General features: G+C 42.6%; 1 protein-coding gene and 1 long non-coding RNA gene across 4 annotated transcripts; both read left to right on the top strand.

Moving 5' to 3' along the window:
- Positions 1–36,743: 36,743 nt before the first annotated feature.
- On the top strand, positions 36,744–112,982 carry DKK2 (dickkopf Wnt signaling pathway inhibitor 2). 3 transcript variants are annotated; one of them, XM_025182724.2, is made up of 5 exons: positions 36,744–36,809; positions 44,734–44,939; positions 104,345–104,495; positions 105,880–106,029; positions 106,783–112,982. In XM_025182724.2, the coding sequence occupies exons 1-5, from the start codon at positions 36,761–36,763 to the stop codon at positions 107,031–107,033; spliced, it is 807 nt and encodes a 268-aa protein (XP_025038509.1). In that variant the 5' UTR covers positions 36,744–36,760; the 3' UTR covers positions 107,034–112,982. The 3 variants fall into 3 exon arrangements, with proteins under 3 accessions (XP_025038509.1, XP_075785818.1, XP_006119366.1); XM_075929703.1 differs by lacking the exon at positions 36,744–36,809 and adding an exon at positions 43,876–43,983; XM_006119304.4 differs by lacking the exon at positions 36,744–36,809 and having other exon boundaries at positions 44,008–44,939.
- A 15,017-nt stretch (positions 112,983–127,999) lies between these two features.
- Positions 128,000–132,377, top strand: LOC142829560 (uncharacterized). The gene is made up of 3 exons (XR_012904065.1): positions 128,000–128,803; positions 129,478–129,599; positions 132,131–132,377. It is a non-coding gene; the product is annotated as an uncharacterized LOC142829560 (long non-coding RNA).
- Positions 132,378–144,179: the final 11,802 nt, after the last annotated feature.

Below are 144,179 nucleotides of genomic sequence, written 5' to 3'. Positions count from 1 at the left end.
GAGTAAGAGATGTTAATTTATTTAGTCCAACTACATTTGTTCATAATGCCATAATTTAACTAATGGATTACAAAATTCTAACCACTGGAATCAGCATGAGAACCTTATAGAGGGGCTGCCATAAATCATATCCTAAAGGATGGTGTGGCCTAAACAATTCCCATATACACTTACTCTATGGGGAGTTATGACTCTTCATTGCTCCTACCAGGTCCAGAAGTTAAATTACACAGTTTTGTCCATTCTGACTGTCTTTCCTAGGAGGTGACACTCTGGGAATGCCCAATCAGGGCAAATGGCAAAGAATAGGGCAGATGACACCCCACCCCCTAAACTGGTGGTTTATTCTATAATTAGATTTGCCAAGCCAGCCACAAAACAGCTTCTGTAATTCCTTGTGCTTATCAAAAAGCTAAAATACACTTCCCCTTAAGCAATCCAGCTTTTGGCTTCTATCCTGACAGCCAGTCTAATATCGTGAGGATTTCTTAAAATCTTATTCACTATAAATAAAGTATTACCATCCCAAGAGATTGGACACATTACCCATCAGGTCAATTAATATTTCAGATCTTACCCAGATGCACACTAGCCTATTCTTATTAATTAATCTAATTTATTTTTTAAAGGAAAGTTGCTATGGTTAAAAGATCACTATCTACAGGTATGAATAAAACTCTTGAATCGGCTCATAAGAGAGATGGTGAGATACTAATTTTGTGAAAGTACTTCCAGAATCAGTTGAATGGGTTATAATCCATATACAAAATGTATTCAAATTCTTCCATGAGAGAGAGAGCAGGGATAATCCAAATGGATCTGGAGACTTCAGTCTTACAGCTTGAATGTCCCCTAACAAAGTTTAAGCAGATCTGAGATATAAAGGATCAGGCCCTAGAGTTCTTTTATAGCAAGCTATGGTATCTTCTTAAAAGCAGACATCACAGCAGGCATTCCTTGGAAGAATAGGTAATATGCATTTCTGCTTTGAAGTAAATCTGTTTCTTAGGTACACACTGGTGACTAGCTGCATTCATTAACGTAAGGTAATTAACCATTCAAGCATTTCATAGGGAGTTTGCAGTAAATAACAGAGAAAAATAGACAATGATATTGTCACACCCAAGTTCTATTTAGATGTTAATATTCCTTTTTGATGTCTGAATCAATAGAATATATGGACAGAAGTTTACCATCCACCAGCTCATTAGATCACACTGATAAATGTCTAATAGGTATAGGCAAACACAGGTGTAAACAGAAATACTATTAGTATCTACTTGAATTTCTCTGATAACACAGCTTTATATTTCAAAGAATTTAGTGTACTTAATATAGCTCCTGGCAATTGCAGCTGCTACTACATTACTACATTACTGCTAAAGCGCCATGCTGGGCACTTCATGTGGCTCTGAGTAGGAGGGGCATGTCATGGTCTGGGCAGCACTGAAAGCTGGCTTCCCCCTGCCACCTGAGGTCCCACTCCTTTAGGAGAAGGCACAGTGTTGCTCCCTCCATACCTTGCCCCAGGGCCTGCGGCATCTGTTATCTAAACTGCAGTTAAGTAGTTCTCTAATATGTCTTTAAAAGTCTCAGGGGGTAGCCATGTTAGACTGCAACTTCAGAAACAACAATTAGTCCTGTGGCAGCTTAGCGTCTAACAAAAATATATAGTATCATGAGCTTTCGTAGGAAAAATTAACTTAATCAGATGATGAGTTGGAATAGGAATAACAGAAAATAAGTTATTTATAACAGGAATAAAAAGGGTACTTGTCCACTTTAGGACCGGTGCTAATAAGGCTAATTAAGTGGGCTGGAAGTATCCCTTATCTAGTGTTTGATGTAAAAATGCAGTGGCTGGGGAGATTGGCTAACCATCTTGTTAGTCTTTAAAGTGCTGCATAGTCCTGTCTTTTGTTTCAGCTAGACCAGTCTAACATGGCTACATCTCTATTGCTTTATAATGGGACATCCAGTTAATGTTTTTGTTTACGCCCAGGGAAATAGTATCAAACTTTCAGATAAATACCAATTCTGCACTCTCTGTAATTGGCTGATGAAATTCCTTTGTAGAAGAATGGCTAATTTTAAATCCTTGATTGAGTGACCAGGCAGATTAAAATGTTCCCCTACAGGTTTATGTGTGTTACCATTTCTGATGTCTGATTTGTGTCCATTTATCCTTTGTGGTAGAGACTTCCACAGTCTGGCCAATATACACCCAGAGGGGCACTGCTGGCACTTGATGGCATATATCACATAAGAGGACGTGCAGTTTATGATGTTGTGGCTTTTGTGGTTATATCCTGGGATGGTGTCGCTTGTATGGATGTATGGACAGAGTTGACAACGGGTTTGTTGTAGGGGTAGGTTCCTGGTTGAGTGTATCTGATGTGTGATGTATGGCTGCTGGAAAGTATTAGCTTCAGGTTAGGGGGTTGTCTGTAGGCAAGGATTGGTCTGTCTCCCAAAGCCCATTTTCTAAGATAGGTTGTAGATTGTCAATGATGCACTGGAAGGGTTTGAGCTTGGGGCTGTAGGTAATGACTAGTGATGTTCAGTTATTTTTCTTGTTGGGTCTGACTTGAAGAAGTAAATTCCTGGCTACTTGTCTGGCTCTGTCAATCTGGTTTTTTTTCTTCACTTCCCCGGGTGAGTATTTAAGTTTTAAGAATTTCTGATAAATATATTGTAGGATTTTGTCTCTATCTTTGGGATTGGAGCAAATCTAGTTGTATTTTAGGGCTTGGCTATAGACAGTTGGTCATGTGATGTGTCCTGGAGGGAAGTCAGAGGCATATAGTCTTGAAAAGTTGATTTTGGGTCACTTAACCTTCTGGTTGCTTAACCTTTCTGGGTAAGTATCATGCTCATAATAAAGCATACCATTAGAACCAATAAAATCACAGAGATCTACAGAAAATAGACACTTTAAAGGAACTCTCGTTAGATGCTCTGATACCACTTTGATTGGTAATGTATAAGAGTCAAATAGATTCAGTGCTGCTAAAGGTGCATATTCTTAATTGGCCTTGTTATGATCTGAAACTGGTGATGCATATTACTCATTTCATTCTTTATTATTTTTTAGTGAAAACAATAGCTTCTAACTACCACGGCATGAAATACCATGTAACAACTTGTGCCAGCTCAGATTAGTTAGGGTAAAGGGATCAAATAAGGAGAGAGTTCATAGTTCAGTTAACAATATTGGATACTAGTGTGTCTTAATTCTTCACTCATCTTTGTTCTCTTTTATTATAATTTTGGAAGCAGTACTGACTGCTAAGATAATTTATTTTGTCTTGTCAAATCCCAGCCAATCATTTTCACGCAATTAATTTAGTTGCCAAGTATTTTCTGAGGTACCAGATGTTATCTGTCAGTGGACAATAACAAATTACAAATCTGGGTGCTATTTCCTTCCTGTTGCATGAAGTTGGGCAAGTCACTATATGCCTCTTTGTCTCCCATGTCTAATTGCAGATTCTTCAGGGCACTATTTGTACTTTTTTTTGGTATAAGTTGTTTAGGGCCAAATTAAAATACAATACAGTAGTTCCTCACTTAACACGTGCCCACTTAACACGTTTTCGCGATAACACGATTTTTTTTTAGGGAACATTTTTCAAACAACATGACCCCATACCTGCAATAACACCATTTCCCCTAGGGCTGGCCGGTGGCCAGCAGCTACGCAAGGCTTCCCCTGCCTCCCTGCAAAACGTCAGAGGTTTGCAGCTTGCAGTGCTGTTCCCCGGTGACCCCCTCTGGCCGGATGCAAGGCATCTGGCCAGAGGGGGTCACCGAGGAACGGTGCTGTGAGCGGCAAACCTCTGCCGCTTTTCAGGGAGGCAGGGGAAGCCTCGCACAGCTGCCCGGGGCTTCCTCTGCCTTCTTATAAAGCGGCGGAGGTTTGCCGCTTGCCGTGCAGTTCCCCGGTGACCTCTCAGGCCAGATGCCAGTGACCAGCCAGCTGGAGAAACCCAGCCGCCGACTGCAAGCCCCCTCCCCTGTCCTTCCCTTCTCCAGAGCCAAACACTTCCCCTCCCGGCTATAACCCAGACTCCTTTCTCCCCCAGTCGTATGTCCCGATCCCAACTGCTAACAAGTGCAGGCTGGAGTTGCGAGCGCACGTACGCTTGAAATGCAACCCCCACTTTTTCCATTATTTTCAATGGGAAAATTGACCCTGCATAACACGTTTTCACTTAGCATGATCATTTTCTGAAACATATCTACCGTGTTAAATGAGGAATTATTGTAATACAAATAATGTTACTTACTTGAATGCATTCTATTTTTCATGCTAGCCCTTACAGAGTTATCGATCCTTCAGTGATCATCAATTTCACTGGCATATATTAGCTTTGTTCTGATAGGAATTTCAGAGCTGGCCTATTATTTCAAATGTTTTATTTGAGTTTGTTTTCAAAATATAATTACAACTGCATTTAGTTGCTCACCTCTTGCTCTACTTATTTTTTAGCCAGTTTGACTGCAGATATTTTTCAGTACCACATAAAATGCTTTTGTAAACACATTTGCCCTTCAGCTAACAGTTTATGCAGACTAAGCAAGACAAAAGGCATCCAGATTGTTGAGGTGGTTTTGTAAAGCATTTTTGAAACATATTAGTATTCAAGTCCAGTTTCATCGTTAGCTCTAATGACCTGATCTACACTAGAAATAACAAGTGGAGCAGCCACACTACCAAGCCCATTATTTTGAAATAATGGGTTGGTTATTTTGAAATAACTCCTGCTTTTCATGAGGAATAATACTTATTTTGAAATTATTATTTTGAAGTAGCGTGAGTGTGGATGCTCAGCTGCTGCTATTTCAAAATGATTGGCCTTCAGAGGCCTCTCACAGCTGTACTTGTGGCTACTCTGGCCACACCTGACATTTCCACTGGTCCCCTTCTCCTGCAGCTGGCTGAAGGAAAAGGGCTTGTGGCACAAGCAGGGCTGGCCCACAACTTTTTGGCACCTGAGGCAGGGAGCTCAAATGATGCCTCCATGCCCCCTTGCTTGGGCCAAAACTTTGAAAGGTCTCAATTCTGCCTTCTTCCTGTTCTACTCCTCTCATGGTACTGCAGAGAGAATTTTCTACACTCTGGGTCCTAGTGGCCTCCCCCCCCCCCCCAGTCTGGCACCTGAGGCGGCTGCCTCAGTTCGTCTCATGGTAAAGCCAGCCCTGGGTACATGTGGACCTTTCATAGTCCCGTGCTACACAGCACCCATCCCAGGAGCCATGTCAGACCCCTGCACTCCCTCTGAGCCCCCCATAGTTGCTAGCATTCCCACAGCACCCTTAGCTGCCCCTGGCCAGGGATGAAAGAGGGCACAATCTGGACTGGCATGGAGATCCTGGACCTCATTGAGGACTAGGGCGAGGAGACCAACATCCAGGATCTTTGCACCAGAAGGAGAAATGCTGATGTCTATGGCTGGATGGCTGGCAGAAAAGGGGCACATGTGTATCCTCAACCAAGTACTCATGAAAATAAAGACGCTCTGGCAGGCCTACCACAAGGCTAGGGAGAAGAGTGGCTGCTCTGGGGCAGCTCCTCATATAGGCCACTATTATGAGGAGCTTGATGCCATCCTGACGTGTGTGTGTGTGTGTGTGTGTGGAGGTCACACACCACCTTCCCCATAGTTGTGTCTGGCCAAGATACACCCAGCATCAGCCTCCATGAGGGCAGGGTTGCGGAGGACAAGAACAGGGAGTAGTGTAGACATATAGAATGCTTGACTGGCATTTCCATCACAACATAGGCTCTAAAAATCTGCCTCTGAATAGACAGTCAGTGGGTGTAGTAGTTTCAACAAATCAGTGGCAGAGAGTAGGCAGTATTTGGCCTGCCAAATATTTTCTCAGTGAATGTCAACAAAGATATTCTTAATCCTGTTTCTCACATATCATCACCTAACAGGTGTTGCAAAGAATAAGGGATTATATTTAGCAGTAAGTTTGTTCACTTATTCTCAGATGCTATATCAATGCCCTGTATGCCATTACAAAACTCCCATTGGCTTCAGTGGAAATGGATCATGACTGTATTACCACTATTTCCAGAGACAAACACTTCCCATTAGGCCACTTTACCTATACATCTGGATGTGATTTGAGACCTCTAAGGGTGTGTCTAGATTACAGGTTTTTTCGAAAAAAGTGGCCTTTTATTTAAAAGTTTCCCCTGCATCTAGATTGCTGCCGTGCTCTTTTGAAAGTAAATGGAAAGAAGGTGGTAGTTTTTTCGATGGGGAAAACCTCATTTTACAAGGAAGAATACCTTTTTTTAAAAGTGCTCTTTCAAAAAAAGGCACTATGTAATGCAAACTGTACTTTTTCGAAAGAGAGCATCCAGACTGCATGGGTGCTCTCTTTCAAAAAAGCAGCTTGCTTTTTTGAAAGTACTGGTTGTAGTCTAGATGCTCTTTTTCAAAAGAGGCTTTTTTGAAAGCATCTTTTGAAAAAGGCTTTTTCAAAAGAGGTTTGCAGTCTAGACGTAGCCTAAGTGGTGCTACATACATGTATGCATTAAAGGAAAATAATATTTATTACGTGACTAGTTGTATGAATGACTTTGTTACCCAGCATATAATATATTGCATATATTCTTTTGTTGGCTCTATTGCACAGAGGTGTAACCAGTCAGGGGACTCTACTAGATAGAGTGCAGCATTCTTTAGTGATATTGAAGACTTGTGGCAGTCAGTTTTCTGTTGTGAAATTTACTTTGTGACCCACTTTCATGCCAGGACTCCTCACAGTTCTGTCAATGGCGTCACAGCATATTAAATCATTTGTTCTGAATCATAAGCCAATGCTCATGTCTTTCAAATGTCCTTGGGATAGTTATGGGTGAAAGACAGCTGGGATTTGAAGATACATTGCTTTTTTCACTCTGAACAGTAATAAAAATAGAACAAATATCACATATCATCTTGGTGCTAGTTTTAGATATGTTCATTTTAACTGCATATTGCTTTCCTGCTTGATTTTATCTAAACTTGTTTAAAGCCTCATTGTATTATCACATATTCTTACTGGTAATTCTGAGCATCTTAAATATTACAATGTAGCTAAAGAGAAACAAAATGCAGGACAATGTAGCACTTTAAAGACTAACAAGATGGTTTATTAGATGATGAGCTTTCGTGGGCCAGACCCACTTCCTCAGATCAAAAAAATCTTTTTTGATCTGAGGAAATGAGTCTGGCCCACGAAAGCTCATCGTCTAATAAACCATCTTGTTAGTCTTTAAAGTGCTACATTGTCCTGCATTTTGCTTCAGCTACCCCAGACTAACACGGCTACATTTCTATCACTAGCTAAAGAGAGATCCCTTCATATCAGTTATATCTCAGTGGAAAACCTTGGTTCTTTGAGTGCTTGTTCATGTTGATTCCAATCAGGCGTATGTGTGCACACATGCACCAAGGTTAGAAGATTTTCCTCCTGGAAGTATCTGTCATGTCACTTGGATCACCCTCTGGAATTGTATCTTTGTGGCACCCAATATAGAACTCTGCCAACTTGTTACCCTTTCATTTCTTTCTTATTGCAAGTGACTGTTAACTGATTTTTTTTGTCTTGACAAGTGCATTTAATAGCCTATTAATATAGGTCTCCATTAGTTTTCGATTGTTTATTAATAGTAGATCAGTACTGCTAGATAACATTTTCTTTGGGGCAGGGATTTCCCCTCCTGTGTGATCTTGGCACTGGAACATGCTGAGGTCTCCAGGCTTCAAAGCTGCAGCAAGGGTATGCACAGAAGTGATCCTCACATTTTGAATCTAAAGTACTTAGTAGAGGGCCATCAGAAGGATCATTGTGAAATCTGCAAGACCTTTCAACCCTGAATCTTAAAGGATAGAGAGAAGCACCTGAAAGTCCTGTTGATGGAGGCAGTATTCCACCACCAGTCTGACTACAGCTTGATGGACCCTGCACTGAGTACATCATCTTCAGTGCGGAGCACTCTGGCACTGTCAGCATGAGCACTAGTGCCGAGTAAGGACAAAGACTCACTGTACCGTCCTGGCTCCACTCACGGCTCACATGCCGGCACCATTCACAATCATGAGTGCTGCAAAAGAAGAGGCCAGAGAGTTCTCCTTCTGCTATGCCTAACGAGGTAGCCATTGAGACACCCATTTCAGGCCTCACTAGTTCTGCCCTACCTGTGATAGTTGCACCAACTCCTGCCCACATGAGTCCGAACCCTCTTCACTTTCCTAAGCTGAGCCGTAAGCTGCACCCCACATTGACATCTGAGACATTCAAGGTGGCCCAAGAACTGCTTCCTCTAACTTCACCATTCTCTCATCCTAGATGGGACATGTCGTTGCTCTCTGGGCACCTTCAAGGGGAAAGCCCACAATGGTGGTTCGCTAATCTCCAACCCCAGTGTACCAATTGGCACTAGAACAGACTCAGCAACCACACTGAGCACTGACTCCTGGGCACTGAGCATTTGTGCAGAGAAGTACTACTCCTCCATGGTCCCGCAGAGTTGGACCCCTTTTAGTCCTAAAGGAGTAGGAGCAGATAGTCCACATCAGCTCAGGATTAGCACACTTAGCCGGCACCAAGACCCACACAAGAGTAGCACCCTGGTGCAGTTGCCCTTTAGGACTTCCTGGGCTTTCCATCAAAGCCAGCGTCATAGCCAACGGTCGCATTCCAGGGCAATGTCAGTGTCCTTCACCACATTTGTACCCCCTCCAGCAAAGAGTTGGCATCAGCAATATTGGAGATAGTCCCATTACTACCCTGCACCACCATCATAATACCATCTTAATACTGGCAACATTAGCGGCTCAGGTGAAAATGATGATGCTTTCAGCAGCAGTGGTATCCATATCAGTGTATCCATAGCAGCCTAACACTGAGGGGCTCAACACTGAGGGATGTTATAGCCCCAGCCCCAGTGGACAACAGAGTTCAGCAGAAGTTGCCCTAGAGGATTGCCAGGGCCTGGGCATTCAAGCAGACAGCTAGTGGAGGACACAGATCCAGTGGTGGACTTCCTCGTCCCCTCCTGACCTGAATGTTTTGCCTTGCAGACTCCAGTCTCATTGCCCCGTATGTCTAAGTGCAATGAAAGGCACTACTTTGTGCCATCCATGGTATATGAGCATTGCTACACTCATCTCACACTGGATTCTCTTGTAGAGGCTGCCAAACAATGCAAGCACTAGGACTTCCAAGCACACCAGGCAGCATTCCACCCCCAGTCTGACTACAGCTCGATGGACGCTGCACTGAGTCGAGCAGTCCAGTTATTTGTCAGTGCTGGACAGAATGAAAGGTTGGCCTGTGTCATTGCAATGCATCTTGTCATGGATAGCGTCCTGTATTCATGAGCAGGCCTGGATTAAAGTGATGAGGGGCCTAAGGCTGGTGGGAGGGAAGGGCCTAAGTATGAATTGCATATTGCAGAAAAAGTCTCAAAATATTTATCTATGTACATATTTATGTAAAATTAACACATTTATTCTACTCTCACTACACTCAAACATTTTTCCCCCACTTTAGCTGTGACAAAGTAATGAATGATATCATCATCATTCAAAGACCTGACAATTTCATTTTCAGTGCTCAAGAGGTACAAAGCACTGTGATGCTCTTGAGTCATGGTGGATGGGCAGACATTTTTACCCTGGTTAGAAGAGAAAGGGAATGTTCTCCACTATAGTTAGTGATAGTGACAAATAGTGCTGTAATGCATTTTTAACATTTCGGAAACACTCTGTCACATTGGATTCAGTGATAAAGATAAATAAAGATATGATTTAATCATCAACTGAACTTGAGCTTGCAAGTCACCTGATTTGAATGAGGGGTGGGGTTGTCAGGCTTCGATATTGAGCACCATGAAGGTGCAACTCCAAGGGGGGGTCTCAGACCAACTCAAGGGATGCTGCTGGGGAAAAATCTTCCAGCAACCATGCTCATACACATGGACGCACCTTATTGGAATGGACATGAGAAACACACATAAAAAAACAGTTATGAGAAGCTGAGTAATCTTTTTTACCCCATTTTTACCAAAGGAAAAAGGTCCACAGGTTGAAGCTCTCTAGCCTGGCAACCTTGGGACTTGACCAGGGCTGAACCAGAGAATTTGCTGAACAATGGGAGGTCAATATTGTCTAGCAGCATTATCAATGCCTCCACTGCTCATTGGGTTCTTAGAGGACATTTACGTGTAAATTAGAGGTAAATAACAGCACAGAACACTAAGGGTACGTCCAAACTACATGGCTCCGTCGACGGAGCCATGTAGATTTGTTTGTTTGGCAAAGTCAAATGAAGCCGCGATTTAAATGATCGCGGCTTCATTTAAATTTACATGGCTGCCGCGCTGAGCTGACAAACAGCTGATCAGCTGTTTGTCCGCTCAGCGCGCTAGTCTGGATGCTCCCCTGCCGACATCAAAGCCCTTTGTCGGCAGCCCCGGTAAACCTCATCCCACGAGGAATAACGGGGCTACCGACAAAGGGCTTTGATGTCGGCAGGGGAGCGTCCAGACTAGCGCGCTGAGCGAACAAACAGCTGATCAGCTGTTTGTCAGCTCAGCGCGGCAGCCATGTAAATTTAAATGAAGCCGCGATCATTTAAATCGCGGCTTCATTTGACTTTGCCAAACAAACAAATCTACATGGCTCCGTCGACGGAGCCATGTAGTTTGGACGTACCCTTAGTGTTCTGTGCTGTTATTTACCTCTAATTTACACGTAAATGTCCTCTAAGAACCCAATGAGCAGTGGAGGCATGTAGTCTAGACACAGCCTGAGAGCCAGGACTGGTAGCTATAAACAAACTTTATGGGATCCCGGGAAACTTGGCCATGCCCATAGGTGGATATCCAGCTAACTAAAATCATGCCGGACCACAGATGTTGCCTGCCCAGAGAATGCCAGATTAGAGAGGTTCAACTTGTATTGAAATTTAAGTTGTGCTTTGTAATCATTACCCTTTATGGCTGGCAAAACAAGAGAAATAGAGATTTTATAACTGCCTCACAGGCACTCCCCATTATCCTCAGTGGGAGCTGAGGTGCCACCATCTTTGAAAATCAAACTGTTTTAAAATTTGTTGCTGACTGTGGCAGGACTTGAGTTTGAATAGTGCTATGGGATGAACGATGCTATCCAAGTTTAAGGTTATTACTTTGCCTATAATGACTATCACACAACTGGATAATTTAGCAATTACCTTAATTCTTTCCCTTTCCTTTCCAGGAATCTCTCTTCTGCTTCCACTTCTCTACTCTCAGGGTATATTCACCTGTGTAAATGCACATAGAAAGTTTGTAAAAGCTTGACTATCTGGCTTTATTAACACCACCCATGTACTAGAGACTTGGGGCTGGTTTGTTGGGGGAAAGAAACCCTCAGCAAGTTTAGAAGTCACATTATGGAGGGCTGGCACATAGGTAAATTCTCATTGACCAAATTGGTGCTTAGGAAGGTTTAATTTGGAAAAAGAACAAGTTTGTGCTAGTTACGATATGACAAGAATAGGTTAGCTAGCCTCAGAATAGCTTCCCCTTCTCACTCCAAGGGCAGGAGGGAGACAAAGACAGCATTTTCCTTTTAAGTTTGAAATTATGAAAGAATCTTATGAATGAAGAATGTTAAGCTGTTGTCCCCCTCCCCCCCACACACATTAGTAGTACATAACTGTAAGTGACTGCTGGCCAGCTGAATGCTGTTTGTTTTTACAGCACTGGAAGCTCTTTGAAAGCTCTAGGAGTAGGGATATTTCTGAAGTTTTATTTCATTGTTTAGCTATCTGTCATCCAGAAGTGCAGTGTTTACTTAAACATTACAAGTTCAGTGTTGTAAATTAACAAGTCCTGTTGTAAATTAGAAGTCTTGGCTTTAAACTGTTGGACTATTAATAATATAATTGAAAACAGCTCAACAAATGTTTAGCTTTTGGAAACTAACTTTAGAGAAATACCTACGTCTTATTAAAAAAAATCCAAAGGAAGTTTTCAAAGTGTGTAAATACTCTCTCTCTCTCTTGAATGTAAGAGTGGTCATACTAGGTCAGACCAATGTTCCCTCTAGCTAAGTATCCCATCTTCTGACAGAGGCCAGTGCCAGATACTTCAGAAGGAATTAACAGAACAGAGAAATTTATTGAGTGATCCATCCCTGTTGTCTAGTGCCTACTTTTTTAGGGTATGTCTACACTACACTGTTATTCCGAATTAAAATATTTTGAAATATTTATTTTGAAATATCTTATTTTGAAATAATGCATCTACACACAAAATGCAATTTGAAATAGCGTTTTGTTATTTTGAAATAGTGCGTCCACACTGATTGGATGCTGAATCGCATTTAAGGTTGCCCAGCACTGGTTCTGGCAGGGCATCAAGTCAGAAGTTACCTTGTGTGGCTGCTGCTTGAGGCTATCTGAGGCTCATGCTTAAAGGGGCCCCCCTGGGCAGCCAGTTCTCAGGTTTCCCTGCTTGCTTGCCTACTTCACTGAGGGACAGCAAAGCATTTTTTCTCTGCCTGCTCTGGCTGCCCTCAATCAGGACACCACAGCACTCCCCAACATGGAGCCGGAGCTGTCCCTGGGCACACTGCAGCTCTTGGACATGTTGCTGCAAGTCTGGCAGCACTTTCTCCAGACTGCCTCACAGGCTCTGCAGCAACCCAACCCTCAAGCCTTCTTGCAGCTCCTCCTGGGGTATGTGGCGGAGTGACTGCAGGACCTGGATGCCGACGTGCTCCGCCACATCTGGCATCTGGACACCAGTGCCAGCTGGTGAGACCATGTAGTCCTAGAGCACTGGGGAGACCAACAATGGATCCAGAACTTCAGAATGAAGAAGGACACCTTCTTTGAGTTTTGCGAGTGGTTCGCTCCTGCCCTGAGTCAACAGGACATGCACATGATGCCCACCATTCCCCTCCAGAAGCGTGTTGCCATCACCCTCTGGAAGCTGCCCACGCTGTACAGCTACCAATCTGTGGGGAACCAGTTCAATGTGGGGAAATCCACCGTAAGGGCCATGCTCATGCAGATATGGCAATCTCGGGCGACTGTGCCAGAAGGAGGGGTGGATGGAGGGAATGGGCTGCCCTAGGGAAAGGGCAGAGTAGAGGTGGTGCAAGTCCCCTCCCCAGGAGGATTTGTTATGTCCCACCTGCACAAAGGCCTGCCTGAAATGGCCAGGATTGCTGGGGGCTGCTTTTGGTGGGTGGGGGAACAGGGGATTAGAAGGGAGAGGAGAGAACTCTCAGGCACCCTGGCACCCCTGAGATTCTCAGGTTTTGTGTATCCTTCTGCAGGTGGTCAGGGTGATAAACACCATCTTGCTCCGCCAAATCATCCACCTGGCAGATATCAATGCCATCATCGAGATGTTTGGCACCCTGGGCTTTCCCAACTGCAGGGGACCTATCGACGGGACACACATCCCCTATCCGTGCCCCAGATCAGCAGGCCTCCATGTACATCAACCAGAAGGGATATTTTTCAGTGATCCTGCAGGCCATAACTGACCACTGGGGCCACTTCGTGGACATTAATGTTGGCTGGTCGGGCAAAGCACATGACGTGCGGATCTACCACAACTCTTCCATATGCCAGAATCTGCATGCCAAGACTTTCTTCCCTGAATGCCACATCAGGATTGGATATGTGGACATGCCTGTCTTCCTGGTGGGGGATGCGGCCTATTTCCTATAGTCCTGATGAAGCCCTACACCTGACACCTCAACACCTTCCCGACAGGCATTTATTGCCAGGCTCAGTAGGACCTGCATGGTAGTTGAGGGGTGCCTTTGGCTGGCTAAAGGCATGGTTTAGATGTCTCCTCACCCTCCTGGACCTCACACAGTGGAACATTCCACACATGGTGGCAACGTGCTGTGTGATGCACAATGTGTGCAAAACAAAGGGGGAGCCCTTCCTCCCAGGCTAGGTGGTGGAGGCGGAGCGCTCGGCCACATTGTACAGGCAGCTATGCATGCCTGCTGAGAGATTCCAAAGGACTCTTTAAGGGACAAGAAACTATGAATTGGCTGTCAGGTTTACAAACTGCCCAGAAGAGTGCTTTTCTGGCTCAGAAATGCTATTTGACTGACTGACTGTTGAGCCTGCTGGCCCCCAAGCAAAGCCTGCTGCAGGTGGATTTTACATTTTATCCTTTCCTCCTGAAGAAATGAGTTCCATATCCATGGCTCTATGTGTTCAGTGGCAAGCTGGATGCAAGTTCTGGGGCAACATTTCTGATTTCCAATACTGTCAGCCCTGATGCATTGATAATCATGAGATAGACAAAGAAAATTGTTCTAAAATCCCATTTAGCTTTGGTTAATTTTTTGCTATTTGAAGTCTCAGGGAGAACTGACTCTCTTTTTTTGGGGGGGAAGGGTTGAGGATGGATGGGTGTACTTCAAGAAACTCCACTTGAAATATATAACATATAATCTATATAATCTAGATGTGCTTTTCCGAAAATGTTTTTAACAGAAAACCTTTCCGTTAAAAGCATTTCCGGAAAATCATGCCAGTGTAGACGTAGCCAACCTGTTTCAGTTGAGCCAGATCTATGTTTTTCAAGGAAAAAGTATTCACACACAAATTTTCTTTTATTTCTACTCAGGATCTCAGAGCAATACAAAATTAAGATGTTCACAGGCAAGCTTACTCCTACATCATTTTTGGCTTTCTTGTTTTTCTTTGTCATGCTTGGTTAAACCAAGAAATTCTATTTTGAAAAGTTGCTCATTGTACTGAGGTTTAATATTATTCAGCATTTATGTGACCTCTTACATTAATAGGTCTGCTGGTGACTTTATTCCATTGCCAAGGACACTTTTAACTTCTTGGATGTTAGTATTTATACCTCAGTTGTCCTTTTTTTGACCATCGTAAACATTTCCATTGCCTTAATTCTCATTAGCAAAAAGGAGATTAAAGGACAACAGTATGAATTGTGCTCAGCCTGAATCTAAACTATAATTGGTCTGAAAGACTATAACCATTCTAAATCTGCTGTTAGTGTTCTTAGTATTTTAAAGTTTTATTTTAATTGCTTTTGACTTTTCTGAGCCAGTGTTTTAAGCAGCCATTTTACTAAGAAGTGATGTCATTGATGCTAGCAGTAAGGGATGCTAGTAAGAAAACAAATCTGTTTTTAATATTTTAAAAGTGAGAAGAAAAAAAATTCAATACTTGTTGATTATTAAATCCTTACCAAAGCATGTTTGAAAACTCTTTGTAATGTTGTCATCACAAATAACATTTCTTAGATTACCTTATTCTGGTGCTAGGCTAACAAACTCTTTAGAATGATTGTTAAAAACCTATTTTATAGTGACCAGCTGACAGGTATTTCTTTCTGCATGGGTTGCTTTGCCGATCAAAATGGGTTCAATTTTCCAATATTCAGTGACTGAAATATATGCACTGTTGCTGTACATACCCAGATTGTATTTGGGACCTGATCTAGAAAAAATGCTCTATGTGCTTAACTATGGCTATGGGATTCCTCATGTGCTTTAATTTAAATCTGTGTTTAAATGCTTTTGTGGATCAGGTCTTAAAGCCTGAATTTTGGAAGTGTTGAGCACTCACCACTGTAATTGAAGTCAATGGGAGTGATGCATGCTGGTCACCAAGGGTAGCCAACCCATTCCAGATGAAAAGCCAAGATCCAGCTAGATCCAGTGCAAAGAGCCAGAGCAAAAAAGTTGTAAAGCAAAAAAAAAAAAAAAAAAAAAAAAAGAGCTCCCCCTCTCCAAAAAAAGAAGAAAAGGAGCCCCCAAAAAGTTTTAGACCAAAGGAGAAAAAAAAAGGACTGGCCCTTTAAGAAGACTTTTTGAGGCTTTTTGACCTCATGGCTGCCATATTGAATCCACCATTTTGTTCCGGACGGCTCCCCTGCCCTGGTGATCACAGGGGAGCCGGGAGGCATGGGCTGTGTTCAGGAGGCTTGGGGGTGGCTTCATGTGCCTCGGAGGCAGCTTGGTGAGCTGCACTGATGGGGGAAGAGCCGCATGCGGCTTGCGAGCCATGGGATTGGCCACCTAGACTTTCATCCTGCAAACTGAGCATCAAAACTTTACAATATTCCCAGAGTGGCCTTCAGGCCCTGATTCTGTAAAGCATGTGGGTCTTGATTTAGCATGCCCTTTGCTAAATCAGCATAATAAATCAAGTAATAGCATTCTGTACATTGACACTTTATTTTTCTTAACCATGTACATACTCAAAGCTGTAATATGCTGAATGCCCCTGCTGTGGCTGTCATCCTCATCTCTCAGGGTATGTCTACACTACAAAGTTAATTCGAACTAATGGACGTTAGTTCGAATTAACTTTCATAGGCGCTACACTAGCGCTCCGCTAGTTTGAACTTAAGTCGAACTAGCGGAGCACTTAGTTCGAACTAGGTAAACCTCATTGCAAGAGGCCTAAACCTAGTTCGAACTTACTAGTTCGAATTAAGGGCTGTGTAGCACCTTAATTCGAACTAGTGGGAGGCTAGCCCTCCCCAGCTTTCCCTGGTGGCCACTCTGGGCACCACCAGGGAAACTCTTCTGCCCCCTCCCGGCCCCGGAGCCCTTAAAGGGGCACGGGCTGGCTATGGTGCCCATGCCAGGTGCAAGCCTGCCAGCACCCAGCCATGAGCCAGCCACCCGATGCCCCCCAGCCCTCCGCCGCTTCCCGGGACCAGGCTGGCGGCTCTCGGGAGCCTGGCCAGGACCGGAAGAGGCGGGCACCCTCCTGGTCTAGTGCAGACATCATGGACCTCGTCCATGAACTCCGCACTAGGCACAGGAAAGTGGCCGTCTAGGGCAGGAGAGCTGCCAGCCTGGCCACCCAGGAGCAGGTTTGCATGAAAATCAGGATGGTCCACTGAGACCCCCAACCCTGAGCCCTGAGCTTAGAATGGCCGTACTGGGTCAGACCAAAGGTCCATCTAGTCCAGTAGTCTGTCTCCTGACAGCAGCCAACCCTAGGTACCCTGGAGGGGATGGACCAAAGACAGTGACCAAGCCATTTGTCTCGTGCCATCCATCTCCAGCCTTCCACAAAGTTTGGGCAGGGACACCATTTCTACCCCCTGGCTAATACCACTCCATGGACCCAACCTCCATCACTTTATCTCACTTCTCTTTAAACTCTGTTCTAGTTCTAGCCTTCACAGCCTCCTGCAGCAAGGAGTTCCACAGGTTGACTCTTTGCTTTGTGAAGAACAACTTTCTGTTACTAGTTTGAAGCCTGCTACCCATTCCTTTCCTTTGGTGTCGTCTAGTCCTTCTATTATGGGAACTAATGGAGAACTTTTCTTTATGCACCCTCTCCACACTACTCTTGCTTTTATAGACCTAAATCATAGCCCCCCTCCGTCTCCTCTTCTCTAAGCTGAAAAGTCCGAGTCTCTTTAGCCTCTCTTCATATGGGACCTGTTCCAAACCCCTGATCATTTTAGTTGCCCTCCCCTCTCCCAGCCTCTCTCTTCCCCTCTCCTACCTCTTTTTCCCAGTCTCCCCCAGTTTTGTTCAATAAAGAAAGATTCTATTTTTGAACACACGTTTTCTTTATTTTGTACATCAGGAAGGGGGGCTAGGGAAGGGTAAGTGGAAGGAGGTGAGGGAGGAATGGGGTACGCGCCCCCGATGGGGAGGACTGGGCTGGTTCTGCGGGCTTCTCGGGGTGGAAGCTCTCCTGCAGCCCCCCGATTGCCCCCTCCCCCCGGATGGCAGCCTGTGGCAAGTGCAGCCGGGCTGATGGCCGAGTGCTGTGATATTGTGTGGGCACTCAGGGCACTCCAAGCCAGGACTGCTTTGCAAGCGGGGAACCCTGAAAACTGTCTATCCGGGATGGGGGTTGGGTCCCTTTAAGCACAGCCCTCGGCTAGCCTGAGACAGCAGCTCCACGCTCTAAGTCCTAATCTGATGCCCTGCTGGCACTGCTTCCGGCCATCCTTAACCTCTGTTCAGGGTCCACTCTGTGTGACATGCTAGTTCGAATTAGCAAAACGCTAATTCGAACTAGTTTTTAAGTCTAGCTGCGCTAATTCGAATTAGCTTAGTTCGAATTAACTAATTCGAACTAAGTTAGTTCGAATTAGCGCTGTAGTATAGACATACCCTCACTGACTCAAAGGATCCATTCCTGAAATAGATAGTACTTTTCTCAGTAAGAATCGCTAGAGTACTGTTTTCCGATGTTATCGGTGGCTGAACTTACATTAACATTGTTCCATTTAAATTCTAAGTTCTCCCCCTTGTGAGTCAGGAATGATATTTATCACAGCCCTCTATCATTTGTATGTTTCTGATATTACAGTGATTTGGAAATATGTTTAAGGTACAGATGGTCTCAGACCAGGTCAGGAGATCCCAACTTGCCCACCCATGAACAATAAGGGCAGTCAAATAATCAGATGAACCTTGTGATGGGATCATTTTACAGCCAGCTCAACTAGACCATCTCCATTCTTTTGAATAATGAAGGCCTCTATCTAGTTTAAGAACCATTATGAAAACTCTCTACATTCTTCTCTCCAAAGTCGAAGCTTTTATCTTCCAAGTTCTTTTCCTCGTGTTTATTCCTTACCTGAGGTCTTATTTCCCTTTGTGGTACCAAAATCCGCTCCACAGCAGCTAGTAACTATTTCACAAAAGGTTTTATATGGCTTTGCTTGAGGAAAAAGTCAGTGGAAGCAACACATTACCTGTTTTGTGCTATTGCCATTAGAAATAAAAAGGGAAAAAAGAAAAACCAAATAAAAAATGCAGAACCCAGCTAATGGTTGGATGTTATGTGGGTGGATGTGCCAGAAGAACAAAGGCACGTGTCTCTCCATTATCTTGATATCCCAAAAAGAGCAGTTGGCACAGCTATGGTCAGTTTTTGTGATCTCAGAGTATAAGGCTGAGAGAGACAGGGCAGTAGCAGACCTAGCCAGAGGTATAGATCTGAAAAGCTGCATTCTCTCAAAGGGATGATATAGTGGGTATGCTTTACCTGTAAGCCAGAGACAAAACTCCCTTGGGTACCATGGCTTTGCACTATCCTCTCTGCGGACCAGTGGATATAACATACACAATAGAAAGTAGTTAAATGCTTTTTTTAGTTTTTAAAATTGTCCAGGAGGAGTTGGCTGCTCTTTTAGCTCAAATAATGCTTGACAGGTCAGTAATGAGAAAGAAAGGACAAATTATTTAAAAAAAATCCAAATAACTGAATACAGATAAAGAAGCAGAAACATCAAAGTAAAGAAGCTGTACACATTTTACAAAGCATTAGGAGTTTCTGGTCTCCTTTCCAAATATGAACATGTTATATAGTGTCATTATAGCTGTTAAGAAAATACAGAGATATTTACAAACAGTCCTTTGCCCTTTTAAAACAATCGTTTTTATCTTTTGAAGCTGAAGAGATACATGCAGCCTGAGTGCTGTGTTTCAGGGCAAGTAGGTAAGATGCTTCTGCCTTGTACTGGATTAGACCAAGCATTAGCGAAGCTAACTCTGATAATTAGGCATAGACTAGACATAACTGCAGTGAGAACAATTTTATATATGTAGTACATTTTTCTATTTCTAATTCAGTGTGTGTAAAACTGAGTGAAAAACACATTGGCAGAGACTAAAAGTGAAAAAGAAATAGAGCTTCATTAAAAAATACAATGATGGAAATAAATACAGGAGCATAAGTAGTCCTGGGAAAGGTTCTACGAAATCACAAGTCCATAATCAGGCTGTTCTATGATTGTAAGTTAAAGTAAGAGCTTCATTCAGATATATTCTTTGTGGCTTATTGGCTGGAAAGTAGGGAAAGGCCTATAAAGGTTGGTGTATTTCCTTAAAAATATGTGGTATATTGCATAAAATATTATACATCCTATGACAATTACTTGAACACCATATCTTGAATGCAGTTTTTCCACATTTATCACAAACATTTCAAGAAGGCATTTTGTTTTTTCATGAGAGACAGACAGACCTAATTTAACTTTTAACTAGGCTGTCAGAAGCTAATCTGAGTCTGATGTATTATAGTTTTCTAAGCCAATCAAGAAAAACCAGAATAAGATTTATATTGTCTAGATCTTTGTTGCTTTCAAGAGTAATCACTCATTTTATTGATTCTTCGTACACAGAAATATTCATCATAAAATGAAAGTTCTCTGCTTTTAGAAGATGTAACTTCAGTGAATGGTGTATCATAATAATCAAAATACTAATTGTTCTTTATATCTACTATATAGGACTACCAAATTTGGTATATAGTTTCCTTTTACCATAACTTAAATCAAGGTAAGGATTTGGTTGTGACAGGAAAATGGAATGTGCCTGGATGGGATTGCTTTTCATAAAACCATACAGAAAAGAGACAGAATCACTAGGCAGGTAAAAGGAGCTGGCTATCCCCTCTCCCTGAGTATGTCTACACTACCCTCCTAGTTCGAACTAGGAGGGTAATGTATGCATACCGCACTTGCTAATGAAGCCCGGGATTTGAATTTCCCGGGCTTCATTAGCATAAGCGGGGAGCCGCCATTTTTAAATCCCCGCTGCTTCGAACCCCGTGCAGCACGGCTACACGGGGCTCGAACTAGGTAGTTCGGACTAGGGTGCCTATTCCGAACTACCGGTACACCTCGTTTCACGAGGAGTAACGGTAGTTCGGAATAGGAACCTAGTCCGAACTACCTAGTTCGAGCCCCGTGTAGCCGCGCTGCACGGGGTTCGAAGCAGCGGGGATTTAAAAATGGCGGCTCCCCGCTTATGCTAATGAAGCCCGGGAAATTCAAATCCCGGGCTTCATTAGCAAGTGCGGTATGCATACATTATCTCGCTAGTTCGAACTAGCGGGGTAGTGTAGACATACCCCCTGAGACTACCTCAGACTTGAACCTCCTGCCCCTCAGGGAGAAAAGGGGGCTGAAGCTTCTCCCTGATTCATATGGGAACATTGCTGGCTGTTCCCCTAGGAGAAAGTGCACAGTTTGCTGCACTCCTCACTCTGTCTGGGGAGCACAGGAGACCTATGAACCTGGACCTGGCCCAGCTGTGGGATATGCACCCCAGGCTAGGCGTGCTGGCGCTGCAGTGGCAGTGAAAAGGCACTTCTCACCCAGCTGCTGTGGTGAGAGAGGTCTGGATCCCTCATCCCCAGCCCACCCCAGACCAATTATTTAAATGAAGCACATACTTTTTCATTTAAAAAAAACTCCATAACTTAATTGAATTAAGGACCTGAGCAATGCTGGGTAAAACTTCTAGTTTGGCATAAAATAGATCTAATATTATCAATTACGTACAATTTTCTTGATGGATATTTCAATAATCCATTAGGAGGAGCTAGAGAAACACTTGTTGCCAGGCCTGTTATGGTCAGAAAATTCAGCTGGGGTGGCACTCTATCTCCCAGACTGGTTGTGGTATGGATAGGCTGGGTCTGCATAGAGCAGGGGTGGGCCAATATTGGCCCACCAGCCAGATCCAGTTCTCCAGAGGTAGCTCCTGGCAGACCACCGCCGTTATATTTACCTGTGTCTCCCCAGGTGTGGGCAATTTGCAGCTCCCGTTGGCTGCGGATTGCCATTCCTGGTCTATGGGAGAGGCAGGAAACAGTGTCCTGGTCATGAAATACACATATAAATGACAAATATACACTTTTACACCATGTGCTAGTGTCACTAATACCATCTTGTGACTCAATAGAGGTGTACCTTCTCTGAGTGAGGATTTCTTCCAGTAATGTAGCATTTTGAATGAGTTTATCACAAATTACCAAACAAATGCCATTGGTGTTTACTCTCAGCAACAGACTTGCACTAACCTAATGTTTCTCTTCACTCCAGACACTGTTCATCACACTGAACACTCATTGCACTGAATGTATGGGCCAGAACATATGGTCATTTAACATAAACCTGCCAAATAAAGCTTTCTTAAGTACAGCACAGGACTTGTGTTCAACGTGCATGAAGAAAACCCATCTGTGAGAGTAAAGAAAGAAATGTTACTTTGTAAATATGCATCTCTTCAGTTTTTACAAATGTGTTTAAAATTCTTCAGATAAGTTGCAGTTGCTAGCTAGTCACTAGAGGGCATCTGATTGTCTTGTAGCTAAAGCTGGAGAAGATCTAGCTAAAGTGAATGCAGCAGAGTAGTCAGACATAACCACATTGTAAATGAGAAATGTCAGATTTATGTTGTGTTTTTTTTTAATCTTGATTCACTCACTTGGCACTCCATGTGGTGGAAGGGAGCTTCAGAGCAAATTTGGGGGTGAAGCAGAGATGGGGTTTTTTTTACAATTCATTCTGAATCCATTTTATCCTGTTCTTCATTGTACATCAGTTTTTCTGAATGTTTTTGAGATCTTCCAAAACAAAACAGATGGCATACTGATCCCCTTCCCTATGAAAGCTGCCAAAATAAGCAGCCCAGATATTATGAAATATCAAACATTTGTATTAGTAACCACCTAATCTTGTACACATGTTAAAGGAAGTCAGGTTCTTTTACATTTCAGTTTTCCATAGGCAACAACGCCTAGAGAATTTGGTAATTTTAATATATAAACTATTCCCCTTCTTTAGTGCTTTAAAATATACAGATATGCTTGTCTAATGTTACTATCTACACCTGCTCTGGAAACGAGCAAGAAATTCTCTGAATTTAAAGTTTTCTCTGCTTTCATTTGCCAAAAGTTTTTGTGATTTAAAAAGAATTGCCATTTCACTTAAATATCAGCATGGAATTCTTTTTCTGGTTTTGTTGTATTTTTCTCATGCTGTGCCTGAATGCATCAGTCATTTATAAATATCTAACAGCCCAATATAAACTCCAACAAGAGCATGTAGATATTATCATGATTGATACATTATTAAAAATAGTGAATGGAATAGAATCACAGATTCCAGATTTCTTTGAATAGAAAGTCTTGGGTCAAATGAAAAGGTGTTACTCAATTGTTAATCAATCCAAACTTTTATTGATGGTAATTGGATTACACGTGCTATGGTATTTTTTCTTTTTAATATTACCATCATAATATATGTTGAGATCAGTCTTATATTACATGCTAGTTCCTCTAATTTTATCTAAAATAGCTGTCTGAAGAAAACTTGAATGACCTTGCAAGCCCATGGCAGCTCCAACCATAATGGAAATTCTGTCTTGCTGGTGTACTTTTGCACTAGGCCATGTAGAACCCATACAGTGGGACTTAATGCTTTACTTCCAGCCATAGATATCACATCTCTCATTACTTTGTAGAGAGGCATGGAATGAAATGACTATATGTAAAGTTGCCCATAATGCATGAGCCGCCAGGGAGTCATGGCATTTTAATATTATCTCAGTATCTCCAAAATAAAAGTTTGAAAAATATCTAAAGTGGGAGCACAAATCTTCCAAATTCTGGCATATCAAAGGATATATTCTGGAATATTGGATTGCATCTTAAGCGTAGTTTGTATATAATACAAATGACTACTCAACTTGGCCATAATTATTAAAGCTAACAAAAAGAGGAAAGGAGATAAAGCCTTATGTTTTAGGGTTTAAGTCCAACTCTGTTAGGATTTAAAATGAGAAGTTAATGGGGACAGAGCACCCCACCTCTGCCTACAAAGGAATACTTTTAACTTTCTCTGAAGCATCTGGTGCTGGCTACTGTGGGAGACAGAATACTTAAATAGGTAGACCTTGGGTCTGATCCAGTCTGACAATTACTGTGTACTTAAAAAACAGCGAATATATCATCCTATATACTGTTGCTAGATCAGAATGAACAGTGTTAAATTGACAAAGGCAAATTTATAGATTATAAACTATCATGATCTATCCTAAATCCCAAGGTCTGTACTCCATACTACTACTTTGATCCCTTGTTTTTTTCTGATGATGCCAATCATGCACTCCTTAAAATATTGTCTTTCCTTGGCTTTTCTGACTACATTCTCTCCCGTCTTTCTTTCTACTCCTGTGATTGCTCTCTTGGAATTTCTCTCAAATGTTCCTTTTTCTCCTCTCTCCCATTTAATTACTGACTCTCTCCTTGAGTCCTTACTTGGTTCTTTCCTTTTCTTCCTTTACAGACTCTTTGTGGGGGGAGGGTGTCTAGACTATACCTCTCTGTCGACAGAGAGATGTAGATTAGGCACATTGAAATTGCTAATGAAGCAGGGATTTAAATATCCCGTGCAACATTAGCATAAACATGGCTGCTGCTTTTTTTTTTTAAACAGAGTTTTTTTAAAAAAAAAAAAACACCACAGCCTAGACGCGGATCTGCCAAAAATAAAGCCTTTTTTGGACAGATCCTGTAAACCTCATTTTTTGAGGAATACAGGATTTGTTGAAAAAGGTTTTATTTTCGACAGATCTGCATCTAGACTGCTGTTTAAAAAAAAAACTCCATTTCGAAAAAAAGCAGCAGCCATGCTTATGCTAATGAGGCATGGGATATTTAAATCCCTGCTTCATTAGCAATTTCGATGTGCTTTATTTGCATCCCTTTGTCGACAGAGGGATGCAGTCTAGACGTAACCTGGGTGATCTCATCTACTGTTTGTACATGGATGACACACAAATCTTTCTCTCCATTCTTGAATGCCAGCCTCTATCCATTCTCTCCATCCATCTCAGCTTAACTTTGACACATGGTTTTTAGATGTTTTACTAGAGACTCAATTCTTAAATGTAGAGATTGATGATAATATTCTGAAAGGCATTAGGGCAACAAATAATGGTTTTGGAGAATTTCAGCATTGACACAGTGCTGGTTCCAGAAACAGATGGAAAACAAAAACTGATATTTACCATACTGTTGTTATATCCACACTCCTCAAAGATAGAGGTATGTGAACTATGGATCAGTGCAACATAAAAATCTTGAACCAGTCCCACATGTGATATCTATGGTGGGTAATGGGAATTAAATGGAAACATTTTGCTTGATACCTGAAGGTCCTTGAGTGATGCATCATGAAAGGACAGACACTTTTATAGTGAGAGTGAACTGAGATAGTGCAGACATGTGATGCATATGTCTGACCATAGAATACCAAAGCTTGCCTCTTTTTTTCGGAGAATTGAAGACTGAAATCACTTTCAGGGCAGACTAGAAACTTTACAAAGACACCTTTAAGGGTAATCACCAACATTGCAATATTGACCTCAATACACGGGAGTTCTTAGTGTCTGACAAGATCTCATGGCAGCAGCTCTTGCTGACTTGGACTGAAAGATTTTGGAAATTTGTAGATTATTGTAATCCAGAAGATATGTGAGGGGTAAGCCTAAATCCAGTGCACATTTGCCTACAATTGTCTTTATTCACAGCACTTGCAGACGGGGCAGCAAGTCCAAAATTTATCTTTGGTCTCATCTCAGGACTCATAGAGATAGATGGGGATAGATGATACTTTGTTTATTTACTATTTTAAATAAAAAATGAATATATAAGAAAAGTGGCTATATGATTGTATCCCTCTTCACCATCTTCCTTGTGTCACTGGTCATTTAAACTTTGCAAGTTCATTGTGGGAAGAGTCTCCTTGTCTCTGTATATGCCTACCACAAGGGTGCCAGTTCTGACTATGGGCACCATGGCAACATGAATATCAAATAATCTGATATAAAAGACAAAGATTTTTATCAGCCCACATCTCAGAATTGTTTGTAAAATTAATGCATTAAGTTAAGCCCTTTGAAAAGATTCTGACAAACCTTGCTTGCATTAGAAAGGAAAACAGGTGTTTTTAAAGATGAAATCCTCAAAACCACCTTCTATGGCAAATAATTACACTGAGGGACATGATACCAACCTTCTCCCCAAATCACTTAATTAAACCCAACAAAATGAAATCTGTTCCATTAGGCTTGAAGAGACTTCCTTCTACAGAAGAAAAAAACAAACTTGGGTATTGAGCTAACAGGATTTTTTCAGATTGTTTTCTTTATTTAAAAATACATCTGATATTCACGTTTGGTGGCTTAAAAGACCACAATAAAAGTCAGGGTGGGCTTCATCAGAAAGTCACATTTCACAGAACATTTGTTATTGATATGTTGGAAAAGTGTCAGACTTGTGAGGGGATGGGAGAGTACTTGCATGATCTGGTAATAAGAAACAGTTTAGTGTACTAGATTACTAAAGCATGGCTAATTTTGAAGCCAAAACCCACACATTCTTAACTTTGTTTCCGAGCTTTAGAGCCAGTATCTGCATATACTGTATGGGATTATTCTTTGAAAGCAAAGCCAGTGTTTAGCAAATCTGAAATTGAGTGAAGAGCACAGTATATTGTTTTAAGTGGTAATACCACAGAAAACAGGTTACATGTATTCTTGCTTTACCAACTTTGTGTCATTTGGATGTTTAATTTGTCTTGGGGAGTTCAAGGTCTGTCAGATTGACAGGAGTTCTATTTAAAGATCATTGGGAGTATTTTCTCCCAGTTTACATTCTTCCCAGAGATCTGCTGTTGAGAATACATTTCTGATAATCTCAGAGAATCCTGAAAAGATGAGTTAATTTCTATGAACTCCATACAGTTGAACTCCAACTGCTGAACAGCATTCCAAACGATCATTCTTGCCTTCCAGAAACATGCATCTTTTTCCTATTCATTAAAAAGAACAGTAGTGCAATGCATAAAAGTAGAAGGGTGAGAGAGGGTGCTATCCAGAAGTAATCATAATCAGGTAGTTACTCCTATAACTACCTGAGTAGTTATTCCTATGTTGCAGTACACAGAATACAGAAATATACTTGTTCTGCTCTGCCTAGAATGGGCTGTCACATTCTGTATCAGATGGAGCTTTTGGATGGTTTCCCAAGTTATCTATGAATGGATCAGGTTGCAATAGTTAATCCTTGATATGTCAGGGTATGTCTACACTACCCCGCTAGTTCGAACTAGCGGGGTAATGTATGCATACCGCACTTGCTAATGAAGCCCGGGATTTGAATTTCCCGGGCTTCATTAGCATAAGCGGGGAGCCGCCATTTTTAAATCCCCGCTGCTTCGAACCCCGTGCAGCGCGGCTACACGGGGCTCAAACTAGGTAGTTCGGACTAGGGTGCCTATTCTGAACTACCGGTACACCTCGTTTCACGGGGTTCGAAGCAGCGGGGATTTAAAAATGGCGGCTCCCCGCTTATGCTAATGAAGCGTGGGAAATTCAAATCCCGGGCTTCATTAGCAAGTGCGGTATGCATACATTACCCTCCTAGTTCGAACTAGGAGGGTAGTGTAGACATACCCTCTAAGATATAGGGTATCATAGTATGGAACTTCATGACTGAGAGACCTTAGGAAGGAATAGTAGTTGCACCACACTGATTTACATGATCTCTCTTAAAGGAATGGGAGAAAACTCTGTAAGGTAAATCTCTTCAACCTACTGATGTCAAGTAACAGTGAAGGTCAAGGAAGGTTGCTCGTAGATATAGCAGTATTAACCTACATAAGTAATCTCTATGCATTGACCTGAGTATGTCAAGAGCCAGCAAGATTAATGCGCCTTCAATGTCACAGCTGATGGAAATTGGGGAGAGCAGAACACACACATTTTGAGGATACCAAACATTGTAATTAACTTGCCAAGTTCTCAGTGATTATCCCCAAAATGAGGTTAAAAACTGATTGGCAATTTAAGGAAGCTTATTAAAGTCAAGCATATTCTCTTCATGTCATATAGGAAATCAGGCTAGATTATCACAACAGTTCATCTGCCCTTGGAATTTATAAAAAAAGTCATTATTTTTTTCTCTGCCGAGAGTCCTGACACTTGGCCTTCCCTCAAAGATTCTTTTGATCTTCCTTAATAAAGAATGCAAAAAATATCCAATGGCTTTAACTATAAGAAGCTACATGGGCATCTGATATAATAGGCTGGGGAAGGCACTGCCTTCCCAAACCACCAGCCTGGCCTTACCCACACTCTGCTCCCAGAACACCTACTGGGGGGTGAAGTGTTGCTGCCCCAACACCTACCTTCCCAGTGCTCCAGGGCCAGAGGGGCTGGAACTGTGTACCCTCTTCCCTCGCCATGCTCCGGAGCTGGGGAGGCTGGGGATGCATGCCACCTGGGTGTTGGGGGCTTGCCTCCCCTGGCCTACCTTCACTGACTGCCCATGAGAAGCTGACCTCTACCTTTTTGATACCTTCATAGAAATCTCCATGTGCATAGAATCATAGGACTGGAAGGGACCTCGAGAGGTCATCGAGTCCAGCCCCCCGCCCTCAAGGCAGGCCCATGCTCCGTCTACACCATCCCTGACAGATGTCTATCTAACCTGTTCTTAAATATCTCCAGAGAGGGAGATTCCACCACCTCCCTTGGCAATTTATTCCAATAATTGACCACCCTGACAGTTAGGAATTTTTTCCTAATGTCCAATCTAAACCTCCCTTGCTGCACTTTAAGCCCATTACTCCTTGTCCTGACCTCAGAAACCAAGGGGAACAAATTTTCTCCTTCCTCCTTGTGACACTGTGATGGGGCCCCGCAACCCCGCACTAAAACACCCGCGGCGAAAGCCCTATTCGGGCGGCGGGGGAGCGCGCACCGGCCTTGCACCGGTTGTACTCGCACCGCAGACCAGCTGACCGCCTCGGCGGCAGTGGCGGCACAGACGCTGCGGGAGGGGTGGAGTCAGCGGGTGACGTCAGGAGCACATCACCCTCCGGCGCCGGGCGCGGTGGGAGTTTTAAATGCCGCCCCGGATGGGGCGAGGGGGAGACCCCTCCTGGCTGCGGAACGCCGGGTTTCGCAGACCGCCGTGGAGCAACGGGGTCCGGAAGGTCGCCCGAAGAGATGAGCAGCGGACCCACGGAGGGCGGAGTAAGCCAGCAGCAGGGCACGAGGGGGGACAGGATGGAGAGGAAGTAGCCCAGGGGAAGGCCATACAAAAGCCCCTCACTTGGGCAGGTTTCGGGAGGACACCCCTGCCCAACCGGACCCAGACCGAAGCTGGTCCGTGTCCTTTAGGGCCCTGGGCTGGGGCCCGGGAGCGAGGGTGGGTCCGGGCCCTCCTCTCTCCTCCCTACCCGGTACCCCCTCTCGGCATAATCGAGAAGGAACGAAATTCCTTCCCCCGGAAGGGGGAAAGCCCAGGCTACGTGGGCACTGTCAGAGGACAGTGGCCTGAATCGAATAGCATGGCCGCCAGCAGAGCCAATTCCCCAAGGCTGACGACGAGCGACGCTGTGGGGGCGGTCAGGACGCCTACAGACACCCTTTTAGATATTTGAAAACCGCTATCATGTCCCCCCTTAATCTTCTTTTTTCCAAACTAAACAAGCCCAGTTCATGAAGCCTGGCTTCATAGGTCATGTTCTCTAGACCTTTAATCATTCTTGTCGCTCTTCTCTGTACCCTTTCCAATTTCTCCACGTCTTTCTTGAAATGTGGTGCCCAGAACTGGACACAGTACTCCAGCTCAGGCCTAACTAGTGCAGAGTAGAGTGGCAGAATGACTTCACGAGTTTTGCTTACAACACACCTGTTGATACAACCTAGAATCATATTTGCTTTTTTTGCAACAGCATCACACTGTTGACTCATATTCAACTTGTGGTCCACTATGACCCCTATATCCCTTTCCGCCATGCTCCTTCCTAGACAGTCGCTTCCCATCTTGTATGTATGGAACTGATTGTTCCTTCCTAAGTGGAGCACTTTGCATTTCTCTTTATTAAACTTCATTGTTTACCTCTGACCATTTCTCTAACTTGCTAAGGTCATTTTGAATTATGTCCCTATCCTCCAAAGAAGTTGCAACCCCACCCAGTTTGGTATCATCTGCAAACTTAATAAGCGTACTCTCTAACCCAATATCTACATCATTGATGAAGATATTAAACAGTACAGGTCCCAAAACAGACCCTTGCGGAACTCCACTTGTTATCCCTTTCCAGCAGGATTTAGCACCGTTAACAACAACTCTCTGACTACGGTTATCCAGCCAATTATGCACCCGCCTTATCGTGGCCCTATCTAAGTTATATTTGCCTAGTTTATCAATAAGAATATCATGCGAGACCGTATCAAATGCCTTACTAAAGTCTAGGTATATGACATCCACCGCTTCTCCCTTATCCACAAGGCTCGTTATCCTATCAAAGAAAGCTATCAGATTAGTTTGGCATGACTTGTTCTTCACAAACCCATGCTGGCTATTCCCTATGACTTTATTACCTTCCAAGTGTTTGCATATGATTTCCTTAATTCCATTATCTTCCCTGGGACAGACGTTAAACTGACCGGTCTGTAGTTTCCTGGGTTGTTCTTATTCCCCTTTTTATAGATGGGCACAATATTTGCCCTTTTCCGGTCTTCTGGAATCTCCCCTGTCTGCCATGATTTTTCAAAGATCATAGCTAAAGGCTCAGATACCTCCTCTATTAGCTCCTTGAGTATCCTGGGATGCATTTCATCAGGACCTGGTGACTTGCTGACATCTAACTTTTCTAAGTGATTTTTAACTTGTTCTTTGTGTATCCTATCTTCTAAACTTACCCTCTCTCTGCTTGTATTCACTACGTTAGGCACACCTCCAGACTTCTCCGTGAAGACCGAAACAAAGAAGTCATTGAGCATCTCCTCCATTTCCAAGTTTCCTGTTACTGCTTCTCCCTCCTCACTGAGCAGTGGGCCTACCCTGTCCTTGGTCTTCCTCTTGCTTTTAATGTATTTATAAAAGGTCTTCTTGTTTCCCTTTATGCCTGTAGCTAGTTTGATCTCATTTTATGCCTTTGCCTTTCTAATCTTGCCCCTGCATTCCCGTGTTGCTTGCCTATATTCATCCTTTGTTATCTGTCCTAGTTTCCATTTTTTATATGACTCCTTTTTTATTTTGAGATCATGCAAGATCTTCTTGTTAAGCCAAGCTGGTCTTTTGCCATATTTTCTATCTTTCCTACACAGCGGAATTGTTTGCTTTTGGGCCCTTAACAACATCCCTTTGAAATACTTCCAACTCTCCTCAGTTGTTTTTCCCTTCAGTCTTGCTTCCCATGGGACCTTACCGACAAGTTCTCTGAGCTTATCAAAATCTGCCTTCCTGAAATCCATTACCTCAATTGTGCTGGTTTCCCTTCTACCTTTCCTTAAGATCATGAACTCTATTATTTCATGATCACTGTCCCCCATACTGTCTTCCACTTTCAAGTTCTCAACTAGTTCCTCCCTATTTGTTAAAATCAAATCCAGAACAGCTTCTCCTCTGGTAGCTTTTTCAACCTTCTGAAACAGAAAGTTGTCTCCAATGCAGTCCAGAAACTTATTGGATAGCCTGTGCCCTGCTGTGTTAGTTTCCCAACATATGTCTGGATAGTTGAAGTCCCCCATCACCACCAAATCTTGGGCTTTGGATAGTTTTGTTAATTGTTTAAAAAAGGCCTCATCCACCTCTTCCACCTGGCTAGGTGGCCTGTAGTAGACTCCTAGCATGACATCACCCTCGTTTTTTACCCCTTTTAGCTTAACCCAGAGACTCTCTACACAGCTATCTCCTACGTTCATCTCCACTTCAGTCCAAGTGTGTACATTTTTAATATACAAGGCAACCCCTCCTCCCTTTTTTCCCTGTCTGTCCTTCCTGAGCAAGCTGTACCCTTCCATACCAACATTCCAATCATGCGTCCCATCCCACCAGGTTTCTGTAATACCAATGATATCATAGTTGTATTTATTGGTTAGCAATTCCAGTTCTTCCTGCTTATTACCCATACTTCTCGCATTTGTATATAGGCATCTAAGATACTGATTTGATCTTGCCTCCCTGTTGTGTCCTGACCCTCCTTTCTCCTTGCCATTATAGGCTGTAGCCCCCCCCCCCCATTTCCAACCCATCTCCCAGTGCCGCACATGCAGCACTTACCTGTGGTCTTTGCTCACCTGCCCCGTCGAACCTAGTTTAAAGCCCTCCTCACAAGGTTTAATAGTGAAAAATATACATTATTCTCCGGAATAAGAGATCCTCCGGAAAAGGCTTTATTTTCCGGAGAATCACATCCAGACTGGCGCTTTTCTCTGGCTTATCTCCAAGCCAGAAAAAAGCGGCAGCCATGTTAATGCAAATACCGTGGGGGATATTTAAATATCCCCCGCAGATTTGCCTATTCCAAAGTGCTACATTAGCATCCCTTTTCCGAAAGGGAGGCCAGTGTAGACACAGCCAATAAGTATATCACAGATCTAGAACTTCTATTATAAAAGAAACAAACCCCAAATTCATATTGTCATATTTTGTTTTCTCCCTCGGCTGTTTTTATCTTGTACATCTTGATCCATATTCTTTCATCAAAATCTTTAATTTCTTACTCCCCCAGATTTCTTCTCTCCATTCATGGGGCTTTATGATTATTGTGGTAGGTAAAAAGGCTCTAGCACCGTATTGATGCCAGATACTTCTGTGCTGATTCAGAATCAGCTATGACTGAAATGAATTGGGCAATCAGAGTGATTTGATTGCCTACATTGTTGGGATACAACGTAAGTTAATTTTTTGGACTTTGAACTAAAGTTACAAAACTTCAGGGAAGCCAAAGAAGATCTAGCAGGGGATGAAAGAATCAAAAGCATGAATGGGAAATAGTCTTAAAAACCAACAATTTCAATGTTTTCATTAATACATTATGTTTTGCTTTAAAAAAATTTGGAAAATCAAAGCCAAAGATCAAAGTCTCCATAGCCATCTAAACAAAAGTTAACATTTCTTCTAGATTAAACATGTAAATATAGTTACAGTTTCTCCTAGAACTAAAAGCAAGGGTCAAATGATGGAAATAAAGGAAAAAACATGTAAATCTGTTTGTTCTGCATTTCTTGGCAGCTGCAGTGTTTCGTATTCTGGTACTTGTTATGCGGAAACATGGAGCTGCCCGTGGTGGATATGAGTGAAAGAGGCAAGGGACCAAATGCACCCTGTAGTATTTTGACTGACTGGTTTCAGTGGAATTCTCCAGGGGTGAATTTGGAAGGGCTCTTCCATTAAGTGACCCTAGGAAAGAAAGAAACTGGACAGAGGAAGGGGAAAGGAGAGAGGACTGGATAAACAAATCAGATGAGAGACGGCAACTGCACTTCCCCCACCAGACTAGCTAGGCATTAACTGACCTTTTGAAAGATAAACTCTTCTCCTTACTAGTCTCAGAGGGGTAGCCATGTTACTATTTAACTGAAAAAACTTAAAGAACAATGGATGGTCCTGCAGCACCATAGAGACTAACAAAAATGTAGATTGTATCATGAGGTTTCATGGGCACTAACTATTTCTTCTCCCTATTGTCTTCCTACCTACTTGCACCTACATATTTTGCTGATAGTTCTGCTCAGGCATTCTCTGGCTAAGAAAGGCATGTCCTAGTTTGTTGCCTCTTTTACTTTCTCCAATAGATGCAGATGAGAGAATCCACTCTTTGGTAATTCCATGAGACCAAGGATGAAGTTTTCGGTGGAAAATGGAAGATTTGCCATTTACTCCGTAAAGCCAGGATTTTACCTCTAGTATTTGGACAAAAACCCATCAACATGCTTCAGCTGCCACCAGGTCAGCAATGCCAGGCAACTATATACAAGGCTGACCAGTCAATTGAGCCAGATAGGTACATAGATTTTTTTCAGGTCAGAAAGTACTGCCATGATAACTAATCTGACCTCTATATGGCTACTTTCCATCACTGGTTTAATGTTAAACAAAAAAGGTGGCCCTTTAATAGTGAAAAATATACATTATGCACCAAATTCATTTCTGATGTAACTCCTTTGAATTCAGTGGGGTTTTACTAGGAGTGAATTTGTCCTATTCAGTTTGTAAGAATATTGCCTGATGATCTTTAAATTTAATTATCATAGTATAATTTTCTTTGTTACATAGTACAATAACTTTTAGGGAATATAAATCTTTTTCTCTGTTACTGGATATTTCACTAAATAGAAATGACTAAGTCTTCTAAGACCCTTTTATCTGTTGCTTTTTTTCTGGTACGTAATGATTGCTGCTGGAGTAAGACCTTTCAAGTCTCGGGCTATGTCTAGACTGCAGGCTTCTTTCGGAAGAAGCTTTTCTGGAAGAGATCTTCTGGAAAACTTCTTTTGAAAGAGAGCATCCACACACCAAAAGCGCAATGAAAAAGCGATATGCTTTTTTGAAAGATAGCATACACATTCATTGGATGCTATCTTGCATTAAAGTATGATTAGTATGGATGGAGTGGCCACCAGGGCACCTGTGTTATTTCCTGGAGGCCTCTTCCTTCAAATGAACTTCCTCTTCTGCATCCACATGCACCTTTTTCTGAAAAAGCTTTTTCAGAAAAAGGCTTCTTCCTCGTAGAAATAGGCTTACTACTGTCAGAAAACCCCCTCCATTCTTTAGACTTGCTGTCGAAAGAACACAATAGCAGTGTGGATGTAAATATAGTTTTCTGGAAAAATGTCTGTTTTTCTGGAAAAATGCTGTAATGTAGACATACCCGCAGAGAGGTAGCTGTGTCTGCATCTGATGAAGTGTTTTTTTCCCCCAATAGCTTATGCCAAATAAATCTATTAGTCTAGAAGGTGCCATAGGATTACAGGCAGTCCCCGACTTACATGGATCCGACTTACGTCGGATCCCTAGATACGAACGGGGTGAGGCAACTCCCGCACATGCGCAGCAGCATTCCCGGGGCTCGCTCACCTGGGTCCTAGGATCCTCCTCCTCCTCGGGCCGGCTCCGACTGGGGTCCCGCAGAGCTGCCGGGCAGAGGAAAAGTGCCTCCCCACGCCCGCTGCCCCCCCCCCCCCACCCCCTGCCAGCAACAGGCTGCCCCCTCCCCTGAGCAACAGGCTGCCCAACAGACAAAAGCAGCCTCTCTGCCCCTCCTCCCCTCTATACATGCCGGGCTCCCGGAGCGCAGCAGCATCCCCGGGGCTCGCTCACCTGGGTCCTAGAATCCACCTCCTCCTCCTCTTCGGCCGGCTCCAACTGGCCTCTGCCTGCAGCAGCTGGCCACAGGGACAGGGATCCCGCAGAGCTGCGGGGCAGAGGAAAAGTGCCTCCCCACGCCCGCTGCCCCCCCCCCCGTGGCCTCGCATCCTGCACGCCTCCCTCCTCCCCCCCTGCCAGCAACAGGCTGCCCCCTCCCCTGAGCAACAGGCTGCCGAACAGCAGACAAAAGCAGCCTCTCCGCCCCTCCTCCCCCTATACATGCTGGGCTCCCTGGGCAAACAAAGACTCCACCAAAACAAACAAAGTGCTGGCCTCATTGTGTTAGCAAAAAAAGGACCCTCCTCCTAGAACCCTGGGTGGTGTGTGGAAATAAAGCTATTAGCTCAAAGCATGGTGCAGAGCTGTTTGGTAATTGATGAGTTACTCCTTTAGTCCTGAGTTTGTCACAGGGACAGAAATAGATGTGAAATCTTCTGAACAGGGGAACAGACAGCAAAACAAACATTAGAGGGGAGTTAACCTTTCCCTATGCTATCCAAAACTAAAAAAAATGTTTGGCTAGAGTTTACCCTACAATATGTACCAGTTCCGACTTACATACAAATTCAACTTAAGAACAAACCTACAGTCCCTATCTTGTACGTAACCCGGGGACTGCCTGTACTCATTTTCTTTAAAAAAAACAAAACAAAAAAAAACCTTTCAGTTTTGCGTCCCCGTGAATGGAAAGGAATTAGCCAGTTTTGTACCCTGTTTCTTGCGTATTTCTGTCTAAAATTTTTGCGCCAGGGACACTGATTCCCAATCCTGAATGGTTAATAACTATTGACAAATGAGCTATGTAAATCCTGAATTGTGATAGGCCAAGCCAGTTAGTTAATACTACCTCAATGTTCTGTACTGGTCATCATCAGAAAAAAATCTCTTAATATGGATTTTAACCCATTTGATAAATTACTGCATCCTTTGCCTCTCTATGTGGAATGAGAGGTTAGAAATTAGACAAAACTATGAGAGAACATGACATCTCCTGTTCCCTTTTTAGGAGCTATATTCTGTGGTTAAGGCACTCTTGTGGCAGAATGGAACTAGGCTCTCCTGCAACCCATCTCAGTGTTCTAACCATCAGGCTAAAGTTATAAAGTAGGAGCCACCCACATCTCCTACTCTTGCTGCCTTTTGAATAGGCCCTGATCTGGTAGGCCATGTGGTCCCCGGCTTGCCTGGATCTGGCCCCCGAAGATCAGGTGCTCCCCAATGCTGAGGGGGTGGAGCCGTGCTGGTGCTCCAGCCCTCCTTCAGCTTCTCACTTGTGTGCAGCACCGACTGATTTTTCTGTAGGCCAGCAGCCCCAACCTAAAAAAGGTTCCCCTCCCCTGTGGTAGGCAGACTCTGCGCCCACATACTGGAACAGGCTCCACAGGCAGGATAGATAGGTGTTACTGAACCCTCTGAAGGGCAGTGCTATAATAGGTCTCTAGACACCTGTTATGTACAAGCAGAAATTTAAGGGACTGTAACAGCAGCACTTTAGGTGCCTATAGGATTAGGTGACAACTAAGCAGGACTTTTGTGAATTGCAGTGGTGCCTAAATCTGGGATCGCTTCTGTGGATCTGAGTCCCAGTTCTTTAAGCACTGAGGGCCTGATCCAAAGCCTACTGATGATGGAGGAAGTCTTTCCATTGACTTCAGTGGACTTTGGATCAGACTCTTCATGCTACTCTGCCTTGAGAATTTCTACTGGCCTTAATATAGAAAGTGAAAGTATGAAGCTGTGTTCAAGGATGAAATGGCTCCTAGGCAGCAAAGATTCTGTCAGCTGGGCATTCAAAAGTAAGTTTATTTTCCATCTTTTCAAGTATTCCCTCTCTTAACGCTCTTCAGTGAGACCAAACAAAAATGAAAAATGTTTAATGACCCTGGCTGTGTTTTTTTCAGTAAGACATAAAACTGCCGAGTAGGGCCTCATGAAGTGAAACACTGGCTATATCTGGTCTGTGAGAGCTGTTGCAAGGGATGGTGGAAATTCAATGCATCTGAAGAGTCTAAAAAACAATAACACAAACAATGCATCTTTATTTTATATAATGTATTTCATAAAATATGTATTCTAAAGAATGAAAAGCATATTCAATTTGAAGATCAGGTAATTTTGTTTAAGTGGAATAAAAACATTAGGACCAGAAACTAGTATAAATCAGGAATAGTTTGACTGAATTCAATTAAGTTATGGTGTAACTAGTGTAAAATGTGAGATTAAAATCTGGCCTTTAATATTATTCACATATAGGTTGTCACCTTAGACAAGTGAAGGCTCATTGAGACCCTTTCACTCAAAAAGTTTGAAAAAGAATATTTCTCCTTTTTGAACTCTTTCTCTCTCAAAAAAGACTACATCAGCTGTCAAATCATGGACCAAATTTTAATACCCGTAACTAAGCAAAAAGTGTGGCTTTTCCTTTTTTGCCATTGAGTAAAATGAGTTCCATGATTTTTTAAAAAAAATTTTCCTTCCTTCTTTCCAATTTTCCTTCTGCCAGTTTTTAACTTTTTCAAAACATCCTGACCTCTTCATTTTTCCTTTTGTCACTGAAACTTTAAGAGGAAATACATGAAAACGTTGGCCATAATGAATACATTCTGTGGTACGAAGGGTGAACAGGGGTAAAAATGTCAAATTATGAAAAATTAACGTTTAAAAATGCATTATGTTTTGACCAAAAATGTGGAAAAAAATCATAAAACTGGAAGCTTTTCCCAAAAAAGCTCATTTTGTGTTTTGGGTAGAAAATGTTTTGAATGAAAAAGCATGACCAGCTGTAATTAAAGCAAACACCATGGTATATTTCTAGAACAAGTCTAAAAAATATTTCTACGAGTAATAGTATGTTTAAAAACATTCATGTAACAACCAAAATGGTTTCCCAGTACCCAGAAAACAAGTCCAGAAATAAACTTGAGGGATAAATACATCAAGGAGATATCCACTTACATTTTTAGAAATGAGAGCTTTATTTAATCATATTTTAACTATAGAAGCTGTCCTCTTCCTGAAAGATACAAGGAGGAAATGGAAGCTTATTTTCCTCCATTAATCAATTTTTAGGTTCGCTGGCTGAATCAAAAGACCAAAATGTGTTTTTTTTTTTGGTTCAGCCCAAAGCAAAGTGATTTTGTTTTCTTGGTGAAACAAGAACATTAATTGGGGGAATGAGTGAGAAGAGTTCTATAGCCTCCAAATTTTCTGTGAAAATAGAAACTGTGTGTGTGTGAGGGAGGAGAATATATTTTAATAAACCCAATTAACTGTCAAATAACTTTGGAAGATTTTTGACTAACCCTATTGTTATCCCTCAACCTAGTTTGTATCTTACTGTGATTCACTATTTGTGTTTTCAGCTATTTTTATGACAAGAACAGTATTCTTAATATTTATTGGCGGAGCTGGTAGCGCCATCTATACTTAATGTTCCTCCAACACTTCCCATTATAAACCCTATTTCAGTTGCTTATAATTTTTCCAGACTCTTTTCCCATTTGGACAGAAATTTTCCATGGCAGGTGTTTGCCTCATGCTGATTTAATTTGTGTGTATGTATGTGCCGAGGGGGCGGGGGCAGGAATGTAAGCTAAATCAGTTCACCTATTTTTAAAAATTCATTGTTTTCTCCATGTGTTTTTTAAAAAGAATTGTTTCATTGTTTCATTTAGTACCTTCCTTTTGCTGTCCCTGTGAAAATTTCCTCAAATTTGGCCAAGTTATGAGCTGTTGAAAAATCTGTTTACACATTCTCAGTAGAGACTGTCATAGAGTCTGTCTTCTAAATTATCTGAAGATTTCATTCACACTGAGCGCACCCGTCCTTTCATAGCTCTTGGTGCTGACTAGATTATTCATGCACTATTCCGAGAGAGTGAGTGAGAATGCTCTGTCCTGTGCATGTGGGGACTGAACAAATCTTTCCTTGCAATTGCTCCTCTGATCTCTAGGCTCTGGAATTGAGCAGGGAGATTGCAGTCCCCCCATCTCACCGTATAACCATGTGAATGCAGAGAGATTGTGTGGGGTGGACAAAGGCAGAAGAACTGGAGACAGAAAATAGGTGCAGATGGAGAGTGAAGCAAACAGCTGATGGGGTTGGATAGGAGCAGACAGGAGAGAGAAAGGGCCAGGGCAGAGAACGGAACAGGAGCTCTGGGAAGAGATGTGGGTGGAATGGGAGCAAAAGACACATTTTAAGCAATTGTACAGCCCCTTGGCCTACATGCACTTAGAGTGAAACTTAGAACTTGCATCTTCAGTCCTAATATTGAAAATCACCTGTCAAGGTGAAACAATAGAAACCTTTCCAAATTCTGTGAGATGCTGCAAGACAATCTTCACTCCAAGGAATCCCATGTAAGAAACATATCATACAATAATTGGTCCTAGCTTCTTGGACTGCTGGATTCTCAGTTGATTTTTCCCCCCATCGTCTATACAATGCTTTTTCTGGGTCATATTTATTTCCGATTCCTTCCTCCGCTGAATTCAGGAGAATGGTAATAGGATGTACTTGACTAACTATTGTACCAGCTTCGGAACCCCACATTTTTCTCTTTTCTTTGAGTTTATACTAGAAACATAGAAGCTAATGGGAATCTTGTCAGTTCATTCATGTTCAGATTACATACGTGATATGTGTTTTTATTTAAAGACAAATAATCAGATTTAGAGTGCAATCCAGCTACCTGCTCAATGCTTCTTCTGTGATGTTCAGCACCATTAATTGCCACTGGTTTCAGTGAGAGCTGTGGATACTTGGATCAGGTCATTACACTAGTTTTTATATTCATGGATTCTCTCTGTATCTCTTTCACTACCATTCTTTTATAATCCAGAAGGAACAAGTTTGGGATATTGCCTATCCTTACTTCATTTTCTGTTGATCCTACAGAAAGTATTTTTAAATACAGTAGACAGTGTTAATATGGAGGTTTGATCTTGCAACGTTTGCTCAGACAAAAATCTGATTGAAGTCATTGGGCATATCCTCAGTTAGGAAACAGAACCACATCCACAGTCACAATTAATTAACTCACTTAAAGCCTCATTCTATTCTCCCTTAAATTTAATAGGAAAATTCACATGCATTTCAATGGGAGAAGGTTCTGTCTCTTAGGGTATGTCTACACTACCACCCTAGTTCGAACTAGGGTGGTAATGTAGTCAACCAGAGTAGCAAATGAAGCCCGGGATTTGAATTTCCCGGGCTTCATTTGCATCTTGCCGGCGCCGCCATTTTTAAATGTCCGCTAGTTCAGACTCCGTGCCGCACGGCTACACGCAGCACGAACTAGGTAGTGAAATGAGGAGTAACGGTAGTTCGGAATAGGAAGCCTAGTCCGAACTACCTAGTTCGTGCCGCGTGTAGCCGCGCGGCACGGAGTCCGAACTAGCAGACATTTAAAAATGGTGGTGCCCGGCAAGATGCAAATGAAGCCCGGGAAATTCAAATCCCGGGCTTCATTTGCAACTCCGGTTGACTACATTACCACCCTAGTTCGAACGAGGGTGGTAGTGTAGACATACCCTTACTAAATGCTCAGTGTGTTTTCTAGCTATACAAAGCATAGAGGAGACACTGTTTCTGCCTCAAAGTGCTTACAAAAATCATTAAACTATTGATGAAGGATCACATTTTCAATCCATATGGCTGTCTAATATAATCACCTATAATTTTCTGATCAATAATCCAGAAATCTGGTAGAAGTTATGCTATCAATTTAAGTACAAGGCAGGGGAAGGTTTGTTTACCTAAGAAGAGTTATAAACTGATTTTGCACACTGTCAGGGAGTGATAACTGAGATAGGAAGCAGATCTTGTGAAACTTTATCTTTCTGCTCCTTTCTCATAATTCAGGGAGTGCTAAGGGAAGGCTGCTTTGTGAAATCCACTGCTGGAAAGAGGTGTAATTTGGATGGTAGTTGTTCTCTGCAGTACATTAGCTTCTGACCAAACCTGAGAGCACTTCTGACTGCAGGAAAGAAATTCAGGGTATCTCTTTCTGCCGTGATGAACCAGTGAGCTACTGTGTCAGCCTGTTCCTCTCAGGTTGATTTATGTTTGAGTGGATTAGAGCGCCCCCAGGGGTGTCAGAGCTGATAGGGTGTTTCTTTCTACCTGGCTATGACGGTAGGAATTGTTCTGTGTGCAGTCTGTTCAGATCTCACCTCACTAGCTTTCTGTGAATTTAGCATCTTTCAAAGGCTTTAAAATTTTTATTACAGAGAAGTTTCTTTTCAACACATGAAATAATTGCTGCATAGTTCCCAATCAGACTAGTAGTGTTATAAGAGAAAGGCTTGCCCATATGTGAAATGAATGAGTCCCTTGAGAAGTACCCTTTTGCTTTTGCCCTGATAGATGATTGCCCTGGCTTTCTCTTTTAGGTTTCTGATGAACCAGATCACATGAGGAAAAAGTGTGCGAACAAAAAGGGGGGAAAATATTCTCATCGCTTTCCTCGGGAAATTATAAAGCACTTACCTCCTTCTCCACTTGGAACTTTCCTGTAGAAATGCCTTCCATGATTATACACAGCTGCAAATTCAAAAATCACCACAAAGCAAGGACCCCTCTTATTCTGGAATCAGACTCTAAATTAAGCAGCGCAATTTATTTTAAGCCCCTATGTATTTAATATCCAGGCTCTATCCGGGATGTAATCTGCGTTTCTCAGAAATTAAAATAATTTAAAATCCATGCATACTAAAAATGAGTATGGAAGCTGACTACCTCTTTGGATAAGAGAAAAGAGATTAAAAAAATTCCTCCATGTAAAACTCAGTAAAAAAAAAAAAAAATCAAAGGCTTGAGTTGAAGTTTTTATAGGTTCACTTCCCCATTACCCGAAGCTCCTTCCAGATTACCACAAAGCCTAAAATTGGGACATGCTGGCAGGAGCAACCCTCTGTGTTCTTTTAAGACTTTATAAGGAATTGTTTCACATGAAGTCATTGCTGGAGACACCGCTCCTTATCTTCTTTAAAAGGATCTAGCCCTGGCTTCACAGGCAGGCAACAGAGCTCAGAGAATTGCAAGAATAAAGGATACTGGTTCAGGGGCTTTCCTCTCTTTACCCTCCCTCCTCTTTGCATGCCTTAGTGATTTCCTCTCACACACTGCTGATTTAACAGGGAGAAGGGAAATGAAGTTTCATTTATTCCTCCCCCCAACCATGTAAAGGGCTATAATAAGTGGAAATGATTGATTCTATTTCAGATGAGGAGCCCCGTGGAAGGAAAAGAACCCATGAACTCCTCACCTCCCAAAAAGTTACTGCTTATACTTAAATTTGTAAATAACCTATGTTCTCTCCCCTCCTGCTACTTACTACACCAACATGCACTCGCTAAGGAATCAAGGGTTTGCAGCAGTAAAGATATGACTCAGGGTGAGTCTTTTGCAGTGAGTCCTTTGCAGTTAATAGGAAAAAGGTAAAAACCAGATCTATACAGGTCCTGTTGATTTTTGCACTCAAGTCCCCAGTTCACTCTCTGACACCTAGATCTGGTTGCTTGCAGTGCTGTGATGCTCAGATGTGCCATACTTTCACATTTTTAGCAGACTAGCAGCTGTTGGATGTGTTCTTAGATGGTTGAATTTGGGGAACTGGGGTGCCAAAATTGCCAGGATCCGCATCTCACATCCAAAAGCTTGTGGCATTGCAGTGCCAAAAATGTGCCATATTCAGGATTTTTTGGTGCACTGATAATAGTTGAAGGTGTTCTTTATTCGGACAAAGGAATTTAGAGACATGGGCACAAAAATTGGCAGGACAAAGATTTATATCTGTGATCTGTGGATTTTTTTAAAACTACAATACCAAGATGTATCATATTACTGAATTTTTCTTCACACTACTAATGATTGGTCATTTTTTTAATTAGTGGAATTTTGGGGACCTTGGTACACATATTGGCAGGATATACAACAATGTATCATTTTCAGGCAGAATGCAACTTTTATTCCCATTCCAGATAATTAAGACTACAATTTTAGAACAGGTTTTTAAAGTAAATTTCACAGCAGGAGTATGGGGGGGGGGTCACAAAAATTTCACCCAGTGACACTTTCAGAGCCCTTAAGGGAGTCTTTCCCACCAGCTTGAACCCTCATGGAGCCCTGTCCCTCTTCTCCACTGCCTCGTATTCTCCTTGCTGGTAAGACTAGGACCTCAAGTGACTGGTCCATCCTGTACCTTAGATCTGTCCAGTCCCTGGTGCCAAAAAGAGCAACTGCTGTCATTTCAGCAGTCAGCAATTGAGTTCAACTGCACAGTGCTGAGCAGGAGCTGGCCGAAATGTTGCACACCGCATAACTTAGAGAGCAGGACCTTGGGGCTGGCTGGCTGGGCCACGCTGCAGTTCATTTCCTCCCAGCAGGTTTTCAAAAGTGTGTTTGTGTGTGGCGGGGTTTGGAGGGCAGAATGATCCTTTGTTCCCCCACTCTGTCTCCGGTGCCTATGCAGCTGGGCCCAGACCCTGACGAGGGAGCCACTGAAGCAGCATGAATTCATCATGGACTTCACTAAAATTCCTGATTTCTCTGAATGCCATCCCTTGGTGCCAAAATTTTAGCCATCCCAATAGTCCAGAAAAAGGGATATGTGTCCTTGACTGTGCTGATCCCCTGAAACACAGTGTATGTACATGTGTCCAGGAGGTGTGCTGGTCACTCCAGGAGAAACAGAGAGACACAGCCTCCCATGTTCCTAAAATCAGGGGCTACAACTTCTGTCTCCTTGCCAAAATGGGAAGAAAGTTCTACTGTTGGAAAGATGGGTGCAAGGGGCAAAGGCTGGAGAAGAGTCAGTTTCATTCTTTGTCACTCTGAACTGGGGGCGGAGGAAAGAGAAATCCATTGTGGAAAGCTATAAAAAGTAAAGGGGGCTGTGGGAGACTAGAGTAAAGTGAGAGACTGTCAGAGAACTCTGTGTGTAGAGATCTGTGCTAAGGAACTCAGTGAGTTTGTCTAGATGTCTGTTTGTTTCTGCCTGTGTGAGTGATCTTGACTCCAGGTCTCCAGTCCCAAGGACTCACCCTGTCTGCTTGTCTGCCAGATGCCTGGAGCCCTGAATCCCAGCACCAGCTAGTCTATAGGAAGCGGAGGAGAACGTGTCCTTTCACAAACACTGGCTACAGAGGCTGAGGCAAAAGAAAGAAAAAGAAGAAGGGAGGGGAATAAAAAGGAGGGAGAGAGAAACAAAACTAATCCCAGCCCTTGACGGTGCTGCTTGGATTGGATCTGGTTTGAGTTTTCTCCCTGCTGACTTGTGTAGCAAGAGAGGAGGAGTGGGGGGAAATAAGTAACTGACTCTTCGTCTGAAGCTTGAGCAAACCTGCGGGGTGACTCCACTGGTGGGAAGCTTTCCTGGGTGCAATTGCCTCATAGTTTATTGCTCCCAGTCACTAAAACAATTCCTGAACTTCTCAAGAATCTGGAGGAAAAAGCTGTCACTTAACTTGATCTGACTGTTGCTCATTTCCTATAGACTGTACTTTTTTTTAGGCAATTCTTTTTCCTGTCTCTCCCAGGACGGCCGTTTCCTGAGCGTGTGGCATTGAAATCAATTGAGTTGTTTTGTTAACAAACCTTGGGAGTTTTTTTTTTCTTTTTAGCCCTCTGCTGTTTTTTAAATCCCTCTTTTGGTGGGGAGGGGGAGATGATGATGCTGATATGGAATAAGTACTCCTGCTGTCTCCTCTTACTAGCCGTGATCCTGATGGTGGAGAGCTCCCAGCTAGACAGCTCCAGCTCCAAGGTGAACTCAATCAAATCCACCCTGATGGGGGAGGCTCCAACACAGGCAACCAACAGATCTGCAGGCATCCACCAGGGACTGGCACTCGCGAGTAAGAAGGGCAAGCTTCTCAGGCAGATGGGAAAACCTCCAAAACATCATCATCGGCAAGGAGAGGTAGGAAGCGATTTGTATGCACACTTCTCTCACTAATGTGTAAATGATGTTTTTATGTGATCTCTCTCTCTGCCTCTCCCTACTTCACGTTGGTCTAACATTTAACATTAATCTATTAAAGTCAGATTTTTAGTCCCTTTCTTCTTGATAGAGCTTTTCTTCCAAAATGAAGTGAATTCACTTTTCCAAGACTGTCAAAGACAGCATACTGTTTTAGAGGAGTAAATGTAAGAGGGATACATTATAAAATTTTAAACCTTTTATTTTTCTTTAAGATATCAAAAATTAACTAACGGGTCACTAATCTTAAAAAATGAGTGGCTTGAGCATTTCTCTGCTGGAATTGCTCAAAAAGACAGCTGGAAATAAAACCATTAATCATAATGAATAAAGGATGTAGTTGCTTGTTATTAATTTAGTAAATAAGCCAAGTTTGGACAGATGATGTCAAATCAGAGCTCAACGTGAAAATGATGTTGTTAGTAATAAAATGAAACCCATCATAAAATCTCAAATAGGAGATTTGAACTGGAGAAATCATCTTGCGTGAAAATGTATTAATGAGGGTCAGAAGGCTTGCTCGTCCAATATTTTAATAAAATCCTTGGGCATAGTTATGTGCATTAGGGTGAGACTCACTCTGGGACACCCGCAATGCTTGCAGATGTTTTCTTTGGTCAGGGCCATGCTAGGCTGGGAACAGAATGACAGCCCTTAGGATGGGAAGGCAAAGTTAAGCTGAAATAAAAAGGAATTTCACTTACAGAAGTAGAATGGGAACCCAATTTGGCTGTGAACAACTGCTTCCTCTCCCTTTTCCTTTCCTGCTTTGGATACACACACATCTGACTGAAAAACATCTACATTCATGTTTCCTGAACAGTAAATTAGCATTTTAAGTCATCAGCTCTCTATTGTCTTTTGGTCTCAACATGAATGGTGCATTATAATGATTAATTATATAAAAACAATATTTTTCAAAGCAAAACTATGCAAGCTCTATCTATACACTTATACAATCAGGCACTAGTAGCACTTCCAGATACAGCTGCTTTTCATAAGCAATGGACAGTGTTGTGGCAAGGGAGCTGCCAACTTTCAGCGTTGAAAAGGAAACTTACTGAGTGCCTGAAGGGTCCCTGTCCTGTTCACTGTCCTGAACACATGTTCTTTAAAGCAAGGAAGAAGCTGCAAATTCAAGAGACTCACTGAATTCACTGAATTATTTCACGGCTTCTTAATAATTAGATGTAACTATTTTGTTATGAGTGCATGCAGAACTAGCAATGTGTGATTAGGGTCTTATTTTAAGCTCAATTACTTGATTTTTTTTAACCTTTGTAGTTTCCCTTCTCAAATACCACAATTGTTTTGTAGTTCACACGCAATTTGGTGGCCTTTCCTTACCTCTGAGCAAAAGTTTAATAGCAGGTGCTACAGTGGAGTTTCATATTACTACTTTTACATTTACTAGGATACAATGGAGTGTGACTTAATTATTATAACTTTCTATTGACAAAGGAGTACTGTACAATATTATTCATTCTCCTTGCTTTCTTTGCAGTGTTTAATCACCAAAAGTTAGATTCTGCCATGCATACTCACACAACATAATATCTTGCTCTCTCAGCAGTTCTCTTAATTTCTGTACTGCTGTTCCCAGAGTTATATACTACACAACAAGAGTATGGAAGACAGAATCTGTCTATTTGGTATTAATATGGCCAGCATTATTCAGGAGAAGATGTCTTTAGCATTAAGTATGATGTCGATAATTACTATTCATGTGGTCAGAGTGAAGTCAAAGGAAACTGCTCATGTTAAGATTTGCAGGACTACAGCCTTATTTATTAATTTGAATTATTCACTAATTTACAATGTCCCAGCCACTAGCACAAATTAGTGAAGCTCTACGGCAAAGCCCACTGAGACAACTATATATAATTATAAAAGTCCTTAGTGGGAATGAAGATGCCACTTGGCTTACAGGTCCTGTTTTCTTATAATTTTTACTAGTATCAGCCAAAATCCTCTCAGTTCACTCGTGTGAATAGTGTCAACATTTCAATGGGATTACATGGCTGAGAAAGGCAAATGAGTTAGCCCAAGGGACCCTATTTCTTTACTCTTTACTCAGGGAAAAACTCCCACTAGAATCAGTGGCTGTTTATCCTGAATGAGGAATATGGGATCGGCTCGAGTTCAGAGAGTAATGTATTTGTTATATTTTCTCTTATTAATGAAGCTTAACCCCCATTTGTGACTCATGGCTTGGTGGGGGTGAAGCTTCATTAATGAGAGAAAATATAGCCATGACAATAACTAAGATTTACAATCAATAATACCTGATTTCTTTCTATTGTTCTTGAGGTAAGATAATTAACACAACACTTCAGTAAAAAAATAAAATCTTGTGATGTAGTTCATTTTTGTTTACATTTATGGTTTCAGAGCTGGTAAGCTGCTGAATATATAAACAGTGATATTGTATATCACAAACCAATTAACACCTGACATTTTAATAATTTTCTTTAAATAGAGCTTTATTAGATTAGTACTTTTTCCTTGGTTTATTTAGACTTTTGAACATTGTAGTGGGAACGTGATATGTTTGTTAAAAGAGCAGAGCTTCCTACATTTTCTCTCGCTAATGTTTTTTTCCATAGCGAGATTGATAATGCGATAAAAATAGTAGTACTTTTTATTTTCTTGGTATTAAAGTTTTGAGATTTCTATGTTATTTAGTAATTGAAAATGGCTTTGCTAAGTAATTAGAGCATAAAGTACAAAAAAACTAATAAAATATTTTTTTTGTATTAAGACAGTTTCGAAGTATAGGCTCAATCCTTTGCTCGTATAAACTGACAGAGTTCAACTCGAGTCAACAGAACTATGCCAGCAAAGAATTTGGTCCATGCCGGAGAACAGAATCAACGCCAACAATTAGGGCTTTTTTTTCTTTAGATTAGACCAATATGTCTATGCTGTATTTCATACCTTTATTTACAACCTGTGATGATCTGAGACATCAAGGTTAAGCTCTAAAGTTTTTCAACAGATAAAGAAATGGATGTGTCAATAGTCCATGATTTCTCTGGACTATTGATATGTTTTCTCTAGTGATTGGTGCTTCGTAATGCTTTCACTTAGAAAGGGATGATGTTGCACTTCTTTCTCAGGCATAGCTCCTATTGAAGCCAATGGGATTATTTGTATGAGTAAGGCAAGCAGAATCTGGCCTCATAGATTGTTTATGGAGCAATTAAATACCAGTGGCTGAACTGGCTATGGGGCTGTAAAATAGTCGTGTAAATGTTCAGGCTTTTGGTTGGAGCTCTGGCTCTGGCACTGCATGAGTAAGAAGAGTCCCAAAGCCCTGGCTCCAGCCTAAGCCTCCACAACATTTTTTATCCTGCAAGGCCAAGCCTTGCGACCCCAAGTCAGCTGACTTGGGCCAGCCACAGTCATGCCACTAGCCTTTTATTTTAGGGTAGACACATTCATTCAGGAGGAATGTGATTTTGAATAATTCTTGTATCAAAATTGTGCCTGTACAGTGAGCATTTTTTCAGTTCTATTATTTACTTTAAAAGTAGCCCAGATATAATTTAGCGGTTTTGTAGTAGCAAACAGTGAGAGATCAGAGTAGCTAAACTGGGATTCTGGCTGTCCTTCATCCCTGTTACTCTCCTTCTCATTATATGGTTCTTTATCCACTTTCACAAAAGTGTGAAATATACAAGCATCTACACTAGGGAAAAATGTATAGACATATAGGGCCAGGTGCTCTGCCATTTACTCTGTAAGGGCCAGATTCTGTGTTGCTGAGTCACATTAATTGACCGACAAAGAAAGGTGGCAGAATCAGGCCCCAAGTTAATTGCTGCTCTGTGAAACTAAATTAACTCCCTTTTCCTGAATCAAGCAAGCAGGAATAGTGTAAGCATGTGCTATTCTAAGAGGTCCTAGTGACATGCCATCACCTCCTCACACTTTTCCTTTTAATTTTGATTTAGATGCATGAATTCTAGGAACAATTACCATAGTTAATTTTGGCAACTTGATTATGGATTTATAATATTTTTAAAAAATCACTCATTTAAAATTAATGAAAAAAGACAGATTAGCAGAACTGCCAACTGAAATTTTCCAGCCGTGTATCGTGTAGTTTACCCAGTGGCAGGGCAAGCTGTCCCCCACTGTTCTGGAAGGATCAATTTTGTGGGCAAAATTCCTATTCCTGGATGAAAGGAGAGACTTCAGAGGGACTATTCGTATGCTGTTGTCTTCACCTCACTTCACTCCTTTTTGCATATACCCTTCTGTTTCCTAAAAACTCCATCCTCTGTCTTCCAGCCACCTTGAGTACCACCTACTACTCTAGATACAGGTCCATTCTGTCTTCTGACTCCATTCCCTCTGCTGTGCTCTAGCCACCTACTACTTGCAATTACTTTCTTTATTAATGCATATGTCTAGTAGTCCCTCACTTCTGCCTAATCCTAGCCCAGTCCCTACTCCTTCCTTCTCCCTTGCTGCTGGCTGAAAGAGCAGATACTGAGTAGCTGAATTGGATCTCAGATCCTGCATAAGCTTTGCCCTGAGTTATTGAGGGAGTGGGCAATAGCTTTGCACTGAGCAAGAAAAAGAGTGAGGGGTTAAAAGATTAGAGGAAAGAGCAAGTGAAAATCTGAGTGGGTAAAAGTTGAGGGAGAAAGATTTGAAAATATGGGAGGAATGACAAAAGTGAAAAAGATAACACAGGTTGAAACCAAATAAACCTTTACGAATTCATTTTTTTAACCAAAGCTCTGGCTTAAAGCCTGAGCTGGGATCTTTGATTCTACTTATAACAAAACCGAATGACAATAAGCATTGTGAGCTGAATCAGAATGGCAGAGCTTTGCGTAGCTCTAATATTCATCAGCTCATTTCCATACTAGTGTTTCCCAACTACACATAATCACCAGCATGAACACTGAGACATTCTAGAAAATGCTAAGACGAGATTTCTTAAAAGCAGGCAAGAAAAACAGCATGAGACTCAGTAATTGACCACAGTATCCTGAAAACACAGCAATAATAGGTACAAAAAGACACCAAAATAACCACAGTATCCTGAATTGCTAACAAGCAAGATAGTACCAATTATTTATCCACAGGATCAAGAATAATTTAACTACAGTGCCCAAAACTAGAATCAGCCACAATAACTTTTGTAAGTAACTAGAGCTGCTAGCATCCAGAAAGACAATCAAAGAAATTATTTTTTGCTCTCATCTTTTGCTGTCTGAAATATGGACATTTATCGGCTGAGTGTTAGCAGTCTTGTTAAGTGTGCATAGAAATTGTTTCTTTCTCTGCTGGGGAACAGGGCAGGAGTTATTTCCTTTTTCTGTCTCACTTTGTGTCACCTTTAATTTTTTGTTACAAACATCTTAATTTGTTTGATTTATTTATTATGATTATTCATATAATAGTGGTGTGCCTTCATTGCAGATATATCCTTGATCAAAAATGGGCTTAATTATCTTCAAAAAGATACCTGCTTTCAATGAAATTTTGTCTCTTTCTACAAAGGAAGATCCATTTTCCCTTAATTTCATGAAAACAGGGTAGTTTTCAATTTCAAAATGAAACTGGAAAAACCATTGTATTTCAGGTTTTCAGCTTCAGACTGAAAAGTTCACACAACTCTAGAAGTAGCTACAAAAATTCATGTTCCAAATACATGACTCTACATTCTATCTGGGGAAAGACATACATGGACATACACAACTATATAAAATGGTCAGAGTACAAATCAAAACCATGTTTTTGGTTTTTTTTTATTCACAGTTATGGTTCTCACAATACTTATTCTGATTTTTGTGGCTGGCCCCATACTCATCTATGATTTATTAGCTCCTTTAGGCATATAGCCACAGAGGTCTTTGATTCTGAAATGAGCATATCTATAATCATTAGTGAAAATAGAACGCTTACTCATATAACAACTGTTTTGGACTTTCTATGAGTGAAGATGGGGAAAGGAGAAAAGAAAGAGAACATTGTTTAAGTCCTTTGTCAACAAATTGCTTAAGCACTTGTTTCAGTCCCATAGGAAATTCTTGTGCTTTGCTATGATCATGTTCATATACAGTTATGAATCTTGGACTTTGCACATATGTAGTGCAAATAGTACAACTTTTAGTACATTTTAGCAATGACAAAGGTGGATTGTTCCGCAGATGCTCAGGATAGGATGTGTAGCTCAACTCCACATGAACTCTGCCTCATTCTTACCACATAATGTAAGTGTGAACCAGGCTGTATATGCCTTTTAAAAGTAGACCTATCTACAGTCCAATGAATGAAAGTATAGGCTTCTGTCCCTGGCTCTTTATTAAGCTTGTATTAAATGAGGCAATGGCCTGCAGGAATTGTTGACTGCTTAACTGCAATTCTGACATTTTGTTTAAGATAGGAAATGGAATTATAAAGAATACCAACAATGCACTGCAGTGGTCAGCTTCCATCTCTGATACCTAATTCTTATCCTTGATGCTTGCTGTGTCTGATTAGGAACATGGGCCTGGAAGTCACAAATTTTATGGGGAAAAAGAAAAAAAATACCCTTTCAGTGGTACTACTTTTGATGAATTCTGAGCAGGGTAGTTTCCAGACACCTTTTGTTTCATTGCATTGTATTAGACTTTAAGGTCCCCCACCACCACCACTATCTGCAGGGGTTAGTGAAATTCTCAAAGCGCCTAAAACAACATGAATTGCAAATAAAACATAATTCATAGAAGGGAGTGAGGGAAATCATATAACAATTCATAGCACAACACACAAGTAGTCTGAAATTATATACCAAAGCTAATTTAGATGGGTACAGTTTGGATAGCTACAATGGAAACCTTTTCAAAAGTGCCTAAGTTACCGTACTTAGAAGCCAAAGTCCTGTTTTCAAATAACATTCATTAAGGCTTAAGCTCCTAAGTGCCAAGTCACTTCTGAAAATGAGACTTAGGCTCCTAAAACTTACAATTTGCAAAAGCATCTGAATCTGCCTTATGCTTCTAGAGCCACAGATATGGGTTTCTGGCTACATTCTCTCATAGTTGTATCTCATTTGTATTCAAATAGAATATGTTGGGGTGCTTTTCTTGTTCTGTTTCATTATTGAGCTCAGTTTTTAAAATATGTACAGTTAGGTTTTTGAAAAAAATGTTCTTTCTTTTGCATCAGAGGCACAAAGATGAGTTTAGGAGACCTACTTATTCCCCCAATTTTTCCTTCCGAAGAGGTTGCAAATCTGGTTAAATGAAACTGTCTTATAGGCTTCTGTCCCAGTAGAGGTAGGACAGGCTGCACAAATCTCATCTGCCACTTTCAGGGTTGAAGATTAGAGAGAACAGGCCAGTTTCTGTTCAGCTGCTCTTCATTATTGAGATAGGGAAATGAGGAGGCTCTCACATTTTCTCTTGACAGAATGGTGAAAGCTATGATTTTAGAAATGTTTGTTTCCCACCCACTTCTCCATGTGGAGGGAAGGCTCCGTGGAGCAAATGTTGGGCCAAGATCCTCTTCCTTTCTCTCTTCATAGTGGGTAGAATCGGACTTGGTGACTCTGCTGTTCCAGCCTCACTCAGCTCCATACACACTACTACAGTTCATGAGAGAGTAGGATTGAGTGGGAAGGATCTGCTCTCAATCCTGTTTTCTTCAGTGGGAGTGGGTCCAAGGACAGAGCTGTGAGTTTACTCTCCTCTTGGGTCTCCTCACGGAAGCATAAATGATCAGATAGAGGATTCTGCTTTCACCTTTCTAGTGGGGGCAAAGAGGCTAGGTTTAGGAAGGTCATTCATAAGCATTTCCTTCATTGGAAGGAATTGGATGGAAAAGGCAGTGTCCAATCCATAGTTCACAGGGAAGATAGTAGCTCATAGAGTGAGGCGAGAGTTGTCTTTTGGATAGGGGGATGCCTGTCTCATGGACAGAAAGGAGCAGACTGAAGTGATTTGGGGTACGTCTAGACTACAGGCTTTTGTCGACAGAAGTTTTGTTGACAGATACTATCGACAAAGCTTCTGTCGACAAAGAGCGTCTAGATTACATTCAGTTCTGTCGACAAAGCAAGGTGCTTGGTCTACAAAACCCTGTAGTCTAGACACAACCCTAGATGCACTAACACCTTCTGTTGACAGAACTCTGTCGACAAAAGGCTTTATGCCTCGTAAAATGAGGTTTACCAGCGTCAACAAAACTGCTGAGTTCTGTCAACATTATGTCGACAGAACTCAGCGGTAGTGTAGACGCAGGTATAGTTTTGTCGACAAAAGTGAACTTTTGTCGACAAAACCCTGTAGTCTAGACACACCCTTAGAGAGGGAAGAGTAAATTGTTCATTGCAAAGTAACCCACAGGGAAGCTTCCCAGGATATTAAACAAACATGGTGGGAGCTAGTATTTTTTATTAGACCAACTTCTGTTGGTGAGAGAGACAAAGCTATTATACCATAAAAAAGATTATCTCACTCACCTTGTTTCACTCATATTGGAGTTTTGTCAGCCTTTGTCTTCAGTTTATCACTCAGTCAGGAAGCAGGAATGATACCATATGCTTTAAGTAACCAAGCATGTGGCACAAAGAGTGAAGTAAGCAGTTTGTGATCAGCTAATGGAGCTGAAATTGTTCATCCAGACTACTCAATGATTACTGATGAGGAACAAATGAATTAGTAGAAATCAGGATTAGTTTATGAATGACTCAAAGAATATTAGTCATCATGAAATAACTTAGCCAGCTCTTGTGAGAGAGCCAGGACTGGGCAACACATGGAATTTGTAGCTGTATGGAAACCGTGGATCCTGCTGTCTCTGGAAGGGGCCAGAAAAAAGGTGGGTTACCCTTCTCTCTCTCAGCAATCTCCAGAGCAGAGCCTTGTGGCGTACACAACATCATATGCATTTTGTTAAGGATAATGTGTTCACTGAGGCCAAAATTCTGTCAAAACTTATCCTCTTTATACTAAAAGTTTTAGTGGAAGAGTTAAACTGTTTAACTTGGTAAAAATGTATCTGCAATTGCTTAAATTAATATGGTGCTTTCAAAATGCTCTTCAGGAATGCTTGTAAATTTCAGTTCTTGCTCTCTCCCCCCCCCCCCCCATTGCTATCTTCCAGAACCCCCTTCATAAGGAAATGGCTTTTTAACTAGAAGAATCCTCTTGAAATTACATTTCCAAGGGGGTCCTTGCCACAGCAGCTGCAACAAATTGCAACTGAACTTTAGTCTCAGGTGGTTCTCATTGTTAAAATAAGTGACCAAACAAATATTTGTATGATAACTGAGTTACAATGTACTAAGCAATGCTGGATGGTGGACTAGTTGTCTAACCAGAAAATCAAGCTTTCTGCTTAAAAATACATATTTTGAAGCACTTACACCAGGGCTTGAAGGGACCTGAGGAAATACTCCTGACGCTAATCTATTTGGTTCCATTTGATTTGGGTTCTTTTATCATGGCTTTTCCAAGGGCCGCATTCCAATACTCATACTCATGCTGGTGCAGCATCTTACCGCTTGAGTGCTTTTATCTATTTCAGGGTGAATGAGCTGCTTGAGAGGTAAGATACAACTCTGCATGAGTAACGGTGGCACAAACAATCCCAGAGTGAGGAAACTGAACAAAGGACGAATGTTTATCATTCAGCTCCCCACTGCTGAACCATCCCCACTAGGGAAAAGTATAAGAGCAAGATGCCTATGAAAAACACATCTTTTGCTTGTGGGATACCAAACTACATTAAATTGGAAGCATTTTCAGAACATTTTTTCCAGGATCCACTACAAATGTTTTATGCCTTCTCATCATGTTGCTCTATATAATACTTACATGGAAATTTTGTTCCTTTTGAGCTTCCCAAAACACTTTGCAGTCATGAGGTAATTAAGCCTCACAAAATCCTTGCGAGAGGAGTAACCCATACTGTTCCCGTTGTGCAGATGGGAGTGAGCCTTACTTTTGTTGACCCTCAGTTTCCCCAGCTGTACTTAATTTCTTTCATGGGGTGATGGGCATTTAGATTCTGCCCTATTCATGGCTGTGTCATGTTGCCCCAGGAGAACACAAGAAAATACTACACAAAACCTCGGATTGGTACAGATTGCTTGCTCAGTAATCTCAGCCAGTTCTGTCACCCTGTGTGTAAATAGAGCCATGGCAGAAATGACTACTCCCTGCTATACTCCCTCCCAATTTTGGGTACATCTAGACTACAGGCTTTTGTCGACAGAAGCTTTGTCGACAAAGAGCATCTAGACAACATCCAGTTCTGTCAACAAAGCAAACCGCTTTGTCGACATGAGAGTGTAGATGCAAAGGACAGTGTAGATGCAATAACGCCTTCTATCGACAGAACTCTGTCAACAAAAGGCATTATTCCTTGTAGAATGAGGTTTACTGCCGTCAACAAAACTGCAAAGTTCCGTCGATGTTATGTCAACAGAACTCGGCAGTAGTGTAGACGCAGGTATAGTTTTGTCAACAAAAGTCCACTTTTGTTGACAAAACCCTATAGTCTAGACACACCCTTTGTCACAATTTACATGTATGGGTCACAACGAAGGAACAACCTCGTGCTTCCCTAAGGCATGTTATTGACTGGGTCCTTCCATAGACTGTACAAAAAGCTGGGGGATAAGAGTGATTGCTAGAGCCAGGGACAATATAAACTGTAAACATTAGAGTTACTCAAATGCATAAAAGGTACCACGTTGCACAAAGCATTATTACAGTTTCAGATGAATCCGTGGATACATACAGCTCTTAAAACTCTCAACTGTATTTAATTGTCTTACTCACATATGTGTCTATTATTAGGCACCCAAGTTTGAAAGAATTGGTCTTGATACTCCACATGTCAATAGCAGAGGCAGGAATAATCCCCCGAATTGCTGCACAAGAGTTGCAGGTGAGAATTTAATTGGCAGAACTGTATAAGAAGGAAACATACATTTTCTATACCTAAAGCTATTTCATACTAGTTTCGACATTTAAAATAAAATATGCAATCCTAAATTAAAAGACAATATAATCAGTGTAGAACAATAGAAGAGTTTTCTATATCACTGGATTGTAGTTCAAAAATAGGAGAAACAAATGTATGGAATGCTAAGGAACATTCAGTTTCTGGTGGTAAGAGAAGGAACCTGGAAGTAAGACTCCTGGGTTCTTTTTCACACTTAGCTCTTTTTTGCTGTGAGACTTTAGACAGATCAGGAAATCTTCCTTTGCCTCGGTTTACTCCTCTGTGAAATGAACACAATAATTTTTATTTTGCAGAGATGTTGTAAGGCAAAAATAATATTTGTAATGTGTTTCTAGAGACTCATGGAAAAGGTATTTTGTAGGTGGAAAATCTTCTGAAATTTCTATTGTTAGTTGTTTTACCGAATACAGATAAATAAGGAGTTTACACACCATAATTCAAAACTAGAAAAATGCACATTAACACTGAGAGAGTTTTTATCTGTATCCAGGCTTTGCAGATCAGGATCATCTATACTTGCAACATGTTTGCTTTAAACATAATGCTCTTATGATATCACAGTGGGAGTGATAAGTGCTTTTGTATAAACACTGTTCTCATTAGCTATCAGGGAGGGATAGATAAGAGAGTCTTTCACTCAGGCAGACATGTGCATAGCAGGTGTGAAGGGAATGCTCAAACTGTTTATGAGCACAAAAGTCCCACGAATAAAAACCACTGAAAAGGATGTTGTAATTTTAAGGGGAAATATGTTTTAAGGGCCTATTAAAAATAAAGCAAAAAGGGAATAGCAAATGAGCTGCAGATTGTCTGTGTAACAGGGATTGTCATTAAGAAAATCCTTTATTATTCTAAACAGGCATGTACTAGAGACAGGTCAAAATAGTTTGGATACCATTGGACACTGGGGTATCCACTAAGTCATTCAGGCTGTTGTCTGAAGCAGTTAGTTACTCATATTTCCATTTTCCATTTAAATAAATAGTGTACGGCAATGTTCTCTTAACTCTTCTAAAGGCTATTTCTTTTTATATATCATATAAAAAGGAAACCAATGTACACCCTATACAGACAGGTACCCAGTGATGCACATTCTTCCACAGAAAGGATGCCCCACTGAAGTCAATGTGAAATTCAATTTTACCCCTGACATTTGACCTCCTTTATGGTTTAAGAAGCCATAATTACACTATGGAGAGAGGAGAGAACCAGGAGAAGTAAGTGCCCTCTCCTGCATGATGCTAGCTACAGTTAGAAGGCAGCAGTCTCAGCATGTTTGGAAACATTGTCTGTAGAAGTAGGTAAAAACCCAGTTAGAAAGTTAACCCCGGTGGGGCCGCATTGCAACATGCTCTGCACTGTGGGAGAGGAGCTGCTCTGGCATGGCTAGGCCAGACTCATTGCACTGCACCACCGGTTATCCATTTACATCCCTAGTAGAAGCAGTGTAGAACAACAGGTGTATATGCAGTCTCTTAGCACTTGTTTGCATCTGATGCACAGAGGGAGTTGAACAATCTCACCCTACCTAGACACCTCCTTTTAGTTCACAGGATTGGAAACGGCTCAGTTTGTTCCCTGGTGTGCTGCAGGAGTGAAATCCATCCATGGGCAGAGCGCCAGCACAAAGGATTGGAACGGTGCATAGTCTGCTTAACCTCTTGGTCCACTCTCAGGACTGTATGCAGGAATTTATGTGGAGGTGTGTGTGAGCTGTCAGAGGGGCTGGTGGGTGCCCCAATCCTGCCCCCGGCCTCTCTCCTGAGGGAGGAAGGGGGGAATCAGCCCTAGGCTTCCCCCAGTCAGCCAGAGCATATGGGAAGGAGGCTGGCAGCGTGCCGTCTGTGCTTCCCTTTGGCTGGCCGGAGCACAGGGCAGGGAGGCTGGCAGCGCACCAACTCTGCCTTTCCCAGTCCAGCCAGAATCAGTCCCATGGTGGACCATGAAGAACCATCCGTTTGCATCCTTCACCCCGCTGTATCCAGGCCTGACTCTGCACAAGGGTGAATTTCATGCAGGAACAGCAAAACAGCTAAATTGTATCTGCCTCCTAGGTGCAGGCAATGGGGAACTGAAGGGAATCGAAGCAACTTCTTTCTTCTTTAGCTGTCTTGTAGAAAAGTCAGAATTTAGCCTTTTGGGTTATATACATAATTTGACATGCATCAGGACAACTTTCAGACAATGCCATGAAAGAGAACTGGTGAATGAGACACCATTCATCTGCCACTCTTGTAATGAAGTTTTCATCAGCCGTAAAAATTAACCCTTAATCTTCTTTCCCTGAAATAATCTAATATTCTCAGATTTAAAAAACCCAACAACTGGACTAGGCTGCAGAGATGTAGCTTAGTCCACCCTATCTAAAACAATTGCTACCTAGAGAGTTCTGCAGAAGCACTGGTACATATACAAGGATTTGAAACATGAGTGTTTTAATTTTGACCTTTCTGAAGCATTGGGGCCATGCTCTTCTTCAAAAGTATCTTCCAATTACCATGGATATAGTACAGTAGTAGCAGTAGCTGAGGAAGGGCTGTCTAAATCAGATTTAGTGGAATCTGTGAGACTAGTATGCACAATATCGGCTGATGCCAACATCCTGGTTTTGATCTCCTCTCTTGCGCTGAGTAGTATGCCTTTTCTGGTCACCTTTCCATATTTAGTATATTTGTGTGTGTGCTTGAGGGGCTGTGTGAGGGCAGAAGAGGAAATGTTTACAGGAAATGTAGAGCTGTGAAAAGTAGAGTTGTGAAAAGTTTCATATAGGCCAAACAATTGGAATGAAACCTGTTTATTTGAAGTTCATACCTGTACATAGTGACAGCATGAAGCTTATTTTAAGGTCTTATGTGGGATTTAGAGAGAGCCTGCAGGAGGCCCATTTGTCACCTTTGCCTAGGGGTGAATTTCAGTCATGATCCATTCTGTTTCTATTCAGGCGATCCATTCTGAGAGTGGGTGCTGAAATACTTAGCATACATAGAAAAAGCAGAAGAGATAAAACATGCATTTGTAGTTGCTCATGAGATCTTATTGCATAACATAGTCTGTGCTGTCTTGATGACAGTGTTTCCTACTACTCTTGATTACTATGTGTTATCATAGTGAACATATGGGGAACTCAGTACCACTTGCCTTATTCACGCAAGTATGCCCATTGCCTTCACAGGAATCTGTTTTAAGGTGAAAAAACTCAGCCCTTATCACTCTGCTTTTACTTAGTGATTTCTCCCCTGCCCCAATAGACATAAGAGGCAGGCAATTTAAGTACATTTCTGATACTTGAAGTGTTTCTGATATGTTCACTAATTCCAGTTTATTCTCACAATGTTTCACCACAAATATTTGGCAGTCGTTTCCCTCATCTTTCCTGTCTGTCTCACATACCCCATGTAATAGTGCTTTAAGGTTTAGTCTTAATGATTCCTTTTGGTTTATAGTTAATTCAGACAATAAAGCTGACCCTGCAAATGGCAGATTATAACCACAGTGAACCAAAACATTTTTACATCTAGCAAACTATTTGCCACAACTCTACAACATACTAATGTGAATGGGGCTCAAACGCAAAGGCTGAAATGAGTAATGAAGGCCCTAATTTAGCAAGGGCAACGTTAAGCATTGGCCTAACTTTAAACATGAACATAGTTCCATGGAAGTGGCAATATTCACATACTTGGAGTTAGGCACGTGCTCAAGTATTTTTGCTGAACTGAAGCCTAGGAAGTTGGTCTCCTGTTATGAAATTGTTGATATCCAGTCTAGTTGGTGCCTTCCCTCACTTCCACTGAAATCAAAGACAAAAATCTCATGGACTTCAGAATGCGTTTGTTGTCCTGAAAAGCCTTTGTGGCCCCTGTCTGGTAAGAAAAACCCAGAAAATACTGGATATGTACAATTATTTTTTTTGCTCAGCAACTTTGGTCCCCATTTTTTTTGCTCAACCAATTTTTTTCCTGACATGTTCAGGATTTTTTGTGAAAGTATTCGGCAACCCGAGGCAAGATTTTCAGAAACACTCAGGTTTTCAAGTATCAGAGGGGTAGCCGTGTTAGTCTGAATCTGCAAAAGTGACGAGGAGTTTTCAAGTCATTCAGCAAGGGGGGCTGAAATCTTTTAAAAATCTCTCCCTGCAACTTCCTGTTCTGCTCACTATCATTAGTGAAGATCTTCGTCTCAAAAAAATTCCCTTAATAATTTCTGAGCACAGGTGAAGATGAACAAGCTTTCATAAAATAAAAATAATAAACAAACTAGTCCTGCTCTGAGATGCAGCTATTCGGCCTCTTTTTGCCCCATACAAGATTTCATGTTCTTTGCATGGGTCCTTCAGTCCTTATATGTATACAACTCTCCTTGAACTCATTTAGAGTTCTCCTTGGATAATGATTGCAAAATCAGGCCTTACGATTTAACAGAGTTTACTAATATATAAACACTAAGGATAGTCAGCACTTTCCCCTGTTTTTGGTAAACCAGCCAGTTTATAGCTATAAAACATGACATTTTTTGATAAAATGTTTATCAAATAGCATATATTTCCTTCACACAGTCACTGACTAGCATGTTGATGCAAATTATGTTTCACCAGTTTTGCAACCAGTTTGTACTCCATGCAAAGGTTACGCTATTGTTTAAGTCACTGCTTAATTTTACCCAAATACTCCATGGAAATTACACTCACTTAAACCAGGGATGAATTTGTTTCATTATCCCCATTTTTCAGATGGAAGAAAAGAGTCACAGAGAATGGCAATTCAGTATCAGAGTCAGGAATAGAACTCAAGATGGTTTCCTTCTAGACTCCTGTTAAGTTCACTAGATGAGGGACTGAGGGAACCTAATAAAAGTTACTTTGTATTTTAAATGAGGTCTTTGTCCATTTTGATGTTGACTCAAATAAGTCCCTTTCCAGCACCCTGTGCAGGCAAAAGATTGCATGTGATCTGAAAAATATTGTATTCCCTTCACGCTCTCCCCCAACTGCAGTTTCCAGTTACATGTTTAATAAATATATTTAATAATAAAAATATTTTTCCCCTTTGCCCTACCCTTCCAGCTGTAAACTCCCACCCTATTTGGAGCCATGATGAATACATATGTTAAATATATTTAAAACAAAACAAAACAAAAAACATCTCCCCCTTGTCTTTCACCTCCCAGCTGCAGTTTTCCAGCCCCATGGCAGTTTCGCAGCCTGAGATAGCAGAAATACTTCACTGAGAAGTCCAAACTGCCCCAGTGCTTCTCCCAAACTGACTGCCCTTGCTTCCTCACAGCGCTTCTGACTGCTTCCAATAGAAACCAACCATGAAAAATGCTGAAGACAATGAGTGAAACGGAGCCTGATGAAGTAGTTTAAACTTGGTGCAAGTGTAATGGGAAAACTGAAAAAATAATCCTCTAATAAGTCAGATCGTATTTTTGTCACAGGCCCTGACAAATGTGACAAAACCCATGACTTATAGGCTGTTTGATCAAAATCCATGATGTCTGTCACCCCCATCTGGCTTGCTTTGAAGACATTAAGCTTTGAGTTCCCCGCCCTCATAACACAGTGAAAAGCATGCCAGCTGGCTTAGCAGACCAACCAGCTGTCTTGTAAGGGTTCTGCTCCAGAGCATGTAGAACACTCTGTGACTTGGTGATTTACCTGGTGATTATTAGAATGCTTTCAGAATAATCCATGATTCTTGATTTAAAAAGGGATCAAGACATATATACAACCTTCTATGTAGCATAGATTTAAAGGAGCTTGTCTCCAGAACTGGACTGTCTAGTGAATGGCTCTCAGCAACCCTAAGCACGTACTGAATCACTGACTAATAAGGTGGGTGGAGGTGGGGGAGGGAGACTGTGTCTCTGTTCTACTGCTTTTGCATTCAATGTATTGATGGCCATAGGTTAACTCTTTTTTCCCCTCTCCCAGCCTTGCTTTAAACTGCTATATCATACTGCTTTATTTAACAAAATAGGTGCCTAAATCTAGGTTTCTAAATCCATACTGGAACAACTAAATAAGTGGCCTGATTTTCAAAATGAGCTCTCTTCAGCTTCCAGGGACTATAATGCTTTTTTAGATGCCTAGCTAGTGACTTACGAGTCTGAGACTATTTCTGTACTACAAACCTTGCAGTGGCACAGGTCTCCCATGTAGCCCCTCTGTAGCAACATGAGAGCTCTCCCATCCCTGGTATAATTAACACCCCCACCCCCAAGAAGTGATGGTAGCTATATTGGTGAGAGAGCACATCTTCCACCAGCACAACAATGTCCACATCAGTGTTTCCAGTGGAGTTTTTTTCTCACACCCCTGACCAATAAAAGTTTGACTGACAAAAGTGCTAGTGTGGCTAAAGCCTAACTTCAGATACTCACGTTCAAAATGTTGGCCACATATCAACATCCACCATGAGAGCTTCAGGAGCAATAGTTCTTTTCTTGTGATGAGTTATGCTTAACTGAGCTACAGAATGGCTTTGAGGCATGAGAGTGCTAACTGTAAAATATTAAGGATGTCACATTATCTTCACAGTAAGGTGGGACACTGTCAGCCTCAAGGGTATATCAAAGCTGGATCTTATCTGACTGTGTAGCAGAGTCCAAAGAAATACAGATAGAACTGTGAGTGAGTGTCAGAGTAGCAGGCAGTAGCTCACCCCACAGCTAATTATTATTGGCAGACTGCCGGTCAGGCTGCCTGGGAGAAAGATCAAGGACTCAGAAGTGGGAGGAAGACAAAAGTCCATCTCAGTGATGTGGGGTAGCTGAGAAGAGATATCTGTCTAGAGTGCAGACCAGAATTTTAATAGATTCAATTTCCCTTTAGTCTTTATCTACTTTGATTAGCTTTCTGGATCATCTTTTCATTTTTGAAGGGGTTTCTTGCTTGCTCTCTCTGAATAGATTTTAAAATCTATAGATCTGTAAGTGCACAAAATGAGTCTGCTGGTTATTTTCACTGACCAAGGTCATGGAAAGGAATCCAGGAGGTAAGGCATTCAAGAAAAATAGCTCCCATGACAGGCCCGTTTAATTCATTGTCCTACTTCAAACCCTTTTTACTCTAGTTAGAAAATTAAAACGATGGAGTTAATTTGAATTTTCAGGATTTTGTGTGGATGAGAGATTGGTTTGAATACCCATGTAAATCATTTATTGTTAAAATGGTCTCCTTTAGTTATGTATAATGTAGTGAAACATGCACCAAGGCCTGTTTCAAGTGATCACATTAAAAACAGTAGTTTGTTTGACCTTTTAACTAAAGACCACTTAACTAGGTGTGGCGGCGCATCGGGGTCCCCCGCCTCCTGTACCCCCTGTAGTGGCACAAACAGACTCCACCAGCCAGTAGAATAGAGGGAGTTTATTGCTTCTCCAGGATACAGCACAGCACATATGTAATCTAGTTACAGGAACGGGGGCTAGGAGGCCTCAGTGCCCCCCTTTGAGATGGGGGGTGGCTGGGCCCTACAATCCCAGCCCTCTCCCTAGCTCCTTCTCCCCTGCTTCCTACACAGAAACTACCACTCTCTTCCAGCCCTGCCCCCCAGCCAGGGGCAACATTCCACCTTCCTTTGTTCCTCTACCTGGGAGGTAACTGGTCAAACAGGTTACCTCCCTGTCCCATCAGCTACTCTGCTGGGCCGTGGTACAGACAGCAGCCAGTGGGAGTCACCCACAGCCCAAGCCCAACAACCAGCAAGGTACCAACACTACGTCACACTAGGCATTTAATGTTTGTGGTCTCTTGAGCAGGCTATTAAGATAAATTTTACAATATTAATTCCACTAATTAGTTATGCTGTCCAAACCTGATGTTTATAAACAACACAGTTATCACACAGATTGCATGTACTGTAATATTGTACATATTATATTATACATTATATTACAGTGTTGCAGTATATTTAATACATATGGATCATGTGTAATATAATGAATGTAATCTTCTTATTCTTAGGGTAGTGCCTATAGGCGTCCATCCAGGTTGGGGCCCTATTGTTCCAGGAAGTATTTACATTCCAAAGTACAATGAAGAATTTGAGATTCCTTCCGTTGATTTCAGTGCACTTTGGATAAGGCCCAAATTAACTTGACAAAAGGCGAGGGAAAGGAAGTATCATTTTACCCCTGGGGAACTGAGGCACAGATATATTAAGTAATTTACCCAAGGATACACAAGAAATTGGTAGCAGAGACAGCAGATAAAACAAATTTCTTAAGTTCTAGTCTAGTGGTTTAATCACAATATCATCTTTCCTCTTGATTGTAGAGATGCAGGGAGATGATTCTACAGAACAGTAATATTTACATTGCCAGACTGTTAGGATATTATGGTAACAATTTTCTTCTGCATGACCATTATGTGATTGGGGGGGCGGGAGAAAGGTAAGGAATGCAATAAATGTTAGAAGGATGACAAAAGAGAAGATGAAAATGGAGGGATAAAGGACAAGAGTGGAGTAGAATTAGAAAGGGTCTAAGTGAGAAAGATGTAGGACAATATTTAAAAGTGTTATTAAAATTTAACCAAAAATGAGCTTTTTATAAATCCTGTAAAATTATTTTCAAAAGTGAGCTTTTTTCTGTATGAAGAATTTATATCTATATACCTATATCAATCTATAATCATTTGGAATAAAACCTCACTATATATAGTTTTTTCCCCTCTGAAAAACAATACAAATGTTTTCCCCTCTGAAACACATTTTAAAAATTGTAATTGAAATTTTTTACTTAAAATTTCAGTTTTCAGACCATATAAATTCCACCAAAATGAGAAATTTCCACAAAAATGTATTGTAGTTCAAAGCCATTTTTCATCAAACATTTTGATGATGAAAAACTTTTACTCTCCTTTGCTTTCTATAGCCATGCAAACCAGCCTATAAAACCCCACAGGAGGAATCTTATTCTCCTCTATTAACTTAAAAATTTTGTAGAAATTGTCTAATCCATTTCCCAGTTCCGCTGTACATGTATAATTGACATTCTCTGTCTTGTCAGTCTTGCTTATGCCACAATGGAGAATCCAACATTTATCTTGAATAATTTTTTAAATATCCATGCAGTGGCTGTGATCAGTCCAAAGCAGGTGAGGATCACTTTGAGGAGGATCAGAGCTATAGCTTGAGCCCTAGCTGTGTTCAAAACACCTAAGAATGATAAAATGTTCATGTCTAATGATCTTTGTAGATGAGGGCGCAATCTCTGGAACCCTGTGCTCAAACCTCAAATTTGTACCCTAACCCTACCCCAACCCCCATAAAGTACAGCAGTTTTCAAGACAATCTGAATAAGTAAGTTGATTAAGAGTGTAATTGGCCATTAAATTAGTCTCAGCCTTTTATATTATTGTAGTGCTATGCTATCACACTGTTATGATCTTATTGTATAAAATGAAGTTCTGGCCATGATACAAAAACACCATTTTTTAAGAAGTGCAATAATTAGGTGGTTATTGAGTCTGATTTCCTTATTTTAGATATTAGGGAATAGTGTAATTCCATGCTACTGCTAATGTTTCTTTTTAAAAAGCATGACAATAGATGTAATAAGTAAACAAGAAGTTTAATATTTATCTTCTCTGCAGAGGAGATGTGCATGTTGTATAACCTTTTGACTCTGAGTATTTTCCCACTTTAACATTTTCCTGGTGTGTTTTCACTATCCCACTAAGCAAGAATATCCTTTATATCCCACTGGCAATTCAGCAGTGGAAGAAACTGTTGTTAAGTGACACAAGGCACCTTTCTGCCAAGGCCTGAGGGCATATTTTGACTCCACAGGTTTCATGCTTCTGTCATTCTGGGACTAGAAATCAAATTCTGGACGTCTCCATCACAGGGTGCATTGGAATAGCCCAGAGAGAATTGAGAAATTATGAGAGACCATGTTTTACTTTCTGATAAGTAAATCTAGTAGCAACTTCTAGTGAAGGGCCATGTTGAGCACCACATCAGTGCAAGGAAGTCCAGCTACTGTTTTTTAAAGCACCTAAGTCCCATTTTCAAAAGTGAACTGGGCATATTGGAGTCTAAATTATGCTGACTTTCAATGAGAGTTTCCTAACTCCCTTTTGAAAATGGAAGTCTGACATATAAGTAATTTAGGGTATGTCTACACTATGGGATACACTATGTTAATTGTGTAGCTGAAATCAAAGTACCTTAACTCGACTTTTGGTGTTGTCCACACTGCAGGAAGTCGAAGGGAGCACACTCTCTCTTCAACTTCCCTTACTCTTTGTGGAAACAGGACTACTAGCATCAACCGAAGTGCCCCTCTCAGTTCGAATTAGCGTGTCTTTACTATACCTGCTAATTTGAACTCTGATAGATTGACAGCAGCAGCTTTGACCTTCTCTGTAGTGTAGACATACCCTTAGTGCTTTAGAAAATTTTGCCTACTTTCTTGCCTTAATTTTCATATAGACACACATATTTGTTGACCAGTTGCTTTTTTTGACAGTATAAACCCCTCAACCTTTAAACCAGAAGCATGTGATTCCTCTCTAGCAGACCAATATTTTCCATTAGCATTTTGAAGAGAATAAAAATTTAAATAATAAAATAGTCTCAAAGTTGAAAAGAGCCTATACACCAAACATTGGTATAGGCATTCTATAATAAAATAAATGTTCAGCAAAGGGATCTTTGATATGAAAATGAGATCCAGATTTTGCATACAGAGAAGGGTGAACAACTGTGTCAAATGCAGGGGCAGAAGCGTAGGTCTGCAAGTGGCATTGCTACAAGGTGTTACTTAGTATATTGCACATTCAGAAATGCAGTCCAGAAAAAAATAATCAGTTTGTTTGTATATCACAATTATGGTGGTATGAACAAAATGTAGTGTTGTCCAACTTGTTCAGAATGATATAATTCAGGACAGATTTATTTGGCACATGGTTTTGAAATTGAAGATTTCTTTTCTTTGAAGAAAGATGGAAAAGTCATTATGCACCAAGTGCATAAAATTAAGCACGCAATGAGATTTTCATGAAATCAGACATTCTGTTCCCCGTGTATCTCTTATTCTAACATCACTTTTTGCTTCACCGAATTCACTATTTTATTTCTTGTAAATTGAATTTTCACGTTGAAATGCATTTACTTCTAAAATGAATCTAAACTACTTATACTAATTATTATTCCTGGCATAGTATCCAGTCTAGAGGAAAGGAAGGAAATGTAGGGTGTTCTTTTACAATGTTAAATCCAATGTAGTAGATAATTCCCATTAAAAGCCAGTGGTAATCCAGGTGCAGGAAGAACATTCAAGGACACACATCTATTTTAAAATTATGCATCTATGTATCTACATAAAAAAAAAACAAAATAAGCTACATTATTGGAAATCCAAAGAATGGATTCCTTATGATTTATATCAGTTTCATCCTAGTGTAAATCTACTGATTTAAAAAGTTTCATTGTCAGTTTATGCCACTTAAGTGAAAAATGGTTCAGTAGGAGCAAACAAATATATATTTGCAATTCGTGAAATTCCTAGGAACTGAGCCCAAGCCTGGATGCTTCAAATTGAAGTGAACTGCATGTTGAAATAGATTTAGCAAATATTCATTTAAATTTCAAAATGTTGAAGAGGAGACAAATAAATTCCTGACTAAAAATTATTCAGCGTTTATGAAAACGGACCTAATTGCTTACTCATCCTTTTTTTTGAACTGAGATATTTTGTATTAATAATGACACATGCACTATAATTTCAGCTAAAGTATGTGCATTTTATGTCTTACAAAACTTATTAAAAATGAATGTCCAGGCTCCCTGTTCAGAAATATTTTACTTACCAAAATGTTGCACTTTTACTATTTCATTTCAAAATCTTTGGAAGGGACTTTAGAACTTTAGCATTAAAGTATAACTATATTCTGAATAGGAATTTTGTAAATATGGCATCATGGGCTTTCATGTTTATTGTCTCTCAATCACTCCATATAAAATATGCTCAGTTTACAAATAAAGAGATGCTAAATCTAACTGCCGGAGCTGCATATTCGCCCTGGGAACAGAAAGTCAAGCTGTGTTCATTTTGGCTCACACATCATCACCAGTAATAAAGATTCTACAGTTGGAATTTGGTCAACAATTCTGTTGATGATGCACAAGTCTGAAGAGAATCCAGTTCACTCTGTCTATGTCCAGCTGTATTGGCTCTGCAGAGCTAACAGGAGTAAAAAAGTAGTAAAACATTTATTTTAGTCAGAAAAGTCCAGAATCCATATCATTCCAGACACAGACAGGGAGTAGATCTATTGAGTATGCATTTGACACTGCTATATAATCACTTGTCTCAGCATTCCACAGTTTCAGAAAGACAAACTGAATAATACTGAAGTCGGTTGTAGTGGAAAACAGTTAGCCCCTATGTTGCACATTTTTAGCAATAACTTTTTAAAAGCACGGGGCAATAGTTTTTCCTTTACATTGAAAACTCTGTTGCTATCTCGCTTTCAAAACACCTCCCTTCAACAAATATTTTCCTCTTTTGCTGACTCTTCCATTTGATTTGTGCTGTGTCCCATGTAGCATCTTCAAGCTGAAGCATCCTAGGATTGTCAACAGCAATTGGTTTTCATGTGAAGTGCCACTCATACCAGTACCTTCAGGGGTCAGAGGGGTTGCTGTCATTTAGTTGTGTTTGAAGAATAACCGAAGCAAGAAAAGAAGATCTTGGGGCAACGCTGAAACAGAATATGCTTGTTATAGCGGCAGCTCAGCAGGCTATCTACTTCAGAGGAGCAAGATCAGCACATAGAAGACAAAAATCCCTAACAATGCACAGAGAGGGTCTGATTCAAAGCCCATTGAAGTCAGTGGGAATTTTTCCATTGACTTCCATGGACTTTGCATTAAGCCCCAAAAGAGAAGAAATAATAAAAATAAATAATACAGCTTTGCGTTTCTGTAACTATGCACACATACTGTTTGATTTTTAGAGTGAAATACTAAGCTGGTGCAATGTGGCATGTCTTTTGAATTCAGTGGCACTTTGTCAATCTCCTCCAGTGGAGTGTCCAACCCTAAAAGTATAACTTTAAGCTCCATTTTTTCTCCTCATCTTAAATTAAGAAATGAGCTACAATGTCATAACCACAGCACTTCTAAGCTGTTTGAAATTTTAAAATTTAATACAGTATTAATTATTCTAGAGCAACATATGCCCTCAGATAATAGAGTTTAGGCCTTACAGTGGAAAGATTTCCACCGACTTCAGTGGCTTAAAATCAGACTCTCTCTGTGTAAGGCTGTATAAACAGATATGACACATCATTGTAATCAGTGGTATCTACTCACCAAGCTTCAGTGGCTATTTTAATAAAATTGATGGTTGAGGCCTGCTGAAATTTGCTTTAAGTATTACTTACACACACACACACTCACACACTATGGAGCCAGATTTTAAAACTAGGATACAATGGATATGCCAGCAAAAGCATGGACCCATCACAGCCTAACCTGTTACCAAATTTGTAAGTGCAAATGTGCCATATTTGAAAATTTGGCCTTCAATTACAATACCTCTTCTATATCATGTTCTTATTCAGCAAGGCAAAGATGGCAACATTTAACAGTTACAAGATAGTGTCTAGGCACGCATGTATTTTTTTTCTTCATGGCCACTCAGTACATTGTTGTAAGCAAATGACGAAAACTGTGCAGAATAGCACAAGCCATTTTCAAAAATAATTCAGGGAGTTCATCATCTGTATAGCATCTTTTGTGACACTGGAATAATTTGATAAACAACAGTAGGGGGAAATCTTCCAGGGGAAATCGAAGCTCCTATTTTTCAGAGATGTGAATGTTGCTATATTTGGAGAGCAAAACAATAGATTATAGTGCATATGGTAGAGATCTGAAGGGAAAAAATGACTAATTTCTTCAGTGCAAATGGACAGCTTGAATTATTGTGGGACTCAGAAGGAAATCATGACCTTTTACAGGGACACTTTAAAATCCCTACACCCTTCGCTAGTTTTCTCCTGTCGCACCTACTTAAATTTTCAAAAAGGCTTTTTAATGTATTGAGTGTGCTCTGGATCATACTTTTTCTTGAGCACTTTTGACAGCTTTCAGAGATTGTTGGTGGCTCCCAGCAGATTGTAATTCTAGAAACAGGAGCATGATACAAAGCATCCCCACCTGTTCTACATTATTTTTCTTCAGAAGAAAACAATGCTTGGATAAGATTACACACTAATGGAATCCATTTTCACTAAATAGGTACATTTGGTCATATGTAATTTGGTGAACCATAAAAGAAATTATATATAGTAAACTGTTTTCAAAAGAGAGAAGCAAATAAATGAAAATGAAAAGTCTCCAAACTAAACATGTTAGATCAAACCAAGTCTTATGTACTGTATATACAGATATATCCAGGTGGATGAGGCTTTTTTTAAACAACTAACAAAATCATCCAAAGCACAGGATTTGGTGGTGATGGGGGACTTCAACTGTCCAGACATACGTTGGGAAACTAACACAGCGGGGCACAGACTATCCAATAAGTTCTTGGACTGCATTGAAGGCAACTTTTTGTTTCAGAAGGTTGAAAAAGCTATTGTGGGGAATCTGATTTGATTTTAACAAATAGGGAGAAATGAGACAAATAGGGAGGCTGAGAATTTGAAAGTGGAAGGCAGTGATCATGAAATCATAGCGTTCATGATTCTAAGGAATGGTAGAAGGGAGAATAGCAAAATAGAGGCAATGGATTTCAGGAAGGCAGATTTTGGTAAGCTCAAAGAGCTGGTAGGTAAGGTCCCATGAAAAGCAAGACTAAAGGGAAAAACAACTGAAGAGAGTTGGCAGTTTTTCAAAGGGACATTATTAAGGGCCCAAAAGCAAGCTATTCCACTGCGTAAGAAAGATAGAAAGTATGGCAAGAGGCCACCTTGGCTTAACCAGGAGACCTTGCCTGATCTAAAAATAAAAAAAGGAATAATATAAAAAGTGGAAACTAGGACAAATTACAAAGGATGAATATAAGCAAACAATACAAGTATGAAGGGGTAAGATTACAAAGGCAAAGGCACAAAATGAGCTCAAACTAGCTACAGACATAAAGGGAAACAAGAAGACTTTCTATAAATATATTAAAAATAAGAGGAAGACTAAGGACAGGGTAGGCCCACTACTCAGTGAGGAGAGAGAAACAGTAACAGGAAACTTGGAAATGGCAGAGATGTTAAATGACTTCTTTGTTTCGGTCTTCACCGAGAAGTCTGATGATGAAGGAATGCCTAACACAGTGAATGCTAGTGGGAAGGGGGGTAGGTTTAGAAGATAAAATAAAAAAAGAACAAATTAAAAATCACTTAGAAAAGTTAGATGTCTGCAAGTCACCAGGGCCTGATGAAATGCATCCTAGAAAACTAAAGAAACTGATAGAGGATGTATCTGAGCCTTTAGCTATCATCTTTGAAAAATCATGGAGGACAGGAGAGATTCCAGAAGACTGGAAATGGGCAAATATAGTGCCCATCTGTAAAAAGGGAAATATGAACAACCTAGGAAACTACAGACCAGTCAGTTTAACTTCTGTGCCAGGAAAGATAATGGAGCAAGTAATTAAGGAATTCATCTGCAAACACCTGGAAGATAATGAGATCATAGGTAACAGCCAGCATGGATTTGTAAAGAACAAATCATGTCAAACCAATCTGATAGCTTTCTTTGATAGGATATTTCTTTCGAGTCTTGTGGATAAGGGAGAAGCAGTGGATGTGGTAAACCTAGACTTTAGTAAAGCATTTGATACGGTCTCACATAATATTCTTATCAATAAATTAGGCAAATATAACTTAGATGGGGCTACTATATGGTGGCTGCATAACTGGCTGGATAAATATTCTCAGAGAGTAGTTATTAATGGTTCACAATCTTGCTGGAAGAGCATAACAAATGGGGTTCTGTAGGGGTTTGTTTTGGGACCGGTTCTGTTTAATATCTTCATCAAAGATTTAGATATTGGCATAGGCAGCTTGCTTATTAAGTTTGCAGATGATACGAAGCTGGGAGGGGTTGCAACTGCTTTGGAGGATAGGGTCATAATTCAAAATGATCTGGACAAACTGGAGAAATGGTCTGAGGTAAATAGGATGAAGTTTAATAAGGACAAATGCAAAGTACTCCACTTAAGAAGAAACAATCAATCTCACACATACAGAATGGGGAGCGACTGTCTAGGAAGGAGTAGTGCAGAAAGGAATGTAAGGGTCAGAGTGGACCACAACCTAAATATGAGTCAACAATGTGGCACCGTTGCAAAAAGAGCAAACATGATTCTGGGATGCATTAACACAAGTGTTGTGAGCAAGACACGAGAAGTAATTCTTCCGCTCTATTCTGCACTGATTAGGCATGAATTGAGTATTGTGTCCAATTCTGGGCATCAGATTTCAGGAAAGATGTAGAGAAATTGGAGAAGGTCTAGAGAAGAGCAACAAGAATGATTAAAGGTCTAGAGAACATGACCTATGAAGGAAGACTGAAAGAATTGGTCTTGTTTAGATTGGTAAGGAGAAGACTGAGAGGGGACATGATAGCCATTTTCAGGTATCTAAAAGGGTGTCACAAGGAGGAGGGAGAAAAATTGTTCTCCTTGGCCTCTGAGGATAGGACAAGAAGCAATGAGCTTAAACTGCAGCAAGGGAGGTTTAGGTTGGACATTAGGAAAAACTTCCTAATGGTTAAGGTGGTTAAACACTGGAATAAGTTGCCTAGGGAGCTGGTGGAATCTCCATCTCTGGAAATATTTAAGAGCAGGTTAGATAGACATCACGGATGGTCTAGATGGTTCTGGGGCCTGCGATGAGGGCAGGGGACTGGACTTGATGACCTCTTGAGGTCCCTTCTAGTTCTAGTATTCTATGATTCTATATGAAGAACAAATGGGTGTCCTGTTAGAATATCTGAATTTTCAGTCTGATAAATTGAAAGGTCCTAGAAAGGCTGTGGCTTGACCTAGTTCATCTCCATGTAGATCCACTGCAATATAAGAAATGAACCCATCTTCTGTTATCAGAGATGGATGTTATCCCTTTAGGCACTGAAAGGAAATATTGAAATATATGTTTGTATAGTGCCTAAAACAATGAAGCCCTCTTCTGTCCTGGGGCTCTCAGGGCACCTCAACACTACACAGAAGATTGATGCTGCCACGGTCGATCTTCTGGGGTTCAATTTAGTGGGTGTAGTCCAGACCTGCCAGATCAAAGTCAAAGGACACCGCCATTGGTGCAGGTACTAGGGATGTAAACGAGTAGTAGAGTATATGATTAACCAATAAGCTTAGGCTTATCGGTTAATGTTCTCAACTACTTACATCCATCCCTTTGCTGCCTCTGTATCAGAGGCAGTGGAGTGGGGGGAGCCGGAGCCAGTGCCAGGGGGAGCTGGCTTAAAAGCCAGTTCCCCCCAGCACTGGCTCTGTGGTGCCACCTGTCCTCCTGTTCCCCCACACCGCTGCCTCTTCTGAGGCAGGAGCGTGGGGTGGCAGGAGCCTGCTGCGAAGCAGCCTCTACTCACAGTGAACTTGGGCCCACTGAGGACAGAAGCTGGTCCCAAGCAGCAGCCCCTGTCGATGGGAGGGGGAGGGGGGGCTGGCTCACTGTGGACACAGGCTGCTCCATGGGTGGTGGAGCAGCATCTGTTCACAGGGAGCTCAGACTCTCCGTGGACAGGGGTTGCTGCCACCCCACGCTGCTTTCTCTGTATTAGAGGCAGCAGCGCGGAGCAGCAGGCAGCCGGTCTGTGTGGGGAGGTGGTTTTTAAACTGGCTCCCCACATGGACTGGCTCCCACCTGGCACCCCCACACTGCTGCCTCTGATACAAAGGCAGCAGCGGGGGGTAGCAGGGAGCTCCCTGGGAGTGGGGCCAGAGCGCACTGGCTGTTGGCTCTGTTCCCAGGGGCTATAGAATAGTCAAGTAACTGCTAAGAATTCATGCAGTTACTCAAGTATTCAATTACCCAATATCTAACATCTCAAGCAGGTACTCCTACTCCTCATGAGGAGTAAGGAAACCTGATGGGAGTATTTGTTCCCATCTACCTCCCACTATGTGGATGGGGATTTAAGCTAGGTTGACTCCAGCTACATGATTTACCATGTAGGGTAGACCAAGCCCCAGGCTAGAAGAGAATTCCTAATAAAACCATAATACTAGTTAGAAATAAATCTGCACTTATGATATATGCATTATTTTTTAGAATTATTTCTTATATATTATACTGTATAAAGTGTTCATGAAAATGTATTAAACCATGGTCAGTAACAAGCTGGTAAGAGTATTTTAATAATATCAGTGGTTAAGAGTTTGTATTTGTTTCCACTTTCCTCCCCCATTCCTTCACAATATATAGGATATCAGTTTTCAAATATAGGCACAAAGGACACATACACAAAAATAAATCACTGTTTTATCTGGTGATGTTTTCAGGTTCATCCAGACCAGTCAGGGATTTGGTCAGCATCTGCCTTATAACTTTGGGTGTGTGGGAGCTGTGAAACTTTCCCAACTGAAATAGTCTTTGTGGGCTGACCTTACTACCCTTCCAGTTCCTATTATTGGACCCTTCCAGAAGAAGTGTTAGGTTCACTGCCTAATCAGGGACAGTATAACACCAGTAATTATTCATAAAGCAAAACAAGTTATTTAAAAAAGTGGTGATTAAGTGATGCCAAGTGAAAGAAATAAAGCTAGTGATGGTTATAAGCAAATAAGAAGTGAAATATGTATATAAAAGTCTGGAACATAAGCAAGCAAGGTACAGTACTGTCTTTTTCTCTCACCAACAGTCTTCTTTCCAGTTTTTGCTGTCTAGCCTGGGCTGGATTCATCAAATTAATCAAATTGCTTATTGCTTTATTTTTGTGAAGAATAACTTAAGGCTTCATTCGCCTGTCTTTACATATTAGTGACTCTCTGAATACATTCTTCTGAAGGGTACCTGCAGATAAAGTTAATTAGTTCATTCTCCATGAAGGATACATGAGGTTTAGAAAAGAAGGATCCCTGCTGGTTTTTCCTCTATAGTCTCCTTCTACAACCTCTGATGTAAATAAATAGCCCCTTGAATGTGGGCCATACCATGTTGTGTTATCTTCTTTCATTCTTTTTTTCTTTCTGGAGAAAACCTGTTTATCAACTCCCCTGCAGTGCCTGGTTAAAACTAGGTATGTAATAGTGTAGTCGATTAACTGATTCATTGATAAGCAAAAGCTTATAGGTTAATGTTATAGACTACATGCATTTCCCCTTCCCCCCACCTCTTGCCATTAAATTTTTTAGCAGGCTGGCCAGCAGCCTAGCACAGTTCTGGCTTGCACTGGGTTCTGGATCTATCCCTTCTGTGGCTCTGCATTTAAAGCATATTAGGAGCCAGGCAGGCAGGCAGGCAGCCTGGCTCATTTCTGGCTCGGGAGCTCAGACCCACCCCCTGGACACAGGTTGCCCGGAGACTATAGAATAATAGTGAATACGAATTCATGAGGTTAATCGACTGTTCAATTAACTAATATTTAACATCCCTAGTTTAAACACCTTTCAGTCACAGGGCTAATCTATACTGCAGCTGCAACACTGTAACATGTCTTATGAAGTTACCATGAGCCCATGAGAGAGAACTCTCCAGTTGTCTTAATTACTCCATGAGGGGCAATAGCTATGCCAGTGAGAGAAATACTCTGGTGCTTAGGTCAGTGTAACATCATTCAGGGGTGTGGATTATTCACACTCTTAAGTGACATAAATGTTATACTTAAGTGTAGTGTAGACAAGTCTACAGATTTTAAAATGTAGGTCTATACTTTCATATAGAGTATAAGTACACATTTTACAATTATATTATTGACCAGTGTGTTATCAGCTTTCAGATGATACCTCACAAGACATTTTGTACAAAAATTATTGCAGTGGCAGGTAGGGGTACCAAGAGTGTCATACTCAGGGAAGCCCCCACTCATGTGGAATAGTACCTTACTCAATACAAGTAATCCCATTGTGTTCAATGAGACTGCTCATAGATTAAGACATTACTAAACATGGTACATACATTATCAGAATCTGTTTTTCCTTCCCTCCATATGTTATCACTAACTCTGATTATATACAAGTAGGATCTTTGTTTGAAACAATTTATCTGCTTCTGTTACTTATTGTGAGATACCGCAACACATTTGTCAGACACTCAGGATGTCAGTAATGCTGTTTAATAGTTGTGTCTGAGATAAGCACTGCAGTTTCTGTTATTTTTTATCCAACCCCTCCTCCCCCCGGCACAAAAAATTAATCTCCAAAACTAGTGAAGAAATAAAAAGTATTGGTACTTTCTAAAATGTACTGAAATCCTGAGCACAAAGAATGAAAAGAAAATACTAGATTTTTTAATAATTTCATTAAAATGAAATGACCATTGTCCCATCTCTTTCAGTACTCAACCACACAGAGACAAAGTCTGTTGAATTGTAATGGTGGTCTTATGTTTGATGAAACTGAGTTATTTACATTTATCAGCCCCAGTTTGGTTTGTAAAGCATTGGAAATGGTATGTTAGTGACATGCTTCATTAAGGCTACAGACAACCCCAGCATTGTGAACATTTAGTTTTGTAGCTGAGTTGTTGAGGTATGGTGTGTACTACTAGAGCCCTGTTGCTTACATCTTTCTACTGTATGTGGATGAAACCCTATACTTGCTCTCTAACCTGGACCTGGGATATGAAAGAGAATCCAGGTTTTTGCTGCCTCATGCTTACAGCCTGATTTTCAAAAGTGGTGAGTTCCCAGAGCCTCCTATTTGGGATCCTGACCCATTAAAATACCTAAGACCATGAATAGTCCTGTTGAAGTCAGCGGGTCCATTCACATAATTAAAGCTAAGTACGTGCCTGGTTTTGCACTGGAATAGATCATCGTGCCTGAATATGGATTTGGACCCTAACTTTAAATACAGGCAGTCCCTGAGTTACGCGGATCCGACTTATGTCGGATCCGCAGTTACGAACGGGGATTTTCTTGCCCCGGAGGACTAGAGCGGCGGGACTCCTGGTCCCGCCGCCCGCCTCCTCCGGGCGAGAAAAGCTGCTCCCCATCTCCCTGGTCTGCTGGGGGAGCCAGCAGACCAGGGAGACGGGGAGCAAAGCGGCGGAGGACCTGGGGCCGGACCCGCGGCGCTTCCAGCTGATCTGTTCTCCGCCGCTTTGCTCCGTGTCTCCCTGGTCTGCTGGGGGGACACGCAGCTAGTGCCCCCCCCAGCAGACGAGGGAGACGTGGAGCAAAGCCCGGAGCCTGTGGTAGAGCAGGTGGGGCGCTGCCGGTTGGTCCCGGAATGCCAGTTTCCTGAATGCAATCTCAGTTTAAAAAACATTTGTAGAGTTATAAATATCAGTTTTCAAATGTGTACAAATCCAGTTGAGTTACAGAAGTGGCTGCCTTTTTTAGCACTGGAAGTTTTCATGTTGGATGGAAGAGAGTGGCTTGTTTTGACAATGTCAGATTATGAATGACAGTTCAGAAGCTATCCCGGCTGTATGCAGTAGGACCCAACCCTTTTGCAAAGATTAATGAGTGTGCTATTTCAGAGAAATTAATAGGTAAGAGCAAGTTTTCCTATACACAGAACTCTTTCTAACAAGAATGTGTGTTTTCAGTGTTTTCCATGATTCATCTTCTGTTCTAAAATAACTCCTTACAGCTGAACCATTCCAACGAGGGCTATGTCTACACTCCAGACAATGGATCTGCTCTTCCTCATTTTATTGCAGAAGAGCAGACGTGCTCTTTCAGAAGCCTCTGTCTTCCTCCTGTCACAAGGAAGAAGGGATCTTCCAAAAGAGCCCGTTTGTAGATGGGCCAAATTTCAGAAAAGCCTATTCTGAAAATTTTTTTGGAAAAAGGTACGCAAATTGCAGAGCGCTATTTACGTACTTTTTTCTGATCAGTGTAGTGTAGACATAGCATAGTAAATACGGTTATGTTGCCTGGCCTTTTTATGTTGAAGTCAGTGGAAGTCTTTACATTAGTTAGGGCTACTTGCATGATTAAGGGATTGCATGATCCTGTCTTTAGCATTTTAATTTTCAAAATAAATTTATCTTTTCATTCTGATTTTGGCTGGGAAAATTCTTTAGTTGGTTTGATGGAATGGGATTAGCCTATGGATGACTCACTGCTCTGTGCAGGAAAGGCAAAGAGGACCAAGAGCTTCAGAGAGGAGAGATTTCTTTCCACCTCTCACCCTGTGCCTAGGGAATAGGTTTACTTGGGAAAAAGTCAGTGTTGTGGAGACATGAACTTGTAGAAGACACCGTAAATAAAATGCACTGTGTTGAACTTGTGTGGGAGTCTGCTTGAAAACAGAAACACATGGAGAGGAGGATCCCACACTGTGACAGCTGGGCAGTCACAACATTTCCATTCATTTGTATCAGTTTTCTCCAAACAGGACAGAGAACAGCAATGCTGGATATAACGTCTAAAATAAACCATTTCCCCAGAGTTCCAGCCTTTATCCAGTCCTTAAGCAGTGAATAACTTCACTGTTATCCCCGAAGCACAATAAACAAAACAATGATTTAGAAGACTTATGAACAAAGTTTAATTCTAAAGGATTCTCATTAAAGCAGTCATTTGTTGCTCTTCTTTTGAACTTTTCCATAGCTTTTCTTGAGTTACATCTGATAGAAATGATAACCGTACTACTGCACATTCCTCTGTAAATCTATAACATACAGCTGGTGTGTGTGTGTGTGTGTGTGTGTGTGTGTGTGTGTGTGTGTGTTGAATAATGGAGCATTTGAAATAAATGGATAGATCTTTAAATACTGTGGTTCAGGAACTTCTCTGTTACTATTTCAAATACAGGTTGAACCTCTCTGGTCTGGCACCCTTGGGACCACAGTGGTCCTGGACCAGGGAATTTGCCAGACCAGGGGAGGTCAATGCATCCAGGTCTCCACATTTCCTGGCCACCTGCTGCCACCTGGGGCTCTGCGGTCACCCAGGGCTCCACTTTTTCCCCACAGCTCTGCTGCCGCCTGGGAGGGCCCCACTGATTCATCTGGCAAAATGATTAACATAACATAGAGCTGATAAATTCTGTTGGGTCCATTACATGACCAATGGCTATTATGGCAAAGACAAATCATTTTAAAAATCATTATTTTGCCATCCTCAGGATTTCAGATTTGATTGATTTAATAGATTGCAATTCTTCTAGGCCTAAAGACCAAGATCAAATATAGTGTCACAGTTTCATATCTAATATCATAGGTAGGAGAAATAGGCGTGTGGAGGGGTGCTGCACCACCTTCCAGATTTTGTGCCTTGCACCTGGGTCCTAGCCACCGGCTCACGTTCTGGGGCCCCACTGCCTCTGAGGACCTGGCTACGGGCCCTGCTACCTCTGTTAGTCCCAGGGCCCCAGCTGCTGAGGGCTTCACTGCTGTCTGGGATCCCTGCAGCTCTGTTCTGCAGCAGGCTACCTACATGATCTTGGGAAACTCATTTCTCTGTAAAATGAGTACTAATAATCAATGTTCCCTCAAAGATTTCCATCTGTGTGTGAAATAAATTTTGTTATGCGCACTAAGGCATGTGCACATGTGCACCACCAATATAAACACATGCTGCTGGGTGTGGGTGCTCTGCCAGTCAGCAGGGTAGCACCTGAATCTCTCTTGGGCAGCCACCAAAGTGCTCAGTTTAGAGGGAACTCTGTTAATACTACTTCCTTGGCTATTCCATTATAAACTGTTTTGGGGCAGAGATTGTCTTTTTGTGCATGTACCACCCCTAATGGTAGGCAATTACTAATAGGAGTAATCCATATTTACTGCAGGTGTCTAACTTTAGGCACCTACGTGTGGAAAAAATTGCACTAAATGTTTACTAATGAAGATGATGTCCTAGAGAATCTGACACTTGCAGAAGAGAAGCTGTCAAGAAGAGGGTGCCATATTTCCTGATTCTTGTAGGCTTTAGGTAGCATTAGAGATGAGAAGTTTCATTATAGAAGACTTGCATGAGCTAAAAGCAGTAGTATCAGGTTGCTTCATTTGTCTTAGTTTCAGAGGTAGAAAAATATAATAATGGAACTAACAACTAGGCCACCCACTATAAGATGTCATTATGTAATGTGGCAGGGTCAGTCCCACTCCTGAATCTCAGACCCCTGTTCTGCCCACTATCCTGCAGTTTAGGGGCCACGATACGAGTCCCACTTGCCTTTGTTTTGCAAAGGGACAGAAGGCCAAATGCCAAGAAAAAGGGTGTTGGGGCCGATGCCAGTCGGGGCTGAGTAAACAGTCCTCCTCAGCTACCAGCTGAAGTTTTTGGCCACCTGGGGGTGGAGGGAAGGGAGCCTCCAAACACTCCTTTGTAGCTCCTCACCCTCCCCTGCAGCTGTTGGCAGTGCTGATGTTGTTCTGCTCAGCTCCTCGCATTCTCCTTATCAATTGTTAGTTCCCCTCCAGGGAAGTTTTCTAGAGAGGTCCGTGACAGCCTGAAATCAGCTCACCTGGCTCTTAATTGATTTATAGATGCCCTGCCTCAGCAGCTCCTGATTGGCTAGGGCTGTTTTTGGTTTTATTTAATTTATTAATTGAATTTATTATTTATTTTATTTTAGAGTTGCCTCTCTCCCCTTCCATCAAGCCCTTTAACCTGCCCTGTCACAGTAAAAACAACAACAAATCTTCTATTATATTTATTCCAAATGAGACCATAAAGAAACTGCTCACACACTGATGTTTTGCTAAGCATAGGGGATTAAACATTGTAATTACTTATGTTGATAAGCATTCAGGACATCCAGAAACATAGAAGAGATTCCTTAACTAAATAAATCAATTATTTGTTTTCAGATGGGTTATAAAAATGGATCAAATGTATACTGTAAAATATGGCAGGGAAGAGAATAAAGAGAAATATCAGAAACAGAACCTGAGGTTAAGGGTGAGTTGTCATACTATAGGTACAGCAGTGTCACTGTTGTGAACAAGGACAGTTTTCTGTGTACTTGCTCATCAACAGCCAGTGGGTTTGAACAGATAGCTTGATTGGCTCCTCAGATGCATCTGTTTTCCCTCTCTCCTTAACATATTTTTGGAGGTGCATTTACCTATACTGCACACACAGTGACATGCAATTCTGGAGTTACAGACTCTAGGTCAGGTTTGCATTCTGGACCTTTTTGACCATTCCTATGCCATTAAAGCCAGAAAGCATCCAGATCTGTTGGCCCTGTTTGACCATGTAGGACTTGTCCATCCCTTCTCCTTTAGATTCTAGTGTTTGGAGATGCCAGGACATGCCTTAAAGTGTGAGGGAGAAGAAGTTATTGCCAGAGAAGTGCAGCTCAGAATCAGTGCACGGTTGCCTGCAATATGCCATACAAATATGTTAGTGATAGAAATGTAGCCGTGTTAGTCTGGTGTGCCTGAAACAAAATACAGGACTTATGTAGCACTCTAAAGACTAACAAGATGGTTTATTAGATGATGAACTTTCGTGGGCCAGACCCACGATCTGAGGAAGTGGGTCTGGCCCACGAAAGCTCATCATCTAATAAACCATCTTGTTAGTCTTTAAAGTGCTACATAGTCCTGTATTTTGTTTCAAATATGTTGGTGTTCACCTTGTTTTAGTCATATTTTTGCCTTGCTGTATTATTTATATTTTCTTGTTTGTGAAAAACAAAATAAGAACAATTTAAAAGAAAAAAAATAAAAAGTGTACATTGCTGAAAAATTAAGAGCTATATTATTTACCTCAGGCTGAAATAGTACAGGCAGCTCCAGCTTACTCATACAACACCATCATCATGATTTTTTGTGTTATTGTAAAGGGTGCATGCTATTTGGCATGATGCCCCTTCAGTATTCATTGGCTTCCCCCAAGCAGAGATTGATTCTTGTCCTTAAAGGTGTAGTACTGTGACATGGATTTACTGTTAGAGATAAATCAGCCAACTAGAGACCCAGGCTGTACCAGCATGTGGCATTTCAAGGGTCTCTACCTTCAACTCATACTTACATATAGTCCTTCATGCAGGTAGTCCTGTTTGATGTCAATGAGACTATCCATAAATAAGAATTGCTGCATTGGGCCCCAATATTATACTTCCCAGTGTAGTAATAAAGATGAAAGCCCAGAGTTGCATTAGTGACTTAATTGAGTCCCATTCTGCAATCCTTATTCATACTGACCAACAGTGAGTCACCTGTAAGGATTGCAGAAATGGGATCTGTTTTAACATAAGTCCCCATCCATGTCTAGATCCTGAATTCTGCAGAGCTCTCATGCAACTGTGATATCTTCCTTTAAATGTAAAAAGTGGGCATTTTTAATCATCCAAGTGATGAAAATGATTAATACAATCTGTGCAAGTGCCCTGTTATTTACTTAGTTATTAAAATCAAACTGATTTGGGCTGCCCAGTAAGTTCAGTTTTTTATAGGTCTCTGTGCTTTTAAGCTGGGTATATGAAATTCCATCCCTGCTAATATACAATACATAGAATAGTACAGATGTCACATATTAGATTTTGCATTGTAATTTAACAAAGAAAGTGAAGGTTTTGGGAGCTTGTGGTGGTGGCAGCCATGGCCTTAGACACTGGGAAAAGAGTTTGGGAATGTGGTATAAGCACATTAGCTGGCAGTTACTGCTAAAATGTTCAGCAAGGAATGAAATAACAATGCTGCCAAATATGGACACCTTTATGTTTCAGAGCTGATTATCGATTGAGATAAATAGAAAAGTTCATGTCTCTCAAGGCTATTATTTCTGGTTCCTCAGTTTGACACTCAGTTCACATCTGCAAGGTTATATTTGCAAAACATGAGGGCTAGAAACATGAATTTTTTAAATACATTCTGTAGCAATTAGTAGGAAAACGGTGGGTTCCATAGCCAAGTTCACTGATATGGAATTGCTGAGCATGTAGGGACTTGAACACAATTTTATAACCCAAGCAGCATTCTCTGTAGGTGAAATCCTGGTTTCATTGAAATCAGTGGAAGTTGACTTCAGTGGGGCCAGGACTTCACTCTATTAATTCATTGCTTTCTCTATATTTTGTGGACTTAGTACACAGTAGGGGTATTTCTTGAGCAGCAGCTTGAACCCACAGAGAAAGGATATTAACTCTTTTTATTTCCATGTGCTTGGTGCATTTTAAGTTCTCCTGGCGAGAGCTACTGATAGCTATTGTGTAAAGATGGGGCCAGACCAAAACCTCAGGTCAGAATACCTTCTCACTTCAGGAAAGTTCTGACCAGGATCCAACCTTTGTAGCTTGGGACCATTTCTATTGTCCATTTGGAGAGAGTAAATTAAAAACCACAAGAAATGCAGATCTATTTAGGGCTGGCACAAGTGCCACTCTCTTATTAATCATTCACAAGGGGGGTATCTCCAGACTGAAGATGTCATTGCAAATTATACTCAAGGTCAGAACTGCCAATGGAGGCGGAGGGGAGACAAAGAGGGCAGTTGTCCCAGAACCCAGAAATGTAAAAGGCCCTGGGGCTTGGGCACCCGGAGTCCCTTAAATCACCACCGGAGCTCCATACAGTGTGGTCTGGGCAGTGCTGAGGGCTGGCTATGGGAGGCTAGACCCTAGCAAAGCTCCCACTAAGATGCATGGCTGAGCGGCCATGCAGCTATGTTCTGAGCCCTGTGCAGAGGTTCAAAGCTCTCCTGGCAGGCAGGGAGATCAGCTGATTGGCGGGGCCGTGGCCTCAGCTAACCACTTCCTGTCGTGTGATTGAAACAGAAGACAATCAGCCAGCTGAGATAAGCAGGGAATGAGTGACTGGGAGGAGAGAGGGAGTAATTAATGGGCTTGGGGAAAAGAGACACAGGGTATGTCTACACTACCCTCCTAGTTCGAACTAGGAGGGTAATGTAGGCATACCGCACTTGCAAATGAAGCCCGGGATTTGAATTTCCCGGGCTTCATTTGCATAAGTGGGGAGCCGCCATTTTTAAATCCCCGCAGGTTCGAACCCCGTGCAGTGCAGCTACACGGGGCTCGAACTAGGTAGTTCGGACTAGGCTTCCTCCGAGGTGTACCGGTAGTTCGGAATAGGAAGCCTAGTCCGAACTACCTAGTTCGAGCCCCGTGTAGCCACGCTGCACGGGGTTCGAACCAGCGGGGATTTAAAAATGGCGGCTCCCCGCTTATGCAAAAGACATACCCACAGAGAGGAGAGAGAGTGAGAGAGACAGTAAGCGCGCTGGGCAGTGGCAGAAACTCAGCAGTCTCATCAACCATCCTGAGCTGGGAAGGGGTAGGTAAAGGGCTGCATGGTTTAGGTGGGGGAAAGAGGGAGTGATTGAGTGCTTGCATCTGTGCAGTGAGGTAGAGGCAGGAGGCAGTTTGTTTGGGGTGTCTGACTCACTGCAGTCTTCTCTGTTAGGCTGGTTTGGAGGGGATGGAAAGCCTGTGTGTGTGTGTGTGTGTGTGTGTGTGTGTGTGTGTGTGTGTGTGTGTGCGCGCGCGCACGCACACGCCTAAGAGGACATTTGCATTATTACATTTCAAACAAAGTTTGCATCTAGGTGTTAATAGCTTAAGATAAGAAAGAAAATATTCTTTGAACAGTTTCACAGGGGGTAGCTATGTTACTCTGTAACTGAAAAAATATTAAAAAACAATGACTAGTTCTCAGGTGCAACAGGATTATTCATTGTTTTTTAATTCTTTTAACATAATTTTTTGGAGCATTGCAGATATCTAAATTCTGAACATCATTTTTTAAAATCCTGTGTTACTAATTAATACATGACAAATTGTATTTTTTAAAGCCAGATCTTTGCTCACTGGTCAAGTTCTGGCTTTTATGTGTCAGAAGTAGAAAGTGTGATGCTCATTGTTTTGAAGGATGAAACCATATTTGCAAGCTCTTTGAAACATGCAAATGTCTAGAAACCCTGAAGCCACGTGTTAATTTGTTCTAGGGCTTCTATTCTTCCTCCAGTGGAAGAAAGCTAATTCCCTACCTTTGTACAGCACCTTTGTAGTCACTACTAAGGGTACCTTACAGCAACTAGACACAGATGTCTTGTTTTAATATATTTTATTCCACATGTATGGACTGCTTAAAATGTATATGGTATATATATGTGTGTGTGTGTGTGTGTGTGTGTGTGTATGTATGTATATATATATAAAATGCGTGTTATGTTTGTATTGGTGATGCGCACAGACATACTACCTCAATATTGGTGGTGTAGATAAGAAAATTCAACCTTCCCAAAAGAAAATTCAACCGCCCAAATATAGAAAATATTAGAGGGAACACTGGTCCCTACCCTACCTCTTCCACCTGAGGTCCTAGCCCTTCAGGGAGGGGGGCCAGAGTTAAGCCCCCCAAAATTGCTCAGAGTCCAGCAAACTCTGTCGCCTTCCCTGCTTAAAGTCATTCAGGGCTATGACACCACACTTCCAGAAAACCATCTAAAAGATAAGTGGCAATGATTTCACTCTGTTATATATTCACCTCAGTCAGACTCTGACACGGGAGTAAGAGCTGGTCAAAAATGTTCCAAATTTCAAAGTTTTCATAGAAATTTCCAATTTTGACTTTTTTAAAAAAGAGGGGGATAATATATGCAAAGGTTAGAAATTTCCCTCTCCCTGTGCCCTCCCCCAATTTTGATCTCTACAGTGGGGATAAAGATTTTTCAGAAACTCACCCTTAATTCTAGAGTGGGATCGGAATATTGAGTGATAGGGAATGGGGTGAAGAAGCAACATGAGATGTACTGAAACAGTCACTGCTTTTCCATTCTCGTCTATATTAATAAACTCCTGACCATAATGTGTGAGTATCTACCTGAGATTTAATTCTTGGTGCTTTGTGTATCAAAGGATCTGCTAACTGTTTCCATCTGGATAGTATTCTTAAATGAATAAAAATGCATACTTCCAGCGTTAATAGAACATGTATGGAAATTTTTTTTGGCACCCGACTGCTCATCCATCACAGAGAACGTGCTGATCAAAAAGCCAGAAAGAGCTTACTCTGGAGCAGATGATAAATAGCCAATTAGAGACAAAATTGAAAAGTAAAGCCAGCAGAAAATGGGTGGGAAGAAAGAAGATAAAAGGATAAACACAGACTGTTGAAAAGGGTGGTTGTGGAACAAAGTACATATTAACAAATTATCTTTCAAGAAGACTTTGGCGGGGCCTTCAAAAATGACATCAAATCAAGAGATAAAGACTTCATGTCACAACTGATTTTGTTGTGTATGGCTGCTTTCAAAAAATTACTTAATGTTACTTTGGCACCCTACATTATGATGCTGTTGCTGCTGCTAGTTCATCAGTCAATGCAAGTTACTCTGGGTGAGCCAAAGCCAATAAAGGTTGGGTCATTCTGACTGCTCCTTATGCTTGGAATATTGCTCAAAGGTTCAGATAGTTATGTAGGGAGGGTCTGTATATTCTTTCACTCCTCTGGGAAGACATGTAATCCAAACCCTAACATGTCAGTTGACACATGATATCTAATCTAGGACCAGAAAATGAGTAGGTGTGCAAAGGGAGAAGCGCTAGGAGCCCATTCCTCCAAAATGAAGCAGGGACTGGCCACAGCGGCTGTCCCTCAGTACAGTGGATGTACACTGCATCCAGTTCTTGGTAGTGTAATTGCTACCATCCCTTCTTGTTCCTGAGATCTCACTGAGACACAGTGCCTCCAATAGCTCACCTGAAAGGCATTGCTTATTGCTCCTACTATAACTCCCATCGACTTGCCCATAGCATTTGATAAGAACTGGTTTGTCCAATTCAGAATCCATTGGATAGTTAATGGGCTCTAGAGAGCTCAAAACTTTAAGTTGCGAGTTTTATTTGGCTCTCGCAAAGCATGAAGTCTGGACTGCTGCGTGTTTTTAACATTTTATTTTCATGATAGTCCTAGAACCAAGCTGAGAATTCCTCTCAAACTATTTTCTGTTTAACATGGATTTTCATATAGTAAGAAATACATGGTTTGGAAAGTTAATTTTTTTTTGAGGAAATACATAGCTTTAAATTAAGGGGAGGAAGATTTTACATAACTCAATAAGTTTCATGAAATTTAAATCTTTTTTGAAAAGTTCTAGTGTTTCATGTGATGCCCCCAGTTTGGAGCAATTTTCCCCTTATTTATGATCATATTATTAGGAAGCTATTCACCCATACATGTAGATACAGTCATCTAAGTATCATTTAATGCTAATAATAATTAAACAGCTATGGTGATTCCCATTCACAAACATGGTGGGAATTTGATTTTTCCCTAGACATAGAACAGGAAATGACTGTACTCTATCAGATACTCTGGTGTCCCGTAATATGGACAAATGTCCACCAGGGATTAAGCTGAGATCACCAAACTCATTTTCACTTGTGGCCTAATCAAGCTTTTAACCCTGTTCTCCAGAGATAAAGATCTAGTGCAACATCTGCATACATAACCTGCACTTTGTTAGTTTGTTAAAATTATCTTTAGAGATGGATAAATTTATGCTCTTGAAAGTTCAACTCCAATCCAAACATTGTTTTGCTCATATTCTGCTTAGAATAGGCAGTGAAAAGAAGAGCAAAAAAGGGGGAAAGAATAAGGATAAAGATGCTATCTGGGATGCACCAGTTCGCACAAGCTTCTTTTTAGCCAAAAGAAAGCATAGGCATTTGAGGTTTTGTTTTTAATTAACCATAAAAAATAAAGACTAGAATGTGACTCAACTGTGCATCCACATGGAGGAGGGCAAGGAGTAAGAACACTTGCACCTGTATGTGGGTTACCTGTACACTGGAGTCTGGTGTATGAAGACAAGGTGGGGCACAGCTCTCCCTGAAGAAGATGAGTGAGGAAGGATGTGGAATTAGTGGAGACTTGGCTCCAACTCCCCATACATCAGCCAGTATAGAAAGGTGCCATTATTTGCTATCAAAATAAGACGGAAGTAAAGACTACTCCTTGGGGCAAAGTGGAAGCAGGGTTGGGGGGAATTTTGCCTCAGAGGCTGTGTCCAGACTCAGGGGTTTTTTCGGGAAAAGTAGCCTTTTTCCGAAAAAACTTCACCTGCGTCTAGACTGCAGCCACGTTCTTTCGAAATTAAATCGAAAGAACACGGCTTTTCTTTCGATGGAGGTAAACCTCATTTCACGAGGAAGAACGCCTTCTTTCGAAAGTGCTTATTTCGAAAGAAGGTGTTCTTGAATGTAAATAGGGCTTCTTCGAAAGAGAGCATCCAGACTCACTGGGTGCTTTCTTTCGAAAAAGCGGCTTGCTATTTCGAAAGTTCCGCATGCAGTCTAGACGCTCTCTTTCGAAAGAGGCTCTTTCGAAAGTATCTTTCGAAAGAGCCTCTTTCGAAAGAGGCTTGCAGTCTAGACATAGCCAGAGTGCTGCCTCTGAGATACAATGCCTGATGAGGCTAGTTATGTGTCATGGCAGTTTATTCACAGTCTTTTGCTAAAGGCCAAATCTAAGCTTAATAGTTTGTTACAGGTGAAATATGGGTTGAATTAATTTTGTGAATGCAGAGAATAATTTGAAAACTCCAGTACATTTACTCAGATATAATTATCTCTAATGAAAATGTCTTTAAGGATACTAATACTGCTAGTTTTACAGTGAGGTATTGCCATACGACAACAGAAACATTCACATAAATAACAGAGAGAGAGAGGCAGGCAATCTGCAGTCCATGTAATCAGTGAGGGTATGTCTACACTACCACCCTAGTTTGAACTAGGGTGGTTAATGTAGGCAACCGAAGTTGCAAATGAAGCCCGGGATTTGAATTTCCCGGGCTTCATTTGCATCTTGCCGGGTGCCGCCATTTTTAAAGCCCCGCTAGTTTAGACTCCGTGCCCGCGGCTACACGTGGCACGGAAAAGATAGTTAGGATTAGGCTTCCTATTCCGAACTACCGGTACACCTTGTTCCATGAGGAGTAACGGTAGTTCGGAATAGGAAGCCTAATCCGAACTACCTACTCTGTGCCGCGTGTAGCCGCAGGCACGGAGTCCGAACTACCGGGGCTTTAAAAATGGCGGCTCCCAGCAAGATCCAAATGAAGCCCAGGAAATTCAAATCCTGGGCTTCATTTGCAACTTCGGTTGCCTACATTAACCACCCTAGTTCAAACCAGGGTGGTAGTGTAGACATACCCTGAGTTACTGGTACAGGCAGTCCCCGACTTACGCGGATCCGACTTATGTCGGATCCGCACTTACGAACAGGGCTTTCTCGCCCCGGAGGTCGAGGTGGCGGATTGCTACCTGCGAGCTCCGGGGCGAGAAAGCCCCGTTCGTAAGCTGCTCCGGTGCCCCTGGTCTGCTGGAGACCGTCTCCAGCAGACCAGGGGCACCGGGCGGGTTCCCGCGCTTCTGAGGCTTTGCCAGAGCAAAGCCTCAGAGGCGCGGCACCCCGCCACGGCTGCGGCTTCAGTCCCGGTGCCTGTGGTCTGCTGGGGACCGTCCCCAGCAGACCACAGGCACCGGGACTGAAGCCGCAGTCGCGGCGGGGTCCCGCGCCTCTGAGGCTTTGCCAGAGCAAAGCCTCAGAGGCGCGGCACCCTGCTGCCGCTGCGGCTCTGCTCCCCGTGTCCCTGGTCTGCTGGGGGGGGGGCGCAGCTAGTGTGCCCCCCCCCCCCCCAGCAGACCAGGCTTTTGTTTTGGACCCTGGGGCAGAGCAGCTGGGGCGCTGCCGATTGGTCCTGCAGCGCCGCTCTGGGCACTACTGGACTAACCCGGCAGCACCCCAGCTGCTCTGCCCCAGGTCCTGATTCAGCCGCTGCTGGTCAGTTTCAGCAGTGGCTGAATCAGGACGCCTGGGGCAGAGCAGCTGGGGTGCTGCTGGATTGGTCCAGTAATGCCGAGGAGCTGTGCTACTGGAGCAACCCAGCAGCATCCCAGCTGCTCTGCCCCAGGCGTCCCCAAGACAGCCGCTGCTGAAACTGACCAGCGCTGACTACAGGAAGCCCGAGGCAGAGTTGCTCTGCCCCAGGCTTCCTGGAATCTGCCGCTGATCAGTTTCAGCAGCAGCTGACTTGGGGACGCTTGGGGTTCTTAAGTTGAATCTGTATGTAAGTCAGAACTGGCGGTCAGTTTCAGCAGCGGCTGAATCTGGACGCCAGTTCCGACTTACATACAGATTCAACTTAAGAACAAACCTACAGTCCCTATCTTGTACGTAACCCGGCGACTGCCTGTACATACTTGTTTCTGGTCCAGGTACCATAAACTAGCCCCTCCTGCCTTTCAACTCACTATTTCTTGTTAAGATTGAATCCAGGAAAGAGCCCGTTGCTGCTGCTACTTAATACTCTGGTATGGAGTTGCAATGGTGTGTCATTTGAAATCAGTATGATACCACAGCAGTTGGAGTAGGGGAAAACCACCAGGAATAATTAGATTTTTAGGATTTTTTCCTGCGCTATTAAAGATGCAACAAGATCAAATTTTGTACCTGTCAATGAGGAAGACTTGAGAACAGGGGCAATCCAACCGGTTGTGTTAGGCCAGTTACACAGACAGTTTGCTTGAATGACACTTGGGCCTTGCCTTCTGCACTAAGGCCATGGCAATGAGCAGGGAAAGCAGAAAACTGACGGGAGGAAGGAGATAAAAGTGTACGAGTGTGATGGAAACAAATGTTGTCTTGTATGATGACCACATTGTCTGACAGAATGAGGCCCCCTCCAAAATAGGCCAATGGAGAAATATTATATCTTGCTAGCTCTTAAACTGGTTTGTGTGTAGAGTGTGTACTTCTCTCCAGAACTAAGTGATAAATTGCAGTGCAGGGAATTGGAGGGTGCAGACAGTTCACAGCTGCCATGCAACACAGTTGCTGTTTTTTTTTAATTTTTAAGTCTTTTTATCTTAAAAGAAATCCTAGATAGCAGATCAAGCTAGCATCCAGTTACTACGCACCCATGAAAGAGAGTAAGGGGATAAGAACCCACGTATTCACCTACATGGGCTACATCAGGAGTGGGAAACCTAAGGCATGGGGGCCAGGTGCACTCCTTGGCTTACCTGGATCCGGCCCCCGAGACTCAGGGACCTCCAGCATTGGAAAGCCCACAGTGGTGCTCCACCCTCCCTGCTTCACCTACTAGTCTGGGCACCCCAGGCTACGGTGTGTGAGGAGAATGTCTTTCTCCTTCTCAGTCAGCGGCTGTGTCAGTCAGGGGCCATGTCATGTCACTTGTGTGCAGCCCCCAACTGATTTTTCTGTGGGTCAGCAGCCCCTGACCCATCAAACCCCCAAAAGGTTTGACACCCCTGGGCTACGGGGACCTGCAGCCTCGTTCCCTGTCCCTTCACCCAGAACAGATGGGCAGGGAGTAGGTGGGGAGGGCTGAAGAAAGTGGAAAGTCTTGGCTCCACCTGCTCAGCACACTATCCAACACAGCTGAGCTAGCATGGAGGGCCAGGGGAGGGAAGATTGGAATATTCTGGCACAGCAATGGGGTGGGGAGCTGGGAGCAAACTGTGACTCAGATGGGTGTCTGTGAGGCACAAGGCTAATGGGGTTACTCATGGGGTGGGGCAGCACCTGCCCTCATTCAGGGATACACCAACCTACACAATCTGGCCCTATGTGTGTTGGCTGTTCTGCCAGCTTCAAGTTATTAACAGCTGCAAGCTGAAAAGTTAAGGGGGTTATTGGTGCAGGAAAAGAATGTGAGTCAGTGCCCCACTTTGTGGCCTACTGCACTCAGCCTCCCTTGGCTGAAGGGGGCTTGCTTCTCCCAGCAAAATCCGAGACTGGATGTGGCCCATCTCTGAATCCTCGCCACACACCATTTTACAAACTGGGGATGGAAGAGAGGCTACGTGGCTGAGCTTGTGACTACGCATCAAGGGCCCAATCTAGCTTCCACTGAAGTCAGTGGGAGTTCTGCTTCAGTGGGAGCAGGAATGGCCAGTTTCACAGCCAAGATTAACATGCAAAGAATTCCTGGCTAGACCAGACTCACACTGAACCCGGAGCTTCTCTCTTTCTCGCACTATCAAATTAAGGAAGAAAATGAGAGTTGAAAAAAGGATTCGCAGCCAATGATTTTCTCAGAGGAATTAGCCTCATTTTCTTTTTTGCAAATGTCTGAGAGCAAGTCATGATTTCCACACCAGAGGAGCTGATTGCCTGTCTGCTTGCACACCAGCTCAGCTTTAGCAGAAGCGCCAGCGATGGCATTGTTCACCAGCATCTGTGCTTATGTGACATTTTTGAATTGGCAGAACACGACAAAGCTGCACTATCATTGAAGAGTTGTGACAAGCTCCTCTCTCACCCACAGATGTTGTGGACTCAGAAAGCAGGCAACTCTAAGGAAAGTAGTACATAATCATTTCCCACCCCATCCCATTTCCCACACAACCCCACCCTGCTAGCCAGTGCTTAATTTGAAATGAATTAAGGGCTCACACAATTTTTTTACTTTCATAACTGACACAGCAAACCAGAGATACCAGGGCTATGAACGTCCAAGCCTAGAAGTACCAGACTCAGCCATGACAAAAATTAAGCATGGCTATTAGCGATAGTTACTCCACAGCAATGAGAATGCTCTCACCCCACTCTGGCCACTTCAGCCAGCCTCATACAGTTTTCATGAGGATCTTCAAGTGGTCTTCTGCTTACTACCCTCAGAGGAAGCAGCAAATGGTGAGAGAGCCCACATAGCCTATTTGGATTTCCACTATCTTCCTGTCACAGCTTGTACAAAAAGTGGGAAAATAATAGTTTTACCATAAATATGTCCAGGTGCTTTCATCCAGAATTCTTCAGCTGTTACCAAAATTAAAAACAATCCACTTTTGATGTTTTTTTGTCTTGACCCTTTTGTGATTTTCCACAACTCATTCACAGCCCTTAGCATTATGAATGGAGCAAAATCACTGTTTCAGGAGGTCTCTTTATACATTTGACATTTATGCCTCTCCATGGCATGGCTGAAACAGGTTAATCTTTGAGGAGTGATCCACCTGAATGCCATGTATAACATGTTCTCGCCACCCTGTGGCCGCGGTTGCCCCTTCCCCCCCCCCCCCCCACAGTCCTGTGTTTTCACCTGCGCAAGTGTCTTTACAGTTTTCATGGCTGTCCTCAGTCTTCCCCTGGGATCAGCCTACTCCATTCAGGGAGTCAACTGACAATGCCGTCTGTGGTGATGGGGAGAGGGGGGTCCGGGACCGCCTTCACTCAGGGACCCCAGCCCAGAGCCCTAAGGACATAGACCTATCTGGGTCCAGTCTGGCTGGCGAGGCTTCCCGCCGAAACACACCAGGCTTTCCAACTGACCTGCCCTGGGCTGCTCCCTCTCCCCCTTACCTAAGGTTCACCTGCAACAGTTGTTCGCCTCCCTTTTAAAGCACCCACGCTCGGGCTAGGCGTCTTGCCTCTCCCTCCTGGTGCCTCCATCCCAAGGCTCCACTCCTAACCCCGCCTCCTTACGTCTCGTCCCACTCACCACATCTCCCTACGTGCCATTCCCCTCCCCCCCCCCCGAACTCCCGCCTGCGAATTTACCATGCCCAGGACATGATGTCATGTGACATCCTCCCCCCTCCCCAGCTGTTTGGCAGCATCTGAGCACGCTGTGCATGTGCGTGCTCCAGTTCGCCGTTCCCCATACAGGGCGGGCGCGGGGGGTTTTAAAGTGTGGGGCCATAGCGCCCCGTCACACTCCTTCCCCCTTAGGTTCTACCCTCTCCCAGGTCCTCCTTCCTCTGCAGGGTGTTCCAGCCTAGAGAAGAAGTCTGCATTCCCATGATCCCTACTGGACCGGTGAGCCACTTCAAAAAAGTACGGCTGTAAGGCCAAGTACCATCGCATAATGTGACTGTTTGAGTCCTTCATTGTTTGTATCCACCTCAACTGGGCATTGTCGGTGACCGCCTGGAATGAGTTCTCTAGAAGATAATACAGCAGTGTATCAATGGCCCATTTCACTGCTAGGGCTTTCTTTTCTATTGTAGAATATTTAAGTTCCCTGGGAAATAGCTTGCAGCTAATACACACTATCGGATGTTCCTCCCCCTCCCTTTCCTGTGACAGCATGGCCCCCAATCTGAGCTCCAAGGCGTCTGTTTGTAGGATGAAGGGTCTTGTGAAGTCTGGTTATGCCAGGACAGGGGCGTGGGTTAAACAATCTTTCAACTCCCAAAAGGCCCAGTCACAGTCCGTGCTCCAGCTTACCTTTTTGGGTAGGGAACCCCTGGGTAGGTTGGTCAATGGCACCGCCAGCATTCCGAAATGGGGCACGAAATGCCTATAATAGCCAGCGAGCCCTAAAAACTGATGCACCTGTTTCTTGCTTGTAGGCCGGGGGTTATCTTTTAAAGCCCCTACCTTGTCGGCCAATGGTTTTAGCCATCCCCTGCCTACGGTATACCCCAGATAGGTGACCTCATGTTCCCCAAATCGGCATTTACTGGGATTAGCCATGAGGCCAGCCTCTCGCAGGAAGCTTAAAACTGCTATTAACCGTCGTACGTGTTTGAGCCAGGAAGCTATAGATCACTATATCATCTATATAAGCACACTGCCCATGATCCCACAGCACCTTGTCCAATAGCCGGTGAAAAGTGGCAACTGCGCCCTGCAGTCTGAAGGGCATCCTTACGAATTGGTATAACCCAAACAGTGTTGAGAACGCCGTTTTTTCCCTGAACTCTGGGGTAAGGGGGATCTGCCAGTATCCCTTCATTAAGTCAATAGTGGATATATATTGTGTTCTTCCCAGGCGGTCTAACGGATCGTCTACTCATGGCATCGGGTAGGCGTCGAACCGAGATATGGCATTGATTTTGCGAAAGTCGATGCAGAATCGAGTCGACCCATCCGTCTTCGGGACTAACACTATGGGGCTCCTCCAGTCGCTAAATGACTCTTTCACTATGCCCCATCGCAACATTCATTGTAGTTCTTCCCACACTACCTCTCACATTTTCCGCAGCAGAGGTCGAACTGGGTCCTGTACATTCTTACTGGGTTCCGTCGGGATATGATGATACGCCATGGTGCTATGGCCTGGTTGGTCACTCAGGACTTGTGGGAATCCTTGTAACAGGTCGCACAACTTGGCTTGTTGGTTCGGTGTCAGCTCCTTTCTGACCTTCAGGGCAAGAATGACATTCTCCTGTCCCCCTCCCAGTCCTAGGTCTAGTTCTAACGGCCTCAGGTCCACTAATAGGCCCTCCCTCTCCTTCCAGGCTTTTAGGAGGTTACGTGATAGATCTTTGTTTCCTTGCACCCCCCCCCCCCCCCCCCGGCATGCATATTTCATAATCGACTTCCCTTACCCGCCTTATTATTTCAAACGGACCTTGCCATTTGGTGAGCAATTTAGATTCCTGGGTTGGTAATTGGAGCAGTACTCTGTCTCCTGGCTTAAAACGTCACACCTTGGCCTTCCTATCATATTACCCTGCCTGTCTCTCTTGGGCTGACACTAGATTGGCCCGGGCAAACTCACCTAGGGTCTGTAATCTTTCCCATAGATCCAATATATATAGCACTGTGCCTTGGACCCTCGTTTCCTGCTTCTCTCAGTGCTCTTTAATAATGTCCAGTATTCCCCGGGGTTGTTGCCCGTACAGCAGTTCAAAGGAGGAAAATCCTGTGGAGGCTTGGGGCACTTCCTATACCGCAAATAAGAGGGCGGGTAGCAATCGGTCCCATTCCCTAGGGTTGTCCTCCACAAATTTTCTTAACATACTCTTCAGCGTGCAGTTAAACCTCTCTGCTAATCCATCTTCTAAGGATGGTAGACAGACGTTTTTAGCATTTTGATTTGTAACAGCCGACAGAGTTCCCCCATCAGGCGAGAGGTCACGTTTGTGTCTTGGTCTGTTAATATCTCTTTGGGAATTCCAACTCGAGAGAATCTTTTTACTAATTCTGCTGCCAATGTGGGGGCAGTAGTATTCCTTACAGGTACGGCCTTGGGCTGCCTTGTTGCATAGTCTACTACTACCATGATATATTGGTACCCTGCCTAAGTCTTCTTCAGGGGCCCTACTAAGTCCAGAGCCACCCTCTCGAAAGGGACTCCGATCACGGGTACTTGCAGTGGTTCCTCTTCAGTCTCAGCGTTGCCATGCCTTGACCTGAGATGATTCTGTGATGCTACCTGATCCTTCAGGGGGTTCTCCCTCTTGTCCCAGCATCACTTCTCCGCGTTCCTGGCAACAGCATTTCCTCCACTTGCCCATTGCTCTTCCAAACCCTTCCCAATCTCATTCCAGCAGGACAGGATACGGCAGCTTCGGGGCTACTACCACGTAGCACCAGCTTTCATGTGGGCCATCCTCAATCTGAACCCATGTTGTGGGATAGGGCTGGGTGTCACCGTGCACACACTGGATGTGGATGGGGGGACCCCGCAGTCCATCTTCCTTTACCAATTCTTCCCGTATAATGGAAACCTGAGTCCACTAGGGCTTCCATCTATTGCCTCTTGATCTTCACTATCTTTATAATTTTCCCAGCTCCCTGTCTGCTATTAGCCTTCTCACTGGCTAGGGCATGGGCGTAGGTGCAGTCCATGTACAGACAGTCTTTTTGAAAGTGTCCCTCCTGGCCACACCTGAAACAGGCCCCCCTTGTGAGTCCCACTGTCCCTTGGCTTCACCCTCCTTTGCTCACTGGCAGGGCTTTCTCGCCTGCCGTCTCTTTTAAGGGAGTCGACCACCCAGGGGCTAACCTCCTCTCGTCCTGTCCTCCGGCCCGCCCTCTGGTCCCTTCAGGGTTTTCTTTTGGTCGGCCCTGGGGGTCCCATCTTTGGGGGTGGTCCTCCCTTCTGCATCTTTCCCACCACTTCAGCGGACTTGGCGGCTTCATAATGGTCCATTAACGCGACTGCCTCATTTAGGGCGGTGGGGTGGTGCCTTCATACCCATCTCTGGCCCCCACTGGGCAGTATGTTCAGGAATTGTTCCAAAATTACTGCCTCTGCTACTTGGGCCCCCATTCAATGATCCAGGTCTAGCCATCGCCATCCTGCTACCCTCAATCTCTGAGCCACAGCCCTCGGCCTAGCCCCCTGCGGGTACTGCTCCTGCCTAAATCAATGCCTGTAGGTCTCCAGTGTGATTCCCATTTGATCTAAAATTGCCTCTTTAACTTTGTAATAGTGCAGTGCCTCTTGCGTACTGAGACTACAGTAGGCTAACTGGGCCTGCCTGATTAGCAGCGGCAGATAAAGGGCAGGGAGAGTGGGGCGGTTGCCCCGGCCCTGCGCTTCAATAGGCCCCACGCTGAGCTGCCGCGCAAAAGCAAGCAGCGGTGCAAGCGGCCATTTGGGCTCCACGCTCCCCATGCAGCACGAGGGTACAGTGCGGGGCTCAAACAGCTGCTTGTGCTGCTTGCTCCCACGAGACAGCCTGGCTGAGTGGCACAGAACTCAGCCAAGTGCCACAGCGGGAGGTGAAGGGCATGACAGAAGCTCCAGGTCCCACCCCCTGGCAGTGTACGTCACCGCCCTGCCCCCCTTTGCCTCCCGCTGTGGCGCTTGGCAGAGTTCTGTGCTGCTCAGCCAGGCTGCCGCATAGGAGCAAGTGGCGCAAACAGCCAGTTGGGTTCCGCGAGTGAGAGGCAGGAGAAGAGAAAGAGAGAGTGAGAGGCAAGAGGGGGAGAAGAGAAAGAGAGAGACGGAGAGAAAGGCAGGAGGCAGAAGAGAGCTGAGAGAGAGAGGGGGGAGACAGGAGGAGGAAGAGAGAGAGAGACAGACAGACATGGAGGAGAGACCCAAAAATCCCATCTTATGACGGGCTATTGGCTAGTTTTTTTAATAACGAACATTTAATATTGATATGTGAAACGTGTAATGAAGTAATGTGAATATGCAACGGGCAATGGATTGAAACTAATTTACGCTCTACTACCTGTCGGTTGTGGCCGTGGCGCGTGAGCCATGTCACTCATTCCATTTTTTACGGATAAATAATTTTGTAAGTGTAAATTCGCCGACAACCCCAAATTATAAAATGACTAGCAGAGCGAGAGACACAGGTAGAAAATATTTGTCGAGAAGCCAGAAATTAAAGAAAAAAAGAAAACTTGAAGAATGTTATCTTAGTCTAAAAGGTACAGTGGAAAAATTGAAACTAATAAAGAATTACTTAAGATCTACTATGAGCCAGGAGCATTTTGTAGGTCTTTCGATTATATCGATTGAAAATGACCTGTGTAAAGAAATAGACTTTAATAACATAATTGAAGAATGTGCTGCCAAAAGAGCTAGACAGCTATAATAAACTTAAATACAAAGGAAATTTTTTAATTATTAATGCAGAATTTTGTTTAAGAATGACTTACAATATAATTAAAATAAAAATTATCCAACTAAATTAAGTTTCTATCACATTTACCCAATTTACATTTAATATGAAAATAGCCTTCAATTTGCGCATTTGACGTCTTTTTTCTATTTCTTCTCCGAACGGGGGCCCGGCGAAATTGTGCTGCCCTGGTCCCCACACAGCTCTCATCCACCAAGGAGAGTGGCCCATTGGTCTTCGGGCTACCAGGACGCGGTGGCCACCCTTTCAAATGTTGTTAAAAATGCTTCTGGGTCATCAGTGGGGCCCATCTTGGTTAACCGGACCGGCAATTAAGAGATCCCCCGACTTCGTCCTCATTACTCACAAGCGTCCCAGGGCCTCCCTGGCGAGGTGGACCGTATTGTTGCAGCCACTGGTCCTGTTGTACTTGGTGTTGTTCTGCCAACTCTCTCATTAGTTGCCTCTGCTGTTCCTGGTGTTGTGCAGATAATTGCTGTATGCGTTGTGTCTGTTGCTGTTGGTGTTGCCTTTGGGCCTCAGCCATTCACTCTAGCAGCTTGGCCAGTTCCATGCTTGATGTGCTAAGGTTGACAAACCAGGTAACTGTGATAGGGGAAACTCATCACCCCCCCCCCCCCCACTTCTCCTTCTCTCTCTCCCCCCCCTTTTTTTTTTTAATTGGGCTCACCTGGGCTCTATCTCGGTCCCCCTCACTGCCCCTCAAACCAGGAGGCTGGGACTCGTGCCCAAATTCTCCACTACCTGTAACATGTTCTCACCACCCTATGGCCCTAGTTGCCCCTCTCCCTCCCTCCCCCCCCCCCCCCCCAGTCCTGTGTTTTCAGCCACGCAAGTGTCTTTACGGTTTTCATGGTTGTCCTTAGTCTTCCCCTGGGATCAGCCTAATCCGTTTGGGGAGTCAACTGACAATGCCGTCTGTGGCGATGGGGAGAGGAGGGTCTGGGACCGCCCTCACTCACGGACCTCAGGCCAGAGCTCTAAGGACATAGACCTATCTGGCTCCGATCTGGCTGGCGAGGCTTCCCGCCGAAACACACCAGCCCGCGGGCTTTCCAACTGCCCTGCCCTGGGCTGCTTCCTCTCCCTGTTACCTAAGGTTCACCTGCAACAGTTGTTCACCTCCCTTTGAAAGCACCCGCACTCGGGCTAGGCGTCTTGCCTCTCCCTCCTGGTGCCTCCATTCCAAGGCTCCACTCCAAACCCCGTCTCCTTAAATCTCGTCCCACTCACCACATCTCCCATACATGCCTTCCCCTCCTCCCCCGAACTCCCGCTGGTGAATTTACCATGCCCAGGATGTGATGTCATGTGATGTCCTCCCCCCTAGCTGTTTGGCGGCATCTGAGCACGCCGCGCATATGCATGCTCCAGTTCGCCACTCCCCATACAGGGCCAGCGCCGGTAGCGCACCATCACACCAGGGCACAGACTGAGAGATGCATTTTCCAAAGACATCCCTTGGAAAGCAAAATTCAGATGATCTGGTTGCAGAATCCTCTACTCCAGCAGCACTTTAACAACATCTTTGGAAATGTAGTTTCTTGCCACCAGAATCAGCAATATCTATGATGAAGAGTCACAATAGTCAGAAACTGTGGGCAGGGGAGGAGAGGAGAGGAGAAGAGCAGCAAACCATTTAAAAACAAAACTTTTATTATTAGATTTAATAATGCAACGTGAGCTTCCGTTCCCTGTCATAGATCTGATCTACATTAGTCTGTGGTTTTATTGGCCTGACCAAGACTAATTTTGGGCTGAAAACCTGAAATGATTATGTCTAAATAAAGCTGCGGGGAATGCTAAATATCATTGATCAGTTTCCTGTACAATCAGAGCTGTGCTTCGTGGATGGATTATTTAGCCATTGTGAGCAACACTGACACTCCTTGACTGCAGAGTCTCAAGAGTGCAGCAGGCCATCTCTGCTGGCCTGGTTGGGGAAGGAAGACTTGAAGAATGAATTATGGTCCTGCCCCTTTTAGGTTAATTTGCACTCCATGGGGATGTGTGGAAAAAGCAGTCCCTGCAGTTCCTCAAACACAGTCCTTGTGTGGGGTGGAAGGTCCTGCCCCATGTATACCCATGCATAGACAGGTACAAACAATCTACCCTTGAGCTGTCCTGTCCCCCTGTTACCTGACCACAGAAGTTAGTGTGATAATCAAGCTCAGTCAAATGCATTATCTGAGTAAGGCTCTCAGACTTCTACAGCAGATGAACTCAGCACAGAACAGTAGAGTAGCTCTGCTAATTTGCCATTGTGTGAAAAGATGCATTTTCCGTGATTTGTATAATTTGATGATTTAAAGCTTTATTTATAAACTGGATCAGCCACTGTGGATAATGGTACATTTCATAATTCAGTGAAATAATTCCATCTTAGCCTTTTAATCATTCCCACTCATTTGACACTGCTGAACAGCTGGCTCTTTTAAAACCAGTATCTCCGGGCAGATTGTTATAATGAAGGCACAACTCTACACCAAAAAAAGGATAAGGCTGTGAAATGATGCAAACCAACAGAATCCAGGAACCAAAAGCTGAGGCTGATGCTCTGTTCATTACCCTCACTATGTTTTATTTTAAAAAATCCCCATGAATGAACAGAGCAACAAAAGTGAGACGCAAAAGGTTGTGGTTCACTTTTTAATAAAAAAAAAATACTCTTTTGATACCTTTGCACTCATAGAGGCATTTCCTGCTTCACTGAAATCAGGAAGTATCCTACTGGAAACCAGTTAGTTCTTTAGGGTTTTCTAGCCAAATCCCTACATCAAAGAGACTGAGATATCAGATAAGAAATTACACTTTATTATGTTTTGCCTGACCAAACCATAACACTGCATGGTGGAGAGGCTGATTTAGGGGGGAATCATAGCATGATTAAGCAACGATGAAAGGGAGTGTAACTGACTACAAATACTGAAGGGGCTAAACACCAAAGAACAGATTTTCAGTGGTCCTAGAATAGGAAAGTGGATACAAAGGAAACCTTTATCTTCCTCTGCAATCCCCGTGGAAAGGCAATGGGCAGTTACAGTTCCAGTGCTCAGGCATGATCCATAGTCCACTGAGGTCAAGTCGGAGTTTTCCATGACTTAATAGGCATTGGATTATCTCCACTAAGCCCAAAGATTGCGCGCCTCATGTACCTCTGAAAGCAAGTGCTTGGAGAGAAGAAGGGGGCTAAGCTTCATTCCCCAAATCACACCTGCCGATAGAGCTGAAAATGCTTATTTCAGCAGGCTGCATACTTCTGCCTGCCTGCTGAGGATGTATGTGTTCTCTAAGGCTATATCTACACTCCCTCTTTTTTGCGGAAAAGGCAATGCAAATGAAGTGCTCATTAGTAATTTCTCGCACTTCATTTGCATACTCTCTTCCGATGCTTTTTGCACAAGAGGTTTTTGCACAAAGTGGACCCATTTACACTGATTGTTTTTGTGCAAAAACCTCTTGTGAAAAAAGCATCGGAAAAGAATATGCAAATGAAGCAAGAGAAGTTGTTAATGAGCGCTTCATTAGAATACTCTCTGCAGGCAAAAGAGGCAGTGTAGACATAGCCTAAGATTCCTAGGAATGCACTAGAAACCCAAGCCAGGTTGGTTTATAAATCAGCTGTAGATGCTTCATATGGTAATGAGCAGGATGAGGAAGCTCCTGGTTAAATGCCACCCCTCTCATTTAACTTACCACACTAGAGTCAGCCAAAGCACCTTTTTTCCCCTCCACTCTCCATGAAGCAGCATTGTCAGCTTCTTAAGCAGCTACAAAGGAGAAGGTATAAATGCCACTGAATGAAGACTGGTAAATTCAAATAGACATGTGTTTATTTTTTATTACTGCGTGAGCCCTTTTTAAATATTGCATGCTGTACAAAGGGGCTAATCCTGTGGTTGGGAAACAGGCTTTGGAATATCTGCACTGAAATCAAAGGTGTGATTTGCAGTGCAGGTAGGCCTAATTGAGCTATCTGTAATCTAGCTAGTTTGGTGAAAAATAGCAGTGAAGCAGTGCAGAAGATGTCTACACCCACCTAGGCCCCCTGTGGTAAACAAACAATTGCATTAATCATTTTGATTGAGTTTTTCAGTTAAAAAAAATCTCAGAGGGGAAAATGATTTCCAAAATTCTTCAACGTTTTTGACAGTTCCTGGGAAGCTAATTTTCCTCTCGAATTGGTTCTGAGAGATGTGTTAATATCCCAAATCCAAAAAATTAACTAGAAAAGTTAATAAAACCTTGACTATAATTTTAAAGCATGTGTGGTAAGTCTTGAATTAATTAATGTGAGATAACCTGACACTATATATTTGCTTGTGTAAGGGAAAGGATAATTTAATACACACTAATCAGATACAGCAGTGATGCACAATTACAGCGGCTTGGTAGGATTCCTGGAATGTGTTGGGTTCATGGAAGCATTATGTCTGATCTGGAAGGACGAAGCTTCTTTTTCTTTCTCTCTCCTAAGGGCCATATTCTGTTATTTGCACATAAAAAAGTGTCAAAGAGGTGGTCTTAGTGGAAGGGAATTATAGTTTTGATGAGTATGGGAGGGTTCCATGTGTTCCTTCTTTAGTGGCAGTCAGAATAGGGGGATGTTCAGGGCCGGCTTTAGACCGATTCCCATGATTCCCCCGAATCAGGCCCCGTGCCTAAGAAGGGGGCCCCGTGCCTAAGAGGGCCCTGCTCCTGGGCGCACGGCACATGCACGGTGCCACCCCAGGCACACTGCGTATGCGCGGCCCTGCCCCCGCAAATCGGACCCTGCACTTCCTAAAGCTGGCCCTGGGGATGTTTTTAATCAGGAGGGAGAAATTAGAGACCAGGATATGAGAAGGCTGGAAATGAGATAAAAATAGGATATCCGTGTGAAGATGATTACAGATACTGTTTGCCTTCAAAAATTCTACTCATAGGTATCAGTGGAAACTGGGCATGGAAAAGAAGAATTTGTACCAAAGCGGGAGCATTCAGTGTAAAGATCTTGCACTTATGGGAAAGGTCTCTTCATCCATGTTGTTGACCATGACTTTGGAACCTGTTGAAATGCCACCTAAGTATTTATCACAGATTTTAGACAAGACTCAGTGCAGAAGACACTTTGGGAGTTTTATTCACTTCCAGGTGGATCTCCACCAAAGATGTTTTATGTATTAATTACAGCTTCAGTAACATGGAATGCATTAGAAACATAGTCCAGATTATTTCTTGCACCAAGGTAGGCTTGATCTAAGAAGGACTAAGGCTCTCAAGGAGCTGGTTGTGGCTCCCTGATTCTTAAGATGCTACAGCTTCAACATCAGCTAGAGCAGTCTGCGGGCTGCTCTAATTTGTGAAAGCTGGCCATAATCCCTGAAGGACCACATGCAAGCTGTAAATTGCCAAAGAGAAGCAAACTTTCATTCCACATCCTTGTGGCCCCTTCTTGGATCTGATACATTCAGTCCCCCTCTGCCCTGAACATCTCTCTCACACTTAGGTTTTTCTTGCTTTGGTTTCTCTGGGGGTACATCTAGACTACATGCCTCTGTCATCAGAGGCATGTAGATTAGGCTACCAGACATAGTAAAATGAAGCGGCAATTTAACTAATTGCCGCTTCATTTAAATTTACATGGCTCAGCGTGATAGTCTGGACGCGTGGGTGTCGACATCAAAGGTATTTGTCGACCACCCAGGTAAGCTTCCTGGGATGAGGTATACTTGGGTGGTCGACAAATACCTTTGATGTCGACACCCGCGTGTCCAGACTATCGCGCTGAGCCGACAAACAGCTGATCAGCTGTCGGCTCAACGCGGCAGCCATGTAAATTTAAAGGAAGCGGCGATTATTTAAATCGCCGCTTCATTTTACTATGTCTTGTAGCCTAATCTACATGCCTCTGGCAACAGAGGCATGTAGTCTAGACGTACCCTTTAATATGATGCAAAGTATATGAATTAAGAATTATTGTGCATTATCCTTTATGTAAAACATTTCTTTTTCTTAACCAGGCATACCCTTGCACTAATGATAAAGAATGTGAAGTTGGGAGATACTGCCACAGTCCTCATCAAGCTACTTCTGCTTGCATGATCTGCAGAAGGAAAAAGAAGCGTTGCCACAGAGATGGCATGTGCTGCCCTGGGAATCGCTGTAACAATGGTACATAAGCAATTCTTCTTGTTTTCCTTTTATAAATGACAGTGACTGGTATACTGGCATAAACTGAGAACATATGTAAGCAGAAGACTTGTGTAGTAGTATTTCTGTGTGGGTTACAACTATTCCTTCCTCAAACCCAATAAGAAACAATTAAAAAATCTTACAACACAAGGCTTGTATAAATAAATCATGTTCTTTCTTCCTTGTGATTAGAAGAGATACTATGATTTTGCTCTGGTTGTATGAAACTTAAGACATGATTTTCAAAATTATGTACGAAACTGTATGCCTAATTTGTGGATGCAGTTATTTTGATTGCTTAAACTGTATTTCCAAGTGGAAATGGGAAGTTAAATGCATAGCTATTTACACTACATCTACACTACAAGTTTTTTCCGGAAGAAAATATACTAATGAGGGGCTCATTAGCATGAGTCGTGACATCATTAGCATATTTTCTGCCATTTCTTTTTGCAAAAGGGTTTTTTGCGCAAAAAGAAGCAGTGTGGATATTTGGGTTTTTTTGCACAAAAAAACCATTTTTGTGCAAGATCCTTATTCCTTCTGGGACAGGCATAAGGATCTTGTGCAAAACAGTGTTTTTGCATATAAAAAAAGTCCACACTGCTTCTTTTTGTGCAAAAACCCCTTGTGCAAAAAGAAACAGCTGAAAATATGCTAATTATGTCATGACTAATGCTAATGAGTCCCTCATTAGCATACTTTCTGCCAGCTCATAGTGTAGACATAGCCTTTCTGTATAATCATGCCATGACTGGTCAGGTTCACGACTCTTGTGTTAATTCAGTGCTGTTTTGTTTCACACTAATACAATGTCAATAGCAGGGGACTGTTTAATGTTTTTTAAAATTCCCCTGTCGATTGACTTTTCTGTAATTTTATAGTATATTTCTATTGATTTGACCTCTGAATCTTCCTGCATTCTTTTATATTTTTGAGTAGTAGTGGCTGACAGATTACATAAAATATGGATCAATTCACTAATTCAATAGCAAACTATGGGCAGTTATTCCTTTTCAGTAAATGTAAAAGATTAAATTCATACATGATTGACTCCTTGGAAATTGTAATTTATTCTTGTTAACATTTACATTGCTGATGCTGCAGCTGAGATTACAAGTCCCATTGTAAGAGACAGTCCGTTCCTCCCAACACCTTGAATCCAAATAAACAAGACAGATTTACGGCATGAGGGAAAACACACAGGAGAAGTGATTTGTTCAAGGTCACAAGCAAAGCCATGAAAAGAACCCATGCCTTCCGAATTTTAGTTTAGCGCCCTATTGACTGGACAACATTGCCTCTCAAACTCTATCTCATCTTTCTAACAGGTATTTCCATTTCTAACATCTCATTCCCATAGGTATTTGCATACCAGTAACTGAAAGCATCCTTACTCCTCATATCCCTGCTCTGGAAGGGCCACGCAACAAGAAAAACGGTGTTTATACTAGCAAGGACATGGGCTGGCAGAATCTGGGGAGACCACAATCCAAGCTATCACACATAAAAGGTAGGCTTGCTTTTGCAATATAGTTGGTTCCTTTACCTCTCTGGAGCAAAACAAGATACAGCAGTGCAGATCAGGCTGACTTACAGTAATCTGCTAGGAAATGTTGCGAGGTCTGGAATTGTCATCAACTGTGTATCTCAGGAATTCACAAACCACAAACAATATTATACTAATTTGCTTGTATATGTCTGTCATAGTCTCTGTATTCACAATAGCATTTGTTCTTTGGGTGTAAGACATGTCAGATGCGATGTCAATGTATCTTTCAGTTGTGGAGTTTGTGCAGGCTGCACCTTGCTTATCTTGTAATGATCATGTAATATATAGCACATGCCTTTGTGACCCTTCCTTAGTTGAATATCTCCACATCAGGCCTTAACAGTAGATTGTATTGATACAATTTGTGTATTTAATGCATTGCAACATGGTGGGCAATGAGGACTGTAAATAAACACATACTGGTTAAAGTAATGATTGTGGTAGAAACAGAAATCATCCCAAACTGCATTTGTTTTGAACTGGAACTGAATGCTGTGGCAGCTGGAGTTTTTCCATTATGAAACTTTCTTTGTGTAAATAATTTTGTGGACAGTGCACCTCTGTAACTTACTCCCCACCACATGTTGGTGTTTATGTACTTCAGATACCGGCTGATTAGCATCCTATCCCCCGTTTCTTAGTCAACAGTGGGCTAGACTGTTCTGCACTTTCACTCTGTCCCAGGCACTGAAGTATTTTGGTTGCTTTCCTTAGGGCATGAAGGAGACCCCTGCTTACGGTCATCTGACTGCATTGAGGGCTACTGCTGCGCTCGCCATTTCTGGACCAAAATTTGCAAACCTGTGTTGCATCAAGGAGAGGTGTGTACCAAACAGCGCAAGAAAGGCTCTCACGGTTTGGAGATTTTCCAGCGATGTGACTGTGCTAAAGGGCTGTCTTGCAAAGTATGGAAAGATGCCACTTATTCTTCTAAATCAAGACTTCATGTATGTCAGAAAATCTGAATGAGGATTGGAAAAATGTTACTAACAGACTGTGAATTTGTGTATTTAATACATTGCAGCAGGGCGGGAAATGAGGATTGTAAATAAACACAGAATGGTTAAAGTAATGATTGTGGTAGGAATAGAAATCACCCCAAACTGCATTTGTTTTGAACTGGAGGTGAATGCTGTGGCAGCTGGAGTTTTTCCATTGTGCAATTTTCTTTGTGTAAATAATTTCGACAGTTTGTGGAAAATGCTATTTTAAAAAAGCACAATGGAAATTATTGACATTTACCAAGCTGCATGATCCCATAACTTTTCAAGAGTTCAGTGTTGGGGTGGGATAGGTTTCCACCATGGTAATGATTGTTCAACAAATTGTATACAGCATATTCCAACACAAAGCAGTGCTTTAGAGGAAGACTTTTTCTGTTAACACGTTATTGGCTACTAAAAAATTTGTGATACATTGCAGCAGTTAGTGATGGGATTCAAAGTTACTGTGAATGTCCACACACAATTTTAATCAGCTCTGTCACTTGAAAAAAGAAAGCACTCCTGCAGGGCAAGAGTGCGAGATTTTGCTGGCCCAGAGGAAGTGGCAAAATCTCACCCCACAGAGATAGCAAGACATCAGTGGCAGTTTTTCTCAACAGAGGCATTTAAACAGTGGTTTTTTGTTTAATATATATATATAAATATATAATTATATAAATATTTAAACTGAAATGCCTTAATCAGTCCATTTTCAGTTACCATCATTAATAGGCTATATTTGTCTAGGTATACTGCTAGCAAAAATGGAGCTGAGCAGAGAAAGCAAAATATGTATATGATGCATGCAGAATGATGCCCATGCAGTTGCTCGTAGGCCTACAAAATATAGTTTTCTCGCCAGAATGTGCTTGCATTAAGAATAGTTCCATACGGTGATTTTTTGAAAAGTTATGAACATCTGAATATGGAAGGTTATAACATAAATTGTTTTGCAACTTTAACTACAACAGATGCTGCCTGCATCTGCTACAATTAGATTGCATGCTAATCAGTTAAAAGTTTCATATTATGACAGTACCAATAGGCTGTTAGTGTAAAACTGGCTTTGCTTTGGTTTGAAAAAGCTAAAATAGATTGGATTCATCTTGCATGGTCAGCAAAAAAGATTAGAGTTGATTTTTGCGAGCATCTCAGAACAGACACTGACGTGATGCTGTCATCTATGACATGCTGCATGTGATCATGTGATGTAACAAAACAGCTCAGACTGAAAAGAGAACAGGTTCTGGTTGAATGCATTCTAAGAAGCTTGGATATTGTTGTGAACATTGCATTCACATTGACTACAGTCGCTAAAGACATTTATTAACATAACTACAGTACCACCCTGTTCGTGATCTAGAAAAAACCAAAGATCCTCACCATCTGACTTTTCTCCTAATGTCTTTACACCTCCTCTTACTTTGCTCACTTATTTTAAAGAATGATATTTGTGTCAACGTAAGTAAAGAGACAGGAGTTTCTTTTTTTTTTTAAACCCATCTGATTATATGACTTACTGAATTATCTGTTCTGTATTTTAGAAGGCAATGGCTTTCCTCTTTGGTTAATCAATTCCAAATAGTTTGGGTAGAGCAGTGAGTAGTTTAAATGTAAATACCAACTTTTTACTGTTTTTTCTCTCTGTATGACACCTTTTCCCATCCTGGCATTTCTGCACCAGTGCCTTTTGTATAAATAATAGTTCATATACATCTTCTGACTCAAACTCTCTTACTGTAAATCAGATCTGAACTACACTTCTGTATGTCTGATAAGAATCTAAATTCCAATATATATACTGGATTAAAAAGAATGATTTATAATATACTATTTTTCATATCCAAGACAGTTTTTTATTGTTCTAAAGGGAATGGCCTGTAGAGAGAGGATCTCGTATTCCTTATTGTAATGATCTGATTCTGGTCTCACTGTCACAAGTGCTACATTATTTCAACTCCAATGTTTCAACAGTTACTTCAGTGCAACTGAGAACAGAAATCAGGCCTGGAAAGCGAATCATTTCAGCAGAACAGATGAAATATCTTTCTTTCTGAAACCCTTTCTTACACTGCAACAGCGCATACAGATAAGAGCAGTCACAATGATTTCAGTGTGTCTACTTTAAGAATAAGAGGTTACAAAATTGCCCTCTCCCCATGATTTGCATCTTACCTACTGACTTTCTGCATAACCCTCCCTTCTCAGCACAAAACCTAGTATTTGGAATAATTTATTTACAGGAAATGTTTAATGAGATTTATTTTCTTATAGAGATATTTCTTACAAAAAGCTTTACAGCAGAATATATATTCTGCCTGCTGACTTTGTAATTTACAAAAATAATGAACAATAAGTTTAAATATATTAAATGTCCTTTTTCCTCAAAATATTTACTTACATTCCTCACCTGTTGATTAGGTTTTCATCAGAGGGGCTGGATTGGCAGGTGCACTCAGTATTGGCAAAACATAATGAATCAAGCCCCAAAATAAATAGATTGGCTTAAAATCATTAGACATATTTTAAAATTGGGGTTCTTTGGAGTTATCTGGTTTCTGAATTTTAGGGTGCATTTGTTTAATATTTTCTTGAGGATTTTTTACAGAACTAAGAGGACTAGAAACTTTCATTTTCCAAGAAAAGCTAGGGTTTTCAGATAGTCTCTTGACTACAATTGCAGGGATTTAAAAACCTACTAAATATTTATAAAACTTTCCATAAAATCACAATAGTTGGCAATAGGGATGTTAAAGGGAAGGGCTGGAGCAGCTCCCTACTCGCCACGGGCAGATGGCTGCTCTAGCTCGTACAGAGTAACCCCTGTCTACGGCGGGCCCCGGGGCTCTTGCCTGCAGGGGGGAAAGGGGAGCTTCTCCAGCCTCCCCACCTGCCTCCCCCTGTAATCAGTTAACCAGTTAAATGCTATATTTAACCAATTAAACATGATTTTACATCCCTAGTTGGCAACACTGTACAGGCTAGAACTGAAGTCAATAGGAGTTTTGCCATTTGTGCTTTATGAAACACACCTAAAGAACAACAACAAAAATATTTTAGCTGCTCATTCAAGAAGCAGAGGTTTCTGTTGTCCAATTAATGGTATCTGTTCCCTGATATGTGGTGGAACCTGTAGTAGGTTTCCTCTCAGATAACTAGGGACACTGACTTAAATGGGAACCATATAAATGCAACAGAGGAGAATTTGCCTTGTAGTCTGTCCAGAATAACTGCTTTTCCTGCTTTTAGCAGGGGATTGGACTCAGTGACCTCCTGAGGTCTCTTCTAACCCTATGATTCTTTTAAATAAAAAATAAACCCATCAAATAGAACAGCTGCTCAGATACTCCACCAGCTCCTCAGGTACACCATGGTAAGAGAACACAGATAAAAAATAGCCAGAGATTGTACTGTATAACAGATTGATATTAAATATAGGCAAATATTCACAAATGTGGCACCCTTTCAAATGCAAACATTGAATAACAAAACAATAAACAAGTCATAATGAAATACTTCCATTGACAAATTGATAATAAGGGGTTAAAGCAGCTTCTCAAGCCTGTCTGTCTGTCAAAGAGAGTGTCTGTCAACATTTGTTCCAGTTTTAAACAGCTGATTTGGTTCCCTTTTATTTGTTATTTGCGACCATTTGTGTGATTGGCTTTTCAGTCATATGAATGTTTGGAGTATGTTATGAGCAATGGTGTATGGACAGAACCAAAATTATTTGCTACTAGTTGTTTGGGATTTGTCTTTTGTTAGCCTCTTTTTGCGAAAAAAATTCAAGGCCTGATTTTCAAAGCTGTGAGCATCTGTTGCTCCCCATTACTACAAGGGAATCTGACTTGCTCAAAACAAGCTATCAGTCATCCAATCAGGGAGCAGAAACACTGGCCACAGGAAACCATTCAAACACTACAAATAGTAAATAGCAAATAAATGAACTGAACAGCGTGTAAAGAGCTGATAGGATGAAATGTGTTTGCATGGAAACGGTTCAGTCAATATTTTGAATAAGAAATAAATGTTTTGAAATTGGGTTGTGAACATTTGGGGGAAAAAAAAGCACCCTGACGTTATTGGATCATGGAGTTGCTTCCGGAATAAACAGAAGGCGGAATTTGGCTCCACCGTGACATTTCAAAAGCCTAACATCATGAAACAAGTGTTGAAGAAACTGTTGCTAAGCAACTGGGATGTTCTAGCTATAGCCGCCAAAGAGCCTCTGAGATGCAATTTCTTTTCAGTAATATGCATTCACTTATCTAAAATTAATACATTTTACTATACAATGGCATAGAAACATTCATCACATCATGTTACATACATAGTATGCAAATTATTGTGTTACCCACCTTTGTCTGGAGTGCTTTGTATTGCATCCTATGGTATTTATGGATTTTAAACATTTTAAATGAAAACAATTAAATTTTTTCTATTCGCTTATCCCTGTAAGTTCGACATTGCAGCATAGAGCACAGACTCTCCAAATGTGGCATCTGACTCCTACAACATGGATCATTTTGTTTTCTTGTGTCCATTACCGTCCTCTTTCTATTCTACCTTCTCTGCTAATCAATCTTCCAAAAATGGCATAATTTTGTTTTTCAGGTTTCCAGGGTTTTTTTCTTGAAAATCTGAAAAACCTGTAAGGGAGAAAGCAGAGAAAACAGGAATTTACCAAGGAAAATGTTGTTTAAAAAAAAAACCCAAAAAACCTCTCGTTTGTTTTTGGTTGAATTTTCTTGGAGTGAAGTGCAGAGCGGGAGAGAGGTCACAGGACTGATGTGCCAGCTCCCGAATGCTGGTGTGGGGGAGCCCCAGGCCTCGAGAGCTGAATCCAGAAAAGCCGGGGGCCACACATCCGACCCTCCGGCCATAGGTTCCCCAGCCCTGCGTAAGGGGAGGGGCTTTTAGAAGTGGGCGGGCTAATGCCCACCCACTCCCCTGGGTTCAAATAGTGCTTAAGGGCTTGCAATACAGTAAGAATGGAGTACGAGTGAAATAAAGCCCAGATAGGGAAACTAGGATTTTCCTTGGTGGGAGGCACAAACTAGGAAAAATATAGTTAAAAATGTCAAGTCAACTCTTCCCCAGAAGCACTAGGCATTGCTTTCTTGCTCCTTCAAATCTCAGGCTATGTCTAGACTGGCATGATTTTCCGGAAATGCTTTTAACGGAAAAGTTTTCCGTTAAAAGCATTTTCGGAACAGAGCATCTAGATTGGCACAGACGCTTTTCCACAAAAGCACTTTTTGCAGAAAAGCGTCTGTGCCAATCTAGACGCGCTTTTCTGCAAAAAAAACCCCGATCGCTATTTTCGCGATAAGAGCTTTTTTGCAGAAAACAAATCTGAGCTGTCTACACTGGCCCTTTTACGCAAAAGTTTTATGCAAAAGGACTTTTGCCCGAACGGGAGCAGCATAGTATTTCCGCAAAAATACTGACAATCTTACGTGAGATCGTCAGTGCTTTTGTGGAAATTCAAGCGGCCAGTGTAGACAGCTGGCAAGTTTTTCCAGAAAAGCGGCCGATTTTCTGGAAAAACTGGCCAGTCTAGACACAGTCTGCGTATTTCTGGGGATCTTAAAAAAACCACTCAGTTTGGGCAGAGTTAGCATAGACAATACCCTGTGGGCAACCTAGGATTCCCAATCCTCTTCCTTTTGCTGAAAGACAGCTGCAGAGGAAGGAAGAGAAGAAAACAGGTGGCTTCTGTACTGCAAAACTCCATCTCTTCCCTAAGCTATTACTTTGAGTACCACTGCTGTGACTGACTCTGCTGGATGTGTAACATAGAGTGGATCTCATTGCAAACTTGTTTATGCTGGCAGTTCTATGTTATTTTTGGACCTGCTATTGTTATTGCACAAGTGTCAATTACTTATTTACAAATGTCTGGTATGAATAAACTTTTTGTTTTGCTCAGCACAAGCTTGCTCTGTGACTGTATAGAAATGATTTGGTACATGATGCATTTCCTAAAGTGGAGGAATAAATCTTTAAGTGGAAATTAAAGAATGATTTGGTGCATTTTGAGATGCACCAAGATAGCTTTAAAAGAAAAAGACTAGTTAGAAGCTTGATGTTAACAACATCCCCCCCCCCCCCACACACACACATTAACATAACATACATTTCAAAATGATAGGCAGATTAAAAACAGTGCTGGGCTTTCAGATACACCTGGTAAACACATTCCCCATAGTTCTTATCAAAGAGGCTCAAAGAGGGTATGTCTACACTACCCCGCTAGTTCGAACTAGCGGGGTAATATAGGCATACCACAATTGCAAATGAAGCCCGGGATTTGAATTTCCCGGGCTTCATTTGCATAAGTGGGGCGCCGCCATTTTTAAATCCCCGCTTGTTCGAACCCCGTGCCGCGCGGCTACACGCGGCACGAACTAGGTAGTTCGAACTAGGCTTCCTAGTTCGAACTACCGTTACTCCTCATTCCACGAGGAGTAACAGTAGTTCGAACTAGGAAGCCTACTTCGAACTACCTAGTTCGTGCCACATGTAGCCGCGCGGCACGGGGTTCGAACAAGCGGGGATTTAAAAATGGCGGCGCCCTGCTTATGCAAATGAAGCCCGGGAAATTCAAATCCCGGGCTTCATTTGCAATTGTGGTATGCCTACATTACCCTCCTATTTCAAAATAGGAGGGTAGTGTAGACATACCCAGAGTGATTAACAAACCAAAAATGTTATGAATTTAGGCCTCCCTCTTTTCTGGTGATCCATACTCAAACCCTTTCTGAGACTGGTTTTGGGTTTGTTTGTTTTTTTTCATTCTTATTTGCTGACTAGTTAAGAGGTAGTGATTTTTAGACTGTGGATGGCTTGCAAACTGGTAACTAACCAGAAATTACGGAGTGTGAATAGCCTGGTTCTGCTCTTCGAGTAACTGACATTTTCAGAGAAGAATAACAAATATAAACAGTCATAAATAACACACTTCATATTCATGAATGCTAGCGACTGGTCAAATATTTAGAAATAACCACCCCTCTAAGCAGCAGCAAATTCAGCTCAAACCATCAAGTTGCAAACCACCTATTTTCTTCATTATTTGAGCAGTTTTCACTTGTATAGTTATACTTAAGATGGAATAAAAAATTCAGGGTGTGAGTTTTAAAAATGTGCTCAGTCAGTTTGTTGGCAAAAAATGAAAAATGGGCTGAATTTTAACCTTTCAAATGTGGCATATAGCTAGCCACTTGTCAGGGAGGAAAGGTTGCTTTGTGTGGTCCAATACACTAGTTATGTTACAGTACCCCCATTTTCATTGTGTGGTTAATTGTTTTCAACTAGAACACATAATCACTGTGATGGGGTGTGTATCCCACATCCATTCCTTCAGGGGCTAAAGGCGGCTGGGGGGGCAATTTAACCACTTAAGTTGCACCTGGAGGAGGAGGAAGGGAGTAACTGATTAAAGAATGAAGCTCAGCTGGGCAAGAACAGGCAGCGCCTGTAAACAATGGAGGGCTGAGGGCAGAAAGGGGTAGGAAGGTTTGCAGTCTTTTTTTTGTGGTTAGGGAGAACAGATACAGGCAGCAGTCTTAGAAAACAGCAGCTAGGTCAGACCAGACCAGACCAGACATTAGCTGTGGGGGCCACGAGCTGGAAATTTGAGAAGAGGGTGGGCCCAGGAGCTTGTAATGGGCAGTGAAGAAGTACTGCTATTGGAATGGCAGTGAACTGGAAGCCGGAGTGGAATGACTGGGGCAGAGAGCTGAGCCCTTACTTCCTCCACCCGTCTGTGTCCCTCCCCCTTCCTCCCCCCCCCCCCCCCCCCCCCCGGAAAATTGCAGTCCCCTTGCTGGAGAGCTGAGCCAGGAGAACAGCAGTTGAGCCCCAAGAAGGAGACAGTGAGCACCTGCAAGGAGGGGCCTCAGACTGATAGAGCTACTCCCCAGCTATGGCTACACGGAGGGTGAGTAGAACTTCTTATGATTCCATGTTCTTCCCTTCTGGGGTTTTCTAGGAGGTTTTGAAAACAAGGAACATTCTGGTTTTCTCACATCCTTGGGATTTTGTGACATACATTGACTGATAAAGTGGTCACGCATAAAATACTTGTTAACACTTCTAAATTGCATGTGGAGAGAGTGAGATGCTTTAGTTCATAGCTCAAGTTGCTTAAAATCCAGTATCTACTTTACAGAGTTTTTTTAAGTCTACTTTTCAAAAAACCCATTTCATAGATGGTCTCATTTAAATTTTTAACCAGTTCTGCTGGTTGAAGAGTATTTTTAATTAAAAAGTTCCCTGGGACCACTTCTGTTTTTTATTTCAGATTTTGGACAAAACTGACGGGGGAAAAATGGCAGTTTTAGAAGTTTCATCTACCTGTATTCAAAGCTATTATTTCCGGTTACCTCTAAAGTCAGGTGGCTGTGTTTGGGGTGGATTTTTTTTGTTTTTGTTTTCAAGGCTACCTTCAGAGGTACTAGAAGAAGACCCTTTTAAAAATACAAATTTAGGTTCTGGAGAAGAGCTCTACTGCAATGAATGGATTATATCTGTATAAAAACATTGTCTTTAATACACTGAGTGCTATTAGGCATTGCAGTACAAGCTTAAATATGACCATGGTTATTTTTCAAGTGTTTCATAGAATGTTTGTGAACAAACTGAAGGAAAAGGTAGAAGCACAGAAAGGAGCTGACTCCTGAAGTACCTGGGATACTACAGAAGATGGCATGATCAGGAGAGTGGGGAAAATATTTATGCAGGAATAACTGCATTATGATAAATAACAAGTAATAACAGACACAAGGCAGCCACTAAGTACAGCATAGGATTGTTCAATTTATCTCCTTCACCAATGATACAGTGGCCAGATCATCAAGGTATCAAACTGCTACTCTCTTCAGCAGTGCGATATCTTTTTCTCTAGGTGGCCTGCCAGCTAATGCAATCATCAGCCCATAGCTAGGCAGTGAAGATCCTTAATTCATGGACAGCAGGGCAAACAGATGGGATGAGAGGGATGAAGTCTGCTGCATGTCCCTGGGGAGGTGGGAGGAAGGAAAGGACAGCACCGGGCCTCCCCCAAGCAGTGCTTAATGCTGTCTGGTATAGTGATCTGACACCAAATTAAAGGATCTGGGGCTCCAGCCGCAGTAGCCTTTTGATATTGTCCAGACTTGGGGAAGTTGCCCCCTCTTTCTTGCTTGCCCCTCCTCTCTATTGGCAGGCTTGTTAATGGGGATAGTTAAGAGTATAAAGAAAGGATCCTCAGAAGCCAATAAGCTGAGCAGGGAGCCATCTGAGCCAGCCAGGAGTGAAGTAGAAAGGGTTAGTCACAAAGGGCTGACTTAGTGAGCCAGGCTGACAGGCTATAGAGAGACACCACAGCCACAAACCCTCTTCTGGAACTGGGTGCCAGAGCCAGGTCAGCTTAAATTGCCTGTGTCCTAATAATTTTAACAGCAGTAGAAGTTGCATACTTCTACTTCCAGAGATTTCATGTGCATGCTGTGTTATCCTCCTGACCCCCATCTGCTTGTAGCCTGCATCCAGCCCTCCTCCTGCAGAGGCTTGGTGTCAGGCTTGGTACGTGCTCAGAGTACCTACAAGCTTGGGCTCCACTGGTGAGACAAGCATTCCTCCCTGCTTCCCCAGTCTCACTTAAGGCCCCCTGGGGCTTTGGTTGAGTTAGGATTGCAACTAGCTCATTTATTGTGGGGTCAGGATGAATTAAGGGCCTTCAGGCAGAAACTGGTTCTAAGGGGATTTGGGTTCCTACAGAATTAGGCAGCAGCTGAGTGACTGCCATCTGAAGAAGTGGGCTGTCTCCACGAAAGCTCATGATACCATGTACGTGTTTTGTTAGTCTATAAAGTGCTACCAGACTATTTTTAAGTTTTTTCCTGTTAGCCAAATTAGTTTCTCCCTCTGAGGTGTTCTGAAAATGTCACTAGCACCTGACTACCTCTGAAGAGCTTGGCCCCCATGTTTCTGTTCTCTATTAAAGAGAGCAGGAGTGCTTCATACTTCTGGTTTAGATGAGGGCCTGATTCAGCACCTACTAAAATCAATAAAGACTTTGTCCATTGACTTCAATGGGTTATGGAAATTAAGCCCCAAATATCTTGCAAATCATACAATAGGAGAATAAAGGACTTGGCTGTTGATAATTCTTTTGTAAAGGACAGGAGGCAAAACCTGAGAGGTAGACCTACTGACTGCTTTCTATTGGCTGTGTGGAGCCTCAATGCTCATGTCTTCAGGTAGGCCTTGCTGTCTCCCTTGACAGCAGTTGACTTCAGAAATCTTGCTAGTTGCTATTGCTGTCCTGTCAACTCAGATGCCTTTGGTGCAACTGCTTTACAAAGTGCTCTGAAAGCAATATGGTAACTTAAATGGCTCTTTGCAGATGAGTCAGGTGAATCTGCAATAGATGAAGGAGATCTGTTGGCAATCTTAACAATAAACGATTCATGACAGTCATACGCTAGAGATGTGTTCAGCATTTTAACTCAAACCTGTTCAGTGGAGATGAATAAACTTGCCCCTCACAACTTGAGGACGGACACATGCTTGCTCAGTTGTAAGTAAGAATCAGGAATGTGTGTGGTGTGTGTTTTTTGTTTTTGTTTTTAAATCTAGGCAGAACTATTATGAAGGGAGAAGGAATATAGCTCTGTCAACTTAAGTTAAAGTTTTGACCTATCACCTGAAGTGCCCTGGTTTGAATTCAGCTTCAGCCAAAGAGACACTAACTTATGCTGATGATGTGACAGTAAAACTTTCTGCATCTGCTGAGTTTGGCAGTATTGGCTTCAGTCTCAAACTTGAGCTCTCAGAGCAAATCGGCTTTGGTCCAGCTGGCAGTATTTGCTCTCTGAGGCCTAATGTGAAAATAGATGAGACTTTTCTTTTCTTCCCCCCTGCCTCTGCCCCCACCCCCACCTGACATGCTGGCTCTCAAAACTTTTTCATGCACCAGTGAAATTAATGAGAGCTTTGCCACTGATCTCAATAGGAGCAGTCAGTCAAACAGGGGTAAGGTGTGTGGGGAATCCAGTGGTGAACTGCTTTACTCTTGAGCTAGAACAGTATTGACACTGCTAGCCTTATCAAAGCCCCCCCAAAACTTTCAGAAATACTCCTTTTATCACTTGGCCAAGCACAATGACTTGATCCATGGCCACCACAAGACAGTCCAAGTACACATGATGAATAAACTGGGAGATTCTGTGCAGGAGTCCTGTTGACTTCCCCTATGTGGGGAAGAGTGAACAGTTCTAATGTTCTATAAATCATGCATCTGTGTTTCCAGACAAAGTGGTGTCAGTCCTTTAACCCAGGATACAATTTCAACACAATCCCCTAAAGGCTTCATGCAGAAAATCCTGCTTATGCCAAACCTGGTCACACATTTGATAGCCAGAATGCTGGAAGGCTTACAGTAGTCCTGGGCCATGTGCTCATTGTGGGTGAAAAGTGGCAATTAGACACAATAAGGTTTGTGACTTAGGAAATCACTAAATGCTCTGAATCATTGAGTGAGGTTTTCTAAACTAGCCTCCATTCGGCACACCCAAATTTAGGGCACACTGCATTGGGCCTAGGTTGGTGTCAGAGCTGCATTTTTGTACCTCTCAGTTCAGCCCATCTGGAGCTCTTGTACATTTCAAAGGAGGAATGCGGACCTCCGCATACAGCGTGGGGACAGTGGGATGTCCCGCTGACTCTGAGGTGCATGCAGAGTGCCTGCTTAAAAATGTGCAAGAGTCCCAAGCAGGGGCTCTTGTGCTTTTCAAAGCCATGGAGCCTGGGGTCAGTGGGGGACTCTCACTGCATGCTGCTAGGAGTTGGGGGTCCCCAGATGACTCCAGGTTCTGGGAAGTGCCATATGGAACCCAGGGTCAGCTGGGGAGTCCCCAACTCCTAGCAGCATGCAGGTGTGAGTCCTCCACGGCTGCCCCTCTGAATTGCACAGAGATGGCGTTTTAAAGGGGCAGCCACCACACAGGCTTGGGATTTCAAGGCTTTGAAGTACCCCTTCTCATCTCACTCCCTCCCCCCTTTGCTGCCTCTATCTCATAGAGGTAGCAAGGGTGGGGGGAGGATATGGGCTAGTCGACTACTCAAGAGTATCTGATCAGCAAATGCTGATCAGATACTAGTCTAACATACCTAGTGTGTACGACTTACTTTAGAAAACTTCTGTTGGTTCAGTGGATTCACTAAATCTTTCAAACTGGGGTGGGAGAGCACAATTTCTGTGATTCCTACTAACCATTCCTGAAAGACTTTATAAATACCCATAAAATCTATAGCTTCCCAGGTTCAAATTTAATGTTCGCCTTCTGTGTTTTTTCACCAGCCATGCCAGCTTGCAACTAGTAACAAAACTCTTTAAAAATAAAAATGTGAAGAATGAAAGGATTTTATTTGGAAACCAGCAAGTATCCCCGGTTAAATGCTACATTAAAACAAGATTTGGAAAGGTATTTGTCTCTTGCAAGTCTTGTCTGACTTGGGACAATATTTGTTTGCCATATTTTCTACCTTGAAAACAGATATAGATTTTCCCATGGTTCTTCTACCTCTGTTCTTGTAAAGAATAGTAACTTCTTGCATCATGTTTTTGTTGTGCTGTAGAATGTTATTCACTAATCATTTCCGTGTACTTGATTTAGGGAGATCAAAGGAGGAATTCCATAATGAGTGCTTGATCAAAGAGTGTAATTTAACCTGTGTCGTAATCAGTTTTATTTTGGAAGGTCTTGTCTAAAAAATAAATGCCTTCTAAAATGACTGATGGTGAAATGGAATAAAATCTCTGAAATGTCTTGCTAGTTTCCTGGCATTGTGTGTGTGTCTCTTGTATAGTCATTGCCAGTGTATTTAAGAGGATGAAACCAATCTACAGTATCTGAGTCTATAATGCAGTTCAAAATATCCTCCAACAGATAGTATACCGTAAACATTCTTGACAAATTCAAACGAAATAGAGCTTATATAATACAGCAAGGGTTAAGTATCCAATTGTTAGCCAATTAATTTAAATTATGGTATTCCTTTTGAACTCTTGAATGGGATTATAATAGGATGTTGACTACTTAGAATTCCAAATTCAAGGAAGAGACTTCTTCAAAGAAACCTGCATTGAAAATAGTAATGTTCCTTTACTGAAAGCTCGGTTTCTTAAGGGATACTCTTTAAATTTAGGGCTAGACTTTCAGAAGTGCTCAGCCCCTGTTCCAAAAATGCCACGTGTTTTGAAAGACAACCCTATCGTTTGACTTCAGTTGTTTACATGAGATCTGGCCTTCAAATATTCCATCATTCCTTTTAATAGGCTGTCCATGACTGTTTTTAAATTTGTGTAAAAGTTGGTATATTGGTGTTGGGTAAACACAACCATCCAACTTTAAAAAATGGCCATTACTCTTATGATACTTTACTGATTGTAACAATGTAATATGTAAAATGGATAAGAAAAACAAACTAAAATGTGTTTGTAACCCTGTGCAATACCATGATGATAGACTAGCCAGGAATACTGAGCGGGGGAAAAGGAAATGAAAGCAACAAATGAAAGGCTTGATCTAAACTTCTAAAGGCTATTAAAATCAATGGGAGTCCAACGTTCTAGGATCAAATCACACAAATTATAGTACATGAAATGAGAATATTAATTGGCAATCCATATGATAAAGTGCTGTCTTGTAGCTTGACTACCGCAGTAATGAGGCCATCTCCTAATTCTGCCCATAAATCCTTTCGTTTGTGGTGTAATATAAAGTACAACTTGGCATGTATTCCATGCCAAATAAGATCCTGCTGTGGTCAATCCTTTCCCCTGCAGCATCGCATTAGCCCAGAAACCTGCAAGATGCTCATCTGCCACATATCTTCAACCAGAGAAATTGCAAGGAAGCACCAGTCAGAAACTGAAGCTGGCAGAGAAGCCTCTAAAGCAGGGAGTGGGACTGCTGGATAGGTTTTTCCACAGCTTTGACTGGCCTGCTTTGACTGGCCTGTCTCTGCTCTGTGGTAACTGTTGGCTTGCACCAACCTGTACTGCCCTGTCTCAGTCTTACCTCAGGCATGTGTAGAGTGAGGTTGCCCCTCAGACTGTCCTCTTCGCCTCTGCTGACCCCTCAAATTCTCTTTTCCTGTCCTTGACCAGTATGTAGCCAATACAAATCTACCCATCCACCCTCAAATTGCAGAATTAACATCACAGTTGTCACTATCACATTGCTAGAATGCACAAGCAGAGATTTTTTTTGCTCCTGCACTCTGTGTTCAGGATTAACCCAATGAAACCACAATATGGGGTGCTCCGTAGGCACCACAACAAATAACGTGGCTGATGGGCTATAAGAGGATACTCTGCAAGAGAAAACTCATGGGGGAGTTTATTTTCATGGGCTGCCTCCCCATGGACTTTTTACGGGGGAGGTGATCTCACCATGGTGAGATTGTACAGTCTTCCTTTAAAATGGTTCAAGTAGTGAGATTTGCACCACTCACCTTGTGATACTGTTGATTAGAAAAGACAAACAGCATAGAGTACAGTCCTTCATTGATGGAGAACTAGATGATTTCAGCTGTTTCCATTTCAAATGTCTAAAAATCTATGGTTTTTCATCTCCTAAAAATTAAAAGGTGCAGTGGCAATAATCACTCTTACAGATATAGGCAGTGGAAGACACTTTTGATTTGGATAGAATTTTCTATCCTTTTGCTTTTAGTATTAAACTCCATTTCATAAATGTTTAGACACTATTGATGATGTGACTCAAGTGATGGATCTAAGACTTGTAAAGTGTCCAGATGTTCTCATTTAAATGTCAAGAGTTAGTGACCCATTCCTGAAAACATTTGCTTAAAGTAAAAAATCACCCACATTCTGCAGATCTTTGAAACATCAGAAGAATTTGCCAAACCTTTCTGCACACTTCTGATGATTTTTCAAAATGCATAATGGAAAATTATACTGTAGCTTAAAGTATCTCTGCCATATTCTGCAAAATTCCCCATAAGTCTTTAAAATCAAACTTCCCCAACAGCATTGACCAAGATCCTGGTGATCTTACCATTAACTTCTCATCACTCACTCCAGCTGTTCAGGATTCTGTTTGGTGCAAGCGATGCCTCCCATAAGTTCCTTTGCAGCGAAAACCAAGGCTTGTGGTTCATCAGGAAATCTCTGTGCATATCCTTTGTGCTATTCAAACACTGCACCATTTCTAAGCTATTAATAAAAATGTAGTGCAATTCTCCTCTTGTAAGTCCATTCGATTTCATGTTTAGTATTCAGGTTTCTTGATTTATCCTTCCATGGACTGTTCTTGTTCTTCATATGGACACAGTTCTCTTGATGTTACCTGCAATATCCACAGACCCTATGGGTTTTAATCTCTTGTCTTGCTTCAAGTTTCAGAGCGTCTCTTGCTACTTTGCTCCCCACGCATTGATCAGGGCTCCCCAGTGACGCATCCAGATGCCTGTTTAACTACTGTACTCAGCATTTCAAAATCATTAGTCAGGACTTGGATTGTGGCCATCCAAATATGGATATTTGGGGTGCACAGTTACTCCCAGACTTTCCTCACTCCCTGCATCTGGAAGATAAATAAGTCCCCCAGTATCTTGTTTCTTATAACTAAAACTAGTAGGATGGAGATAAATTAATAGCTGATTCCTAGCTATTAAGCTGAAATGGATTCAGGCAATTGTGACCTGCTGAGTCACCACTCTTAGACAACATATTTTCTAAGAATGGTAGGATGGCACACTGGGTTATCAAGCTGTCAACTATATTCTGAATTAGTTTGGACATTGTCATTCTAAAAAGTTAGCCAGGTGACAGTCTATATTAGGTGGAAAACACATGCATGAGCCAGGCTGATATATTATCTGTAATGGACACTTGTACTAAAACCCATTAAATCCCAAAGCTTTCATGCCTCCAGCTGCGATGTCATAAATGTGCATCTTGTGTTGCTGAGTAGCTCAACTGTTAAACTCATTTGTATGTACTATGCATTCAACTCATTCTTATTAATTCACTGGAGTCCTTCCCTTCATTGCAGATTATCTCAAGTTTCTTCTCCCTAAAGTGATACAGCGCTTAGCTTACTACCCAATTTTTAGGGAGTCTATTCCTTTTTACAAGCTCCAGTCTTCTAAAGACAGCCAGAGGAAATGTCAAGCCAGTCTGTCTCTGCTGTCAGTAGCAAACTTGATACTATTTTCATGGTTAGTGTGTTTGCTTTTGAAAGAATGTTAAACAGACTCTTATTAAAGCTATTTTTACATCCTCAAATCATCCATCATATTGCTATATGTGCAAATTGTGTATTTGTCCTTTGTAGTAGCTGTACAGGGATTCAATATCCTGCTATGAATTGTGCTTAAACTCAGTTAAAATTGTGGTGGGGTGTGGGGGTTTCTGAGGGGGGGGGGGAGGAGAGAAATAAATATCCCATGTCCGTTGCAAACCCTTCCATCCTAAAATAGGCCCATGTGCCAATTTCTCAGGCAGACAATATAACTCCACAGCAATAAAAAGAAACTGCACAACAAAATATTGATGTGCAATTACATATGGTGTGGATACTCAGAATCTTTCATACAGGACTTCTTTCCTGTATGCTGCTGAATATTCTGTGTACAGCACCTGAAAATTTGGGGTACCACTGGATCTTAAAGTCTCCTTTCTAGCCTTTTCTGTGGCTTCAACCTGGTAGGTCTGTCTTTGGAGGTGTGCTAGTTAACTTAAAAGTGTGAGAGCCTTCTAACAGACTGATTAGCAGGATATGGAATTTGTGAAAATCATTCAAGTGGTACTGAAACCAATTAACAGGTATGTATACTGTCAATTTCCAAATTTTTTGTTAGACAAAACCTTAAGTCTTCTATACTACACTAAAACACAAGGAAGATTTTCTTCACTGAGCACACAGTCAACCTGTGGAACTACTTGCCAGAGGATGTGGTGAATACTAGGACGTTAACAGGGCTCAAAAAAGAGTGAGAGAGTAATGGAGTTTAGGTCCATCAATGGCTTAGCCAGGATGGGTAGGAATGGTGTCTCTATCCTCTCTTTGTCTGTAAATGGGTGAGAGGAGAGGGATCACATGAGGATTACCTGTTGTGGTCCCTCCTTCTGGGACATCTGGTATTGGCCACTGTTGGCAGACAGGATACTGGGCTAGATGGACCTCTAGTCTGACCCAGTGTGGCTGTTATGATCTTAAAGCATTACCACATTATGTAAACCACCTCAATGAGGGGAGTAGCTAACAGTGCTGGGAGCCATAATTTCTAAATATTTTAATTACACTTAGCATTTATGACAGATGCAAAAATATCAAATGAAATCTTGAACCTTTTGGAGTTGCGAATTCCTTTGAAAAAATAAAAGGAGCAGAGAAAATCCTACATCTCTAGTTATGATTTTTAGGGGTAGTAATTGACTGCTAGGGGGTACCCATTAATGCCATTTAAACTGGTGTGTTAATTGTAAGAGCTAAAAAAGTTAAACTAATGCCCCTTATCCTGAAAGTTACTCTGGTTTTGGATAACTGATTTTAATTTAAAAAAAAAAAAAGGTAGTGGGAGAAGAGGGGACTTCACAGAACTGCAACATAATTGCAGTGACAAGGCCAATGGAGAACATTGTTCATAGAAATGAAGTGGAATCATCAGGTGAGCAAAAAAGATGTTAATACAGCTGCATGTTTATACCAATAAAGCATTTCCAAGGCAGCAACATGAGTTGATTTTGAGATGAAAGAGCAACTCAGTCATCCGCTCTGTTTCTCAATACTTCAAGTGTCTAGTCCACTTGAGATCTGTCAATTGAGGGGGGAGGGGTTCAAACACTTTGTTTAGAAGAACAATCGGTGTAAGGCAAGTCTTCCTGAGAATTCAGACACTTTTAATGTTCTGTTCTTGCTTGATTCCTGTTGTATTTTCCAACTATTGTTCCTTGATATTACTACCCATCAAATATTTGTAGGATGTCATTCATAGTTATCTCAGAACCAGTGTATGGTCAACTTTTTTTTTTTTTTTAAATCTCACCTCTGAGTCACTCTCTACAGCCCCCTCAAAATATTTTGCATGTTCTTCATTAAACTCACTTCAACTTGACACAGCTTTCTAGAAGAATCGAAAAAGGAACAGAAAACACTAAGGAACAAATGATATAAATATTATTGGCTTCCCCATGCATAATAGGAGCAATTCTCTCTGACCACAATAGATGTCAATTCTATTTTGGGAAGGGGAGTTACATTCATTTTATTGAAAGAAATTTTCACCATGAATCTTGCATAATGGCTCTTCAAAATTGAATGAAGAAAAAACAAGGCAGTAGAAGTAAAAATAGTAGAGAACTACAAATAGATTCAGTACTTGCCCCAAAGCTTGCAGACTAAATTAAGTAGTGGCTTTTTTTGAAACACTTACCTAGCATATGCTAGATCTAAAGGGGTGCAGACATGACTTGAGTTACTGTAGCATCTAGGAATCCACTATCTTAGGTGTTGTCCTAAGATCAGAGCTTTCAGTCTAAGTATCAGACCAGTAACTACAGACGCAGACAGAGGGAATAAAGGAAACTGTATCATTTTATTGGCCATCCTGATAGTTGAGCTGTTGGCGTGCTGAGATCTGTGACCAAGATCTTGTAAGCATTGTGGCAAAAGAAGGCTTTTAAGGAGGAATTTGGAGGAAGAGGATAACATGGTACTGGAGATAAGATCTCTGTTCACATTTTTTTCCCTCCTCTCTCTTGTATCCACTTAATCCTGCTCATGTTTATAAAGGAGGAAAAGGGTGTCTGTTGGCTGAGATATGGAAGGGAGTTTTAAACATGGGATGGTACATTAACACCTAGGTGAGGAAAAGGTGAGTGAACATATTCATGGAGGGCATAGGCCAAAATCTGTTGATACCAATCGGAGTATCTGTCAACTTTGAGTTTTGGATAGAGTCCTAAACAATTTGTGCATGTTCCAGAACTTCACCCACAGTAAAGTAATGGGTGTCCTGCTAAAGTTCATGCCTTGTGTATACAAGTCCAATAACAAGCTGGACTTAAACAGCTGACCAATATGATCAAGTACCTCCAAATAACAGGCCTGATCTCTCTGCTGACTTTCACATCAGTATAATGCAACTGATTGGAAAAATCCAAGCTTATAATCTGGAAACATCTTTTTAAAAGCCTTTTTTAAAATGTTTACAAAGGCAATTGTGCATCAGAACCTCAATTAGCAAATATCTTGGGATTAAATATTTACCATACCACATATATTAATATTCTAGTGTAAAACTTAGTCGTGTTAGAGCCACAGGATTTGCCAAGAAATTGAAGTCAATCCTCACTGAGATTGTTTGAATGTTATGCGCTGAATACAACTCAGTTTGGCAGAGTCATTTCACTGGATTTCTCCCTGAAGGAGCAGATTCACTTTCCCCCCCCAAAAAATGTAGTAATGAAAAACTATCCTAGGCCAGAAAATACAGATGTGCTGTTCTGCATACTCTTGACACCCAATGCTGAGTCCATAGAGAACAGCCAGAAATGTCGTCCACACCCAGAAGTCTCTCCCAAGAATTCAACAAGAACTGTACCCTCTCCCCACCAAACACACTTAAAACTGGCTTTTTGCTTATTCCTGTGTGCATCTTCTGTCCTAAGCAGGCAATTTACCTGAATAACACAACCTTCAGTGTTTAAAAATCCAATTTCAGAAAACATTCTTAATGGTTTGTGTTTTATTTGCACTACTGCTTATTCCAGCTGCTCTACATGTTGCTTGTAGGGTTGCCAGGTGTCTGGTTTTTGCCTGGACAGGCCCTGGTATGGGTCCCCTGTCCAGTTTTTTAAAAAAAGAATACCGGACATGTAATGTGTTTCGGGGACATTTTTCCCCTGCCACGTCTGGTAGGGGGAGTGGTGCGTTTTTTGGTGTGGTGTGTTTTTGTTTGTTTGTTTGTTTGTTTTCCCCTCAACCAATCTTTTTTTCCACCATGTTCAGGGTTTTTTTTTTTTGTGAAAGTATGTGGCAATCCTAGTTACTTGTCCTGAATTAAGACAAACCTACATAGCTGCTAGGAGAAGAATCTTAAAGGAACCATTTCCAATTCTAAAGGAAATAGTTTCGGGGGGGGGGGGGGGGGAGAGAGAATACAAGAGCATTCTTCTGCATGCAAACTACAGGGACCTTTCTCATTGGCCTGCTTAGGAGCTCACAAATCAGCCCTCATCTCACAATGGGAAGCAGTCACTAGAACTACAGGGGGTGATTAACAAGTAAAATAATACCATTAATAGCCCTTCCCACAATGGCTGGGTTAAAGGCATAAATGTTTAATGTCTACTTATACTAGGCCTATGCTTCAATCTACACACTCTGAAACAGTAGCTGAAACAAAAGACAGAACTAACAAGATGGTTTATTAGGTGATTAGCTTTCGTGGGCCAGACCCAGTTCCTCAGATCAATATGTGGAAGAAAATTGGCACAACCCTATATACCAAAGTGATACAATTTAAAAAAAAATGAATGCATGTGAAATTGACAAATCAAATTTTAGAACAAAGTGGGGGTGAGGGGGGAAGGTTAGTGTCTGAGGTAATGACATTAGGGGTGATAACTGGGGAAGCTATCTTTGTAATGGGTGAGATAATTAAGAATCCAGACTTCCACGAGAAGCTTCAGAATTGTCATTCATACTTGTATTTGACACTTTATGCTTTTCGTGGAAGTCTGGATTCTTAATTATCTCACCCATTACAAAGATAGCTTCCCCAGTTATCACCCCTAATGTCATTACCTCAGACACTAACCATCCCCCCTCACCCCCACTTTGTTCTAAAATTTGATTTGTCAATTTCACATGCGTTCATTTTTTTTTTTTGTAACTGTATCACTTTGGTATATTGATCTGAGGAAGTGGGTCTGGCCCACGAAAGCTCATCACCTAATAAACCATCTTGTTAGTCTTTAAAGTGCTACATAGTTCTGTCTTTTGTTTCAGCTAGATCAGACTAACAGGGCTTCATCTCTATCACTCCAACAGTAGCTGACATTCAGTTTCATGGCACTATCTCGGGTCTCCTACTTTTTTTTTTTTTTTTTTTAATAAATTCATTGGGGTGAGGGTCACACAGCTAATGTTTTTCGATTTTAAAGTGATTGTAATACTCTCCAAATAAAATTCTCAAATCCTCACAACTGACTAGAACATCGACTTCAAATAGACTCCAGTCCAGTGAAGGATTTAGGCACATAGTTAACTATAACATGCAAATAGTTCGACTGAATCCAATGGGACTGCTCATGGGCTTAAGTAATTTGCTGGGTTGATGCCACAGACTGAACTTCCTAGGGCAGAGATTGTGCAATTCAACTGTGGAGCACATTATGGTTGGCATCAGTTCAGGAAAAATAGTAATAGAAATTCTCTACAATTGCTCTCCTCTTCCTCTGGTGCCTGCAAAATGCTGAAATTGTGAGGACTTCTTGCTGGACAGTAGAAAATACAATTGTCTTCAGCTACAGCATGATGACCACTATCAGACACTGTTTCTATGTTTCCTAGGACCAGTAAAACAACATTCTGCACTTCCATAGCAACACAACTATGATGTCATGATACAATATACATTCACTGCATATGGAGGGGAGGTTTAAACACAGCAACTTTAAAAAATAAAATCTTTGTCCAAGTCAAAGCTCTTCCCCACAGTAACAGGTATACTGTACAATCATGATTTTTCTACTGTCTAATCACAATGCTTCCCTACAGTAACACAGACCATTGTTGGCTTTTAACTTGTAAGGTGTGGGTTTTCTTGGTTCACCTCAGGAACTGTTTTCTGTGATTACAAATGTGACTTGACCAGGACAACAGCCTTCAGTACTCCAAAGTAGGCAAGATGCTGTGCTTGAAAGTAGACCACCAAGATTCAGTCCTTCTCGTACAGTTTTTGCAGGCTTGTATTGGTGTATTTCAAGTAGGCTATTAACTAGCAGGACTACTATGCAATCCTGCACAGTCTGCAAATTCCCAAACCCAGTCTGCAGCCAGGGGCACTTCTGAAAGACCTTTCTCCATTGCAAAAGAGGTGAAACTGGTCCATCCCAAAGGCATATCACATCAATATGTTTAGAAGTGCCCATAGAACATATTTCTGTATTGAAACCTAGCTCTCGCTACTTTGCCTCTCATACTTTGATTTTAAATTGAGTATCTTCCTCCAAATGCAAAGAATACGAGAACAGCAAGTGACAGAACTTTCCTGTTCACTCCCGTAATCCTAGTCATTCATGGAGATCTCCTCCTTCATGGGTTTTGTCTGAGTACAATTACAAGATTTTTCCCTACAGCTCATAAAGTTCAACATGACACTTTTTTTTTTTTTTTAGGGCCTGGGTTGTGGATGAAAGGTGTTACCTGCTAAACTTTGCTTTAATTATGCCAAATGCATTTTTACCACTTTTCTTTATAGTTTTACATGGTTAGTGCACAGATCATGTGCCCCCTTTAGGTTAGTAGTTACCAGAAACTTTACAAGTTTTGTGATATTTATATAATGATATCTGTTCTGTGCACTGGAGAAAGTAAACTAGGTCTACAGTTTAAAGTTTTTGATCTGGTTTAAAGCAAAACTATCGCCATCTTCTAAAGAAGACTTCACGAAGCAGCCAGTAACTAAATGGTTTTGAAGAAGGAAATCACTCCTAGAGCTGTCCCCTACAAGTGTTGTCTTACAAGTATCCAGCTACATCACTGTAAAAAACCAAGTTAGCTAACCTCAGATATACTATTGTTTTGAGGTTACTGTGGACCTAGACAAGTGGTGGATAATCAGATGAACCAACTCCTGATACTTTTGATTAAGATACCTGAGATGACACTGGACAAAACTTATTCTCATTCTGGCCATAAAGCCATGGCCATTGACAGCAAGTCTAATTCTGCAGAGCAGTATTTGGATAGAACACTTTTTGTAGTGAAGTCAAGCTCCACCTCAGAATTGAGACCCTTTGGTTAGGCGCTGTGAAACTTACCTGACTATTTGTGGAATAAACTTATTTCAGTTGACGGGAGACAGATCAGGGCTACGGGAATACATATTTACAAGTAAAAGCTATTATCTTGGGAACCTTGGGATTTAGCTGGAGGAAAAGTAGTCACTGGAATGACCACTGACAAGTGAAATCCCCAGAGTCTTCTTTCACAAAACATTAAAATATTACGTTGACTACTCCATAAATAACACGAATGGAGAGATTCTGAACTAGAAATACCTAATGATATGAGAGGAGCTAAAACAGATTTCATTGAGGCTTTTTCCATTTTCATAACACCACTATCAATGGCCTTGGATTCTTAAATGTAATATTAATAATCTGTTTGGCTCAAGTCCTGTAGAAGCTCTTAGGTTTCAAATTTACAAATGCCCTCTAAAGCAGTAGCTTGGAATAAATTTATCACTGGGCTAACAAGATTACTGACTGAAGAGATGTGATGTGACCGAACACTCAAGGCCAATGGGTACTGCTTTAGCAAGCCTCAGTACTGCTTTAGCAAGAAGTACATCCCCATATGTAGCTTGAGAGAGTACAGGCAGTCCCTGACTTACGCAGATCCGACTTATGTCGGATCCGCACTTACAAACGGGGCTTTTCTCGCCCGGAGCTCACGGTGGGCGGGTCGCCGCCCGTGTCCTCCGGGGCAAGAAATGCTTCTCCTGGCCTCCCTGGTCTGCTGGGGGGGTCCAGCAAAGCCGCTGGACCCCCCCCCCCCCCCACAGCAGACCGGGGACACCCGAGCAAAGCCGCCGCCTGGGTGGCTTTGCTCGTTTGCCCGGGAGCAAAGCCGCCCAGGCAGCGGGACTCCCACCGCCTGGGCGGCTTTGCTCCCGGGCAAACGAGCAAAGCCGCCCAGGCGGTGGCTTTGCTTGGGTGTCCCTGGTCTGCTGGGGGGGGGTCCACCAGCTTTGCTGGACCTCCCCCCCCCCCCCCCCCCCAGCAGACCAGGGAGACAGGAGCAAAGCCACACAGGCAGCAGGGTCCCTCCGCCTGTGCGGCTTTGCTCGGGTCTCTCTCCGGTCTGCTGGGGGGGAGAGGGTGCAGCTAGTGCGCCCCCCCCCCCCCGCAGACCAGGCTTTTGTTACGGGACGCCTCGGGTAGAGCAGCTGGGGTGCTGCCGGGTTGGTCCTGTGGGAACCTACCGGGCAGCGCCCCAGCTGTTCTGTCCCAGGCTCCAGATTCAGCAGCTGTTGAAACTGATCATACAAATTCAACTTAAGAACAAACCTATAGTCCCTATCTTGTACGTAACCTGGGGACTGCCTGTATGTTGAATAGAAATGGCTAACTGAACCTATAGCTTAAATATAAAATGGATTAAGTGGGGATTCAGTCATGTTGTAATACAGTACAGTTGTGCCTCCCTAAACTGGGACCCTTTGGTCCAGCAACAGTCATGGTCCAGCAGGACCACGGATGTTGCTGGACCAGAAGGCATAGCATGGGGTGGGGGTGGGGGACAGTGTCTGGCCAGGATTGGCAGCACAGCTGGTTGGAGGCTAGAAGCAAAGCCACTGGTGGGTTGGGAGGGCTGGTGGCAGGGAACATCCCCGGTACAGCAAATTCCCTAGTTTGGGGCTGGTCAGTCTTTAAGATGGCAGACGAGGGAGGTCCAACCTGTACCATTCAAGAGAAGCACTACAGTTTATGGAAATCTGTAATGCAAGTTTTGATACAGTGGCATAAAGACAGGTATCAGCCTCATTTTGGAAGATGAGAAACTGAGTTAAGTTACTTGCTCAAATTCACACAGGAAACTCATCAGCTTATCTCCCAACAACAAACTGCAATCGGAGAACAAAAATTATAGATCAGATCCTCAGCTGTTATAAATCAGCATAGCTCTGACCTCTGTGAGGCTTTGACCTTGTAATTGGGGGAGGGGGAGAGTTTCTACCTATTCTTGGCACAATGGCCCAATAGCTAAAACTGATTTCTAGCTCTGATTTGATATAAACAAGTTTTTTTTTTTTTCCCTTCACAGGTGAGCCATCTATTTCATGAGCATCTTAGGAAGTATGTACTCTCTCTCATAATGTTCACAAGAACATTGACTCGGCTTTATGAAATACATTTAACATGCCTTTATTCAGCACACTTAATCATCTTGAATGTTTACTAATTGTATTTATATTTAAATCCTAGAATAAATTAGTCTTAGCTTCTAAAACAAATTGTATCCTTTATGTGGTTTGAAGAAGTAATTGAAAGAAACATGTAAAAAGTGTAGAGCCTAAGTATCTCTAACATGTGCTTTAAGTATTTTTAAAAATGTGAGACTAAGTTGATCACTTACATAAGAACTGCCGTACTGGGTCAGACCAAAGGTCCTTCTAGCCCAGTATCCTGTCTATCGACAGTGGCCAGCACCAGGTACCCCAGAGAGGGTTGACCGAAGACAATGATCAAGCGATTTGTTTCCTGCCATCTCTCTCCAGCCTCTGACAAACAGAGGCCAAGGACAGCATTTTATCCCCTGGCTAATAGCCTTTTATGGACCTAACCAACATGACATTATCTAGCGTCTCTTTAAACTCTATTATAGTCCTAGCCTTCACAGCCTCCTCGGGCAAGGAGTTCCACAGGTTGACTACACGCTGTGTGAAGAAGAACTTTCTTTTATTCGTTTTAAACCTGCTACCCATTAATTTCATTTGGTGACCTCTAGTTCTTCTATTTAGGGAACTAATAAATAACTTTATCGGCCCTCTCCACACCACTCATGATTTTATAGCCCTCTATCATATCCCCCCTCAGTCTCCTTTTTTTCTAAACTGAAAAGTCCCAGTCGCTTTAACCTCTTCTCAGACAGCTCCCAGTTTCTCAACATTTATTTACATAAAACACACTAAGTCTTATACAAGCCATGATCCAACATTTTAAAAGAATTAACTCAAGTTTTATTTAAAATTTAATATCCCTAATGAAGCCCTAATTGGGCCAGGGCTTCAGTGCTGAAATTCATCTTTGTTAAAAAGAGAATTTGATAAGAACCAGTTAAAAAATTACCTTATTGAAGTAGCTACATCTTAGCACTTTTGGTCCCCAAACTTCAAAGATGTATCAATTTAGGATTGATTATATATATCTCTTCACTAACTCGAACTTTCTGGGCCTGATTTTTTTTCCCCCCTCTCAAGATCTGCATCACTGACTCCATATACCTCTCAACTCTTTTCAACAAGAGATTGTGCTTAAAAGATTTTTCAGAAGTGGCTTGATTTCAACTCCAAAAATGCATAAAACCTCCTCAAATGAGTGAATGCTTATGCATAATAGGCATTGAAGCATGCACATGATAAATCTAGATGTACTGTTCTTTCTGTTTATACGTGGAAGTGTACATGCAGAAGACTGACAAAGCATTCTGAAAATATGGACCAACAAATATATTAACATACCTGAATATTACATTTTAAGAATACTTACTTTCAGCATTTGTGTGTAATAAGCATCTCAGGCTGAGGTCATTGGGTTCTTTTGTGTTTAATTTGACTACCATTCTGTAAGAGCAGTTACCAAAATGATAGCTGGTGTGGCTTTATAAATGGAATCATTAGATATTCTGACTTAGCATCTCTAATTTAATCATGAGCTTGTCTAGTCTCTACCAAGTTTCTCATAGCCTCTGATCCAGAATACAAATACATGATAGTTAAATCATGCAAGCCATATTTGTTAAACTCCTTTGAAACAGAGATGAGCTTCTCACTATCCCATTGAAATGGGATAAATGTGGCAAGACTTACTGCTAACTATACCCAGTTGTGGCCCCTAAAGCTCAGGTGAGTCAGTCTGTTTACACCTTGAAGCATGCATGAATTTCCTCTGAAATCCACAGACCTACATGTTTAAAGTTAGTCCTAGAATCCCCAGGATCCTTCTGCCCTTGGATCCCCTCGTATGACTTACTCTATAACTAAACTGTAGTATTTCCCTGACTTCAATTCGTGTTTGAAGTAGGTGCTTTTCTAAAGTAAGCACTATTTGGGAATTTTTAAAATTGCCAGTTAAAGAGAATTCACCATAACCACTAATACACTGTTCCAATGTATTAGTGTCAAATTCATTCTGGAAATAGGGTGTGCATCTTCATTTAGCTCCAGCTTCTTTTAGCCACTATGACATCTTGTACCCTTGGTCTGTGAGACTGAAGACCCCATTATGAAATGTTTGTTCAGCCTATGTACTTACAGGGGGATCAGACCATCCCTGAGCGATCTCTCAAATGTGGCAGTGTTAGGCCATCACTGTTTCTAGAATCATGTGCATAAGAGAACTGACCTAATACTTGATATCAACAAGGAAGTCTGTCAATGGATTCTGCCTATACGCTTGGTGGCTGTATCAGGGTGTCATGGGGCACAACCACCACCTCAGTCAGGAAGACGTTAAAGAGCTCCTCTAACAATCCGTTCAAACCAGTATGCCAGTCAGGCCTGGAGATGAGACAGACCCTCGAAGGAGGATGGCTGCTGTGAAGCAGCAGAACTGCAACTCGGATGAAGAGCTAAAAACTGGTGAAACACAGCCAGAGAGCCTTGTTCGTTCAGGTAGCCTTAAAGTGAAGGTGCTTGATGCTCTTTGCTCTAGCTTCAGGACAACCTTTAAAATGGGGTGTTCTTTGGCTACAGAGACAATTGATTGGTTTTGAACTGCTTTGACTGCCCCTGAAAGGTAGCAGATGCCTTGAATGTCATAGCTGGGGGATTATGCCCCAGATTCTTAGACAGGAGCAGCACCTACCTTCTCCTGAAGGGGATGCCAAAACAGTATTGCCTACTACACTGTGTAATACAGAATTTTCCTGGATTGGAACAGCATGTGGCAGATATTGCTGTAAGTGCTGTAATTGTTGGCTGTCAGGTCAGCCTACAATCCATCTCTTGTCCATTATAAAAGCGCAGGATGAGGTATTAGTTGGTATCAGCTACATGCCACCAGACTATGCTAGGGAAACAGGTTGGCTGCTTCCTTACACATGTAGAGAAGTGTGATATGAGGGATTTCAATTTGAATGACACATGATAGCGGTCTCATGCTGCAAGTAAAATATCTTTAGGATAGGCCACCTATACGCTGTGTCTACACTGGCATGGATTTCCGGAACTGCTTAAAATGGAATACTATTCCGTTTTCAGTTTTTTCCGGAAAAGGAGTGTCTACATTGGCAGGCTGCTTTTCCGGAAAAGCGTCTGTGGCCAATGTAGATGCGCTTTTCCGGAAAAGAGCCCCGATCGCCATTTTCGGGGCTTTTTTCCAGAAAAGACTACTGGGCTGTCTACACTGGCTCTTTTCTGGGACAGTGTTCCGGAATAAGGACTTATGCCCGAGCAGGAGCAGAATAGTTTTTCCGGAATAGCGGCTGATTTTGTACAGTAGAGCATCATTGCTTTTCCGGAAATTCAAGGGCCAGTGTAGACAGCTCGCAGCTTATTCCGGAAAAGCGGCTGATTTTCTGGAATAAGAGGCCCAGTGTAGACACAGCCATAATGTGTGGAAATTCAAACTCAACATTGCGGCCACTATGGGGGAATTCTTATACTGTGTCCTAACAGAGAGAGAGACGAACTTATCAGGGTATGCCTATACTGCATTCCTCTTTCGAGAGAGGAATGCAAATGCAGCCGAGTGAAATTGCAAATGAAACCCCTTCTGAAATAACCCTTACTCCTTAAAAATGAGGTTTAATGATTGAGTTATTTCAAAAGAAGGTTTAATGATTGAGTTATTTCAAAAGAAGGGGTTTCTTTCAAAATAACTGCACCTACATGGCATATTTATCTCAAAATAGGGTATTTCAAAATAGCGGCCGGATGCGATCATGCAAATCCGCGCTTCATTTGCAATTTTTGCTCTGCTGCGATCGCATTCCTCTCTCGAAAGAGGAAAGCAGTGTAGACATACTCTCACAGAACTACCATTAACTTCTAGCTTAGGTACAGCAGTCCAAAACAGTAATGCGTATTCTTGGTTCTTTAATAGGGTCTATTTCTCAAGCTGAAAGCAAGTGAGCCCATCAGCTGGGAGGAAGAACATAAGAACGGCCATATTGGGTCAGACCAAAGGTCCATCTAGCTCAGTATCCTGTCTGCCAACAGTGGCCAATACCAGATTCCTCAGTGAGAGGGAGTACAATAGGTAATAATCATAATAGAATTGTAACCCTTCTGCTGGGTAGGCTTGGTAGTAACCAGGGCTGGGTTCAATATCTTGGGGTCAATCTCACAAAGAACTGGCTTGAGCCCCCACCCAGTGATCTGGGAAATTCACGCACCCCTGGGTGCCTCTGAGAGGCAATGCTTCCCCACTCGCAAGCACTGAGTTTGAGTGTGGGAAAAGAACATTTAATGAAACAGAGAGAATTCATACGGCATTAGCTTGGGGAAAACACCACAAACAGAGTTCATAACCCAAACATGAGCCAAGCCCCCACCCCAGCCAAGAATTGCCCGAAGTCCACAGAATCAGACTCCCCAAAAGTCTGTCCCCACAAGTCTCTATGCCACCCAGAGTCCCAAAGTTCACCTGCAGGGTTTCACTTCCCAACATGGGTAGAAATGGGGATGGGGGGGGGATAGATAGGGGACACCTTACACGAAACTCCACCACGCTTCACCAGCTGTCTCGTCCAGAGGTGTGGGATGCTCCGCTGGGCACCTGTCACCGTTCCTCGCCTGCCGCCGCTCCACGCCACTCTGCTGGTCGCTGCCACTTTACTGGCTGCAATAGGTCTGGCTCTCAGCCAAACCAGTGGTTTCAGCTCTCAGTGATTTCAACTCTTTAGCCACCAGCTGGGCTGCCAAATGAATCCAGCTTTCACTGGACTAGTAAACAAAAAGACTCCTCAGGAAGTCTCCTTTAGGTCTGTCCTTAAAACAAAAGGGGAAAGGTGCAGGCCGGGCCAGTCTTATAGCTCACACCTGGCAGGTGCAAAGCAGGCTGACTCAAGTCCTTTAACTCTTTCAACCCAGCTCTGTTCACTCAACTCTGGAAGGGGGGAGGCTTGTTCTTCCAAGACTTCTTACCATGATGGTGGTGTCTCTCCTGCAAGCACTGGTGGCATGTTTGACAGTTCCCACATTTAGGGGTAGCATGATTAGTTACCCCCACAACAGTCCCAAATTATATACAATTCTCCACATTCTATTCCAACACTGACCCTCCATCAGCCCTGGCTGAATGGGATTTACATAGCCACATCTTGGATTCTCTCCTGAGCAGTATTTACATGTCAACAGTTAATTACCTTGTAGAGCTAAACAACTATAGTGGGCACACCCACCCCTCCTTTTAGCTGGCTGACAGCAAGCAGCAGTTCAGCCCCTTCTTACAGAATGAATGGGTGGGAATAACTTAAGAACACCTCACTGTGGCACTAAAAAGCTATGATTGAGGAAGAAGGCTGTGCTGACTTTTAAAAAACAAACTTTGTTCAGAGGTGGGGAAAGAGCGAAGTATTTATTCATCCTCTCTTGAGCAGTGCAGCTAAAAAGCTCCCTGTAAATTGAACAGGATTGAGCTGTTCTCCACAGGAATTCCTGCAGTTCTGATTTTCACTTAAATGACAAGCTGCTCTAGACAATTCCATGACTTGATCAAAAGTATTTGTGTAATTTGCCTTACTGGACCACTTCACACCCTCTCCTCTCATTTTGAGTCTTATTTATGTATCAGTATTTCTCCTGACTACTTAATCAACTTATTAAGCTTCCTAAATACTTGCTTTTTTTTATTCTAAGAGTATAGGAGGGGACTCAGTCTGATTCTGATCTAACTTATACCCCGCAAATCAGGAGCAATTCTACAGAAGACAAAGTTAGTGATGTAAAACCAGAACATCCGAATTGGGCACTAGTGTATCTGTGGATAAACATTTTTTGGAGTATTTCCTCTTTTTGTAGTCTTCTAGCTTTCCTGTCTGCTTTCTAAGGCCTGCTCATGACTTGAGGTTTGGACACCTGTGCTTTTTAAGAAATCTAGCATTTCTTTTCATCACCCTGACTGTCTGTATCAATCACATGTACACACTACGTTTAACAAACTCTCTTATACTTACTATTCATATGGAGTTTAGATTTTATGCTCCATCTTGGACCATGAGGCCCTCTTCCTTCCCACTCTTAGGCTACGTCTACACTGTAGGCCTCTTGCACAAGAACTGTTTCATGCAAGAGTTCTTGTGCAAAAGGTCTTCTGCAAGAGCGCATCCACACTGCCATGTGCTTTTTGGTAGTGTGGACGCTCTTGCACAAGAAAGCTCTGATGGCCATTTTAGCCATAGAAGTTTCTTGTGCCTGTTGCCCATCCACACTGCCTTCTTGCACAAAAGGGCTTATTTCTCATGGGGGGGAGAGAGGAATAACTCTTGTGCAAGAAGCCCTCTGTTGCCACGCTTTACTGTAAACTTACTTGCACAAGAACATGTGTGCAGTGTAGATGCTCCAAAGTTTTGCGCAAGAACAGCATACTTCAGGTTATGGTGGTTTTAGACTGTTTTACTGTGTGACGGTTTTGACATGGGTGCCTATAGTGGGTTCCCCTTGCTGTCAATGGGTAGACTCCCAGTATTTTTGTTGAAACCTCTGGCAACCCCGGACACTTGACATTACAATCTACATTACATCTTCTTTAGAAAATACTGGACATTTATATTTTCTCAACTTTTCCCTGATCAGAGCTCAAATACTGGACTGTCCGGTTCAAAACCGGACACTGGCAACCCTACCCACTCTTGCTACCATTGAAAATGTTTTACCCTCATGAAAGATTCCAATTAGAGGCTTAACTCAAATTCTCTTGAAGTGAATGGGAGTCTACCCATTGACAGTAAGGGGAGCTCACTATAGGCACCCATGGTCAAAACTTTCACACAGTAAAACCATCATAACCTGAACTGTATTTTCCTGCCTTGCAAAGGACTTGTTAAAACACGTCTAAATCATTGTCTTTGGCTCACACAATTTTAATAAGACCCAGGTGTATTAAACCAGATTATATGACACATGTTAAGGTTCATGTCTGATATCAAATTAAGTATTTGGATGATTTATGGAAAAGTTCATCTCCCTTTCCCCCACATAAGGTTTAATACTAATCTTCAACCAGATCTTCCAACACTTTCTGTATTTAGACCTTTCCCACTTGAAACTTCCAATGTTCTTTTTATTATCACAAGAGGCTGATACCTAACCTACATCTGTTTAGTTCCCTGTCTTCTTTTCTCTCTGGGAGAAAGTCGGAGCCTAGAATTTCAGCGATTACTGGATTCTACTAAATTCCTAAGGAAAAAAAATGCTTTCCTCTCTCTTATAGCAGTATTAGATTACACTATGCATTAATGCCTTTGGTTACAGAGGGAGTTCTTGTAGATTCTTTAATTTTAAACTCACCAACCCTCAACACTCTACAAACCATGTGAATACCCACCATTAGCTCATACTTACAAGGACTGGCAAGACTGCCTATGGTCATATTGACAGAATTTAGGCTAGGTTCAGATTTGTTGGGAAACACAGGTGTCATTCTTGTCCCTGAATCTAGGGATATTTCACCCCCAAAAAAGGTAGGGGGTGTTACATGCCACCTACTCCATTCTTGGGCTTTCAGGGGATGGGATAAAACTTATCAAGTATTCATCCTAGGCTCCTATCAGTGATGGTTGCCTGGGGAAGATGCTGAATCCAGAATATAACCTCTAATCTGCTCTTCTTTAGATCACTGCTGCTCTTTGGATTGCATTTAGTTCTTGTGATCCTTGGGCAATGTGGCCTTATTCCCATATCTTCCTTTTGGAGCGTAGGGGGGAGGGACTTTCCTTCATTTTCTAACTTCTGTCCCCATTTACAGGCAGTCCCCGAGTTACGCGGATCCGACTTATGTCGGATCCGCAGTTACGAACGGGGTCCTCTCCCTGGTCTCCAGCAGACCAGGGAGAGGAAGCAAAGCGGAGGAACACGCAGACAGCCCAGACGCGTCCGGGCTGTCCGCTGCCCGCGTGCTCCGGGGCTTTGCTCTGCTTTGCTCCCCGTCCCCCTGGTCTGCAGACCAGGGGGACTGGGAGCAAAGCGGCGGAACACGAGGGCAGCGGGCAGCCCAGGGGGACGGGGAGCAGGGGGGACGGGGAGCCCAGACCAGGGGGGCGGGGAGCAAAGCAGAGCAAACCCCAGAGCACGCGGGCAGCGGACAGCCCAGACGCGTCTGGGCTGCCCGTGTGTTCCACCGCTTTGCTCCCCGTCCCCCTGGTCTGCAGACCAGGGGGATGGGGAGCAAAGCAGAGCAAAGCCGCGGAGCCCGAGGGCAGCAGGACAGCCACAGCATGTCTGGGCTGTCCCGCTACCCCCGTGCTCCGCGGCTTTGCTCCGAACGCCTGTGGTACAGCAGCTGGGGCGCTGCCGGTTGGTCCCGTAGCGCCGCTCTGGGCGCTACTGGACCAACCCGGCAGGACCCCAGCTGCTCTGCCCCAGGCGTCCCCAAGTCAGCTGCTGCTGAAACTGACCAGTGGCTGACTACAGGAAGCCCCTGCCCCGGGCTTCCTGGAATCAGCCGCTGATCAGTTTCAGCAGTAGCTGACTTGGGGATGCCTGGGGTTCTTAAGTTGAATCTGTATGTAAGTCAGAACTGGTGTCCAGATTCAGCCACTGTTGAAACTGATCGGTTTCAGCAGCGGCTGAATCTGGACGCCAGTTCCAACTTACATACAAATTCAACTTAAGAACAAACCTACAGTCCCTATCTTGTACGTAACCCAGGGACTGCCTGTAGTTACAACTTTTTTTCATCTTGACTATTTGCCTTGTTGCTTACTTTGCACATGTATTTGATCAATACCTTAAAGAGCAGAGGATTTGTAGCACTACTAACCTTAATGTAGCCACTGTCTCTAGAGCGGGGTTTGATTGTCTTCAGACCAATCATAAGCGGCGGATTTAGGGCAGGGCGAGCGGGGCGGCTGCCCTGGGCCCCGCGCTTCCCGAGGCCCCGCGCATGTGCTGTGTCAAAGGGGGGGCCCCGCGGTACTCTCATCCGCCTCTGCCAATTATGCAAGATTTTAGGCAGAGAAACTACATGATCTTCCCTATTCTGCTGTGTAATATGTATACACAAGGCTGCTAAGACACTTGATAGACGTCTAGTTATGGATTCAATAGACTTTTTTGACTATTTTCCCAACTGCTTGGTTGGCGCACGTTCTATTCAAGTTTTGGTTTGCATTGTGACACACTGGCAGCAATTTGCTTTCAACTGGTGGAATAGCTTTCTCCAGGGATATCAAATGCAGGGATGGATGAGAGTCTTGCAGGGCCGAGAGCAGCACAATTTCGCGGGGGGGGGCCCTTTGGAGGAGAAAAATATAAAAAGGCGTCAAATGTGCAAATTGAAGGCTATTTCCATATTAAATGTGAAATGAGTAAATTTGCTAGAAGCTTAATTTAGTTGGATAATTTTTATTTTAATTAGATTGTAAGTCATTCTTAAAATTCTGCATTAATAATTTTCATTTGTATTTAAGTCTCCTGCCACTCTCTCTTCTCCTCCCCTTCCTGCCTCATTCTCTCTTTCTCTTCCCCTTAGTCCTCTCACTCATGGAGCCCAAACGGCTGTTTGGGCCCCAAACGCTGTCCCGGCTGAGCGGGGCAGAACTCAACTGAGCACCATGGCAGGAGGCAAAGAGGGGTGGGGCGGTGATGTACATGGCCAGGGGACAGGACCTGAAGCCTGTCACACCCTTCGACTGCCGTCCACATCACTGCCCCGCCTCCCTTCGCCTCCCACTGTGGCACTTGGCTGAGTTCTGCACCGCTCAGCTGGGATGCCACGCAGGAGCAAGCAGCCATTTGGGCCCCGCTCGGCGCGGAGCCTGTTGCAACACAAGGCTTTGGGCAGCCACCCTGCTCGCCATGCCCTATATCCACTGCTGATCCTGGCAGCCAAGCCATCTGGGATGGCAGGGGTTAACTTTTTAAACTTTCTGCTGTCTCCTCCCCAGAAAGGAAGTGTGCAGTGGCTCATGCCAATTTTCAAGTGCTCTGCCAGCATTGATCCGACGTGCTCCGTGCCACTGGGCTGACAAGTAGGGTTACCAGATAGGGCCTCCCCCTCCCCCAAAATACTGGACACACTTGATCGTGGGGGGGCCGGAAAGCAGATCTGGGGGGGGGGGGGGGGGGCAGGTGCAGCCACTGTCTGCAGCTGGAGTCCCGCAGGCCACGTCCCTGGCAGGCGCTCCCTCTAGTTGCTAGTAGAAGCTGGGCAGGGGGAGTGGCTGGGGGTCACTCCCCCTGCTTGGCTTCTGCACGCAACAAGAGGCTTCCAGCTGGGATGCAGGGCTGTGACCAGTGCTGGGAGCCTCTGGTTGTGTGCAGAAGCTGGGCGGGGGAAGTCGCTGAGAGTCCCTGCCCTGCCCCACCCCACCTGGCTTTTGCACGTGACCACAGAGCTCCCAGTGCCAATCGCGGCCCTGCCCCCCAGTCTCTCCCTCACCTCTGTCAGGCTTCCAAGAAAATACCAGACATTGCACATGTCCGGTATTTGCGCCCTCTGTCCGGTAGAAAAATTGAGAAAATACAGGACTGTCCAGTAGAAAACTGGACACCTGACAACCCTGCCAAGTGAGACTTATGCACAAACTGCTCGGGCTATATTGTACCACTCCATACTGGATGAATTCAGCATTGTGGACTCTCACCATAGATCAGCTGTGGCAGCAGGATGAGCCAAAAGAACAGTAGGACACTGAACTGTTGAAACAAGAGGACTAATGCCTAGATCACCTACAGAGTGTTCAGCAGCATTTCCCCAGAAAACCAATGTTGATTGGTGAGAGAGGGTTATTTTGGATGGGAGAGGGTTATAGTGTAGAGTTTGGATGACCAACAGAAGTAAGTGTGTCAAGGTGGGGAGATTTTTAAATCTTCAGGCAGAATTCTCTCCTGGAACTTTTGACAGCATGCACCTCATTGGGTCTACAACTGAAGGCAGCATTGTTGCATGATCAAAACAGGTGCCTCACCATGGTAGGGTTACAGGAAAAATGTAGGGGGTCTGGAAGGCTTAACAATGTTGAGATCTTTTGAAACTCAGTACAGGCAGTCCCCGGGTTACGTACAAGATAGGGACTGTAGGTTTGTTCTTAAGTTGAATCTGTATGTAAGTCGGAACTGGCGTCAGCCGCTGCTGAAACTAATCAGTTTCAACCGCGGCTGAATCTGGACACCAGTTCTGACTTACATACAGATTCAACTTAAGAAACCCAGGCGTCCCCAAGTCAGCTGCTGCTGAAACTGATCAGCGGCTGATTCCAGGAAGCCCGGGGCAGAGCAACTCTGCCTTGGGCTTCCTGTAGTCAGCCGCTGGTCAGTTTCAGCAGCGCCTGATTGGGGACACCTGGGGCAGAGCAGCTGGGGTGCTGCTGGGTTGCTCCAGTAGCGCCGAGGAGCCGCGCTACTGGAGCAACCCAGCAGCACCCCAGCTGCTCTGCCCCAGGCGTCCTGATTCAGCCACTGCTGAAACTGACCAGCAGTGGCTGAATCAGGACGCCTGGGGCAGAGCAGCTGGGGTGCTGCTGGGTTGGTCCGGAGCTGCGCTGCGGGACCAACCCGGCAGCCCCCAGGTGCTCTACCCCAGGGGTAGGCAAGAAAAGCCTAGTAGACCAGGGAGATGAGGAGCAAAGCCGCGGAGCACGCCAGCAGTGGGACAGCCGCGATGCGCCTGGACTGTCCCGCTGCCCGCGTGCTCTGTGGCTTTGCTCCGCGTCTCCCAGGTCAGCAGACCAGGGAGACGGAGCAAAGCCGTGGAGGACGTGGGCGGTCCCGCCACCCCCGTCTCCCTGGTCTGCTGGGGGGGGTGCAGCTAGTGCCCCCCCAGCAGACCAGGCTTTTCTTGCCTACCCCTGGGGTAGAGCAGCTGGGGTGCTGCCGGGTTGGTCCCGCAGCGCTGCTCCGGACCAACCCGGCAGCACCCCAGCTGCTCTGCCCCAGGCGTCCTGATTCAGCCGCTGCAGACCAGGGAGACGGGGAGCAAAGCCTTGGAGC

Source organism: Pelodiscus sinensis, chromosome 5 (genome assembly GCF_049634645.1).
Source record: "Pelodiscus sinensis isolate JC-2024 chromosome 5, ASM4963464v1, whole genome shotgun sequence".
NCBI lineage: Eukaryota > Metazoa > Chordata > Testudines > Trionychidae > Pelodiscus > Pelodiscus sinensis.
This window is presented reverse-complemented; position numbering and strand designations above follow the sequence as displayed.

What these genes read in the sequence shown, in the direction of transcription:
- DKK2 (XM_025182724.2), top strand. Translation starts at nt 36,761, where the DNA reads ATGAAATGGCTCCTAGGCAGCAAAGATTCTGTCAGCTGGGCATTCAAA. An exon ending in ATCATCATCGGCAAGGAGAG is followed by an intron (nt 44,940 to 104,344) that starts GTAGGAAGCGAT and finishes TTTCTTAACCAG; the next exon opens with GCATACCCTTGCACTAATGA. An exon ending in CAAGCTATCACACATAAAAG is followed by an intron (nt 106,030 to 106,782) that starts GTAGGCTTGCTT and finishes TGCTTTCCTTAG; the next exon opens with GGCATGAAGGAGACCCCTGC.